This window comes from Mya arenaria, chromosome 2, assembly GCF_026914265.1.
Source record: "Mya arenaria isolate MELC-2E11 chromosome 2, ASM2691426v1".
Taxonomy (NCBI): domain Eukaryota; kingdom Metazoa; phylum Mollusca; class Bivalvia; order Myida; family Myidae; genus Mya; species Mya arenaria.
The window spans coordinates 4,060,475-4,172,905 of record NC_069123.1 but is presented as its reverse complement, the minus strand read 5'-3'; the positions used below and the strand labels follow the sequence as shown (position 1 = coordinate 4,172,905).

General features: G+C 35.2%; 5 protein-coding genes across 11 annotated transcripts; 3 read left to right on the top strand and 2 right to left on the bottom strand.

The window, feature by feature from the left end:
• The first annotated feature begins 25,637 nt into the window (after positions 1 to 25,637).
• On the top strand, positions 25,638 to 26,745 carry LOC128205409 (piggyBac transposable element-derived protein 4-like). The gene is made up of 2 exons (XM_052907014.1): positions 25,638 to 25,904; positions 26,056 to 26,745. Exons 1-2 carry the CDS (start codon positions 25,638 to 25,640, stop codon positions 26,743 to 26,745), a joined length of 957 nt encoding a protein of 318 aa, XP_052762974.1.
• A 16,709-nt stretch (positions 26,746 to 43,454) lies between these two features.
• LOC128221207 (ubiquitin-conjugating enzyme E2 D2B-like) lies at positions 43,455 to 51,745 on the bottom strand. The gene is made up of 6 exons (XM_052929703.1): positions 51,593 to 51,745; positions 48,329 to 48,398; positions 47,729 to 47,760; positions 45,769 to 45,846; positions 44,243 to 44,348; positions 43,455 to 43,894 (listed from the first exon to the last, which is right to left on the bottom strand). The coding sequence occupies exons 1-6, from the start codon at positions 51,614 to 51,616 to the stop codon at positions 43,746 to 43,748; spliced, it is 459 nt and encodes a 152-aa protein (XP_052785663.1). The 5' UTR covers positions 51,617 to 51,745; the 3' UTR covers positions 43,455 to 43,745.
• Positions 51,746 to 54,706: 2,961 nt separating this feature from the next.
• LOC128211270 (ubiquitin-conjugating enzyme E2 D1-like) lies at positions 54,707 to 62,794 on the top strand. The gene is made up of 6 exons (XM_052915874.1): positions 54,707 to 54,839; positions 55,990 to 56,053; positions 56,704 to 56,735; positions 57,248 to 57,325; positions 58,336 to 58,441; positions 59,824 to 62,794. Exons 1-6 carry the CDS (start codon positions 54,816 to 54,818, stop codon positions 59,964 to 59,966), a joined length of 447 nt encoding a protein of 148 aa, XP_052771834.1. The 5' UTR covers positions 54,707 to 54,815; the 3' UTR covers positions 59,967 to 62,794.
• A 3,933-nt stretch (positions 62,795 to 66,727) lies between these two features.
• Positions 66,728 to 92,688, bottom strand: LOC128212286 (monocarboxylate transporter 9-like). Of its 7 annotated transcripts, none has more exons than XM_052917674.1 (4): positions 92,548 to 92,688; positions 76,209 to 78,418; positions 75,625 to 75,731; positions 66,728 to 73,280 (listed from the first exon to the last, which is right to left on the bottom strand). In XM_052917674.1, the coding sequence occupies exons 2-4, from the start codon at positions 78,002 to 78,004 to the stop codon at positions 72,976 to 72,978; spliced, it is 2,208 nt and encodes a 735-aa protein (XP_052773634.1). In that variant the 5' UTR covers positions 78,005 to 78,418; positions 92,548 to 92,688; the 3' UTR covers positions 66,728 to 72,975. The 7 variants fall into 7 exon arrangements, with proteins under 7 accessions (XP_052773634.1, XP_052773626.1, XP_052773652.1 ...); XM_052917666.1 differs by lacking the exon at positions 92,548 to 92,688 and adding an exon at positions 89,818 to 89,959; XM_052917692.1 differs by lacking the exon at positions 92,548 to 92,688 and adding an exon at positions 88,599 to 88,707.
• A 246-nt stretch (positions 92,689 to 92,934) lies between these two features.
• LOC128205403 (uncharacterized) lies at positions 92,935 to 109,082 on the top strand. Its single transcript, XM_052907005.1, has 9 exons — positions 92,935 to 92,989; positions 93,514 to 94,279; positions 96,071 to 96,269; positions 97,444 to 97,470; positions 99,714 to 99,793; positions 102,994 to 103,073; positions 103,751 to 103,853; positions 104,822 to 104,852; positions 105,278 to 109,082. The coding sequence occupies exons 1-9, from the start codon at positions 92,935 to 92,937 to the stop codon at positions 105,434 to 105,436; spliced, it is 1,500 nt and encodes a 499-aa protein (XP_052762965.1). The 3' UTR covers positions 105,437 to 109,082.
• The last annotated feature ends 3,349 nt before the right edge of the window (positions 109,083 to 112,431 follow it).

Here is a 112,431-nt window from a genome sequence, read left to right as displayed (position 1 = left end):
CATTTTGACAAAGGAAGGAACTTTCGATAAGTGAAAGTATTGTAAAATTCAAAGGGAGAGATAGCTTAAGGCAGTACCTTCCAACCAAGTGACATAAGTGGGGCTCCCAACAGTATGCATTGAGTGAAAATCAAGACTGGTTATGCTTTGAAGTTCATAACATACACAGGAAAGGGATCCATTATGGTATAGCAAGCTTGGTGAAATAAGATCTGTCCAGTTTTATTGATTACAGCCACAGCCAATAAAGCTGCCAGAATGAAGCTTCAGTCTATATTTTCCATAAAAAGCTGTTTTGAAATTATAGATAATTCTGACCTAGAAAACATTAAGTTATTTGTAACTAAAGTGAAAAGTACAGTTTCTCTACCTGAAATATTTTTCTTCTTCATTCAAAAAGTTAAAGCTGAAAAATATACTTGTGAAAGGTACATTATCTTTTGTCAGTCAATAAAATCATGCAGTAAAATATTTACTATGTTCAGACTTCAGTTAGGTTAAGAAATTCACTGTGTAAAAATGTTCCATTCAAACACATCAGATGAAGTGAAAAAAACTGTTAAGAAAAATATGAATGACATAAATGGATCAATAAGAATTCTTGTTGCCACCACCAGTGTTGCAGGTATGGGAGTCAATTTTAAAGGAGTGAAACATGTTGTAAATTTTGGGCCTCCAGCCAACATGGACAGTCTCGTTCAACAATATGGAAGAGCCGGAAGAAACGGATCCTTTGCAACTGGATTTCTTATTAATAATGCTCAAAAGGAGTGTAAAAAAATTGATATGGACATGAAAAAAATACCTGATTGTAAAAAATGCAACATTTTTACAAACTTTATTGCTGGGTTATTTTAATAATCAAATCGTCCCATTAGAGCAAAAAGGTACCAACTAACATTTTGGTCAAAATTGACTTTTTGGCATTTTCTGAACCGTTTTTAATCAATCTTTAATATATATAAAAAATCTAGTTTGTACCTAGATGATTAAAAACGATATTGCATCGGGTACAAAGGTACCAAGTGAAAATCAAGCTTTAAGTTTCTGCAAAAAGGTACCATGTGCACAGTGTTTCAGGCAAAAAGGTACCATATGTCAAATGGTACCTTTTTGTTCCAACGCTTTTTGTAACTTTGCTATAGTTGTATGCAAAAAGGAACCAAGTGACACATGGCTCCTTTTTGCACTTACTATTTTGTAAACTTGAGTGGCATTTATACATACAAAACAGTTCATATGGTACCTTTAGGCACAGAGTTGAATACACAAACCAGATGCTGGTTTAATGATAAGGTGTCGGACAATGTCCATTGTATTGCAGATAAGAGGGTGTGTATACAATGAAATTGTGATAATCAAGCTTAAAACCTTGCATTTTATGAGAGCCTTCCTCGAAAGTAAGATGGAAATAGACTGAGAATACAATCATGGAAAATATGGAAAATGTGAGTACATATTTATAATATTTCATACACATAAGACTATTAAAATTCAAATAATATCAGTAATGAGTAATAATATTGCTAATACTAGCTTTTTATGAAATACATGATAAATAATATTGAATGGTATCAACTTTTGTATGTATATACATGTACTCGTAGGTATATAAATACTTAGGCGAAAAACGATGTCTGGCAAAATAGTATGCCAACTGCTTTAAATTTATTATAATATTATTCATCTACATTTCAGGACGAGGCCACGGTGTGGTCAGATGAAGAGTTCTACCATTCCATTGATATAGACACAAAAGGCGACGGAAACACCAGTACAGATTCTGAAAATGTTCCATTGTCAAAGCTTGCAAGACAAAGGAGACCAGTGAAGAGAAAGTTGATACATTCAAGTGACAGTGAGTCGGAGAAGGATGACAGCTTTGATGACGAAACATACAATCCATCAAAAGCAGATATAAACTCAAGTGATTCAGAACAAGATGTGATTCCTGAGTTAGGTAAAAGACGCTCTGCTAAAGTGAAAGGACAAAGAATGAAAGGTTGGAAAAAGAAGCCAACCCGGATAAAAACTAGAAAAGTGCCTAAATTAAAAGAAAGGGGTAAATCAGAGGTTGCAAAAAGACTAAGTGAAACACTTAAGCTTTTAAGACAACGAAGGAAACGACACTGTGGAAGTGACTTAGAAAGGGCCAAAGAGAAAAGCAAGAGAATGCAGTCTGTTAGAGATTTTGTACGGCGGTCACATCTTGCAAGGTTGGATGCAATGTTAGCCAGCAATGAACTAAAAAGAGTCGGTGTATATGGTGACGGCAATTGTATTTTTGCGGCAATGAAGAAAAGTGGACAAATCAATGACAGCATTGACAACATACGGACAGCGGTGTGTGACCTTATGACAGAACAGGTAGAAAAATATGCTCCTTTCTGTCGAAGTGACAATCCAGCCAATGTTCAACCATTTCTGGATAAAATAGAGGTGCTCAAGTCAAGTGGAACATGGAATATGGACATAGCAGACGTGATACCGATGGCTCTATCAAATAAGTTTACATGCAACATTCGGATATACTCAAGTTCAATATCTGCTCCAGTTATTGATATAAAACCCGACCAACCAGCAGAAAACCTTGTGAACTTAGCATACCTTTCTGTTCAAGGACATGAACACTATGACGCCATTGTTAATATTGGGACTGACGACGACGAAGTCATTGATTTATCAAGGAATGAAAGACAAGATGAACTGCAAGAACAAGCATCTTTTGACAAAAGTAAAGAGTCAAATCAGGACCCCGTCCAAACAACGCCACATAAGAGGGCATCGTACCAAAGCCCTCAAAAGAAACACTCCAGCCGAAAAAGGAAACGTGATCCAGGGTCTTGGAAAAAAAATATCAGAAAGGCAAAACGAAGTAGTGGCAAGGCGTATACGTCTGCAACAGGTCGAACTGTTGATGCAAAACAAGTTCAACCTCATACTTGTTCAAAATGTAAATTCAAGTGTGGACAAAACTTTACAGAAGAGCAGAGGCAGAGTATATTTACGTGTTATTATGGTTTGGGGAATTATGAGCGCCAGAGGCAGTTCATTTGTGAAATGGTGGAGAGAAAAGAGCCATCCAGAAAAGGCAAATGCAAGAAAAAAGTATCCCAAAAGTTCCACCTGGTGAATGAAGAAAAGAAAGTGCGTGTGTGCAGAGATTTCTTTTTGAAAACACTGGACATAGGGAGAAAGACTGTGGATTACTCTTTACAAAGAAAAACACATGGAACTTACGGTAGAAAAGATATGCGAGGGACAAGCTCTTCTGCAAACAAATTAGACCAAAGCCTTGTTGATTCTGTGAAGCGACACATAGAATCATTTCCCAAAATGGAGTCGCATTACGCAAGGAAACAATCTACAAAGGAATATCTTTCCCTCGAGTTAAATATAAAGAAAATGTGGCAGCTTTACAAAACAGAATGTGAGAAGAAAGACATTCCATATGTTACGCTATCAATGTACCGCACAATATTTTGTGAATGTTATAACCTTTCCTTCTACAAGCCCAAGAAAGACCAATGTTCTTTATGCACACTGTACATGCGAAAACGAGAAGCAGGATCACTGGATGAAACACTACAGAAACAATATGACGAGCATCAGATCAAGAAAGAACAAGCAAGGAAGGAAAAGGAAAGCGACAAACTAAGGTCAAAAACTGACAAAAGTGTATATGTAGCTACATTTGATTTACAGGCCGTTCTGTCAACTCCCTGTACTTTAGTAAGTGAGCTATACTATTCAAGGAAGTTGTGCTGTTACAACCTAACAATCTACTCACTCGGCGACAAGAACGTAGTTTGTCATGTGTGGGATGAAAGTCAGGCTAAAAGAGGTTCATGTGAAATTGCTACTTGTTTAATGAAGAACACACTGTCGGTTTGTAAAACAAGCACTGTAAAAGAAATTGTGTACTTTTCGGACTCTTGTGGCGGGCAAAACAGGAATCAGTATGTTACAGCGTCACTGTTGTACACTTTGTCACAAGCGCCGCAACTGGAAAGAATAAGCCACAAATTCCTTGTGTCTGGACATTCACAGATGGAGTGTGACAGTGTCCATTCTACCATTGAAGGAGCAAAGAAGATAACACCAGTGTACGTACCGTCTCAGTGGTGTACACTTATTTCAATGGCTAGAAAAACACAACCTTATATCACAGTGCCTTTGAAATATAACCATGTAGTTGATTTCAAGGACTTTGTTTCCAAACATTGTAAAAATCTCAAAACAACCACTGATGGTCAAAAAGTCAATTGGCTGCAGGTGAAATGGATACAAGTGAGAAGAGAAAGCCCCAAATCCGTCTTTGTGAACTATTCGTTTGACACAAGTGCATTTTTGGAGATTCAGGTTCAGAAAGCAACGAGGGTGAAAGGCAGAGACTCAAAATGGCCAGAAAATGAAAAAGACTTGAACTTCTGCTACAGTGAAAAGCTTCCAATATCAATTCTAAAAAAGAATGATTTGGTGAACTTGTGTAAGAAAGACATTATCCCGGAAGAATTTCACAGTTATTTCAGTTCCCTGCCAACTGACAGAAAACAGAAGGACTATGTACCATTGGATTCCGAGGAGGAGGACACGGATTAATTCTTAAACTCTGTAACAGTAGTCGAATGAACTCAAAATGAGAAAAGATGCTTATAGTTTACATTTAAGCAACAGGAATGTTTGATATTTGCTTATTATTATGCATAGTTTATTAATTTTCTTTTTAACGGTATTACAAATGGTACCTTTTTACTTTGTTTATGATAGATATTTCATTTATTAAGTCGTGCAAAAAGGTACCAAGTGATCAAATGGTACCTTTTTGCATTTTAAAATTCTAAAAAAGCTATCGTGCAAAAAGGGACCATGAACAAAATCAATAAAATATCAATAACTATTGGACATTTTGACTTCATTTTTTCTTAAAATCTAATTGGGTATACAACAAGTTTAACAAAGTATGTGTGATAATTTGATCATCAAAAGCTGATTTTATATGCAGGTTCAAACCTTTAAAGCCGTTTTTCTCAAAACTTGCAAAATGTCACTTGGTACCTTTTTGCTCTAATGGGACGAAATGTTCAGTGTGCCAATATAGTGCAAAAAGAAGCTTAAAAACATGGATTATCTTCAAATGTAGCAATACTTGTCTCCATAAACCTTTTCGTTGTGTTGTGTCCATTATCTGCACTCAGCCTTTTGGATATTGGATTTGGAATTCTATGAAAATGAGTTGGCTTGGGGTACCTTGTTTGTGTGAAAAACAACCCTCTACTTTTCAAGTAGCAATTGTTTCAATTTACAATATTTCTATTTTAACAGAAAACTGAACCTCCGACTGTCAGTGAAACAGTTGAGGTTGTTGGAGTTGACCTTGGTGAGGATGGGACTGTAAAGCTCCTGCTTGCTGATGACAGTCTGTTATCTGTCTCGGCGGAGTTCCAAACCTTACAGATGTTGAGACATGAAAACGCTGGAAGGGAGCGTTTCATTGAAAGTAGAGCTAAAGGGCTCGGAGGTAGTGACAATTGCTGAAGTGTAGTCAAACTAGTCACTACTGTTGTTTTTTTAAATTGTGGATCGCATTTAACAGATTTAATTATATGGTACAGATATTTTTTCTGGCATTTGTTTCTTGATTTTGTATATAATTAAAAGCGCTAAGTGCTGACCAAGGGCAATGAAATATGGCCGTTTTGACTTGTAATAAATAATAGTGTGGTGTTTAAACCTTTAATTCCACTTCCATTTTCCCGTTTTTCCAACTTCGAAAAGCAGTTTGCTAAGATTACATAATTAAATCCAGAGCATCTACCTTAAATATTTGAAAAAAATAAGGTGTGTTGTTCTCAAATGAAAGATAGATGTTTCATTGACTGGTTTATATTTGCTTTGCTGTATTGTATTCAGTTTAGCTTAGTAATTTCATTTTGTTGTGATAGGTCCGTTTCCCCTGTTTCTGTGTATCGATCTTTCGTTACTAGTTTTTGGCCGTCAAATGTTTACTATGTTACTTGCACATTTTCTAATCATGACCCCATGTTGCCTACCCCTTAACAAGAAAGTCAGAGTGAATGAATGTCAGAAACAGCTCATGTTTTTATTTGTAATTGTTTATTCTATATAAAGAACAGCTGTTATAAATCAATGATATCAAATTGAAATTGGAACCACTGGAACCAGTCTGTTACTAATACTAATATGTTACTTTGTATAGATATATTTTTATTGCATGATTTTTTCAATATTTGTAATCATATTCTATTATTATTCTTTTGCTAACTTCAGGACATCTTCGTATAAACTTCATATTGAACATTGACATTAATTTTGTGTGTACAACTTACAATGAATAAATCTAACTATCGAAACCCAGCTAGTGCTTATCAATGCAATACCAGCAAGATTATATGTATGTAATGTGTATAATGCACCCGTCAATTGTAACCACGCCCCCCCCCCCGGTCCGGGAAATAGCGGGGACTTTGACTTTCGGTCCAGGCAAGCCCGTGCAAAGTCCCCGCCTTGCAGGGACGTACTGCTTGTGAAACCCCCGCCAAATACACACGCACCCAAAGGACTCTAGGTAAGGCCCATTCCCCGCTATATTTGGTTGAAGACAAAACCGATGCATTCAGCTGGCACTGCTGGGCCACCTGGAAGTTGTTACAATTGACTGGTGCATAACATCTCATGTGAATAGCTAGTACAGCTAATTTGAGTTGTAATTGCCAAAGCTGTAGTTTTTGTATGACAACGCTGACAGCTAAATAACATTTATGGTACATAAAAGTATTTATGTAGCTTGCTAGGCCATTTCATTATTGGTTTGGCAATTTTACCGTTTCGTGGTACCGACAAGCATTTATGTGCGTCGAGGTCTTACTGCCAGACTTCGCCTGGCTTGATGACCAATTAGCTGGTAGGATGGATACCACGTGAAGTTAACAAACCAATGATTCTCTATCGCCATTATCCTTTGTCTTCAGCGAAAATGCTTTGCGTGAAACGCTAAAAAATCAATTTTCGTATATACGTGCTCAGTGTTCTGCCAAGGACGCGCCCTTGCGCCATTGGCGCAGAAAAAATCGGGATGGCGCAAAGAAATACCTGTAGATGGGCCGATCGGCGCGCCTGTTCTTTGAAAAGCCGTTTTGACTTAATCAAATTTTCGAAAAGCCGTGACTTAATCGATATCTTTTTCAGAAGTTTTACAGCACAGCGTTCATTCGATAAAACAACGATTTTCATTGGTCCGATACGTTAACTATCCAATCGCGAGGGGTAGTGTATTTGTTTTACTAAATTGTAAATTATTGTGGTTTCTTCTGAAGAAACATTATAAAGATACATTCCTAAACCTTCTGACCCTTGCTGAACTAGCTCTGTCTGCACCAGTACACACAGAAGACTGTGAAAGGGGTTTAAGTGCCCAAAACTTAGTAAAAACCTCACAGAGGAATAGGCTATCACCAGAGGTTGTGGATGCTTGCTTGTCATAAAATTAGAGGGGGAGATATTTTAACAAATTCAATTTCAATGAGGCCTTGGTGCATTGGAGGAATGCAAAACAGAGGAAAATGTTCCTGGGTGCGGAGGGTTATAAAGCATAACAACACATTGACATGTGAAACTGATTATTCACATATAACATTGTGTCTCATTTGTGGTTCTGTCCAATATTTGAGAATACTGATGTCATGTGGATGTTACACCATGTATATAATGGGTAAATAAAACACTTTCATTTACAAGTTTTCATTTTTCCCCTGGCAAAAGTCATGGCCCTTCACTTTTGAAAATGGCCCCTAATTTTCATGACTGCTGGGCCATAATTCGGCCCCATCTTTTTCAATCCTTGGCAGAACACTGCGTGCTTAATTCTGTGTATATCGTGTAAATTTTTATACGAAAGAAGGACTTATTAAATTCTTTCATTGTTTCTATTAAATTTGTGTGTGAGTACGTACAACTTTATTGTTAAAATTGATGTAAAAGTGCAAAATCCTCGGAGATCATCGTGTATTGATCACGCACTCATCTTTCGGCCGGGAAATAAAGATGGCAGAAAAGGAAGATACAAATTTTTGGACATTCATATGTTTATCGCCTAAAACGATTTATACTATGCATCAAGGGTACAGTTTGAATTTCAATCTACAAGATTCGTCGCATATCCATTACACAGGATACCCAGGTGCTACAGTATCGGATTTGTTTAGCAGACTGCAGGATATTCGTGATTTTAAACCAGACATTGTGGTTTTATTGGTAGGAACGACGACCTATATCACCCTTCGATCTCTCCTGACGACGTCGCCACTAACATTATGCAGGCTCTGCATTTTGAGTGTCAAGTGAACAACATTATCTATTGTGCGACCCTCCACAGAACTGACTCATTGATTCCAACTTGTTATCCTGTGGATTTAGAGTGGTTCAACCACCGTGTAGACAAGTCCAACATCATCGTTTCCCGGCACTGTTTTAAAGCCAGCCACCTCCGGTTTTGGCGGCCAAAAGGTTTTTGGAGTGACGTGGCCAAGAGGGGGCGCTTTCTCCGATATGGTGTTCATCTCGCTGATGACGGGCACAGAAAATTATACAACAATATTCGTGCTGCTATTGTGGCTGAAAAGAATGCACAGTGATGCAACACAATTCAGTTAAGTTGCTCTTGTAGGGGGAACCCAATTTGCCCATATTGTTTTTGTTTGTTCATACCTTGCCCATTATGGATACCAATACAGGTATATTGTAAGATTACAGTTTATAAGCTGGTTATCTGTTATTACGCAATCCAGCGGTATCTTTGTGACTTACCTGGTTTTCCGATTCTTAATTGGAAATATTAATGGCCAGATATTCAGTTAACATTTTACCTGATATCTTGTTTATTTTCCGTGTTCAGGTGGAATACGATATATAGTACATCCTCTGCGTATTCGCAGATATTTATTGTTCCCCTGTCTCAGGGTGATATGGATATTGGCACAGTGTCACTGCAAGTTACTTTCCCACGTGATAGTGGTGATATCATTTTCCGTGTTTCACAGTGATTAAATGTCCACATCATGGTGGCTATGTATTTCATAAACCAAAATTTCCCGTGTTTCACAGAGTTCCCTTCCTATGTTTTTAGAGCATTATGCCCTTTTCCCGTGTTGTCACAGTGATTTTCCACGTTTAGGTGGCTATCTCTTCCTGTGGTTTCACATTGATGTTTTTTTTTCCCACATCTGTGGTGATGTCAGCCTGTGTTCTCACAGAGGCTTAATTGCGCGGGCGCATCGGCGCCCGGCGCATATATTGATTGTTTTAGAAGTGTCCCTGGTGCAATGGGCTTGCGCATGCGGCGTTTTCATTTTTTTGATCGCGCATGCGCCGTTTCTTACCGTCCGCTCTCGGATAATTCCGAAGCAGTTCGCCATTAGACTGGTTCCTGTTCGATTTTGCAATAGAAGATTGGTAATCTTCTAATATGTGAAGCTTTGAAAATATAAGGCAAATTAAAACCAGACATTTTTTTAAATAACTCTTTAGAGAAAAAATATCATAAATGCACAGTTGTTGAGAAAACTTCTCTTTTTTATTTAAATATTTTTACATAAAAGAATAAACCACGATTGCGCAGAATGTATCTTACAATAATCTTAGAAAATCGGTGAACCAGTCTATTATCTGATTACTCGGTTATGACACGTACGGGTCAGATGCAAGCGTCCAGTAGACTAGGGATATCGAGGTCAACACGCTGGCGGTTGGGGAAAGGTATTTTCATTTTCTTTTTATGTACATTTGTAATGAACTGAAAAACTATTGTTATTTCATATTTATCATTTTAAAAGCAGGTTTCGTGTCTTTCCATTTAAACAGTAGCACGTTTTTTTTGCGGTATTCCTACTTTCATTTTGGACAACATTTGAAGGCTTTTCCAAATTGCGTCATTAAAACCAGGAATGATAGCCGTCCAATGAAAACGATTCTTGCATTTCAGACATAGGCGAGTGTGCTGTCAAGGTCAAAATTGCGAGAGGGTGATTCGAAGTGAAATACCGCAACAAAAACGTTTGATTTGGACATTAACGCGTCTAACTGAATGAGTCACAATGGTAGGGATGCTATTTCAAGCCCTTCTTAGTAATGCATGCGCAAAGTTTGCATGTCAGTCTGTATGTAACGAGTTTATGGTGATTTGTTCGTAGTCATTAAATTTTTGCATCGTTTTCATTATGCACCAGTTATTATTTTAGACTAATGCATCAGTCAATTGAAACCACGCCCCCCACCCCCCGGTCAGGGGAATAGCGAGGACCCTGACCATAGGTCCAGCCAACCTTGGCTAAAATCCCGTCCTGCGAGGATGAACAGATGGTTTAATCTCGCCAAATACCCCCGCACCCCAGGGGCCCTAGGTAAGGCCCATTCCCTGCTATATTTAAAGCGAAGACATAACCATCCCATTCACCTGGCAATGCAGGGCCACCTGAAAGTTAAAAACATGGTCCATTTCCCCGGCTATCCCCGGACCTTGGGGGTGGTGGTTACAATTGACTGGTGCATTAGTTTAAAATAATAAACATGTTTTACGGGAGTCTGTCTCAATAAAATGTATATTTATATTTATCATCCTACATTCCAATTTCTACCACAAGAGTTGTAAATATTGAACAGATAGGGCTTCATTTTCAAGATGAAAACTGCAAAAAATGGCCACCAACAATAATGGGCCAGGACTGAGGAGTTCCAAGAAATGAGTATTCTTCAGCCTACAAATATCAGTGCTGCCCCGCTGCCCAAAACCAGGTTTGTTCTCTTTCTTAGTTTCCTGTTTACTTTATGGTTTCAGAACAATAGCCAGCATTCATATTAAAAATGAAATCCCAAACCTTCTGCATTTTGTGATGTTATGTAACACAACTAAAGCTAGGCAAATCTTTTGCTAAGTTTTTAACTGCAACTTTAAATAACATTGCTTTTGGTATTAACATTCAACCTTTAATAAAACAAAAACATATGGATGTTTCAATGCATTTCAATAAATAATTGAATGTATTTACAATTATTCACAATTTCATATAAAGTTTTAAAAAAATTAACTCTACAAGCTTACATTATTTCACAATATAATCTTTTTTTAGACATCATTTTGATATTTATTTCGCACAAAATACATGACCTATAAACAAGCCTTCCTAAAAATTAATAACATTTTTTCACTTTTTCTAACAAAATTGCTTAACTCAATAGCTGAATAAAGTAATGAAATCATTACTTGTATATAAATACTTAATCTTAATTATTATTCTGCAATCCATGCATCAATGTTTGATTTGTATAACCTGATTCAGAATTGACATCAAATTGCAAATTACCTGTCAATTCACATTTCGAATAAAGCTTATGAAATCAACCTTGAAACCTAACAAATTCACCTCAGTTTAATGTTTAGAGTTATTTTATTTCTCATGTTTCATGTTATCAGGTCTTCAGTGCTACATTCACTTATCATGATATCATAACAAACTCCTTTCATATCTTTTTAGAGCAACAAGCAACTTGTGGCAACAAGTAAATGGACCTTGACAAATGTCCTCTATGTTAAAGCCAGTCCCTACACAAGTGGCCTACTTTTGCACAGCTGAGGTTGTTATCAAACGCAGCAGTAGGTATGAAATGCGGAAACTGTTCCAACTTGATCTTCAACAGTTGAGTTACTCCTCATCACAATACCTGAACTGAAAACAATCGGTGACGATCCTGCACTTCACTTCTACCTCACAGTGCTTTTCCCTATAAACACTAGAGGAAAGTTTGAAAATGAAAAACTTGTCATTGCAAGTGTGAAAGGACCAAATTTATTCTTAACGAAACAACCTGCCTCAATGCTTTAGCTGACACTACATCAAGTCAACACAAGGCAATTTGTTTTTCTCGCAACCTGAGCGGTATGTTGAATCTGATCAAAATTGTACACAACCACTGGTCAAGAATATAGAAATACAAGTTGTATGATCAGTAACCTAAAATATTCTTGAATATTTGAACATAATAAAAGAGTATTTGTTAAAGTTATACATATTGTGTGTAGTGTAGGTAAGATCAATGTCAAGGTTATTTTGGCTAAAAAAGAAAAGAAAAATGAGTCTTGATTCATAACATCGATGAAATAGCAAGCCTTAAGTATTTTCGATAAAGTGATACATATATTTTGTGGTGATGTCATAACCTTGTTTCACTGTCTTTGAAGAAAAAACACATGTTATAAATATATTATCACATTTGTGTTTTTTTAGCTCGACTATCTTAAGAATAAGGTGGGCTATACTATTCGCTCTGGTGTCGGTGTCTGGTTCAAGTTTTAGGGCAAGTTGGGATTTTCACTTATAAGTCCAATACCCTTCATTCAATTGACTTAATACCTCACACAGTTGTTCAGGGCCATCATATAATGGGAATAGATAACTCCTTTATACAAGTTATGGCCCCTGATTGACTATCAAACTTAGGTTAAAGTTTTAGGGCAGGTTGGGATATTTATTAATAACTTCTCTACCATTCGTTCATTTAACTTAATACTTGACACATTTGTTCAGGACCATCACACAATGAGGTTACATAACTCTGTATTATCCTTAATACAAGTTATAGCCCCTGATTGACTTAGGTTAAAGGTTTAGGGCAGGTTAAAGTTATAGAACAAGTTGGGATTTTCACTAATAAGTCCAATACCCTTCATTCAATTGACTTAATACTTTACACAGTTGTTCAGTGCCATCACATAATTAGGTAAGATAACTCCATATCATATTTTATACACATAATGGCCCCTGATTGACAATGGAACTTAGGTTAAAATTTTAGAGCAGGTTGATATATTTATTGATAACTTCTATACCCTTCATTCATATAATCCTTAATACAAGTTATGGCCCCTGATTGACTTAGGTTAAAGTTTTGGGGCAAGTTAAAGTTTTAGGGCAAGTTGGGATTTTAATTAAAAAACTTCTATAAATTCATTCAATGCACTTAATACTTCTCAGAATTATTGACGACCATCTTACACTAAGGAACATAACTTCATGTTAGCCCTAAATACAAATTATTGCCCTTGAATGTTTTTTTTTTCTTTTTAACTCTTCTTTTAATTTCTTTTGAAAGGCACATTTTTTCTTAAAAAAGTATGCCTGTTTCAACTTCTCAACTTGCCCTGCTTTTTTTTGCATGACCCTTAACCATTCTATTGTGTGTTGTTGTTTTTCATTTTCGTGATTTATGACTTTTCAAACTTTAAAAAATAATGGCCTTTTGACTATCAACCATATCAGCAATGCTTATACTGATAATATAAAACTCCAGGCATATCATTTATAGTTTTGGTTTTGACAACTTTCAACTTTTAAGTTAGTAAATCATTTAACAAATATACCTATTTTCAACCCAATTCATTTCAACATAACAACTGAAACTGAGTCTTTTTAAGCCCACCCCCATGTAAAAGATATTTATTACCCTATAAATAGTTTCATTCAAATACTGTGCATTTGCATACTAGGTACCGTAAATGACTGGTTATAAGACGATAGGGGGTATTAGACGCAGGGAAAAAAATATGTGCTAAATCGGGGAAAAAAACTTTTAATTTATGTTTTGGGTTAAAAGACGCATAGAAAAAATGTCAAATTGTCTGGCATTTTCGGCCACCATGTTTGTTGACAGTGACAAAAAAAATTTTTTTCGTGAAAATGGCGATGGTTATCTTTAAAACCATACAATGATAACACAAAGCAAAATTGGTTTCATTTTTATTCGTTTCATGTGATATAAAACATAACAGATTATTTAAAATAAATACATTCAATCAGCACATATTGCACAAAGAAACACACAAATTGTCATTCACTAATCCTTAAATCGCTTTCCTCAAAGCCCTCAAATTCCTCGTCATCGTCGTCACTCTCGAAGAAACGCTCCATTTCATCTTCCGTCATGTCTTTGGTCGTCTTGTCCGTGTAGTAACCGCATCCATCATCGTCTTCTTCTTCGTCGGCTGCCTCATCTGTCTGTTTGTGCCCTGGGTTTTTGACAAACTCCTCCCATATGGTGTCATCTTCGGTCCCGTCCATAGCGTTTGATATGGAGCACTTCTTCAACGCATAAACAATGATCTTTGGATCTAGCTCTTTCCATGCGTCTACGATCCAAGCGCAGATTTGATCAAGTTCTGGCTTCCTTCTTCGCCCAGTCTTTGTGTAGGAGTGCGTCTCACCGGCCATCCAATTATTCCATTTATTTCTCAGTGCCACTTTCATCGGTTTGTTAATGGAGACGTCTAGAGGCTGTAGAATGGATGTCATCCCTCCGGGAATGACAGCTGGAGTTGTTTTTGATTCTTTCATCAACTCTTTCATTCCGGGGGTTGTGTGAGCCCTGAAAGCATCCAGGACGAGTAGAGAGCGATGCAGGTCTGCTCCTGGTCGTTCGTTCCACACGTTTTTAACCCAGTCGTAGCAAAGAGCCTGGTCCATCCAGCCCTTTTCCTGCACACAAACGTGGATCCCTGCTGGCCATTCGATATTCTTCGGCATAGTTTTTCTCTTAAATATAACGTATGGCGGGAGCTTGCCTCCGTCAGCTGTACAAGCCAACATCACGGTGAATCTGTTTTTCTCGTTTCCTGTTGTATGTATGGTTACAGACTTAGAACCAAGAGCATTCAACGTTGTTGACGCAGGCATGTCGAATGTCAGTGGAGTCTGGTCAGCATTGCCTATTTGGCTAAGTGGGAAGTTGGTGGCTTTTCTTTGGCGGATAATAAATCGCTGAAAGTCTGTGATTTTTGTCTCAAAATCATCTGGTAGCTTCTGGCTGATGTGAGTACGTCTTCGGATGGACAGCTGTTGACGTTTCATGAAGGCACAGACCCATGTTGTTGATGCCTTGAAGGTTGATTGAACTTGATGTGTCTTCGCCAACTTCATAGCCTCGAGATGGATATCAATCGTTGATACGGCAACACCCCCCTCTCTTCGCTCTTTGACGTATTGTAGAATAGCCGTCTCAATAGCGGGATAGAGCGCCCCCATGCCCCGGTTGGCTTTTCTCGTTTTCGTCATGGCCATTAATTCGTGCTTCTGTTTTCGCCATTTGCGTACGTTGACCTCATTCATCGTGTACTGGCGACCCGCTGCACGATTGCCGTGCTCTTCAGCATAGCTGATAACAGCTAGCTTTTCTCGTGCTGTGTACGATGTACGCACTTTCCCCATGATGGCACTAAAAAGTACCTAGTGTGACAATTTGTTGTTGGATGGCACTAAAAAGTACCTTTTATGACAATTTGTAAGATTCTTTCTGACAGTATATCGTAAACAAAATACGTCAAGAATGATAAGTTAAGTTTTGCAAAGACCTTATATTGTACGAGTTTGTTCTCAAAATGTCAACACCTACAGAAAAGAATAAAGAACGTGACAAAGTGCGAATAAACAAGACCATTATCGCAACAGTTTGTAGTATTGGTATGTTAACAGGTTAAAGGCAGTCGAGTTTTTCACACCTTATCGTACAACTGACAAAAAATATTTTGACAGTGCCCAACTTTGCTTTCTTATATGCAAGTTTAATTATTGTTCAATTCAATTTATTATTCAAAATTAAATTGAATAACTTTAATCGAAAAACATTTAATCCAAAAATATTTTTGTTAAAATTATAAACGTCTTACGATATACCGTATACCGATCTTTAACTTGCCGTTTTAACCCGTATATAATCGATCAATATGACGCGAGTAACTTCCCTTTCTACATAAATGTAAACAAACTCTCAGCTTAAAAATCGACTTCAGAAAAATACTTTGAAAAATTGTTACGGGGTATTATACGCAGGCATTTTTTTGCATCGAAATCTGAGGAAAAAAAGGGCGTCTAATACCCAGTCATTTACGGTACATATTACTAGGTTTTCATGCATTTTCATTTATATTCTTTTCTTTCATACCTGTTCCATTACATTGCTTATGAAATAGTGGCAGCATGTATTTTAGTATTGTATTAATTTGTCTGTGTGCATTCTTATTCCAAGTATTGGTCATAATGTATATGTCGCACTTACACCAAATTATAACAAATATTCTTTCTATTGTTTATTACATTTCAGTACAACTCTGCCATTCCCAGCATACATACTAACTCTGTATATTTTGTTATCATGCTTATTACTCTTTGTTGTATACAAAATGTATATAAAATGTCATATTGCTCATGTTCTTTCTTGTTTGTACATATGTTCATATTTCAGTAATATTCAATGCAGTATTTATTCTTATATTTCAATGTCATATTTTAAGTGTCAGTATATGCTAAACTTGTTTCCTTTGTTCAAAACATTCTGCATGCCTATAAATCATCTACGCCACAGAACAAGGAAAATTACATTAATAATGATGATCAGACTTCTTTCTTTCAGCTCATGTATAACCAACTTCTTTTAGTTTATGTTAAATGTATTTTTTTTAATTGTGTTAAAATCTGTTACATAAGCAAACAGTTTTATGTGTTTTTCAGTTAGAAACAATAGCTTTGTAACACTTAATTATAACGGTCAACTTGTTTCGCGGATTATTAGCCAAAAGTAAACATTGTTTTAAGCACATGTCCTTAATTAGTTTTTTGGATAAACCTTTGGTGCTACTCCTGTTTAAAGTCAACATTTCACCAAAGTACTTCAAATTCTCAACGTTTCGAACTTTGCCCAGAACTTACCAAATCATGTTGGCATATTTAACATTTCAGCTATCATATCAGCCACTCCAAAAGAAAACCACCACTGTGGCCATGTTGTATTTTATAAATGTGTGTATATTGATACAGTTCATGAATAAAGTTATTTGATACAATTATGGTTTCTGTCATAAATATACCATCAGTTGTACAATTGTTATTGTTTTTTCATTTCAGAAACAACAGCCCAATTCTGTCATCTTTTAATCAACTTTATTTTACATCTACAATCAATGTTAGTCCTTACTTTATTTACTTCGTTCTGACCCTACATAAAGACTTGCATAACCAATAGTTGGCCCGCGCTAACATCCAATTGCTGCATCTTGCAGCAACTTATGTACTTGTTTGCCCTTATTGTCTGGGCATTCCATGTATCCGGGGTGTTATTCATTTCCCGGTATTCAGTGTGAATTGCTTCCACTGATTTTATGTTATACCAAATTTCTACAATTTTCACTTCAGGAGATGAAGCGGTCATCAAGGACCAGGCCTCCCGCCAAGAAGAAGGCCCGGTCAGGCCAGCCTTGGATGTTGGCAACCCCCCACACTCTGCCCAACCCGGAAGAACATGAGCATCCCACACCTCTGACAACGGGATCACTGGCCCCTCTAAACCAGTCTCCGGCACCGGTCACCCGGACAACACCTGCGATCCCCGAACTGGTGCAGATGCCACCCAATGGTGTTCAACCACAGTCCTCCACATCTAACGTCATCTCCAGCGATGACGATTCTGACGAGGATCCAATGGATGGAGCAGTGGCAGCCCACCTTAACAGTCTTCTGCCCCAGGGTAACTTGCAACCCCCCAGCTCTCCGATCATTTCCCAAATTAAACCGTCTAACGCCAACCAAATCTGGCGAAATAAATATGTTGACTTCGCGCTCTTACTCCCATCTGCGCAACATTCTTACAAAATTACATACAGATGGACAAGAACGCCCAGCTATGCATAATTCCCACGAACCAGGCCAAAAAGATTCTATCTATTGAACAGTGGACGACTGCATTCATCCGGTTTGCAGCTGTCTATCTTATGCAATACCCTTCCGAAGGCCCAAACCTTATGAAATATGGGAAAATTGTCAGGGATTTAGCTGCCAAACGTCCTGGTTCCTTTCTCCAGTATGTTCTTCTACTTATTGCAAAAACAAGGACACTAAAAACATTTTCAAAACCTGACTACTACCCAAACCCTGAAGATCATAATATCAGTAACCTCCTTTAAAAAAACAAATCTAATTGGTACTGTAATTGATCATTCTGAAATAGCTTAAAATGAGTTTTCAGACTTGTACCTGGTTTCAAAAAGCAAACTTAAACATTTATATCTGTTTAGATAAACATTTATCACGTAAGGTTTTTCCAGCCAAATTTCATAGATGCTTTCTGCCAAGGCCTATGGACCCACAACTAGAGACACAGGATGTCAAACTGAGGATGTCATGGCCACAGAGACTTCAACTTCTACTGTATATCAACAGATCATGAATACTTTTCAAAAGCAAGACTTGCATCAAGCAAAGTTGAAAGACTGGAAATTGCAATATGTCAGCAAAAGGCAGAAATAGAGGAAATGAGCCATGACATTCAAGAACTTAGTGAAATATTAACTGATTATGAGTCACACTCATATACACTCAGGTTTTCACATTAATTATTGATTAATTCAATGCCTTTTACATTTTTCGTAGAAAAGAAGTGTAAAGGTCTGAAATATTGGAGAGGTCAAAGTGGTAATAAAGAAGCGCACACATCTAGCACAAATAAGTTTGGACAATATCGTGCCATATCCCATAAGGAAGAGCTTTTTCTGGCCCTTTTTTGTTAGAAACATCTCTGAGCGTTTTAGAATTTCATAGGGTCACTTCAGTAAAATATTTACAACTTGGATAAACTTTCTGTAACATGAACTTACTTCACTGTTCCCTAATTTCCATTGGCCAAAGGAAAATTTGCAAAAATATCCCATTAGAATTTAGTCAGTATCCAACTAAAAGAATCATAATTGATTTCACCAAAATCTTTATAATTGAAGATTCATCAACAATGCCAACACAGTCACAGACGTGGTCAAGCTTGAACACAATAACAATTGAAAGTTCATTGTTGGAATAAGTCCCAATGGAACTTTAACCTACATATCCGGATTGTGGGGTGGAAAGGTCTCTGATAAGGAAATCACAAAGAAATGTGGCTTTTTAGATTTAATGGAACCAGGTGATAACATCATGGCCGATTGTGGTTTTGACATTAGGGACATTTTACCAGTGGGGAGACACTGAACATCCAACCATTTTTGCAGGGCAGGAGTCAGCTCTCAGCTAAGGAAGTCAATGACACCATGGACATGTCTTCTGTTAGGATTCATGTTGAAGGACAAATTGGAAGCATGAAAAACTATCACATCTAAGTTGGTGTAATCCCACTGAGTTTGGCTCACAGTGCTGAGCTTATTGATAAGATGGTAGCAGGTACCTGACCAACTTTTTACCCCCATTGTTGCCACCGGGACAGCAGGAAAGTCAAGGAATAAACTAAGACATAGATCATTCAATCATTGACCATGTACCTGTATACTGTTACTGTTTACAATGTATGTCATTATATATTGCTGTCATAGACATTTTAAGTGTTTTTAATAATTTCTAAATTATTATTCTCATGTAAATAATAATGAATAGTTAATGGTTTTCATTTTGTTAAATTTAGTTGAATGTATTAAAGTATTAAGAATTTGATAAACATCATTTTGAACGTACATGTATATCACAGAGGTTACATAGAGGATATGATATTTTTTGTTAATTGTGTTTTAATCTAAATATTAAAATTTACATGTATCTGTTAGTCTGTATCATGAATATGCATGTAAAAGTACTTGAATATTACAGAATAAACTTTTCATGACTGATAGTGTAAATACATTTGAATGATATATCATTTACGTAAACTTATTTATTAATGTAGATAGGTAAACTTCACCCCAGCAGTCCGTTTTGTTTTGCCACTTGTGCTGTCCACCTAATTGTCATTTGTTTAGTCCATGTAATCTTCATGTATATACAATGTTCTGTATGGGGGTGATGTCTTAAACAGGTTTTATATATTTAATTCACAATTTCATTGGTTGATATTTATATCTTCACCGCACCAGACAAACTTTTAATTTTCCTCTAACCATTCATTACCTGAACATCAAACTGCGAAGTCTGACGGCATTTTCATTATCAATTTAAGTAACACTCAATTTATCATATACCTGTTTTAAATTTTAAGTAAATTATATTGTCTCATATCCTGGTGAGTTGTTTTATGTCATTACATAGTTTAGGATTAGTAATAATATCTAAATATTTAAACACATTTGTATTTCTTTTTGTTGTGTTCCATTACATGGGCATGATTATATCATACACTGTATTATGTCTTTTGTCTTGTGTTGTATTTAAATATATGCTATGTTTATAGGTTTTAACCACAATATAAACTGAAGAACCCCCGGAAGTGTTGAAATATATCTACCTTCTACATTAATTTGTTGAACATGTTATAAATTTCTTCATCTTATTTTTTTGTTTATTTGTTTTAGTATAGTTTGTTTTAGTGTTGTTTTCATGGACAAAGGTACAGCATTTCAAAAGCCTTGGTGTTCTTGATGTAATGCGATAATACACTATAATGTATATTAAATACTGGGTTATGAGATAAACACACTTTAAAATGCAGATAAAAATACAGAAGTCAGCTACCAGCCATGACTGGAAGGACCGAATTCTGGATGCACTGTTTACTGAGACCATCACAAAGTTAAACCTGTTCAGAGGATTACTGCCTGTCTTCCAGGTATTGAGGAGATCTAGTCCTTTCAATATTAAAAGTGTATGCAAACAATGTTGTTAGGATTACAACACTTTCAAAGTCTTTCAAGTAACAAAGCTTTCTCTGTAATTAGCTATGATCGATTACAAAAATATATGAGCTGTATGTACATTTAAGACCCACATAACAAAAATGTATGTACTGTTTAGCCTTATTGCCAAAAATATATGATCTTTGTTTGAACAAAAACTATTTCTAATGGAAACTATACAAATATTTTCAGGGATATGTGAAACAGTTCCAGACAGAGAGTCCACTGATTCACAGTGTGCATGATGGTATGATGTGTATTACCAAGGAAATGCTGAGTATGTTCATCAAGTCAGAACACATACCAGAAAAGTGACTGCCATTGTCACACTAGATGTCAATGACCGCAATATACAGAAATCAGACGAAGACCTGTCAGTGGGAAGGTATGCCCATGTTGATCTTAACAAAGCCAGGATGAATAAGGCCAATCAGTACTGGGTTTCAGACCTGTATAACATTATGCGATCTGAATTTGTTACGGCAGCAAAAAAATGCTGCAGCTGCCATTAAAAAAACAAACACCTGAGGCAGTTGTCTGTGCTGGATCCAGCCCTGTCAGATGAAAATCTGAAAACAGCATGCTTCAAAGCTCTGGCTCGGGAACTGCCTCATGTGATCCGGAATCAGTTGAAGGTGAACTTGCTTTGGAACTAAATAGTTTTTCTGTTGACAATAATGTCAAAGGTTTGGCCGAAGCATTTGAGGCAGAACAGAGAGTAGATGTTCAGTTTTGGACCAGAGTATCAAATTTGAAAACTTTTGACCAACAATTGACAAAGCTACTTACATCCCTGCTTACAATCTACAGTGGTGAGGTGACAGATAGGTTGCGGGTAAAGCCAAAATCTTTGACATTCAATACTGATGGAGTGCCATTGTATAATAGTTAATCTATCAGCCTGTGGCCAGTCTTTTTTGTGATCAATTACTTGCCACCTTCACTGCTGCTACCCAGAATATTATATTATGGGAACTGTGGTAGGGTACTGGAAAACAAGTATTCAGAACATACCTGAAGCCAATGGTTGACGAGCTGAACTTAATCTAACATGGCCTGTATTGTTCATTAGGGAAATATACCCAAAGTTGACAACTGGTACAATGGACCTTCAGACTAAGGCTTATGTCATGGAAATGACTCAACACAATGGATCATACGGGTGTTTGACATGTGAGTAGACAGGCCAGTCATGTCAGCAGGGCAAAGGACATTCAAGAGGATATTCCTATTGTGAAGAAGCCCAACTGTTACAAACCACTCAGTCCATTGTAAACAATGCAACTACAGCATTGGCCTCCAAGGAAAAGTTTGTGCAAGGAATAAGAAGTGCTTCCAGATCACTCGACCTGGAGTCTTTTCACCCAGCTGAATGTTTAGTGCCCAATTATATGCATGGTGTTCACTAGCGAATCCAGGGGGGGCGCACCCGGCGCACGCCCCCCCTAAAATTCCCGGAGCTTACATGTTCTTTGGTATGGAAACAATAAAATATACTATATTTTCCTATTTTTTCTTCGCTCGCTTCGCTCGCGTATCTTTATACAACATTGCCTTTTGAGATGTACTCGTACACAACACAGAGTGCACGCAATTTAAACGTTCCCGCCTTCCCTTACTGTAATAATTCGGCACTATATAACATGATCATGTTGATGCGCCGTAAAACCCATACAAACAAACACATCAGTCAATTAATTTCCTTTGGGTACATTTATACGACAAGAAATATGGCTGCGCCGTCAAGTCCCAAACGCCCCAAGAAACAGAAGAGTTTGCACAGTTTCTTTAGCAACAAAGAAAAAGAAAGAAGGTAAGCAATTTTAAATTGGTTGATCTAGGCAAATATGACTTGTTCATTGTTCCACCATGCATGTAGATATGATGCAATTGGAGCATATGTTTGTCGTTTAAATATCACGGATTTCTTCAAGCGCCGTGGATATTTGCCACGAATCAGAGAGATAAATACTGAACGTACGATAACGACATTGATCGCCGTGGAAAGGTATCAAAATTCCCCTTCGAATGCACTATATTTCGACAAAATCGGTTGAATAATAAAATACTTACGGCTATTTTTCTGTGTTTTGTTTACACTTTCTTCCTCCAATTATTAGCGTAAAATGACGTCACGAGTCACGTGGTATGGCCACACTGTTGGTTGAAGTATGTAATGACAACTCTAAACTAATAGAAACCTCGTTATGATATTAGAACTATAGGTATGCCCCTGGATCTGCTAGTGCAACCTTTAGAGTGATTAAAAGTTACGCCCCCCCTAACCCAAAATCCTGGATCCGCCCCTGGTGTTTTGCTGGGAACAACAAAAAAAATTACTCTGCATGTGCTTCAACAGGGGACACAAAGAACCTTACAGTATTAGTAAATTTGTGAAAGAAGTTGATTTCAGACTTAGTGCCATAAAGCCAACTGACAACATTCCTAGATTACCACGTAATTGGATGGAGCGTAACACTATTGGAAGGCATCTGGCTTTTGTTTTATGCACTCCCTTGTTTAAATGGGATTCTCCCAAAGCCTTACTTTGACAACCTCTGTCAGCCTGTGAATAGTGTATATCTCCTTTTGGGAGATGCTATTTCTGACAATGAACTTGATGTTGCTGCAAAGAATTTATTAGCCTTTTATCAAGGTGTCGAAACTTTATAATTGGCACCAACAACACTGGGCTAAACCCTCATAACATAGCCTTCATCCAGTGGAGTATGTGAAAAAGCATGGACCCCTATGGGCATGGTCACGCTTTCCCTTCGAGGACCTTAATGTTTGGCTTTTACGTTCTGCTCATGGAACAGGAAATGCATGTTAACAGCTGCTGCATATGCTTCATGGCTTGAAAAATCTTAAACAAGATGCTGCCAACATAGCAGATAAACAATTAAATGTGTTCATCCAAAAAATATTGACATCAGGGAAAAGAGTCGAGACACTTACTCAAGAAATCAAATGCATGGTAACTGGAAAACCTGTCCCAGTGTTAAAGGCCCAAGTAGACATTACTACTAGTTCTGCGCTCCACACTTCTTTCGTCCATTGTAGTAAGATATGTCAAAAAAAGTATAATTATACGGAGTGTCTTAAGATATAATGGGAACAGTTTTCCAATACTCTATTGTTGGGGCAAAGTTTATCTCTGGTTTTTAATTTGACCCATGGTATCTTTGCACATAGCTTATAGTTTAACAGAATGCTACAATTAAAAGCAAATATTTCGTAGAAAACGATTTGACTAAATGTTGTTTATTTTTGTAGCGATGTTGTATGTGCTATACCAGTGAACTGCTCATGCTGTTTCAAGCAATCAATGGCATGTCCTGCCCATATAGCATGTACGGCAAAGGTGTTTGCTATTTGTAATAGATGTGTTCAGACTAACACTTGTGTGTGGTGAACATCTGCAAGAAGTGAAAATAGTTAATGTTCATGGACAAATGTTTTATTCAGAGCATTACACAAAAATTGAGAAAAAAATGTAGCATAGTGCTTTTTGAGTATGAGAACAACCAATGTGTGGGGATCATTGAGAAATTTTATTTGAATGAACATTCTGAAGCCATATAGTTTGGGTGGAAAGAACTGGAAATTTCAATATTATGCCTGTTAATAACATTGTTGAAAAAGTGCTGTTTTTGGATGTGATCAAACAATATTGTATTGCCAGATTACCAAATATATATTGCCAGTGTCATTTAACTTAACCTTTAACCCGCTCAACGCAACTATTGTCTTTTCCAATATAAATCTCATAATACTGGATGCAACTACAGTTGTTTTACAGCGTGCCCGATATTGACCTTGTTTACATCAGAAATAACCCATGTCAGTGACGTGTTATAGGTCAAATTTCTATAAATATAAGTTGTAGCGACCGTGAATAACGCATAACTAAAACTGTCATACAAATATTTTACGAATTGTTTTATTTATAAGCACTGGAAGCGGGGGCATATTTCTGGTGAAAAATATTTTCAACATGGCGGACAGCGACTCGAGTGATTCTGAGATATACGATTTTGACCCGGATTTTCTTGATTCTAGTGATGAAAGTGACGAGGAATTTGAAGGATTTGATCCGGTAGACATTGTTAGGAACCGTGGTGTTATTTTAGAACGACCATTATTGGAATGTGCCCATTGTGGATGAACAATTTGAGGTCGACCTTGACAGTGGGTGGAGTCATAACGATGACGAGGCTTTCAGGGCACCATTTACAGGGGATTCCCGTTTGAATGTGGATATGGAGTCGACAGATCCGATAGTTTTTTTAAGCTGTTTATTGACAATGATTTCATCGGAAAGGTTGACTACAGAAACGAATGTGTATGGGACAAATAAGATAGCTCTCCTTGGCGCCCAGATGAAAACGCACAGTCGTCTGAGGAAATGGTCACCGGTCTTCATTGCGATTGTCATCAACATGGGGCTTGTTTACAAGTCTAACATCGAGTCGTACTGGTCAACAGACCCATCCACTGAAATTCCTTTCTTTGGAAAGACCATGCCCATAGACAGGTTATTATTGTTGATTTATTTTTTTTATGTATTTTGTGACACACTTCTGATTGTTGTAACTAACGTTAGGCGCTACACAACACAATCAATACATGTTTGAATCCAATATTTACTTGAATCATAACAAGGTACACATTTGTTTCATGTTTATTTTTTTTAACCCAATAATGTGAACACAAACCTTACATGTCTGCAGTGCTTAGGAAGAAGTTTATTTATTCGGAAAATTGGTCATACAATATGTCGACTCTTACAGTTGTTGTTCAATATATACAGCTATGTTTCTGAATGTCTTTCTTTTTCAGGTTCCTTGCCATCCTGAGCAACTTTCATGTGATAAATGACCTGGACATCTGAGACACATTGAACAGGCTTTGCCCACTCATCACACATGCCATGGCAAAGTTTTTAGAGGTGTACACGCCGGAACAGAACCTCAGCTTCGACAAAGGGACTTGTCCATGGAAGGGGCGTTTGAAAATCTGGGTCTACAACCCAGCAAAACCAGTGAAGTTTGGGATCAAACTGTTTCAACTCTGTGAAGCTAGTAGTGGCTATTGTTTGGGGTTTGAAGTGTATGCTGGGAAGACAAATGAAACGAACACTAACTATTGTGAGGCACTGGGTGTTGATCCTGAACATTTGACACTTACAACACAGTGTGTAATTGGAGTCATGGCAAGGGCTGGAGTGTTATCTAAAGCCATCGTGTGTATATGGATAACTACTACACAAGCTCTGAACTTTACTCAGAACTGAACATTTTGTATACATATGCATGTGGAACTTTACGAGTAAATCGGATCCATTCCAGTTGAAAAGGAAGATGGATGAGGGGAAATGCGTGTATCACACTAATGACAATATGTTAGCATTAAAATTTAAAGACAAGCCTGATGTCAGCATGTTGACAACTATACATGGTGCCAACATGAGTGTGCTATGGAAAAGGAAGCATGGCACTGACATCCATGTACAAAAGCCAACCTGTATTGTGTATTATTGTCGGTACATGGGAGGTGTGGACCTTCTTGACCAGTTTGATCAATACAGCACCATTGCTAGGAAAACAAAGAAGTGGTGGAGGAAGCTTTTCTTCCATATAATGAACATTTGTATAGTCAATGCGTACAGGTTGTACGAGAAGTACACCACCAACAGACCGAAGAAAGACCATGAGGGTTCCCGCAAGTCTGTGGTTGAAGCCCTGATCATCGAAGGCGGTGGACCACGTGGCCAAACTGAACGTCGGGGAAGGCCTATCCTTGGAGAAAAGCCTGCTAGACTGACAGGAAAGCACTTTCCTGCATTCATCCCTGCAAAACAAGGGGCTAAGCAGGCCAAGCCATGCCGGGACTGTGTCGCCTGCAACGTCAAACCGGAAAATCGGGAAGGGAGCAAGAGAAAACAGACTGCATACTGGTGTCCTGACTGCCAAGTTGCATTGTGTTTCAGGATTTATCACAGCCACTATGACTATAAGGCAGTGTTAAACAATGTTTGAAATGACAGTGCTTGAAACAAATGTTTGGACAAAAGGCCAATATTCACATAAATAGAAATGACTCACCTGATTTACCTGTGCATCATTATTTTTAGTAATGATATTTTTTTTAAAGTGCAATTCATGAATAATCTTGTCATAAGTATGTTTGTAGATATTCCAGCTTATGTGTTACAAAAAATCAGATAGACACTGTATTCAAATGTGATTGTGTAGAAAAATTATATATTTTTTGCTCACCTCGATTTTATGCTTGTTTACCTGTCTAAATTTTTCATCAAATGCACTATTTTCTGTTGATCATTTATATCTGAGATGTTACAGTTTGTTATTATCATTAAATGTAAAAACAATTTGGACAATAATAAGTAGTAAAGTTATGAAACTAGTGATTTTGTCATGTTCTTACCTTGATCGTAATTAACTCACCTGTACAGGTAAAACCAATTAACAATTATAAACCTGGGACCTTAACAAGGGATGATCAATATAGGTTTAGATACTCTAGGTCTAAAAATGAAAAAGATACAGCTATTGAAGTGACCACAGTGTATTTTAATTAATTACCCATAATTTATTAAGCAGTGACAGCTTATAACTATACTAGATATATAGCGGATTAAGGGTTAAATGTAGAGCCATTGTCTTGTATATGTTATGTTGAAAAATTACTGTACAGTATGTTTCCAAAATCAGTGGAAAAAAGGTCTGTTGCTATCAAAGTCAAGGTTACAACGTTAGATCAAAGGTCAAAATTTCAGCCATTTTAAGCAACTTTTTATTATTTTAATAAACAGTCCACTGGACATTGTTTGCGTTTGTGTTATGTATTCTTTATTTAAGATTAATCTTGACTAGTATTTCATCCAACACATAAACTCCCTTATGGGCCCCACAGATTAACGATGCAGCGTCTAGCGACTGAATTTATTCATAAAGCAAACAGCAGCTGAGCATGTGTTGTATACATTTCTAGAATGGAGATAAGGGATTGCATGAATATTTGTGGAGTGTTATTTTTCAATTTATTTGGGATAACTTGTTCATACCGGAGAATCACAATATGTAAAAGAGTCTAGAAAAACATGGTGAGTTATAGAATGTTTTACTGCCAGTTAAAAATAGTTTATAATTGTCTAAAATATAATGTATATATATTAGGGATGCAAACGAATATTCGAATATTCGAATATTCGATCAAACGTTTGGTATTCGAATGTCAAAATTGGTATTCGAATATTCGGAAAAAGAGTAATGATACTAATTCTCAATAAAGAAAGTTTGTTTGTTTTGTTTTTACAACGACTGGCCCCTAATGCCAGAGGTGTGAATGTGATGACAATACACTAAACACGTGTCATATGTCATTAAGGGACATATCGTCGGGTACTGTAAAAAGTCCCCTTACTTTTACAATAACTGACTAGGAATTGGCTTTAACGTTTAAACACCAATGTTTTGTCCTGGCTGCAAATTAAGCTGGGCAACATAGCTCAAATCGACGTGATGATATGAATGCCATGTGCTACAGTAATGTTGTTACATATATGTGCTTTAAATTGTATTCCATGTTTCGATACAACGTTCGCGCTTTAAAATGTAAATGTATAGTATAGCGTTTTATGATATATTTCCTCCATTGTTGAACACTGGATAAGTCAAATCCAGATGTTTTCGTTTTATTTTTTTACTAGTTCCCGAGTTGGTTTGGGTTTTCCATAGTTACATTTAGTCAATTTAAAGATCAATCTCAGAACGAGGCTGCTTGTCCTATGGAAAGACCCTCTGTCAGCGCAAAACGCTATTTGACTAGGACTCTGGGACAGCTAATTTCACATTGTTTACACATATAAAGGCAGCGGAATTGAAATTATTTGATTGTGTTGTTTGTCTGTTTATAATGTATTCTTTTTTCTTCCTGAAAATTGCGAATTTCAAAGGCATATTTGGAGAAAATCGGGGTCCGCCGCTACGACAAATACAGTCAAATTGCCCCGGCTATTACTTAAGCGAATAATAATAGTAGTTTACTACATCTTCCAAAATATTGATTTCGGTAAACGAATATTCGAATATTCGATCGAAAGAATTACCGAATATTCGAATATCAATTTTGCCATTCGTTTGCATCCCTAATATATATTATATATGTCTTGGAGTTAATGGTGATATATGCTGTAGGGACATATAGATAAGAACAAAAGTCCGGATACCACTTTCTATTCTCATTCAATATTTCATTGTTGTTTGAATGGATACCTGCACATTCTTCAACATTGTTTCGTAAATTACGGATTTAAGTCATAAACTCGAAACAAGTGCTAATGGTCTTTTTTGAGATATTCTCAATTTATATCATGGTTATTACTCTTCAAACTGATATAAGTTTGGTAACCAATTTTAATTAACAACGCACATATTTGTGTATTTCCAGGCCAATTTGGCAGAAAGCCGTGATGAAAATGAAGTGCATGCGTGCGCAGGAAAACATATTTCAGCACAGTGCACAAATGGGGAAAAGCACTATTTCCTCAAATGAAGAGTTGAAAAAAACTGTCTTCGTCCATAGCAATCATTTGCAATACTGTTAACAAACTAAAACGGAACATGGCGTTATTAAACAACACCAATGACACAAACTCTGTGTTAAAAGAGCTTGGTAATATAATTCAATGTCAGCCAGTAATCCAAATAAATATAGTCCGGATGTTTTGGAAGAAATAAATACCTTTCTGGACAGTTGCCAAGCAGAGGCACCCATGGGCTTGATTCAGACTGGGCCAATATTTCAGATAATTTTGAGGATGATCAGGAAATTGGTGATGCAATTCCAAAAGAATAAACAAAATTGACCAATTTAGTTCTGTGCAGAAAACCGAAAACTGACAAATACTGCTAATTAAAGCAGAAACAGAAACATCTGGAAAATGTGGACAATTTGCAAGAGCCTAAAGTTGATATGACTTTATGGAGCTCTATAAAGAGAGATACAAAACTATTTGATTATGCAATGCAAAAACACAACAAACATTATGCCATGCCATTGTACCAACTAGAAAGCTACTGCAAAACATTAAGAAAAATGGACCCGTTAAAGAAACAAAAGAATTAAGGTGTAGTACAGTCAAATAATCGGGTTGCTACAGTCTTGTCCTTTTGTACAAGACAAGATGTGCATATGATTTCATGTGATATCTTGAACAGCTTTGAGTTCTAATGGCCAAGGCTGCAGGTTTTTGTATGACAAGGATGACACCAATGCAATACAATACATGAAGTTCTTTACCTTAATGCAAAAAAATACAAGGACACTAAAAAATATTCAAAATCTCAGAACTACCAGGACCTTAAAGATCATTATATCAGTGCAAACTCTAATTAATTGTAGAGACAAACTATGATAGAAATTCAATACAGAGTTTCTATACAGACACATTTTCATGTTTTTCTTTTATATCATAAAACTGAAAAATTCAAAGGACTTTTATCATTGTTTAACTTGCATGTGCAATACAATGCTGATCTATACAGAGAGGTACTTGTTCTATACAGAAAGTCACTTGTTCTATACAGAAAGGTACTAGATATTTACAGAAAGGCGCTTGATCTTTACAGAGGGGTACTTGATCAAAAGGTACTTGTTCCATACAGCCTGCCATTAATGGGACTATTTTTTCAAACCCACTGTCAGAATCATTACTAAAACTTTATTTTATACCCATTGAGCCAATACTGGGACTACTTTCTTATACTCTATGCCAACTCAGCCAGACCTGAAGATAACTTCTTATCCTCTATGCCATCTGAGCCAGTACTGGAACTATTTTCTTATACTCTATGCCAATTAAGCCAGTACAGGAACTACTTTCTTATACTCAATGTCATCTGAGCCTTATTACTTATGCACATTGAGCCAATACTGGAATAGTCTTCTTACATGTTCAGGGTTCTCAATAAGTTTCGGTTGAACCGTCACAAATAGTAAAGTAACCGACCAGCTTCTACTTATTCTACTGAAAATTCATTTAGTTTTCCAAATTTGAACCGGCCCTATTGCCATTTGAACCGTCCATTTTGGCCGGCAACTGGTTCTTATTGAGAACACTGCCTGTTAGATATGAGAAAGAGTGTCAAATATTGCATTTTTTACACAAAATATGACGTGAACGATCAAGGTCATTTTATTTAATTTGCCTTTTATCTGCAGATGTTGATCCTCCTGAGGGTCCACTGTCTATAAGATGACTATCTGCGCTGGGAGGTTATATACACAGGGCTGTTGCTGTTCCTGATATAGGCTGCCTGCTGGGCACTGTTTTGCTGGACTATACCCTGGTCCTATGGTTATTCTCAGTTGCCTGCTGGGAGCTGTTTAGCTGGGAAATTCCATGGTCAAATACTGGAACAAACATCTGAAATGTGAAATTAAATATAACTAGAGCTGTCACAGGAGTGACGAATACCCCCAAATGCCGCCTGGACACAGGAATGGCAAACCATTCCTTTGAAAAGAGGCCATAAGTCCAAGGTTACTGCACACTGCATCTTCTTTTATCAGGCATGTATTGTTTGTCCGGAAACCATTTTTCTATTTTCGTAACAGTGCACAAAAACCTTTACTCCACTGGCCCCATTTTCAATCACAAGCATTGTCTTCACAGAAGCTGCCTATACAGCAAGTTTCATCACAATATCTCATGCCCAATTAAAGTTATGAAGCAGAAACCATTTTTCTATTTTTAGTAACAGTGACCTTGACCCCACCAGCCCCAATATCGAACTTGACCTTATCTTCTGATGTTACACCTGTGTACCAAAAAATGTTCAAATCTGTCAAGCCTTTCATGAGTTATCGTCCGGAAACCGTTTTTCTATTTTTAGTAACAGTGACCTTGACCCCACCAGCCCCAATATCGAACTTGATCTGTATCTTCTGATGTTACACCTGTGTACCAAAAATTTTTCAAATCCGTTTAGCCTTTCATGAGTTATCGTCCAGAAACCGTTTTTCTTTTTTTAGTAACAGTGACCTTGACCTTGGCCCCACCAGCCCCAATATCGAACTTGACCTGTATCTTCTGATGTTACACCTGTGTACCAAAATATTTTCAAATCTGTCAAGCCTTTCATGAGTTATCGTCCGGAAACCGTTTTTCTATTTTTAGTAACAGTGACCTTGACCCCACCAGCCCTAATATCTAACTTGACCTGTATCTTCTGATGTTACACCTGTGTACCAAAATTTTTCCAAATCTGTCAAGCCTTTCAGGAGTTATCGTACGGAAACCGTTTTTCTAATTTTAGTAACAGTGACCTTGACCTTGGCCCCACCAGCCCCAATATCGAACTTAACCTGTATATTCTGATGTTACACCTGTGTACCAAACATTTTTCAAATCTGTCAAGCCTTTCATGAGTTATCGTCCGGAAACCGTTTTTCTATTTTTAGTAACAGTGACCTTGACCTTGGCCCCACCAGCCCCAATATCGAACTTGACCTGTATCTTCTGATGTTACACCTGTGTACCAAAAAAAATTCAAATCTGTCAAGCCTTTCATGAGTTATCCTCCGGAAACCAATTTTCTATTTTTAGTAACAGTGACCTTGACCATGGCCCCACCAGCCCCAATATCGAACTTGACCTGTATCTTCTGATGTTACACCTGTGTACCAAAAAATTTTCAAATCTGTCTAGTCTTTCATGAGTTATCGTCCGGAAACCATGAAAACCGACAGACCGACAGACAGACAGACCGACAGACCGACCGACAAGCTCACTCCTAAATACCCCCTCAAACTTCGTTTGTGGGGGTATAACAAGGGTGTAAGCATGTTTTAATATTATTTTAAAGCTGCATATTGATGGCTTTACCATAAAATATAGCTAAACCTGTTTTAGTCAAATATTATATATTTAGAGATATAAAGTTCATGATGTTATGTTCACTTAAACAGAAACTTCCAATGCCATATTCTATTGGTTAAACCCTCTTATGATCAACAATAAACGTAACATTATTTCGTTCAATGCTTAAAATAATCAAGTACAGTTATACTTTACAAGAGCTGTCCAAGGAGTGCTCGACTATACGCTGCTTTGTTTTAGAAATTAATGCAGAAATGATGTTATATGTGCCTGTCAAAAACAATCAAGCACCCCCCCCCCAAAAAAGTCAAATAAAAAAATAAATTGAATGAAGAGTAAACGAGTTATAAGTGAAAATGCCAACTGGCCCTAAAACTTTAACAGACACAATGTGCCCTAAAACTTTAACCAATCTTTCTAAGTCAATTAACAGCCATAATTTGTATTAATGATGTTTTACAGTTATGTAATTTTATTTTTGTGAAGGTCCTGAACAATGTGTAACTTAAAGAGTGAATTTAATGTAGGGTAATGTATTCGATATATAAGTGATAATACCAACTTGCCCTAAAACTTGAGCCAGACGCTGACGCACGGGTGAGTAGCATAGCACTCCTTCATAATCCTTTGAACACAAAAACATTTGTCCTGTTGATATTATACTTACTGAGAATTCTCTCTGAGGAAAGGTGTCAGTTCTCTGTGAAGGTCTGACATACAAACATCCATCAGTTGCAGAACGCAAAATCCGTCAGCGCATCAAACAATACGCTGCATGCCAGATATGCATAACCCGCGGTCAAGTTGATGTGGAAATAAGAGGCAGCTGTTTCATCACCAATAATGGAGTAGCTAAGGGTGTTGAGAGGAGCCTGCAAGAACAAGAAACATAGCTTTCAAGGTACATTGTATACCAGGCCTGAGCTGGAACAAGAGCACTAGCAAATTCAACGGCGGCCACATATGGCACAAGCCCCCCTTAAATGGCCCAATTTGCTTTTAATGGCAATATTTGAGAAAAAGGTAATCTGATATGATCAAAAGTTCACAGGCATGTCTTAAAATTAGTGAAACAACAAGCTTGACTTAATTGTTTGTAAGAAAAGGTAAAAATAAATAAACATTAAAGCTTATAGAATTTACTTTATTTACGTGGCAGTTGATTTTCTATACGATCAAATATGTGTTCATTTTTGCATGACCTGGTCGACCTTTAATGAGCTGTGCAGGTGGAGTTTCCCAAGAACCTTGGTCATGCATAATTAAAACACAAATTATAAAATCGCAGTAATTTTTCTTGATAGATGTGAAAATTAGTACAACCATATATAATATATTGCCTTTATACTTTTAATGTCTCAATATTTTACTTCAAACTTAAGTCTCATTTAACTGTCAACGCAACTTTTTATATATACTAATTATCCTTTATCAAAGATAACATACTGAGAGATAATTATCATGTCCAGAGACAGTAAGGATGGTACTGCCGAACGGGAAAGTTTCCTGGAAGGTGGCCTCGTACGAGTTATTGAGGCAAGATGGAGCCTGGAAGTTCTGCTACACGCTGACACTGCACCCCTTGTACTGTAGCAGACTGGGCTTCAGGATGGAGAGCCTGCACCCAGATCTGGAGAGAAATTGACCCAGGCATTGGATGGAAATAATATCTTCATACATATGTACAGAGCACTAAAGAGAAAGGTGCAGAAAACACATTATGTCTACCTTATGAGACCATAGTCAAGCAATGTAATTTTTCGAGACCCACCAGTCATTTAATATTTGTGCGTTTTCAGCTATTAAATACAAGATTACAATCTTGTTATCAGTAACTAATATTTTTTATAAATGCATTTTTTAGTCAGTAGTGAAAGGTTTATCACTCAAAATTTATGTTTGTTATAAATGTGTATGTATTGATTTCGAACAAGAGTGTCACTTGAAGAAAGCAAACAAATTAATGACACATAAAAATAATTCAGATAATCTTATTGCAGTTTGTAGTTCTGTTCTTTATTTCAAATGAAATCCGACAGGAAAAGCCCTATTTTGAATATTACCGTATGATACCTTAAATTCATAAATGTTCAAGGCGGACTTTTGACCTGTGTAGAAAAAAAATACACCTAATCTAAAAAGTAAGAAGTAGTAGAAAAATTGTTGGAAACCATAAGAAAGCCGGAGACCTCATATATTACCATCAAACTCACCAAACCATCCTGGTCAGTGGCCTTCACTTGAGTGAGGTAGAACTGCTGGGTGTAAAACATGGTCAGCTGGATGTCACATGGGAAGAAATTGTTACAAACGATGTTCACAGCCACAAGCCCATCCTCTGACTGCAGTTCCTAGGGCAACCGGGTCACTGTCATATTTTTTTCTTATGTTTATGCCCTCTCATGTTGATATTGATGTTAATCCAAATTTTGATGCTTGACTGTCTATTTGGAATACCATCGTCCGTGGCCCTCTATGACATCGCTACAGCGTTGACACAGTTAATCATGAGGGATTCAAGCACGTGTAAGGGTAGAGGTAGATGTAGTCACCAAAGTTGCTGCAGGGCTGCAAGAATACATAAGCAACAGAGATGCTCATCACCATACAGCGAACAATTACCTGAAATTAATAATAATAGATAGATGTAAAATGCAAATTTGTACCTCTGTAGAGAAGACAATTTATTCAAAACATTCCGGGGGGGGGGGGGGGGGGGGGGGGGGGGGGGGACTTGAATGAAACTTTCCAATCAAAATCAAAGCACTGAAAGTACTTTTAAGTACAACATCAACATGCTTTAATATTAATTAATTAAAAAATTACCATATACATGTATATACATAAATATATTGATATTTTAAAAGCATTTTAGGCCAATACCAGCAGATAAGTGTGAGCTCTCACACATAATTGTGCTCTAAAAGATAATTAAGATTGAAAGTTAGAAGTTAGAGGGCAAAATGTGACCAGGCCCCAATTTCTCAAAACTTCTTAAGTCCCTTATAACTGGATTAAGCTAAGCTAACTATTTACTTCATAATTGTTTTTTATACTTAAGATAGGGATTATCTTTATGATTATCACAGTAAACCACTTTTCATTTGTTAAAATTCAATTTAAGTATGTATTTTGGCTAATTGAAATAAGCTACTTAAGCCTGTTTAGCTTACTTAGTTTCAAGAAAATTGGGCCAGTACTTCTAGGCTACATCATTCTCTTTTATCATATAAACACTATAGGCAATGTGACTTACTTTTTTTGTTGCATGACTTTGAAAGGTTTGATGTGTTTGGATCCATCCGCTCAGTTCTTCATACCAATCCACTACCGTTTGTTGGCTGTGCATCTCACATGATAACTGGTACTGGACTGCATACTTCCATGCCTTAAAGGTTGTGCTGTACTGTTATAACTACATAAAGTTGAAAAGGGTTATTTCAATAATTCCTTTTAAAGCTGCACTTTCACAGATTGACAGTTTTGACTTTTATTTTATTTTTGTCTCAGAATCAACTGATTTTTGCACCAATGCATTCAATTCAATCATACAAGATAACTTGCAAAAGTACAGATCTCAATTGTTTGGAAAAACAGCCGAAAAACATTAGTAACGCTTTTAGAAATTAAACATCAATTGTCCAACGTAAATATGAAAAACTGTGATCTGATATTCTATCAGCAGAGATATACATCACTGGTGTCCAGACATAAACGCAAAAATTGGCTCATTTCAAGACAAAGAATAAAAAAATGTCAAAAAGGTCAATCTGAGAGAGTGCAGCTTTAAAACCCCATTCATAACTCTAGATTATCCACTGAAAAATTCCTCTGACTTGAGCATAATTTGCCTCAATACTCTGTTGGTTATTCTGGTCAAGACAAGGAAATTCTCAAATTCTATGGTGATCATTTTATGTCTTAAACGATAGACTGGCAAAAGAACAATTAATTGGGTTTTTTTTTCTTCAATTCACATCTAGGACCAGATAGGGCATACACAGGACTATTAGGGCATGACTTTTTGTGTGTCAAAGAAATATTTTCACTTACATATCAGAAGAGCCGCTCTGTAACCTGTCTGATCACAGTAGCATAAGAAGTTGTTCCGGTCTTGCGTACAGAAGCCGTTATGTTCACACAGGATTGACATACGTCGGTCAGAGATTATGCATGATCAAGCGCATGTTTAATAAACGCAGTACATCTCGAGTTTCAGCTGAACAGCTGTCGGAATGTTCCACATACAGCTGCAGCATCCAGCATGCATTTGTGAATCACCTGAAGACAAACCATTGTTCATTGTTCAATACCTATTTGAGTGGCCCCAACCTGTAACCATTAAGTGCCTGTGATAACCTGGGAATACATAATGAAAACTTATGGGTTTTTTCTTTTAATACAATTAGCTAGTTTCATAACAGTAACTGATCCAAGTTTCTATATAACTTAAAGCAGAAGGGAATATACCACCATGGTATATTTTCTGATTAAATAAATGTAAATTGTGTACAACCTCATTGCTAATCTAAGCTAATGCACCAGACAACTGTAACACACACTCCCCCCCCCCCTCGTTTCAGGGGATAGCAGGGGAAATGGGCCGTATTTTTACCTTCCAGGTGGCCCCGCATTACTGAGTGAATGCGGTGGTTTTGATTTTGCACCAAAAATAGCGGGAACTGGGTCATAGGATGTTCCCGGGTTGCAGGGGCATTTGGCAAGATTTTCTTAGGTGTTCCATCTTGGAACTGCTTAGCCTTTTAAAACACACGTGCTGTGTTCAATACTACATGTACATGTATATATAGTAAACTTAAACTTAAATTTGCTATGAACATTGCACGGGCACATCTACAAATATCTATATTTGAAAGTGTGTACATGTGATGAAAATGCCCATGAAAATGGTTACAGTAGAACTTAAAGTTACATTGAAAAAGTCGAATTAAACGTTTTTGAACACAAAAATATAATTAAGTTCTAAAAGTTTGGGTCAGAATGTTTGATAACTAGTTATTCCTTACCTGGTATGTATATATAAACAGACAATTTAGAGTCTTTTGACAATTTTTGTTTGGGCGATTCGTCTTCTCGCGCGGAAAATTGAGCGCGCAGTGACTTCCCTTTGTTTTCGGTTACGTTACACTATAATTTATAAATATGTTGTTAAATCTGAGCGAGGTTAGCGTTCAGGGAACCGCATTGTCATAATTTGTATTAAAATAATAGATTAAACTTGTGAGGCTGTAGTCCGCTTTACGCCACAGATCCGCAAAGTTTGATTGCAGCCTCTTTGAACAGTATCCACGCAGACATAAAGGTATCACTTATACAGTATAAATAATACCTTTGCACTAGCGGATCCATTTGGGGTGAGGGGGGTGGCAAAGTCGGCCCCCTGCCTAAAATCGCCTGAGTTTACTTTTTTTTCATTAAGGAGAAAAAATACGCCCAAAATGCACCATTTCGGACTACAAATGTTAAATTATTTTCTTTGGGGAGTACCCTAAACCCCCTCCCAACACTTTAATTCAATAAATTAATTTCGGTTCTGAGGATGGGGCACAATTCAAAAGGTTACGCCCCTAAGATATACCCCCTCTAATGTGGATTCCTGGATCCACCCCTGTACATGGATGTAAATATCAACATATTCGATCATTGATCGTCCAAGTTTCTCTCGCAGTACTACTCGCTGACCTTGACATTCACTAAACACAATAACCGCGTACTTGCGCTTTTTATTTTCAGACCTCCATTGGAAGGCATATATGTGACATGTATTCATCGTTTGGTACAGCACATGCATCGAAACTGAAATTATTATCATAGTATCCGCCACTGTTGGACAACACAAGTTCAGCCCGTAAATGCAATTCAATGAATACTTTTAACAAAGTGCTGTCAATTTTCTCCGCCATCTTAAAGAACAGGCCATGGTGCCAGACTCGGTCAAACGCCTGGCACCCGTCCACATGTAACACACATACATGTACATTTTTGACATTGCTCTCTTGCAAAAAAAAAACTCCCACGTACAGTAATAGACGTCATTCATAAGACAGCCTAAATTGTCCTGAAAACCACTTTGTTAATTGTAAACTAATTTTCTACATATCGGTTTTGAATCTAGCAGAGATAACCATTTCAAATAGTTCTAAATAGTGTTGTTGCCTTTGTTTGTTGTTTTTGTTTGAGGGGTGGGTGGGTGTGTGTGTGTGTGGTGGGGGGGGGGGGGGTCTTGTAAACTTTTTATCAATGTTGATATTGCTATAAGGGTATCGTGCAAGTGTAACTTTTAAAGTCTTAATCAAAAGTGCAAAGGCTGTCCGGCATTTTTATCAAAAGAGTCATGGGGCCGGCTTATTCAATATACCTTTAGGGTGCTATAGGGAATACAATTGGCCTTATGTCACTAAGGCTCCTTTGACACAACTCAGCCCGCCATACCATGCACCGCTAACACCGGGGCCAAATATGTTTTCTATTGATCAAACGGAAAATTGTTATTTATGCCCTTCTTTCCACTTGGTCCTTCCAGCTTTGAAATTCATATTTGAAAATCGATTGCAAGCTTCTTTAGTCATTCGTTTAGGTTGTGTAATCCCTTATGGCTCCCATAAATATTTCCTTTTATTTTGGATGTTTTTGTATCGGATCATAAAGGTAAAACAGTCGGAAAGATTCCATTCCAGATGCGTTAGGTTTCACTTACAATTTATGGGTCGCTCGTCTTGTACAGCAAACCTGGGGGAGAACATGTTAATTGCTAATCCGTCAATAATTAAGGCGTGTCACCTTCTATTCATTGGAGATTCAATTTTAAGACCTATGCTCCACAAAGTGTTCGAAATCCCTATGGAACATTTATTTATCTAAAACCTGGCTTGGCCTGGTTTGATTTTATACATAATCGGAAAAAAAGGTAAGTAGATTTTGTTTAGTTTGATTGAATAGGTAAAACAACAGTAAACGACAAATTGTTTTTTTAAAAATACAACACAAATAAACTAGCAATTCGAATATCTATCTACCAATGCCTTGGATAATTTGTACGTATATAAAAAAGGATATCATAAATATTTTATTGACAACGTTGTAAATAATGATGGCCGTAACTAATGTTGTTGATAACTTGTGGCCCGACCCTTTTGCATACAACTTTGATAACATTTATTTCAAACTTTTCTATATACATGTATGTAAATATTTTGACAATTGTAAATAATGAATATCATGTCTGTCTGTTTTTAGTTAATATACCTTATTTAGATTTGATGACAATTTATAACTTATATTTGATCGATGGAAATTGTCACACATTTCATAACCTTTCATGAACTCTATTTTCAACCTTCTAGTCTGCTTTCAAGGGATCTCCTTTCAGCATTTATTCATAACTGGGGGTATGATTATGAGTCACGATTATTGGTCCCAGTTCATAATTAAACAAATTACTCACACAAAAATCATGTTTTCAATTGAACTATTCATGTAGTTTTGAACTACTTCATTTTCAACTAAATGAGCCGTTAGCTTGAATAAATATTATCACAAATTATATATATATACAGGTTTTAGAACATGCTACGCTCGCGGACGTTCACCAAATATGATAACGATTGTCAGATTGAGTTTTAGCTGTTTATGATAGCGGCCGGCAGTTATTATGCACCAGTCAATTGTAACCACGGCCTCCCCAGGTACGGGGAATAGCGGGGACTTTGACTTTCGGTGCAGCTAATCCCGGGTAAAATCTCCACCCTGCGGGAACGAACTGCTGGTAAAATCCCCGCCAAATGCCCCCGCAACCTAGGGACCCTAGGTAAGGACCATTTCCCGCTATTTTTGGAGCGAAGACAAAACCACCGCATTCACCCGGTACTGCGGGGCCACCTGAAAGGTAAAAACACGGCCCATTTCCCCCGCTATCCCTCCGGATCCGGGGGGGGGGGCGTGGTTACAATTGACTGATGCATTACTTCATCACTGTGTGGTAACGGACACCGGATATAGGTCAAAAAGTGATAAATCGATAAGCGTTTGATTTTGACACATGGACAGTTTTCTATCCTTTTCTGTATTTTATGGTGATATATTTAACAAAATCGAAGAGTTTTGAATTACTTGGTACTGTGCAATATACGACTATAATGGAAATGTGTCTCCTCTTTTGTATAATTGCCCAATTCTCGCCGAAAGTTGCATGATCGCTCACAAATGTTCATTTATGTGGTACGATTTCAAACATAAATCAACAAATTGAAAATAAGAATAAAAACTGAATCGAGCGATTTCATTGTATTTACATAATCTAGTAATGTGTAAAATATCAATATGATATATTTTGTTGTTACGGAGATATTCATACCTTTTGATGCCCTGGCAGTGTACTGGGGATAGATGAAGCAAATAAATAACTGCACAGGGGATAGCTATTACGTGGGATAGTAACGATGTATTTAGAATAACGAGACTGTGATAATGATTACGGCTATTTACCCATATGCGAGCTCGAGGGAAATTGTTCGATGTTGTCCATATCGAGGGATGATAGCAAAAACATGTTGTTGTTTTTGTATCTGTATGCACTTAAAACTGTTTCATTCATACATATTAGTTAATCATGATGTGTTTTTCACAAGCATCAATATCTAAATATTTGAAATACGCCAGTAATCTGATTTATTGAGTAACACAAAACATATGGCCGTAGAATTTATGTGGTGTTTGCTATTCATATATATAGTATTGCTTTGCAAATCAAGTAGGTACGGGTTTGCACACAGAAAGTCACCAGTAGGGAATGAGATATTGTGATCAAATTTGGAACACGTAAAGCCTTTTTCTAAGCTTGGGTCGATGTTGGTATTACTTATAACAGAATAATGGTCTGTGCTCGTTCACTTCAGTGAGAAAGAATGTATTGTGACCAACCCTGATATTTACGCAGCTTGCATAATATATACGTTCATTTAGGAGAGCATGGATCAAACTCATTGTTAACTAAAGTTTGCTCAATAATTTCTTATCAAATTGTACTCTCACTTTTTGCAGATTATTTGAAAGTTCGAAATAGACATATACATGTATATTGTATATTAACAGTGTTACTATCAATTTTTGTCCCATTTTACATGTTATCACCAGGACACACATTTCTCAACTTTGAAACTATCCCCAGTACATAATACGGCTATCCCCAGTACTGTACTATGAACATTTCTAAGGGCATATATTTAATAGTTTAAAAGTTACATTGCCATTTCTTACAATAAAAATAGTTGAGCTTATGCTTGTGAAATCCTTCGACTCAGATTTTTTTTTATTTATTCGATATATTTCCTAAAAATAACAATACTTGTCGAAATTCTGTAAGTTTTGAGGTGATCATCTCAGATTTGAAGAAACATTTTACGAGGTCTGCTAAATCGTAAGCACTTTAAATATACCATAGGCCAAATTTAGCATTCAGCTATTAATTCAAACACTTGCTTCATTTGTGCATACGGTAGATATGCGTTAACACAGCAAGATCTTACCTCTGTTAAGAAAAACAACTGCATAACTGTCTGTTTACTTATCACTTTTTGAGCTATATCCGGTGTCCGTGTCCACACAGTGTTTATGGACCCATGTTTTATGAATAAAGAATGTTCGTTGCATAACTGCACTTGTTACCCTCTCCGTTGCCTAGTGGTTAAAGCTGCACTCTCACAGATTGAACGTTCCGACAACTTTTTTTATTTTTTGTCTTGGAACGAGCCTTTTTTTGGCGAAAATCCATGGAAAGCAGCAAAATAAGACTGCTGACAAAAAATAGATCGCAGATTTTTATATTTAAGTTTAAAAATTGATGTTTTATGCATTTTTCTTTAACCGTTAGTAACGGTTTAGGCCATAAAACATTTATTTTCGAACGAAAATATGAAGATATACGATTTGATTTTTGTCAGCAATCTTATATTATTGGTTTGCAGATATTTACGCAAAAAATTGCTGTTTCCAAGACAAAAAATAAAAAAAAAGTTGTAAAAATGGTAAATCTGTGAGAGTGCAGCTTTAAGGCGTCCGCCTACGGAGCGGGGATCGTGCGTTAGATCCCTGACCGCGTCATACCGAAATACTTTAAAAGTTGGTACAAGTAACTCCCTTGACTGACGCTTGGCATTTAAAGGGTAGTGCTTGAAAAGGTGGTGTACTCAGTACAGTTCAAGCCAGGAATATTGTATCCCGTGTATCGGTGCTTTACACCGAGCACGTTAAAGAACCAAGAGTTTTTTCGCAAATGACTAGGGTATCGCACCCGGATCTCTTGTATCTTACTCTGTTTCTCCAAGTCTTCCAATGTCTGGATTTGACTGCGAATTGCTGTCACTTCTATCTCATGTCACTTATGGCATTTAAAACACAATTTAAGTCGTGATGGCGTCACGGCGGGGTCAAGCCATAATGCAGCCAATCGGCGCGGGCAGACCTTGATAAACTCAAATTAAACCAATTAACAAACTGCACTTGTTGTTTCGTCAGTGGGAGAGTTGTAAGGTAATAGTGATGATATATCAGAAATTTGTCATACTGTTTATATGTTTACAATAACAGTAATTTGATAAGTTTTAAAATAGTGAAAGTCTATGCAATGTAACACCGCTTGATGTAAGCAAATTTCTTGTATATTAAGAGACAAACGGACGAACACAGTTACACCACGAGGAACGCCAATTACGTGGGGTACATGGTCAACAGAAATGCGCGTGCATGTAACCATGGCAGCTAAATCGGCCGATAGTTTATTAGGACACAAAGGGGCCATATTTGGGTGTGCTGGGAGATCTTACGAATGGATTTCTTGCTTTAATTGTTAAACATTTGTAAGTTGAAATAAAAACAATATTGGAAAATTAACATTGTGTTATAACACTTGAAAAAAAATGAAAAACATGTACAATATATCAAATATATGCCTTTTATAGTTCATACTGCAGCTTGAGCACGAAACAGCAACATGGAATTACCCATCGTTGAATACCCACGGCTGAACCATTCTTTACGATGATAATAATCCGGCTCACAAACTGTTTTTTTAATAATATAATCCTATAACCATCTATTTGCGTATATTTGAATAGTTTATATTCTGGCTTTAGCCTGAGTTTGTGTCATTTCTCTGGCTCTCTTCTCAAACTCGTCCTTGTCCTTCATGTACAAGTCAGCTATTTCTTGCACGGCAGGATTGTCCATATTTGGTGACAGCATTAGAGAACATATCGCCATAAGCACTGTAAAAGATTAGTGAATGTTGATTAAACAGAACGTTTCAATGAACAAAGAATTTGTTGAGAATTAGAATTTTTCAGTACAATGCATCATCATCATCATCATCATCATCATCATTACTACCACCACCACCACCACCAGCATCATAAGCATCAACAGCACCACCACACAACCACCAGCACCTCCACCAGCACTACCACATCATCATGATCATCATCATCACCACCGCCACCATCACCACCACCACAATGTCGATAAAACAATTTAATAAAGCTCTAATATATTTATCATAGTATGTATTAGAAATGTATTCGAAAAAGAACAACGAATTGTGTAGCACCAGTTCTTACTATAAGATATAGATAGGGACGGCTTCCAATGACCTACAAGAAAATCTGCGCATATTTTACCATCCGCTTCAACGTTGGGGTGGAAGATTTTCGTCAAAAACCAAACCTGACAAGAAAAATACAATTTTCAAATTATAATTAGGTAGTAATTGTATATCGAAAGCCAAGAACATGTTTGATAATAAGTTGCCGGTCTGTTAAAGTTCTGGATATAATGTGTACATGTATATATGTCTGTATAAGTCAGTGGCGTAGCTTCCGCTAAGACAATAGGCCCGAGCATGCACATCAGTTTGCCTTTTTTAATTAATGGTACTTTAAACACAACTTCGGCAAATCGTAAAAAATATACACATGTACATAAATATGGACAATTATACATTAAAAACTTCAATAAGCAACTATAAATTGTGAGGGGGTGGTCGAAGCAAGCGTTTATTTATCATTGAAATCACTCACAACTAGTTTCACAATTACACTTAAAAGACTCTACAGTTATATTGGAGTTAGGAAGAACTTTGAACCAGTTTGAAGTTCAAACCTCGTTAAAGTTAACAACATGATTAACGAAATCGTTGTTAACTTTTAAATGTCAAATATTTGTTTTTGTGCTAACATATTTAAATAAAAATATGTTGAACTGAAACAGTTGTCTCAAGTCTTGTTAGAAATATAGCAGATCAAAGGTGTATCCATTAAACTTTCAGGGCACTAACGATTTGAAAGTTAACAACATTACGTTAACAACATTACGTTAACTTTTACAAAGTTTTTAACAATCTACCCATTGTGCGTGTACGAATTGCTTTGAAAAATAATGTGACGTATAACGATGGTATAAATGTAATAGAGCAATAGTGTGTAATAACAAGTTTTACTTATTGCACCCACAACTTCAGTTATACTTGAGCGCTTCATAAGCGACTTTATAAGGTCAATCACGGTTATAGCTGGTGAAGTAACTGCGTTGTATCATGTTGTCAAGGACAACGTTCATTAACTGGCCAAAATATCACAAAAATACTCAAGTCAAATTTCAATTTCAATCTAAACTCATTTTAAAAAGCATGTTTTATTTATTATTTTTGGAAAGAATGTGTTGATGAACAGAATTTGTCAATATTTCGAAAAAAATAAATTCTGGAGCAAAAAACTTGAGCAATTGTTAAAAGTAAATTAATTGAACGCAAAAACATTTTTGGCTGTAGATTGTTTTCACTCGGAATCTTGACAAAACTATTTAATCACCATGTTCTATGATACAATGCGTTTTTAAAAGGTGTAAAACATATACGATTTTGATAACTTTTGATGCTATGTTGTAAAATGAGTTGAGACTGAGATTCGACTTAAGTATTTTCGTGATATTGGGGCCTCGTATGCGTGCTAGTATAAGCAAACAGCGTTGTTATTTATTGCACGGATAGGCTCCGCCTTCTTGCTACCGGTCCAATATGCGGGAATTATCGTATAGACGAAAACAAAGAAAACTATTCTATTTTCAAACATTAAACAAATCAACTTACTTTTGGGGGTTTAAGTGGATAATCGACTGTAAAATCTATTCGAAGGTCAAACTGGCCGCCTTCATAGGGAGAATTTTCCTGAAAGAAAACGCACATATTAAAAGCATCTTTAAGTCACTTTCTTCCACATTACATTGGTGACAATCGCAGGACTACATGTAGGGCAATACAGTAAAATACATTAAAAAGCTTTCATCGCCAATGTCGAGAACCAGTCTAAGGAACGGTGACATAACTCAAAACTCCTGCAATAAATTCACATGAAGACAATTAGGACTCATATCACTGGCTTAACAGTAGTTGGTTGTTGCCCCTTGGCAAAATGAGAAAATCAGAAGAGCTAATATTAATTTGCTAAACGCATAAATCTAAAAAGTCAGGCCCCGAAGATTCACTTTGTATTGTCAAGCGCAAATATTGGCATGGTGCAGTTTTTAATAAAGTCTAACGGGTTATTCGTGGGTATGCTGATTGGAGAGTAACGGATCAGTCGTGGAATGGGCCCCGAAAGTAACGATTACAATCTTTGGTGAAATCAAACGGTGCCCAAACGATGATTTGACCTGTGAAGAGTAATAGAATGGGTCGTCAGCCAGAGTAAAGTGTAACCTGAAATGGGTCCGTCATCTGTTCGACAAGAGGATAGTAACGCAATGGATCAGTCGTGGATATGACGAGTGAATAATACCGGAACGGATTAGTCGTGGATATGACGAATGAATAGTAACGGACAGGTCAGTCGTGGATATGCCGAGTGAAAAGTAGCGAAATGGGTCAGTCGAGGATATGACGAATGGAGAGTAACGGAACGGGTCAGTCGTAGATATGACGAGCGGAGAGTAACGGAATGGGTCAGTCGTGGATATGACGAATGGAGAGTAACGGAATGGTCCAGTCGTGGATATGACGAATGGAGAGTAACGGAATGGTTCAGTCGTGGGTATGACGAGTGGAGAGTAACGGAATGGTTCAGTCGTGGATATGACGAATGGAGAAAACGGAATGGGTCAGTTGTGGATATTACGAGTGTGGAGAGTAACGGAATGGGTCAGTCGTGGATATGACGAGTGTGGAGAGTAACGGAATGGGTCAGTCGTGGATATGACGAGTGTGGAGAGTAACGAAATGGGTCAGTCGTGGATATGCCGAGTGGATAGTAACGGAATGGGTCACTCGTGGATATGACGAGTGTGGAGAGTAACGGAATGGGTCAGTCGTGGGTGTGGAGAGTAACGGAATGGGTCAGTCGTGGATATGACGAGTGTGGAGAGTAACGGAATGGGTAAGTCGTGGATGCGGAGAGTAACGGAATGGGTCAGTCGTGGGTATGACGAGTGTGGAGAGTAACGGAATGGGTCAGTCGTGGGTATGACGAGTGTGGAGAGTAACGGAATGGGTCAGTCGTGGATATGACGAGTGTGGAGAGTAACGGAATGGGTCAGTCGTGGGTATAACGAGTGTGGAGAGTAACGGAATGGGTCAGTCGTGTGTATGACGAATGGAGAGTAACGGAATGGTTCAGTCGTGGGTATGACGAGTGTGGAGAGTAACGGAATGGGTCAGTCGTGGGTATGACGAGTGTGGAGAGTAACGGAATGGTTCAGTCGTGGATATGACGAATGGAGAGTAACGGAATGGGTCAGTCGTGGATATGACGAGTGTGGAGAGTAACGGAATGGGTCAGTCGTGGGTATGACGAGTGTGGAGAGTAACGGAATGGGTCAGTCGTGTGTATGACGAGTGTGGAGAGTAACGGAATGGGTCAGTCGTGGATATGACGAGTGTGGAGAGTAACGGAATGGGTCAGTCGTGGATATGACGAGTGTGGAGAGTAACGGAATGGGTCAGTCGTGGGTATGACGAGTGTGGAGAGTAACGGAATGGGTCAGTCGTGGATATCTTACGACGATTAGTATTGCATCGTTGCGATTTCTTTAGCATGTCAACTAATAAATCTTACCGGGCCCATAATTGATGCCTCCCAGTGGAGCACTGAAAAGGAAACATACATAGAGATTATTTTATTGCACATTTGGTTGGTGAATGTTAATCAAGTGAAATTAAGATAAAAGTGTAAATATCATGAGGAGAAGTTCATTAATACGGATTAAACCTTATTTCGAGGGTGAAATCCTCATCTCCCTTGCCGTACCGAATATTCACTCCTACAACTCAACAAAGTCGAGTCATCGTACCGAATACTCCCAATTTTTGGTATTTGCGTACCAACCTCGTGTCTCGAGTTCATTGATTTTCATATAAACTGTGCACACAAAAACATTCTAACTTTGAAAAAGCACGGTCAAATGTTATAACTTATAAGGGAATGTTCTCTAGCATTATCAGTTGCATTGGCGTCAATGATTTAGGTGAACATTGAAACAGAATATCAATCTAGACATATTTCATATCAGAACACTGACGTTTCTTCATTTACATGTTGTATTATTGTGAAAATGACGATCTACATGTAACATAATTCTAGACATATATTTCATATCAGCACACTTTCTTCAGCTACATGTAATATTATTATAGTCAAAATGACGATATAACTTACTGTCATCTTCAAGCGGCCCCGCCGAGAACCCCGGATGGTTTTCTAGTTCATTCATCACATTGTGTAGCTGCTGAAAACGGGATTTCAATATTGGTTAGGCTATGTAGAGGTTTTAGAGGTGTTCACATCGTGACATCTCAAAAAATGGACACGCGTACACTGGATAGACTCAAGAATTATAGTTATTTTCCACACTCGAGCTGAACACAATTATTAGAATGTACTGGTAGTTGTAATGCAACAGTCAATTGTAACGACGGCCACCCCAGGTCCGGGGGTATACCGGGGATAACGGGGGAAATGGGCCGTGGTTTTACCTTTCTGGTGGCCCCGCAATGCCGAGTGAGTGTGGTGGTTTTGTTTTTAAGCCGTAAACAGCGGGGAATGGGCCGTACCTAGGATGTCCCAGGGGTGCAGGGGCATTTGGCGGGGATTTTACCAGCAGTGTGTCCCCGCAGGGAGGGGGATTTTACCCGGGATTGGCTGGACCGAAAGTTAAAGTCCCCGCTATTTCCCGGACCTGGGGGCCGTGGTTACAATTGACTGATGCATAAGGTCTAGTTGCATTAATCAAAAACATGGTTTGGTAAAATTGCATCGTTTACATAAACACGTACGAGTTGCGTGAATAAGATTATTTATCACTAAACAATAGATCAATGTCATGGAACCAGTTTAACGCATGTTACTTAATTGTGTATGTGGTGTTTTAGTCTGCTAGACCGATACTTTATTGAAGAACATACGAATATCAAGTATACCGATTAAAATGCCAATCATCAACTAAAGTATTAACCGCCAAGCATGTGCACCCTGATAAATACTAAGGTATGAATCCATTCATGATTTTGTTCAGTATACAGAAAAGAAAAGAGTTTGCCTATAATGAATCATGTTCACATTCGTAATCAGCTGTAACGAGTAGGGATCGATATATTAACACACTGACACTAGCTGAAAAGATTTAAGGCGAATAAATTGCTAGCATGGTTTTCAAAATATTGAACTGGGGTCTGTCATGATTTGCGTATCGGTCCGGTACTGTACGGAAACGGCGTATATTCATACCAGTCAGTATCGATGTAAACATTCACATGTAAAAAAAGGGATAATTTCTACGATGGTGTTCGTGGATCGTCTAGAAATACATACATATATATATATATATATATATATATATATATATATATATATATATATATATATATATATATATATATATGGTAGTCTGGAGTTCCTTCCCCTAACACTATCGTTATCGGAATCGGTATTGGTATCGGAATCGGAATTAATCGGTACCGTTATCGGTACTGTATGGAATATCAGTAAGCAGGGAACCAGACTTATATATATGCATGCAATGTATATTCCCTTATGTAATAAGAAAGAGCATGAACACATAGTTTAAGGTGACACAGTTATCTAAAAAAATAAAAAAACCTAACCCCCGACCCCATTTTATAAAATAACAAGAGCTGTCACAGAGACAGCGCGTCGACTATTCCGCCGCTTTTCAGTGTAAGGATAGAAAAGTTTTGGCGAAATATGCATGAATCACTGTTAGATTAGATTCCAATGCAATACATGATGTGCTGAGATATTAACGTAAATGTGGTTACATGCAAAATTTTAACCAGAATTTTTAAGTGTAATAATAAAGGCCAATTATTTGCAAAATATAGTTATCTAACTTGGTTATTCAATTAGGTTGGGTGGTTGACTACCATTGTATAAAGTCTCAATGCAATACATCGAGTAATTGCTGAGATAATATCCTATGTGTGCTAACATGCAAGACCTTAACCAGAATTTCTAAGTCGCATAATAAAGGGGCAAAAATTATATAATATGAAAGAGAGAGTTATCTAACTTGATTAAATAAGAAGGTTAAATGGTTGGGAGCCTGTGTGTAAAGTTTCAATGCAATACATGATGTATTCGCTGAGGTATTGACTTAAAAGTGGTTACATGCAAAACCTTAACAAGAATTTATATGTCGAATAAAAAAGTGGCCATTATTTGAATTTAATGCAAACTAGAGTTATCTTACTTTGTTATTTAAGTAGATTGGATGGTTGAGTACCATTTTATAAAGTGTCAATGCAATACATCCAGTAGTTGCTGAGATATTAACCAATGTGTGCTTACACGCAAAACCTTAACCAGAAATTCTAAGTCAAATAATAAAGGACAATTATTTGCGTTAAATGCAAACTAGAGTTATCTAACTTGGTTAATTAAGTAGGTTGGATGGTTGAGTACCATTGTATCAAGTCTCAATGCAATACCTCAAGCAGTTGCTGTGATATTAACCTATGTGTGCTTGCACGCAAAACCTAAACCAGAATTTCTAAGTCAAATAATAAAGGCCTATTATTTGCATTAAATGCAAACTAGAGTTAAGTAGGTTGGATGGTTGAGTACCATTGTATCAAGTCTCAATGCAATACCTCAAGTAGTTTCTGAGATATTAACCTATGTGTGCTTGCACGCAAAACCTTAACCAAAATTTCTAAGTCAAATAATAAAGGCCTATTATTGGCATTAAATGCAAACTTAAGTTATCTAACTTGGTTAATAAAGTAGGTTGGATGGTTGAGTACCATTGTATAAAGTCTCAATGCAATACCTCAAGTAGTTGCTGAGATATTAACATATGTGTGCTTGCACGCAAAACCTTAACCAAGGGGTGACGCCGACGCCGACGCTTGGGTGAGTAGTATAGCTCTCCTTTATCTTCGAATAGTCGAGCTAAAAATCTAGCAATTCATTTATATTGGCCTAATGGTGGTTTAACATGCGACATTCAGAACACCTAGTTTCGATGGAAAATGGCCGAGGTGTTCCGAATGAATATGCGAATAACAGAACTAACAGAAAACATAACAAAAAAACACAACGTTCATACTAGACCCGCGTCTAAATAATAATAATAATAATAAAATATCGTGTACAAAACGAAAGTTGTGTAATACTCATAACAATGAAAGTTGTCTAATAACAATGTTTTATAATATTGCGTTGTTACAACCTGAAACAGTTCAATTATAATTATTTTCCAGGACATATCGCGGAAAAACGCTTTGTTTAAAAAACGTATACATACACTTAAAGTACTTTTGAAACTGGTATGGCCTTCATACCCTGGTATACTTTAAGTACTTACCTTTAAATTTATGATCAATGCATTCTAACTTGATCAATCAATAAAACACTACCACTATGAACTGTTATATCAGCTTTGAATTATTAAATAACACTTGCCTTTGAGAGAAGTTTTAAAGCCATTGTGAAGAACCGAATCCTATATGTACTTTAATATCCTGACATTTTGTTTAAATGGAAAATTATTCATGTGTTAACTGGAGGACCAAATCAAATATTGAAATCCTCGGTTGAGCAGTCACACCAAAGAGCTTTGAGTCACACTATGTAAACAATGTAAGAGAGACAACTCGTTATTTACAACCGCATTGTGTGCTGAAGTTATTATGGCTTGAATTTTATTTATACAGCCTGGGACCATGTTTACGGAACGTCTCAAGTAGAACCAGAAAAGCACTTTTGATAAATTACTTGGAATTATCTGAAAAAAAAATAATCATAAATAAATCATTTGAAAAATAATAATTTAGTACATACCTATATTGAAACACAACAACATCTACATTTGAGCCACAAATAGGGGATGATACGCCTTCTTCTTTTGGCGAACATTTGTGCCAAGTAATTTGAAAGTCCCACTGTGTGTGGGCAAGTTACAGACCGGACAAACAAATCAAAAAATAAAATAATTTTGAGCAATGGTCCTTCCATATGACCTTGATCTTTGACAAGCAGGGATGGGTCTTGCACCGCGACACGCTTTAATGCAAAACACCCCAGTGAATGTTCAAAGTACATTAATTTTATTCTTGAAAAGTCAAAATACAAGGAAATTTGACCGATGAACCTTCAGTGTGACCTTGAACTTTGACCCACGGATAAAGACTTGCAGGCGACAAACGGCTTCTCATGATGAACATACGAGCCATGTGTTCATAAAATTAATTTAAACATATGTGTTCAGTTCAAGGAAATATAAAAATGAATACACAATGTTCCAATAAATAAGATATATAAAATATTTCTAAAAGGATCGGAAGACAAACATTTTAAATGCTTATAAACATAAGTTCCTGTCTATGTTGGAGTTGACCCGCTCTGAATAACAAAATAAGTTCGGTAATACAGCCATTGAAGTTAAAGTTAAGACCCGGGCACATACGGAATTTTGTCATGATAGACCCATGAACGATTTTTTCGTGGCAAGATCTTGCAACATGCCCGAAATCTATGTCGACTGGTCACAAGGGCTATGACAAATCGAAGATGGTTTAACAATCTAGACGCAACAGGAAAAAGATATGTCGTGGTGATGTCGTTGGTTTGGCGCAAGTCAGTTGTGCCACAGTCTTGGGGCCATCGTGAGTTGTCGGGCACTGTTCTGGGCTGTTTTTCACGTGATCAGGTGTTGGTTCACCCGTGGCCGATGCGCATGCGACAGTCGTGCAACGGTCGTGGGTCACCCGTGGGACGCTCGCACGTCCGTCTCCCGACTATTGAACGACACCGGTCTGTTGCCTGCAATTTGCTCTCTAGATTTTTCACTGTTGAAATAAGTTCTGCCCGATTATTTGATACTTTTCACTTTATTTTAGTCGACTTTTTGCAAATTAAATTTAAGTTTGTATCCATAATGCTCCCCAAAGAAGAAACCCAACTAGATGAAACCTGTGCCTCACGCGGCCCCCTCCTAAAATCGTCCAAGTTTACTTTTTAATTCAATAAAAAAAGTTCAATGATATAAAACGCCCAAAATGCAACATTTCGGACTAGAAATTGTTAAAATTTTCTTGAGGGGGTACCCCAAACCTCCCTCCCAACTCGTTCAACCAAATTAATTGCGGTTTTGAGGGAAGGGCGCAAATCAATAGGTTACGCACCTTAGTTGTGCCCAATCTAACGTCGAATCCTGGATCCGCCCTTGACAGTGGTAGCCGAGTGGCTGATGTGCTCAGGTGGAATAGCCATACTCTCTCAACGACGACGAACAGTTTATTTTCGTCCATTCGCCCGAGCTACGTATATGAACCCTCAAACTTAAAACGTTGAAACTACGTTGTAAGACTAACAATGCTACCGTAGCAGGACAGACTTGCAATACTGTGCGAGCCACTGACAAATTGTTATATAGTCGTGAGGCAATCTTGCAACTGCCTCACGCCTGTCGTGATACAGTCGTGCGGAAAAACTATAATAACCGTTCTGGCACACACGATCGACAAGATCAGTATGTAGATCTATCGCACGAAAGTCGCCATACCGTTTCGAAAGACTGTCGTAGGACAGGCTTACGAAAACCAAAAGACATGATACCACTCGAATCAGCTTGCAGCAAGGTGCATGTTCAATATTGCCTCACGACGGCCGGTCAATGCCATCCACGATGCTCACAAGTTCGTGGGACTGTCTTGCGAGGATCACAGGCGACCCACGATTTGCCCAAATTTTCTGGAGTGTCGTTGCACAAATGCGTCGATCGTTGGTTCGCTGTGGCCAAACCTTTAGGGACTTGAATTTTACAAGCCAAGACACGTTTTTAAGTGATAAAATAAAGTTTTAGTCAATGCTATCATAGTATGCGTGTTTTATTTTGTGAGTTGACTAAAGAAACATTATAATTAAGTCAACGGTTAAAAAAGAAGTGATATCAGTCATTTGCCGGGTGACCCCCGTAGAATCACGGCTCGTGTTTTTTTTTTCTTTCGAAAATAAAATATCAACCCGGGTCATAATACATGTATATCGACTCCCGGGGTGAAAGCTACTTTTTCTGGTACCTGGGAGTAGGTCCCAGGTCCCAGCTGGTAGGCCCAGCTGGTATCTATAGACTCTTAATTAGATCTTAATCATCTACGAGTCTTCTACACGAAGTTCTTTTACATGTTTACATTAAGATAGTGACTATTAAATGGTTTTCCAAAATGAATAAAGACTTTTTAAAGTTATTTCAAAATAGAAACAACTGCTCTTTGACGCCACGTCTAACCCGCTGAAAGCTACGTCGACTGATTATCTCATCGCTGAGGGACAAGCTGGCCACTTTCGGTTTAGAAATTCCAAAAATAGATTATAAAAAGTAGTACGGTATGATATAGTCCGTTCATATTTTGACCTATTTTTTAGTATATGGGTTTAAATTTCTGTAAATATGCACTTTAAATGTCAATTTTATATTCTTTTTAGGTAAATGCTTTGTGAAAATCATTATTTTATAAAGTCATTTTGAAAAACTGTACAAATACGCCGCCATGCATAATTTGGTGTTATAAGGCAACAGGACACAAATATAAACACTACATCTCAGCTGTCAAACAAAAACTTCGAGTGAAAACACTCAAAAAGATCGAATAAACAGCGAATTCACGTCAGCGAAACATACATAATGGCACAGAAAAGATTAACAAAGGTAATGTTGTCAGTATTTGTTAAGAATGTTTCGATTTTCTTTGTTATCTCGACTATTTTCTATCGTTATAAATTAATGAGTAAATTACCATGGACTGGATGATCAGTTCGTAAGCACGTGTCAATGGGAAATCATCGTGTTCTAAATACTTTCTTATCCATTTGTATTTTTACTGTTATCTGATGTTTAGAACAATATACAATACAGCTGTACAATCATAATTAAATTCTGCTACAGGCTACATGGGGAGATAAAAATAGGTTATGTACATGTACTAAGTATTTATTACGTTCTAATGTAAATACTTTCAAATTAAGTAGGTCGGAGTGAGTTGCAGCCTTTCTAAGTTATTGCAAATTGTCATAATATGTTTAACTGGCTTAGTCATTATACCATGTTTTCAGCAGACATGGACCGTTGTATTGTAATTTCATTTAATAGGCTAGTGGGTGAAGTAAATTTCTAGTACCTCATTGTCAAGGACAACATTCAATAAGAATCATGCTTATATATATAGACAGTACAGTATGATAATGTTGGACACTTCTCTAACTTCCTGTATGACACCGTGTTCTGCATGTTAACGAATAACAGACAAGACGGATGCATGTTTATACACCAAACGAGATGTCATACAGGTCATCAGGCAAGCTTACTATTGTAATATTCCTTCTCTAAGTTAACCTGTGATTAATTATTTTTAAGATTGTTTTGAAAGCAATTTTAAAGGTCTACCTATGCCCCTCCTTGACGCCATCACAATTTAATTTAAATTGTGTTTAAATGTCATAAATGGTATGAGATAGACTGGTGACTGCAATTCGCAGCCAAATCCAGACATTAGATTTGAAAACGTAGAGTGATCTACAAGAAGGGGGTAAGATACCCTAGCTCTTTGTGAATAATCCTTTTCGTGCCCAATGTTAAGCTTCGATCCATGGGTTACAACTTTCCTGTGTTAAGTACTCAGAGTAGTGAGAACATCATTTTTCCGGTACCACCCTTATATTGACGAATGCCAGGCAAAGGGGCTATTCATATACCAAATTTCAATGTCCGCAGCCTTCCACAACCAAGGTGAACGCTCCACCACTTTCAGGGTTTTAGTTATTTTATGGACGAAAGATTTAAATTATATGATTGATTTCAGGAGATGAAAGACATCAGAATCGACCCACCACCAGGTTGTTCGGCCGGGCCAGAAAATGATGATTGTAAGTATTGTTTCACATAGTTTGATCAGGGTTCTCACTTTGAAATAATAAAATCAAAACAATTAAAGCCTGAAAGTAAAGATAATATGCTTGAAAAGCCTCAAAAAGATGTGAGCCTTCATTGGATATACAGTATACTAGTTAAGCTTCCACATTTCAAAGAAAAACTTGTGGTCAAGGAAGTTCATACTTCCAGTTAGTGAGTTTACACAAGTGCCACTTAAAATCTGAGTATAGATAACCTGATCTAAGGTTGTTGATTTTTTTTAAAAAGAAGATTAAAACATTAAAGTTTTAGGAACTTGTATTTATATATTTAGTGGTCAACATTATATTTTTTCCAATGAGAATTCCTCAAGTTTTCCAACACATTTATTTCTGGAAATAAGCGGTCAGCAATTTTTATTTAAATCAGGTGATGCAGTAGATATAAACAGTGGCTGGCCCATTATCATGTATGTGGGTAGTTTACACAATGGATATGATGTAGACCACTAAGCAGTGTGATTGTTATATCAAAACATTTATACTTGTAGGTACATGTATACTAAAAATCTTGAACCATTTCATAATGTAAGACCATCTTATTACTGTATTTATTACAACTTGATCTGTAATAACCATAATGTCTGTTCCCTTCCTATTTTCAGTGTTTCATTGGAGTGCATCACTAGAGGGACCTGTAAGTATAATAAACCACTTAAAATTGTATTACATTTTTTTTATCTCTCAAAAATCTGTTAATTCATGATAACATTCATAGTATAAATAATAAACATCTGTGTTACACATGACTTTACCTCTTCTTATGAAGTAAAATGTAAAATCCATCAACATGTACAAATATACATAGAGGATATTTCATGAGTGTTTTTCAATGAAATTTATCAAAAAATGGTCCTTAAATTGGTTAGAACAAGTATTTTCCAGTTTTGTAAATTTAATATTCATTGACCGTGAATGTGATATTCTTGTTATGTCATTAATAGTATTATACTACGGTAACTTGATTATTTACAGTGCTAAATGGGTAAAATTTCGCTATATAGGAGGCGCATTTTAACTGTATTGATTTATGAAGTCACATCAAAAGTTATTACACTAAGTATATATAAAAATGTAAAATGACATTGTATCATGCTGGTGATGTCATTTACGATATACAATACATAATCTTTGTAATCTTTATTTTAGGATGCGACTCCTTATCAAGGAGGGGTGTTCTTCCTAAAGATGGTCTTTCCCACAGATTATCCTTTTAAACCACCCAAGGTAGGGCTTATTAACTTATACAGTTTAAAACCAACCTTCGTTATAGATCAGGGCAATTCCGATGGCCATTTTAGCAAGCCAGTACTGGGGCAAAATCACCAGAGCGCTTGAAAATCATATTGCATTAAGATTAAACTCCAGGGGCGCGTTTATTTTTGTTCATGAACATTTTTCAATAGCCAGTAGTAGGTTTAAAATGTATGTGGTCATTGTTTTAATTTTGGCTTTAGAACTGGAAAAACAAAATATCCAATCAACAAAAAATATCCAATCAACAAATTAAACAATCTAATTGCTTGTAATTTTTCAAAGAGATCCTTGCTTTGCTACATTTGTAAATGCTGACTGCTTTCTTATTATCCTTTAAGTCTGTTTGTTCCAAAAAGTGTTGGCAATCGGACCAAATGTTTACTATCAGTATACATGTGTTGGCTTCATTCTTTTAAATGTTCTGTTTCAAAGGTATTAAATCGCATTCAATGTAACTCATGCAAGGTGCATAACTCTGTTTGTAATAGTTATTGAGTACTGCCCCTTGTTTGATTGAAAAAAACAACATTTTCTATGAGTCACTTGTACGACTGGAAACTTATTAAGTAAGGATGGCTTAAAGCTGCACTCCCACAGTTGTCCGTTTCGACAACTTTTTATATTTTTTTGTCTTGGAATGAGCCTCATATGTGAAAGTTATTGAATGGACAAATGGCTTATCCATTAGGACGTCCTGAATTCGTGAAACAACATACGATTTGTCTTTTTAGTACTTTAAACATTTATTTAATAATGATAGTGAAACAAGTTATTACAACATTATATAAATCACTCTCCTTGGCATGATTTCACGTGTGAGTGTGGTCTTGTGTTGTGGGGGAACCTGGAGAAACCCCACTAGTCCGGCTTGGTGAACTTACATGCGCCCAGGCCGGGAATCAAACCTGGGTAACCGGTCAACCTCATTTTAGTAGATTAATTCTGTGTGCTTACAACCCTTCTTTCCTTCTGTCTGTCAGGTGGTTTTCACGACTAAAGTCTACCATCCAAATATCAACAGCTCCGGCAGTATATGTCTAGATGTTCTTAGATCCCAGTGGTCACCCGCACTTACTGTTGGAAAAGGTAAGTAGACACTAGTCGACATTATGCATGTGCTTTTATTTTTCCATGTGCAGAATTGGTGTAGTTCTAGGGGTTTCATTTTGGTTTAAAGGAGCTGGGTAATATTGTAAGTACATTGTGTAGGCTTGTCTTGGGGGACCTTTCTTTGTGAAGCTTATGGGGACTGCAATTGAAGTAGCCCACGTGATGGACGGCATTGCTGGATTTTTGGTCCTCCTTTAGGTTATTCTGGAACCTGTGATGTTCAACCATTGTTGTGATGATACTAATGTTTAAAACAATAATAGCGAAATAAAATAATTGTGCATTTGATAACATACCGGCCCTTCATAACTCCTGCTATAGCAACTTTTGAAGATAAATTTATTCTGAAAATTGTCACATGATATGTGGAAGTGGTCACATGATAGGACAAAGAAACACTTAACCTTTATGCTGTAGAAGAGGGACAGGGTGCTAAGGATGAAAAGAGCACATTGTTTTGGGATGGGAAGAACATTATGAATTTTGCAGGAAATGTTAGGAACTGCGAATCTTTGAAGGCAATTTAGGTATCATCAGTCAAATATGTTAAGTTTGTATAATTGTAATCTTTTTACATGGTTGGATTAAAACAAAAGAAATATTTGATTAACGAGTATCTTATTAAGCATTGAATTATTAATATGAAAGCAAAAGGGTGATCATGCTGGTCACCATAACGGCAGAAGGGTACTTCAAGAAAAAAAATGGTGCAGAGCGCTTCCATAACTTTTAGCTTAAACCTAAGTGTAAAGTTACGGACGGAATCTATAAGTTAAATATTCTTACAATATTTTTGATGAAACACAGTTTACCCCAAATACAGGGTAGATGTACAACGCCTGTAGAATTGAGGATCTTTATTGAAAGTGGGCACAGGTGCGAAAATGTAACAGCAAAGTTGTCCACTCTTAATACTTATTGTAAAATTTCCGCTTGAACCTGATAAACAGTCTACATGTCACAAACGCTTCTTTTTTGAAAATGTAATAATAGTCAATTTATTTTTGTGTAAAAAGAATGATCAATCACCATAAAAGGATAATTGACCGTCAAAGCACACCAGACTGTGCATTGCCATTCCGTTTTCCTTCATAGCAAACTATGATGTAATGTTTCCCAATTACATCATATATATTTACCTTTATTTCTACCAATTACCTTTATTTCTACCTGTCGTGGTTCACTTATATCATCCACATAAACTTAAGGAATTTACTTGTCTGAAGATCAATATATATATTATTTTCAATAAAATTTAGCCATTTCTTTTCAGTTCTCTGTAATTTAAAATTTATTTTTTACTTTACATAGTTCATGAACAAAACAAAAAATGATTAAATTTTATTTCTTTTTTTCAGTGCTGCTGTCAATAATAGCGTTGTTGTCGGAGCCTAATCCGGATGACCCCCTTGTCCCAGATGTGGCAAACTTGTTTAAAAAGGACAAAAACAAGTTCAACCACAATGCAAAAGAATGGACTAAGAAATACGCCTCACCATAGTCAGACATTCCCAACTGTGATGTTAAATTTCATGTACTGTGTGATAAAAGTTGCAATTCGGAATCAATATACTGTAGGTAGCTCCGATTGCGCGAGGGTTTTGTTTTTGATAATATTGTTAACACAAGTAGTTGCGATTCAAATGCTGATAACTACTAAGAAAATGATACTAGTCTAGAAATTATATCTGAAATCACTCGTAAAAATGGTAACAATTCATATCATCATTGTGTCCGGAATAAGATATTTTGCAAAACTGGTTTAAACTCATAAATTGTGAAAAAGGTTACATTATACCTCATGATTAAAAGGTTACCCATAGCAACTACGGTCATTTTTTATAAGCGGTAGGGGTAAATCTTTGATTTGCTTGGGGGAATACCATGTCATATAATTATGTCAACAATATTTGATGTTGACCGGTAATCGTTTCAATGTTGAGCCAGTTTTTGAACTTGCATATTAATTTGTGATGTAATTATCATGAGGTCAGGATTCACACTTAATCACATTTGGTATTAATCCCTTGACTGAAATGCTTGCTTTTGGGATTTAAAAGTTTTACAAATCTAAAATATAACCAGGAAGGCTTGGATCACAAATTTTCATATTCCGTATGTGTGTATACAGATAAAAAAAGAACAACTTTTTTCTTCCTTATTTTCACATGCCAATTCAATGACATAATTTTCTCCTGACTTCTTCAATTGGAAATTGCAAGAAAATGCCAGAGCTCAATTATAAAGCATTAAATGGGGATTTCACCAGCCTGCCAGTTTTAATTTAGGGCTATTCCAGTAAAACATATAACCCACTGGGGGAAGGCAATTATTCTCATAGTATATAGGTGGGTATCTTTTTTTGCTAATTTGGACCCCAAAAGGGTAATTTTCTTATGTGGGGGGTTGGTATTATTTAAAAATGCCTTCCCCCTGGGGGTTATATTATTAAATGGAATATAGCCCTTAAAGAATGTATATGCTTATATTTATGTAACAGTGTTTTTTGTTCCATCTTGTATTTTATTGTTTTCTTGTATTTGATTGTTTAAGTTAAGAAATCAGTTATATATCAGTGGTAAAATGTTTTTTTTGTAATTTAAGAATTGAAAGATCTTTTTATGTGTGTTTAAAATATTGATTCACACTCAAATACAGTATTAAAAAATGTATAAAAATTATATAAAAATTATAAACAGATTTCTTGGATTTCCTAGAAATATTTTTCGCCTTATCCAAAAATCAGCAAACAAATTTATCGTGCATTGTTTTGTAAATGTGAAATATACATATTATTTGGTGTGTAACTAATAATACATTATTTTATTAGAAGAAATGTAAGTTGATGTTTGTTTATATCTCAAGACATAAGTGAAAACAATTGTGTGAAAGACAGACTAAGATTTTCATTAAATCTTATGGTTATGCATAGAATAGTCATAGCGTCACAAAAAATGTAATAGAACATATTTGTTCAAATTTTAATGATAAAGAATGGCAGGGTGATTGAAGCGAGTGAGCCCTTCTTTGTCATTAAGATATTACTTTATTTGTTCTTTATGTCTTAGATTATGTTTTTAGCAGGTGGGGAACCAAATTATGACATCATGTCTGTTTAGTTGTAAGACTGCAAGTTTTAACTTGGTGAAGGCATGGTACTTAAAGGCTAATAGGTCATTTATTTGGCAGGACATGTTGGTTATAATTTCAATTTTGATGGATAATGTGCTTATTTTTATACATGAAAAAAACAATTGAGAGGGAGAGAAGTCTAGTGTTATAGGTGTACGTTTCTCATTAAAGAGGTTGTGGGTTTGGTCCCCACCAAGGGTACTTTCTGACGGTCTCTCGAAATGGACACTAGTACTGGCTCCTACCCAGGAAATGGATCCAAGAGTTATTCTATAAATGTCAGCTTTCGTCACAATCCAGCTTAAAGAAAAGTGAATATGCTAAAACAATTGATATTATGCTGATGACGACTGCCCTCAAAATTTCCCCTTCTTTGTATAACATATGTTTTTGAATCCAAGTCCACATTTATTTATTTATTTTTGTTCATTGTTATTTTATGTGACTTGTTAATCTCGTCATTGGTTGAACAGTAATGAATATTCATATTAGAGTGGTTCAGCGTCATGTGACCAGTGAACCTCGCCATTGGTTGAACAGTTATGAATATTCATAGAGTGGTTCCGCATCATGTGACCAGTGAGTCTCGCCATTGGTTGAACAGTAATGAATATTCATATCAGGGTTGTTCAGCATCATGTGACCAGTGAACCTCGCCATTGGTTTAAAAGTTATGAATAATTATATCAGGATAGTTCAGCATCATGCCAATTATTGTAGAATGTGTTTTTTTGTAAATGTATGTATAAATAAAAATAAACTTAAGGGAATTGTATCTTTCTAAAATAAATAAGTTTAATATTCATTAAAAAAACACTGTTTTGATGAATATGGGATAAATTTTCAAAATTATGAGATCAGAATATTCCCTAAGTTGTTACTCTAATTAAAAGTTAGGACTAACGATGATGACTGAAATATTTGAGATTTTTTATCATTTATACCATATATATCTGATATTATATTTCTGAGTGTATTTTATCATTTAACTCATTATGTTTTTTTGGTCATGTTTTATTTAAACACTTTTCTGCTTAATTGTTATCTTTTTTGTTTTATTTTTTTTCTGTATATTTTTTTTGTTCGCAAGTATTAAACTTTTTTGTGAATGTTTTTGGTTGATATATTGTGTTTACCGCTAAGTTAATGTTGTTGTGAATGCCTTTCTTTGTTGACATAAATAAAATATTGACATGATTTGCTTTGTTTGTTTCTATGGTCAGAGATATATCAGAGGTTAATTATGCAATGTTGATATATTATAATGATTGGGAAAAAATGGATTAGCCAACAAAACAACAAAATTGCCTATCATTCATAAGTGTTTCATATAATAGTTATGACCACCAAATGGAACAGAGAAAGAGAAACCGGCTACAAACAACAACATTTTGCTAAAGCAATGTGAAAATTTGAATACCTATTATAAAGAATAATGTCCAAAATTACACGAACAAAAATCTTCACTGATCCTAATAATTTCTAATATCCATGGAATTAACTACAGGATTTATTGAACTCACTATATGAGAACTATTTGTATTTGACAACTCTTTCAGATTTTTTCCCAGAAAAGATTGAAATTTAATTAAAACCAAAGATTTTAGGAATGTTCTAGCAATTTTACCCGAAGACCCTGAAGATTGGAGAAATTTGCTCTTAAAAACCAAACCATACTACAAACATCCTCCTCGAGGACTTTCTCTCAAATTATAGAAGAATCTTGTTTATTCTTAAACTTCTAAACATGGTACAAAGAGAAAATTCTAGAACATTCTATGCAAATCCTGATTTATTAATTATAGGTATTATATAATGTCATGGCATTTAAGTCTGCGCTGCCATGGTGCAAAACCATTTTCCCTGGCCATAACTCAAGAAATGTTCCAAGATATTAAAATGCCACATTGTGATGCACCCATGTAAAACAAGGACCATAACTCTGGTTCTAATAATTGTTCAGTTATGCTCCATGTTTGACTAAAAATACAACAGACTTGTGTTGGCATTCGATCTGTAGTACTGATATAATTTTTCTATCACACAGTGCCGATTGTTCAGATATTTTTTAAAGATAACATCTTGATTTATGATATCGTTGTTAACTAAACATGAACTATTGGATTAAGTGCTCACATACATGTATTTAGATACATCAAGAACAGCTGAAAAAAGAGGATACAAATCTTGTTAAATATACAATAAAATTCAAGTGTATCTATTAAACTTCCAGAGCAGTAACTAACTTCCAGAGCAGTAACGATTTGAAAGTTAACAACGATGACTTTAATAATAATAATAATAACTTTATTTAAAGAAGGTAACACATTAAGACATAGGCATCATATTATAAACAAACATAACACACGACTTATTTACAATGTGGCCTTCTGAAAGAAACATACACACGCACACACACATAAATGCTTAGAATGAAAATGCAAGCAATAAATCTGTTATTTCAAAAGGGTACGTATTAAAATGTTATACGAAAACATAAAGGAACATGAATATAATACATTAATTATAACATCAATGCCGAACAATACATCAATTTGTACCTAAAGGTTAACAAATTGTATCATTTAAATTTATTAACTGAGTAAGTAGGACAGTCACACATGTATTTAACACCTTACTCGAGATATATATAATGTAAAAACAATAGTCATGGAATTATGCGTACAATTCTTACAACCGTTTTTGCAATTGATGATGTAAAAAGAACTTCTTGCAGCAGGCTTTAAATGTCTTTTTCGTGTTCGATTTACGTATTCGTTTTGGTAAAGAGTTCCAAACTGTCCCACTGTAGCATGCAAACGAGTGTTTCTTGTATTGAGTTTTATGTCGAATGTGGGCAATGTCTTGTCGCGTAGAAGATCACAATCCATATCTTGTATTGTTTGATAACTTTATAATGTCTCATATATAACTCGGTGTAAGATTGTTAATAGATTTATATACCATAACAGCCGTTTGATATTTGCAACGGTATTCAAATTGAAGCCATTCATATTGTTTAAATAATTCATGCGATGGCGTTCTAATAGGCTTAAAGAGAATAATTTTAGCAGCTCTTTTTTGAAGCATGGTTATTCGTTTCTTATGCGTTTGCTTGCTTTTACCCCAAACGCTACAACATAGGTATATACGATTTATAAAACAAATGTCTCATTTGATCCGTTAAAAAGTAATTAAGTCTTTTTAAAAGAGCTATCTTTGCAGTTACTTTCTTGCAGACAAAGTCAACTTGCAGGTTCCATGACAATGAATTTAACAACACTGTTAACTTCAACAAAGTTCTGAACAATTGGCTTGATGTTTATCAAATATCATTACAATATATATCAGAATATTTCTTTCGGCGTTTAGTTTGATAAATGAAAAACATGCAGCCTAATTATTTCTAAGCTGTCAACATTTATCCTTGTTAACAAATGTTATCCAATCTTCTTGACAATGTTAACAGCAATTGAAGTTAAAATTACAATGTTCACAAAAGATTTTCTTTATCTCAACTAAATTTGATATCCATTACCTTATTGTCTGAAATTGATTCTCATGTCATGAAAATGATGCCTCAAAGATGGGTGTACAATGGTTGACCTTCTGGTACTTAGGTAGTCAAAATGAACCAACTCTATTTTTTCATTGGTCTATTTACTCGGCATTTTGCAGTTAGATGCAGTTCGCCTTTATGATTTTAGTGAGGTAAAACTTCCGAAACAGATAAAATGCAGCCTCAGCATTTTGAAGAGAAGCCATCGATATATATTACCTGTTAACAAAAATCTTTGAAATGCTCTGATCAAGACTTTTTGGTAAAATTAATGTGTTCAATTTAAACAAAATATTAAACATTCCTATCCCTTTAAGTATTAATAAAAAGATAGATACTTTGATTAAATTCCCTGACCTGAATTTCGATTAATTTTATCTAAGGAGGAAGTTTACATTGATCTCTTGAATGGATGTTTAATATCAAAACTGGCATTAATAAAGGACACCTAAAGTCACAAAAACAATTAAACCTTATTTTATAGCTAAATAATATTGGAATTACAGTAACTTCAATTTTGACTTCTAGGTGATATTCTAAACTGAGTGGGTTACAGATGTATGAAAGAATACAATATTAAATTATTTTATAATCCGCCACTTAAAAGGTGATGGATTGAAGAACGCGTCTGCAGCCTTCACCAAGTCATAACTAATGTATACTCCAGGGGTGGTCCCAGGATTTGAGGCTAAAGGTCACGCACACAAAAGTGGTGCATATTGGGCCATGGGTCAGCTTCCCCAAGAACAACCATATATTTTCCACTCCTGGGATCCACTATTGCATACTTATACATAATATTTTATACATCCTATTTTTATTTCTCAAGATTGATTTGGAATCTGGAACAGGCCAGAAAGATCAAGAGTTACTGGCTTTAGTCAATAAAAAAATCATTAATAATGATTGTGCTCCTTCAAATACAATTGTTAAGAATAATGCGAATAAACATGTCCACAGGTTAAAATAACGCAATGTGAGAAATAATGTTTTTAGCTAGCTGATTTTTCAAGGATGACATTGGTTTTGTTTGACTGTCTTTTTGTTATTGACAATTTTCACGCTTCTAAATCAGTGTATTGAAATGACAACATGGTTTCTCGTGTTGTGTCATTTTCGTCTGTCGCCTAAGGTTTAACAGATTGCATCGCATTAATGTAGATCTTAAAGCTCCACTCTCACAGATTGACAGTTTTGACCAAACAAATTTTTTGGAATTGGAAGGACAAAAAAACAGATCACAATTTTTCATAATACCCTAGCGGTCGAAAATTGATGTTTTATGGTTAAAAGCGTTTCTAACATTTTAAGAAATTTATCATCAAAGAACAAAAAAAAATTCGAATGTAAATATGAAGAAATGCAATCTAATTTTTTGTCAGCAGTCTTATAACACTGGTTTCCAGACATGCACACAAAATTGGCTCATTTCAAGAAAAAAATTAAAAAAGTAGTCTAAAAAATCAATCTGTGAGAGTGCAGCTTTAATTTAAAGTGCAATTGGTCCATTTGAATCAGATTCAAATGTAAAAGAAAATAAAAATAAAAAACAGGAATAAAAAGATATGACACAGGATTTTTGTTTTTATTCACAGAGTGTAGTAATTCTACTTGTATCTACATAAAATCTTTGTATAAGAATGAATGAAGTGCGAAACAATACAAAACATGAGTTTCCACACATACTTAGCGTGAAATAAAACCACAATCAACAACAATCAAATATTTAGATAATTACATGTATATACAACATTCCCACTTAATTATGTACTAAAACGACAACAGAATAAGTATTCATGCATCACTTCTAAGATAAAAAGTTATTGTTTATTATTGCTTTACTTAGCTATTAAATCAGAAGATTCTTATCTCAAGCAACAATAAATAATAACTTTCTTAGTGTTGACGCAAATGTCTCTCTACTAGCGTGGGCACAAACGCGGACTGACGAATAATTATTATACCCACTTAAAAAAATAATTAATGACGAAATGGCGGTCAATATCTTCAGAAGTTTTTCTAACCAATTAAAACCACACTCTCATGTTACATTGTGCCAATGAGAGTGATTAATATAATGTTAATCAGAATTTGTTGGACAATCCCTTCGGCAGAAACCTAAACTTAACACTCAGTGCATTTCAGCGATCAAAATCCACAGAAACATTTCTAAATTGTTCATTATCAATACTTCTGAATATATGAATTATAAAAACAAACAAAGTTTGCAAAATAAACTTATCACTATATATAATCAGGCCTAAACGGTGTTTGTAAAATAAATAGCTTTAAAAAGTTATAATACATATATATTATATTTTCTGGCAAGCGCTAGTTGTAAATGTATAAAATAATAAGTAAATAGAAAGAGATTTTATATCACAGGAAAATGTTTAAATAAAATATTGCAACAGAAATATTCAGCTGCATTCAGATCGCAAGACAAATACCGATATTCCGCCGATACGTATCGATACATAACGCTTCAACTCCAACCTGATTTAAGCATTTCAGAACTTAAATATCACACAACAAATACCAATATTTCCCTATGTGAATTGATATGCATCGTTTCTGCTCCACCCTGATATAAGAACTTACCCGGTAAGTCAGGCAAGCCTTTCTTTTATATTCTAAGAGAGACACACCTACATGTTCCTCAAATTTTATGCATGCTCTAACATATGCCGAGTACTGCGAAAAACAGTCTTGTTGACACACTGCAAAATATGTCACTGTAATAATGATGTCAAAATATTGTCGTCTGCCTTATTTTTGTACTAATATCATCACCAAAAATTACTTCACGCCATTGCCATTTAGAAAAAAATGTTTTTACTTATAAAATTTATTTAGCATTATTTAGGTGTTGAAAAATGGTCACTGTGAGAAAATTATTTGAAATCTGTTCTTCGTAATCTGAGTTATCTATCAATGCATCTTTATGAAAGGCAACACCCCAATTTATTTCAATTATTTCAAAGACATATACAATGTACCGGTCATAATCTTGTGGTGTAAAGGAATATTGAACTTATAACATTAGATATAAAAAAAATCCTTCTTAAATCATGTTATGTCAAACTAAAAAATTGTCTCTTAAATATCCAAAATAAAAGAAATGCAGCTCTTAGTGTATTTGAAATAAATAAAGTAAATAAACTATGCTATAAATACCATGTTGACCGAATTTCATGAAGATAGGATAAAGACTGTTAAATTTATTAACCCATTTATTTCTTGATTTGACCTCATGAGCTACCTTTTGACCGGAGATGCAAAATCGACATCTGAACGACCAGCTTTAACCAAAACGACCAGTTTTGCCAATCTTTAACCCAGGAAGAAAATGAGAAGGTTTTGTTCTTAAAATATTCTTTGCTACAAACACACCAGGGGGTCCAATCAAATGACTTTTTGTTAATCATGCTGAAATTTCTTAACAAGAATGGCTTTAAGACTACAATAAAACACATAACACGGGAATGTTTTCGATGGAAATGAAACAAGTTATGAAACACTGTTGTTGTGGAGACAAAATATGAGGAAACAAACAATATACAAATAATATATTAATGGAAAATGTACAACATCTTTTACTTTAGCCCACCGCTGTTGACCGTCCGACAAAGATATATAATTATATAAATTTTTAAAACAAAATACATAATAGAAATAAAACAAACTAGAAGCGCCGCAATGCGACGAAACCAGGTTTTTGTTATGGGCAATCAGAAATTAAAGCCAATTAATTTGTTGTATGAGCAAGTTCAATCTGCAGCTTCATATAAGCTATATTCACACTAAGATTCATCACTATCCATCAATTCTAACTATGTTGTTGGGCAGATTTTTTTTTTCTATTTTTAGGAACAGTGACCTTGACCCCACCTCCCAAGCTAGCTCTTCACATAAGCTACCTTTGCTCTAAGTTTCATCAATATCTATCAATGCTAACTAAAGTTATTGGGCAGAAACTATTTTTCTATTTTTAGTAACAGTGACATTGACCCCACCCCCCTAAAAAGAAATTCCAAGCTTGCTCTTCACATAAGCTACTAGTACCTACACACAAAATTTCGTCAATATCTATCAATCCTAACTAAAGTTATTGGGCAGAAACCATTTTTCTATTTTTAGTAACAGTGACCTTGACCTTAGCTCCCCCCCCCCTCAAAAGCAATCCCAAGCTAGCTCTGTACATAAGCTACCTACACACCAAGTTTAATCAATATCTATCAATGCTATCAAAAGTTATTTGGCAAAAAATATTTTTCTATTCCAAGTAACAGTGACATTGACCGTAGCCCCTCCCCACTCAAAAGCAATTCCAAGCTAGCTCTTCACATGATACCTACACACCAAGTTTCATCAATATCTGTCAATCTTAACTAAAGTTATTGGGCGGAAACCATTTTTCTATTTTTAGTAATAGTGACCTTGACCTTAGCCCCTCCCCACTCAAAAGCAATTCCAAGCTAGCTCTTCACATAAGCTACCTACACACTAAGTTTCATCAATATATATCAATGCTAACTTATGTTATTGGGCAGAAACCATTTTTCTATTTTTAGTAACAGGCGACCTTGACCTTAGCCCAACCCCCCTCAAAAGCAATCCCAAGCTAGCTCTGTACATAAGCTACATACACACCAGGTTTCATCAATATCGGTCAATGCTAACTAAAGTTATTGGGCAAAAAACATTTTTCTATTTTAAGTAACAGTGACCTTGACCATTTTTCTATTTTAGGTAATAGTGACCTTGACCATGGCCCCTCCCCACTCAAAAGCAATCCCAAGCTAGCTCTTCACATAAACAACTTACACACCAAGCTTCATCAATATCGGTCAATGCTAACTAAAGTTATTGGGCAGAAACCATTTTTCTATTTTAAGTAACAGTGACCTTGACCTTAGCCCCTCCCCCCTCAATAGCAATGTCAAGCTAGCTCTTCACATAAGCTACCTACACACCAACTTTCGTCAATATCTATCAATCCTAACTAAAGTTATTGGGCAGAAACCATTTTTCTATTTTTAGTAACAGGCGACCTTGACCTTAGCCCCACCCCCCTCAAAATCAATCCCAACCTAGCTTTTCACATAAGCTACCTACACACCAAGTTTCATCAATATCTGTCAATGCTAACTATGGGCAGAAACCATTTTTCTATTTTAAGTAACAGTGACCTTGACCATTTTTCTATTTTAAGTAATAGTGACCTTGACCTTAGCCCCTCCCCACTCAAAAGCAATCCCAAGCCAGCTCTTCACATAACAACTTACACACCAAGTTTCGTCAATATTTATCAATGCTAACTAAAGTTATTGGGCAGAAACCATTTTTCTATTTTTAGTAACAGTGACCTTGACCTTAGCCCCAACCCCCCTCAAAAGCAATCCCAAGCTAGCTCTTCCCATAAGCTACCTACACACCAAGTTTCATCAATATCTATCAATGCTAACTAAAGTTATTGAACAGAAACCAATGTTTGACGCCCGCCTGCCCGCCTGTCTGCCCGCCCGCACGCCCAACGACAACCTCATTCTAATAACCCGTTGAAAACCTGGTGAACAAAAAACAGAAAACTTTCTTGAAACACAACTAACAAAGCTATATACACAATACAGTAACTCAACAACAAAATAAACAGAACCTTTGATCAGCTTTAAATTTCAAAATCAGTGTCAACGGTATTTCATGGTATTTCCCTTAAATAATAATTAATTGTGTGTTGTTGTTTTATTCAAACACCCTTTCTTCATTACTTCAGTCAAGTTTTGAGGCCTTAAATTAAAAACATTGTCTGAAAAATATCTCTCTGAAATAAGAAATTGTGATCAAACAAAGTAATATTGTGTACTACCATTACTAACTTATTTTATATTGACAACCCTTAGACAGCACATGTTCAAATTTAAGAATTTAAATAACAACCAAAGGTGTGAGAGTCCTTAATATTGCACAAAGTATTAAGAAGGGCATCATCAGATACCTGCGTTACACAACTATGCTATGCTTCGTTGTGTACCGTGGGCGATTTGGCAAAGAAAATCTCGTAATCATGAATAATTAATGAGGCAGTTTCATTGGTTCCGTGATTTTCAGTAGAAAAATATTCTGGCGAAAGCCGGATTCAAACCTCAGGTCTACCTTTTCAGTAAAATAATTTTTTACAGCAGTCAAGACCAGTCGGCCATTGACGCTACTGACATCATAGGGTTATTGAATAATATTTATTTGCAACATGCCACTTCATTGGAAGTAGAGTTGTCTCCCCTGCCTCATGCATATTCATTTAAACGAGATTTTGTCAGCCAATTGTCTAACGATATTTATAAAGTATAACAGTATTAAGTACCTTGGTAATCAACAATGTAAGAAAGTAAGACAGTAGTAATTTAACATGTAATATAGTTTTATGTTATAATATGATAAAATATTAAGGGACTTTTTCTTTAAAATGCTCTGAAAGAGAATATCTCTATTGGTCCTATAACTAAAGGTAAGTACATAATGGCATGTAAGCTTCAGAAATATTCATAATTTCCACTTAAATATGGTGGGGTCAAACACATGTATCATAAATAGCCTCCCAGTTGCAATATACAGCACAGTTAAGTGCGATATAAAAATGAGACCTTGGTAAAATGGTGTACCAATAATTATGGAATCAGGCACATGCAAAATAGTTCAATATGTGTACAGTAACATTTAAAATCAAATCTGATTACATCATGTAGATGTGTAAAACAATTAAAATCTTCAATCAAGAACCAGTTTTTCTAAACACAAACCGACACATATAAAAACAAGAAAAAAACAACATAAAATTAACAACAATGGGACTCTTGAAAAATTAAAAATTAAATAAATGTAGTATCTAAAAAAAATATGAGGATTTTGTTGCAGTTTTTAAGTGAAAACCCCCCAAACAGAATGATAGTCACATTTAAAACAAACAATCTAAAATGACCTATATTCTTAAACAAAAACATGAACAACTAACTTATCAAATCTGAGAATTAAAATAAACTTGAAACATCTTAATCATTGCGAGATTAATACAATTATGCAAGCTTTTTAGTTGCAAATATAATTTGAATTAAAGTTAAGAAAGTACATGAAATCATCATCATTCACAGAGTTAAAGACAAAATGAGAAACCAAATACATGTATAACTTGGATCAATGTACAGTTAAATTGAGATAAGGGTTTATTTTTGAGAGTTTTCAAATATACCACATATAATATATAATAAACACAAAGCAATACAAGTTTACAAAATGTAATTACAAACCATACAGATTAACACAAAACTGTATAGATTCATGGTAAACCAAACTGATTCTTGGCAAACCATACAGGTTAATCACAAAATGTATAGATTCATGGCAAACCATACATTTTCATGGCAAACCGTACATATTCATGGCAAACCATACAGATTCGTGGCAAACCGTACAGATTCGTGGCAAACCGTACAGATTCGTGGCAAACCGTACAGATTAATAAAAAACAATTCAGATTCATGACAAACCAAACAGATTATTTGCAAACCATACAGATTCTTGGCAAACCATACAGATTCTTGGCAAACCATACAGATTCTTGGCAAACCAAACAGATTCCAGATTAATCACAAACTGTAAAGATTCTTGGCAAACTATACAGATTCTTTGCAAACCAAACAGATTCATGGCAAATTGTACAGATTCTATGCAAATCATACAGATTCTTGGCAAATCGTACAGATTATTGGCAAACCGTACAGATTCATCACCAACTGTACAGATTCATGGCAAGCCATACATATTACACATTGATATCACTATTGTCAGTATTCATCTTTGAAACCAATAATAACGAAGAGCAGGTAGTTTCGTTTCCATTCGGTAGTTGTGGCCCTTCATCCATTTCTATCACAATTTCCCGATCCATCATGGCTAAATGTGACTCATTGAAAATCCTGCTAGAGCAAGCCTGTTGCTCGAACTTCAGTGGTTTTTGACAGCGCCTCATTATAGGAACAACAAGAAGCATCGCCCCAGAAAATACGATGAACCCGCCACCAATATAAAACGTCAGGTCATACGAGCCAGTGAAGTCATAGAACAGGGCTGGAAAATAAATGACAGAGATAAATGCACTATCATTGCGTTTGCGTGTACAGTATGAATAAAAAGATATTTTGGTGCCTTTGTAAATTAACATCCAAGTATGATAAAGCTGATGGATATTTTAACCTTTTTTTAAAACATTGGTAGCACCATGTGATAATGTCGATCAAGCAATCACGTTATAGTTTTTGGTTGAATTATAAAGCATAACTAACATTTTTCAAAATTGTGGACTTCAAAGACAATATTTGAGCATATATCAACATTTGTTAAAGGGTTCCAGCCATCAGTAATTAATTTATAAACACTCTTATGGTTTGCCACACTTTATTTTGTAACAAGAGAAAAAAATCCGTAAAAAGTAAATTTTACAAAACATGAAAAAGTCCCTTCATTAAAGCGAGAGAGCCCCCAAGCTGTTTTCTTGCATGTATCGAGTGCAATAATTGTCATCCTTGTTCTATATTTAATTTATGTTACACTTGATAACAAGCATTCAAGCGATTTGTTCTCATATAAGGACACAATAGTTTAAGATGAGTACAAAGGCATGTAAGTTCAAAGTCTCGAGAGAAAGACGAAGTATACTTTGAACTCTGTAAACTACAGGAAAGTCATGCATGTGATTAATGCTTTCTGTTTAATAAGTCGAGCAGTCAGAGACACTGAAACTATGATGATTCATTAACATAAATGAATGACTGATGAACTCAGAAGTTTAACTACATGTAGCGTAATTTATGGACAGTCATAATTTAAAACTTGAAAGTAAATTGCAATATCCATCTTCATGAAAGATATTTCCATCAAAAAAACCCAAAAAAACTGTTGTTTTTTTATCTTTTTGTGTAAAGTTGTAAAAAAAGCGACGAAAGGCTTTAGTTATGAATTTACCATAGTCAACTTCAAACAAGGCCATTTAGTTCCCTTTATGATACTTAATTTGTGGTAGAATTTTAAAGAAAAAGACTGTATTAAATCGTATATTTATTAGATGTCTTGTTACAAGTTCACTATCCATTTTTTAACCACTTTGAGTCCAATGTTTGTAAAAAATGCATACTTTTGGGGAATAAGAATGGGGTCAAATTTCCACGACAATGCTATAAATCATTTACAGTTTACAGATGCATACATGTAGCTTGTCTGTTTTTGGATAAATAGAGTATAGGTATTGTATTTGATATTCGCACATTTTATGTCGCCAGAGACATAATGTACATGTTTTAGCAAGGCCAATAATGTTGGGTTCAATAATTTATGAGTTACGTCCCCCCCCCTCAAAAAATAACACCACTAAGATGTTGCTTTTGTAATATTCATTTAGTAGTCTTTTAAACTGATAAAAAAAACCCAGAAACACTAACTGTTCATGCCTATTTAAAAGCAATAACAATTCAAGTCAAATAAACATTACTACTCGAACACAGTTCAAGGGCCATATTGACACTCATATTTAAAATAAATTAACACACATGTATAACAAACATAGATTTTGAGTGATAAACATTTAAAGCTGCACTCTTACAGATATACCATTTTTTACAACTTTTTTATTTTTTGTCTTGGAAAGAGCAAATTTTTGCATGAATATCTGCAAACCAATGAAAAAAGATTGCTGACAAAAAATCAGATCGCAGATCTTCATATTTCCGTTACAAACGGTTTAAGAAAAATGCATAAAACACCAGACTATTTAAAAAATAAAAAAATAAAAAAAGTTGTCAAAACATTCAATCTGTGAGAGTGCAGCTTTAACTACTTACTAAATAATCCATTTATGGAAAAAATAAATAACTGATAACAAGATTGTAACCGAGTATTTCATAGCTGAAAACGCACAAATATTAAATGACTCAGGTGGGTCCTAAAAGTTTCACAGTGATCAACTATTGTCTCATAAGGTAGAAAACTGTGTTTTCTGCACCTTTCTTTCAAATTTACCTTCATAAGAATCGTTGTTTTTTATTTTTATTCGTCCCTTTCGGTAAATCAAAACAAATGTATTAGCTCTTGTTTATGCACTTTTACTCCCAAATAAGATGTACGTGACGTACATCTTATTTGGGAGTAAAAGTGCATAAACAAGAGCACCACAAGATGATAATTACACCCTGCGGTTTTTCTCAGATGATAAACGGTCATAAACTTTAGGACTTATTGCACATAATGCTTTATAAATGTCATACATGTATAAAGGAAACATTTGTACCAAGTTTCAAATCAATGACCTTTATCAGTTTTCAAGTAATGACCATCATCAAAGTTTTGGTATGACAAAAATACCAAGGTCATGACAAAACCTCTACCGTTTTCTTTGTAAAGCCTAAAATGGAAAACCTACCAGCCACAGGTGGCCCAACAAGATTGGCAATGCCCTGTACCAGCATCGTCAGTCCATAAGCATTTGACAGTTTGTCGATGCCCAGATATTCCACCAAGATCACCGTGCTGAAGATATGAAATAACAGCATTTAAGTTTCAGAAAATAATGAGTTGCATCCCTAAACAAAGACTTGAAGAACTTTAATAAATAGCTATCAAGAATCAATCCTTAGCTAAAAGAGACATAAATGTATAACATTTAATTTAGCACACTTTTGTCAAAATACATCAGCAGCTAATTGAATTCAAGCTACTTATTATTTGGTTTGGTCCAAGTTAGCCAAAAAGCTTATTGATTGGTCAATATTTATTAAAAAAATCATATTAACCAATGAAATCATTTACATGTGCAAACTAACCAAAAGATAATCTGTGGACAACTTATCCAAGTTTTATACAATGGCTGCTGATATATACAGAACTTTGTCACTGATTTTAAGCATTTTCAATGTCAGCAATGAATACTAGTAATAGCTTAATACAAAATGTTCCATATTGATACAAAATAAAAATCATAAAATAAATTATAAACTGCAGTTATACCTTAATGAGTAATTAACGCTGATAAAGAGACCAAATAGACCCGAGATCACTGCTTGTGGCTCGAATGCTGTGAAGATTGGTACAACAAATATCGACAGTCCGCATGCCATCAAGGATATTCCATACAAAACACTGAGATTCACTTCACGATCACCGATGATTCCGTATAGTATCTGCCCAACAGTGTTGACAATTCCCAGTATCGATATCAGGAGTGACGCTTTATTTTCGTCCATCCCAAGTTCAGTTGCCCTGTCAACCAGAAATATGTATGGAACGTCGTACCAGAAGTAAAGAATAAAGTTCGAAATCGCGAAGACGACGTACAGCGGATTCTTGAGAATAGTAGGATCAAACAGAGCTTTGAGAACACGCTTCATGTGTTTACTGAAACGCAAATATCGCCAAGGAAAGTCCCAATCATCATCATCCGAACTTTCGCTGTCGCTATCATCCCATTGTCGAATTGTCAGTTCGGGGCAGCTGCTTGACTTGACACGGCCTATTGGACCAGTGTATCGAGTGAGGTTTCCTCGAAAAAACAATCCTTTTCTGTACAATGGCAGATAAGTGCTCATTCTTACTTGCTTTTTAGGTCTTGATGGGCTTTTAGAATGGTGATGACCTTCATTTGACTGTTGTTTTTTGGGCGCATTTTTCAGACAACTGCTTTTTGGACCAATATTACCATTCAATTTAACATTCCCCTTTCCGTTTTGCAACATAACTGTTGTTTCATATTTTGTTTCATCATCTTGGACGTCATAATCTTCTTGCTGATTCTCGGGTTCAACATCATTTTCCTCGCAATAGTTTCTAATATAATCCTTCAGAGCAGACCGATTATTTTTCGCCTCCTTCAAAACTTCCACTGGGATTTCAATCCCCTTTTCTTTAATGAACGTCGGAATCTGAATCTGAGAATGACAACAATCCTCTATATTTCCTTCTTCAAAAATATCATCTTCATCTTCTAAACCTTCTGTATGACTTGCAAGCCTACTAACATTTCTCCCATTTGACGAACTTGCAAGAGACTCGGTCCTTGACATTCGTGACATTTTTTCAAACTTCAACAAAGCTTTTTGCCTCTTTTCTTGAACTGTAAACTCCAATGGTCTCAGCAATGCTCCACAGACCACAAGATTCAGGATAATCCCACTCCATATTATCATAGTTCCACGCCATCCGTATATATCGATAAACAATTCAGTCAGCGGTGCAAACACAAACGTCCCAATTCCAGAACCACACACCGCCAGTCCTGTCGCTAACGCCCTCTTGTTCTCAAAGTAAAAGGCGACCATAACAACGGAGGTCACATAACCCATGGACATTCCAATCCCAGTGATTACTCCAAAGAACAAACATAAGGTTCCGATACTTGTGGCAAATGCACTTATGAATGTCCCAGCACTTGCCACTATTCCTCCGCCAATTAACACCTTTCGGCAACCAAACTTTGTCGCTAAGCCGCTGGCCAGCGGTCCACCCATAAGGCAGGTCCCATAAAACAGAGACCCAACCCATGACGTCAAACTTTTACTTTCTTGGAATTGATCTAATAATTCTGTGTACAAAATCCCAAAGGAAAACGATATTCCGTCGCAAATAAGGTTGATCAGGAATGCGGCAATAATTATCACCCAACCATATCCCCCATCTGGGGGTGCTGGCATAGACGTTGACGAAGCATCTTCAGAGAAGAGGCTGCTGCTGCTACTGCTGCTGCTGTCACTGTCATTGGAATTGTTTCTTCTTCGACTCGACTCTTCACTAGTATCATCAACTGGCATGCTTTGTAGCAAATAAGATTCTGGTGGTATACTTGCGCAAACAAAATCAGAAATATCGCACCACCAAGATTGGTTTCAAACTTAGGACAACCAAAATTGGTATCAAGCTCAGTAGTTCTTAATAAGGTCTTCTTAACACAATCACAGAGGCAAGACCTAGTATTATTGATAGTTATATCACAAAAGCACTGTTTATCACTGTAACAATTGTTGCCACTACTATAATTAGACAGTTTTAAGTTGTTGCTACTATAGAATTCGGCAAGACTTATGGAGAAAAGGTCTGAAGTGCACAATTTGGACATAGGTCTATGGAGATGAAGAATGGAGCAGTCAAGGATGGACGACTGCTTCGTCGTCGCTTCAAAGCTGCAGTATCGTCGATCAGCACGAGTTTCCACCATTTGGAATCAGCTGAAGTATTAAACAAATATCATTTTATATAAATTCTGTCATGTTTCTTCACGCAAGTCAATATTATATTATTTTACTTTTCATCCAAAGTTTTTAATGGAAGTAAATGGAACTAAAGCATTTATTGATGGCGATTTTAAAGAACCATAACTCTGGGACCTGTTCGTCCCTTATTGCCATCCTTGATAACAAGTATGTTTGAAGGAATTATTTTTCAATTAACGGTTATGTGTTTGTACCGATTTGAAGAACCATAATAAAATTATTCTATAATCCATATATAGATCCAAGCCCCCCCCCCCCTCCCAAAAAAATAAAATGGTTTGGTTAGGGTTACATCCATTTTAAAAAATGTAACAGGTAGAATAGGTTGGCTTTTTTTATTAGACTTTATAAAAGAATGTTATTGTCAACATTGGAGAATTGTGGTAAAGTTATCATCTGTATAAAGCTTTAAAGGTTTAAAATTACATATTGAAACACACAAAAAACAACCTGTCTCATAGATAGGGTTGGCTAACTCGAACCAAATGTTGTTTTTTTTAGGCCCAAGAATACCTCACTTACATATGAAATGTTCTTGGTTTGCAGGAAAATGCTAATGATCTAACAACAAAATGCTAATGATCTAACAACATTTTCTCTGCATTAACAATATTTGCATAATTGCCCCATTGGTTTTTTACTTGCCCTTAATTGGTCCCCCTGTCAAATATGCCATCATTCAGGGCCCTTATCACATCCATTGATCATCATGCTCTAGTTTTGCATAATGTCATATAGATAATTCCTTAATTTCAACTTTTGACCGAATAAACATACAAGCAGAAAAAGCATGTTCAAACGTTATCTTGTTTAGTGCAAAAAGGTTTCAAGTTCTTCATTATTAAATGTCAGTTGGAACAGTTTTGCTTTCACCCATTGATAATTCTATGACCTATGATTTGTCCTTTTCAACCAAAATCTGGGACACAGAGATAAAGCAGAAGTTTGTATCATGTATGGTGTCTGGTTTTCTGACTGACCCTATTTTTTTAAACCCAACCTAATTTGTGTAATGCCACTGGACAATGCTGATTGTCAATTTTTAATTCTAAATATGAATTATTTTTTTTATTAGTTTCTTGTAACAGCAAGATGTACTCCTTTATAAAGCATCTAGTTAACATTCACGCAGACAAAATGGTGACTGGTTTTTAGTGTGAAGAGATATTATACACAGCTTTATCGAAACAATTCCCAACCCTTCTTTCCAATTTCGTTTTGGAAGTGAAATTGAAAAAAAAAATTGGGCCTTCGTGTTAAAGGTGCATCCTTTCCTTACGCAATTCCTCAGATGTTATTGGCAGCTATTCCTTTAAATATACTCATTTTAACAATATAGACCTGCCAAAGAATTTTCGTGAAAGTGTCAAAGACATTTAAACACATGATCGAGTGCCGCAGAGTGAATGATAACGTTCTTATCTGGGTTTTTTTAAGCTGAATAAGGAGTAAAACTCATCCTATATCCATTGTTATGGGCCTTGTAACACATGTGTCACTGTTAATATGTGAACAAAGTTTCATATCATTATTTTGAACAGTGTAATGTCATTTTTAAAGTTTCTTGATGACTTTTTCAAATTAGCAAGGGGCATAACTGGACAGTAATTAACACCAGAGTTATGGGCCTTGCAACACAAGTTTCAAATGAATAACTTAAATATTTTAGTTCATGGCCAAGTTTTTGCATGACAATAAAGACAACGATGCTGCTGGCAAACACCGTGGCTTTGATAATATAGCTTGTCTTTTTTTCTTTGAAAAACAGACAAGCCAAAAATGTTACACCAATCATGACCTTTGCTCAGAAACATAAATATTTGCACACATCAGAACTAAATAAAATTTACATCAGAACTACATAAAATTTAAGTATGTGTAATTGCATCTATTTGTTCATATAATAATCCTCAATCATGACATTACTAAATTGCATAATAACTTAACTTGTTTTATCCAGAAAAATTTAAATATAATCAACAACAAACTTACAATAGATAATTCGTTTTCTTACCTACTTATCCACATAGTGTTATGATCATTCGCATTAAACATTTATACAATATGATTATATGTCTGATTTACTTTTACTAAGCTAGGAATCCTGACAGACTGCACGATCACAAAAATCCTGATCCTACCTAAGTGGCAAATATATATCACTTGTACATCACTTCAGATCTGATATAATATATCATTTAACTCAGTTTAACTCGTGAACAAGTTAACAGACAAGTACTATTATTGACAGACAGGTATTGTAATGTACTGATGATCAAGCAAAAGATTTAAAGGGACATGAAAATAAGTGGTTCATGAAAATAAAGAAGTTAAAACAAAAGATTACATTTAATATGATCATTGATGATAGGGTTTTGAAGACCAAAATGGGGCAAGGACTGCCTAGCTGGATCCCTAATTAAACCCATTTAGGATGGAGAGAGGTTGTGGGTATTAAAGATCCCCACTAGGATTTCTTTCTGACAGCCTCTTAAAATGGACACCAGTACTGTTTTTTACCCAGGAAACAGACTCGAGAGTGATTCTATAAGCTATCAGCTTTCATCGCAATCAAGCTATTAAAAAGAAATTAGTATAAACTATAAGACCGTCTAGTACATATACTGTCAGTCTTTTAAGGTTCTTTTAACCTTATCTGTTTTCAAACCCTTGGTAACATTGGCGCTTTCAATGGAGTCATGAAAATATTTTCATCCACCACACTAAAATAACTGAGAAATAATTCCAGATTTTTGGATGAATGTTGAGAAACATTTTTAAATTTATGAAAAGAAAATGTCACTCAGTAAAGCAGGTCTGGTCAAAATACTTGCTAAGTTCTTCCCCTTGTCAAGACTTGATAGGCTGAGAGAAATGCAGTAGTCTTGTTATTCAACCAAATGATTATTAAGTGCCCCCTTTAAAAGGACTAGACACCAGACGATACAATTGCAAAAAAAAAAGAAAATTGCCAAAAATTAACATAAATTGACATTGCTGTGTACAATGCATTGAATCTTACTTACTGATGTATATCACTTATGACACATGCATCTTTTGCAGATTTTGAGCATTTTTCCAATTGAATTTTACTTGGATTGTCTACCACGTAAATCTAAGTAGGTTTAAAAATAGATTTGGTATATTTATTTGTACTCATAAACATGTCTAATTTAAACTGGGAAACCATCATGTGCTATTTTTAAATGGGGAAACACAGATGAAGCAGCAACTTGATTGTTTTGCGTTTATCATTTTAACCATGTAAAATGATGTATTATCGGCCTCCTCCTAGCTGGCATTGACATTTCTAAGGCTTGTTTAGAGAAAATACTGTATTTGCCGATTTTTGGACCATCTGGTGTCTAGTCCCTTTAAGGCTTCAAACTGAAAAGGCAGCCATATTATGGTAATTCATCGTGGAACTTGAATAATTCATCACTTTCTCACTCAAGGCACTGTCTTTTAATTAACATGCCGATTTTGGAGCTGACATTAGGAGACTATAATAGTGAAACAGAAGAAGCTAGACTAAAATGCTTAGTTGTGTTTACATGTATACATGTATAAGTAATAATTACATATTTTAAAGCAGTATAATACGGGGGGGGGGGGGGGGGGGGGGGTCCAGGATTGTAGTGAAAGGGGGAACAACTTCAGGGGTGCAGTTCTGGAGTTGAGCCCCCTCTTTCAGGAAATATATGATTCAAATATAGGTTTTTTTTGAGTGTTCTGTGGAGAAAATACTGGCTAAATATAGCCTGAAAGGTGCATTTAATCTGTTGAGATCCAGTCCAGTTTTTCTCTTTGATATTGACATAAAAAAGTTCACTTTCAGGGGAATATCAACCAGACACTTTAATTTAGAATCAAACCTCCAGGTAAAAGGAGCTTTTTTTTCTTCTTTGCCATAAATGTCTGCACATTTATTGAACCATATGCATGCTTAATACCTTGACCCAAATATCCTCGTCTTGATATGTAAACAAACAATGACTCTGTATATTATTATTTATAATGCCAATATAATACTCTGCTTTCAGGTAACAATCCACAAGCAAGGTGGAATATTTACCATTGGTGCCAAGAATTCGATAACATTGTGCCAGATCTACTATTAACTTATTATCAAATATCTATACAAACTCCATGATTAATGACTGATATTTATTGTATAGGTGCCATTTACAATGTATTTATCATTTAACATGATGATTGAGCTTATTTCAGCTTGCTGACAATATAATAATAAAACAAGAGATGTTTGTCAAACATTATGCCCCCCCTGAGCGCCATTTTGTCAGGATTATATGGACAATTAAATGAAATATGCATGGACCGAAATGACAGCTGATTTGTCGCTAACATTGTATGCCGTTGAGGCAGTTTTAAGATTATGACCATTCAAAGTTTGAGGATAGAGTGTGTTATGACCAAGACCTTTGACTCTATGACCTCAAAATCCATAGTAGTCATCAGCTGGTCACCAAAAATCTAAATTTTAAGTTTGAGGGCCATGGGTGCAGGCATTGACAAGTTATCACACAGACAAGCATTTTTCGTTCAAGGTCACTGTAATCTTGACCTTTGATCCAATGACCCCTTAAATCATAAAGGGTCATCTACAGGTCAGACACAACTCCAAGTCAAGTTTGAGGGCCATGGGTGCAGGCATTGTCCAATTATCACTTGAAACATTTTCGCATTCAAGGTCACTGTGAACCTGACCTTTGACCCAATGACTCCTAAAATCAATAAGGGTCATCTCCTGGTCAGGCCCAACTTACATGTCAAGTTTGATGATCATAGATTCAGGCATTGTTGAGATATCACTGGGAGAAGATTTGTTAACTTTTTTGCGTTAAAGGTTACTGTGACCTTGACCTTGGCCTGATGACCCCCAAAGTCAAGAGGGGTCATCTACTGGTCAGGACCAACCTTCATGTCAAGTTTGATGACCATAGGTCCAGGAATTGTCGAGTTTGCTTTCAAGGTCACTGTGACCTTCACCTCTGACCCCTTAAATCAATAGGGGTCATCTACTGGTCAGGCCCAACCTCCAAGTCAAGTTTGAGGGCCATGGGCGCAGGCATTGTTGAGTTATCACTCGGGCAACCTTTTATCGTTCAAAGTCACTGTTACCTTGACCTTTCGCCCAATGACCCCTAAAATCAATAGGGGCCATCTACTGGTCAGGCCCAACCTCCAATTCAAGTTTGATGGCCGTGGGTGCAGGCATTGTCGAGTTATCACTCAGACAAACTTTTACCATTCAAGGTCACTGTGACCTTGACCTTTGGCCCGATGACCCCCAAAAACAATAGGGGTCATCTACTGGTCCAACCTCCAAGTCAAGTTTGAGGGCCATAGGTGCAGGCATTGCCGAGTAATGACACGGACAACCTTTTACCATTCAAGGTCATTGTGACCTTGACCTTTGGCCGGATGACCCCCAAAAACAATAGGGTTCATCTACTGGTCAGGCCCAACCTCCAAGTCAATTATGAGGGCCATGGGTGCAGGCATTGTATAGTTATCACTCGGACAACCTTTTACCATTCAATGTCACTATGACCTTGATCTTTGACCCGATGAGCCCCAAAAACAAAAGGGGTCAGCTACTGGTCAGGCCCAACATCCAAGTCAAGAATGAGGGCCAAGGGTGCAGGCATTGTCGAGTTATCACTCGGACATCCTTTTACCATTCAAGGTCACTGTGACCTTGACCTTTGGGCTGATGACCCCCAATAACAATAGGGGTCATCTAATGGTCAGGCCCAACTTCCATATCAAGTTTGATGACCATAGGTCTAGGCATTGTTGAGTTATCACTCGGACAAGCTTTAAAATGATTTTACCATTAAAGGTCACTGTGACCTTGACCTTTGACCCGATGAGCCCTAAAATCAATAGGGGTCATCTACTGGTCAGGCCCAACCTTCATGTCAAGTTTGATGACCATACGTCCAGGAATTGTTGAGTTATCACTCGGACAAGCTTTGGTCTACCGACGGACCGACCGACCGACATACCGACATGCCTGTGCAAAGCAATATACCCCTCTTCTTCGAAGGGGGGCATAATTATATGACCGAGCCTCAACATATTTAGGGCCTTAATATGTTGAGGCTCGGTCATATAATTTTATCAGACAAACATTTGTGTTTCTTCGTTCATGTCACATTTCAATTCAGTGTCATTTCAGGAATCTGTTGTATCATGGTTGCTATGGAAATATGAGTTGACAATATATGTTTTGCAAAATTCTGAGAAATTGATGCTGCAAAAGCATTCCTTTCCAAGGATTTTTTTAAAGATGAACTCTTACACCCAAATAAAATTTACCACAATTAATAACACTGTTTAAATATTCCAAAAAGGATGAATAAATGTCAAAAACAATGTTTCTTATGAAGAGGTATTTCTACCTTAATTAATATGAGACCACAGTAAATCTTTTTAGCATTCACCAATCATTTAATATTGTTGCGCTTTCTGCTATTAAATACACGGTTACAATTTTCTGTCAGTAATGTTCAATAAATGCATTATTAAGTAAGAAGTTAAAGGTTTATCAGTCAAAATTGATATTTGTTGTATAGTGTATGTGTTGACTTTGAATAAGAGTTTCACTTTAAGTAATTGGAACAAGATAAAAGTTCATTGTATTTGGCATTATGGTATTATATGTCCAAAAATTGACTGACATGCCTAATATATACAAAAAAAAATGTTATAATTTATTCTTATTTTAAAGTTTGTATGTATGTACTTGAATACGGATATTGTCAGCATTAATTTTATGGGCCACTGCATTCAATATTTATTCCACACTTAAAGCTACATGGTTGGCTTCAGTCAGTTCATTTGTTTATACATGTTTTCACAAATAAAGATATTTTGAAATGTTTAGAAGATGACCCATACTCTTGGATTTGGGAATTTACATACAAAATTGGTAAAAAAACTCAATGTATGGTATAAAAGGAAAAACAAGAAACACTGCAATGTGACAAAACCTGAGGTTTTAATATGGGCAATCAGAAATTGTAGCCAATTAATTTCTTGTATGAGTTAGGAAAAAGTAGCAGCCTAATTCTTTACTTTATCAAAAAGTGATGTAACTGAAAAGTACTCAAGTTAAGTATCTTATGCGTTTAGTTTCCTTCAATTTTTCTTTAGTTGTTGGGCGAAAACATTTTTCTATTTTTAAAAACAGTGACCTTGAACAAACCCCAACCCCCTTAAAAGCACTCCCAAGCTAGCTCTTCACATAAGCTACCTACACATCAACTTTCATTACTATCCATCAATTCTAACCTAAGTTATAGGGTGGAAACCATTTTTTATCTAGTGACAGTGACCTTGACCCCTATCCCCTCAAAGGGGATCCTAAGCTAGCTCTTCACATAGGCTACTTACACACTAATGTATCCATCCATCAATTTTTACTGAAGTTATTGGACGAAAACAATTTTTTTTACTTTTAGTAACAATGACATTGACCTTGACCCCGCCCCCTCAACAGCAATCCCAACCTAGCTCTACACATAACTATGCTACCTACAAATCAACTTTCCAATGTTTAATGCTGCAGAAACCATTTTTCTATTTTTAATAAAAAATGACCTTGACCTTGACCCCAACCCCCTCAAAAGCAATCCCAAGCTAGTCCTTCACATAAGCCTCCTACACATCAGCTGTGGGCGGAAACCATTTTCCTATTTTTAGTTACAGTGACCTTTACCTTGACCCCACCCACCTTAAAAGCAATTCCAAGCTAGCTTTTCACATAAGCTACCTACACACCAACTTTCATTACTATCCATCAATGCTAGCTTAAGAAATTGGGTGAAAACAAATGTTTTGAGCCCGCCTGTCTGCACCTGTTTCTGCTCGCTTGCCAAATGACATCCCCATTCCATTAAACTGGTTTTCATTAAGAACCTGGTTAAAAACGTGTACACTCCGCAAAAAAGGCTTGGGACATGGTATTAAACTGAAAAATATGTGGAGGTTTCCAAGTCTGATATAATCTTGTATTATATCATATGAAAGGAGATTCTTAGCCACATATTCTTCCAAATTCACATAATGTTTTATTCCTCATAAACACATATGGGCAAGAAAGTCATAAAATAGTCCTTTCTTTGTTTATTTTCCATTCTAGCTCAGTGAAATAATGGCTGCAAATAAGGTCACCTTAGGCCTAGAAAAAAAACATTTGCTTCAGGTTACCCAACCCTACCTACAGAATAGGCGCTGACCCTACCGTTTTTATAGTCAATTTAAAAAAAAAAAATGAAAAAATAAAAAAAATGAAAAAAAAAATTTTTAATTGCTTTTCAATATGTAGTTTAAACCTTAAATGCTTACACAGAAGATAATTTTAACACCATTCCGCTATGATGAAAATGAAATTCTTATATAAACCTAATAAAAAAAAAAAGCCTACCTACCCTACCTATTTTTGAAAAGGATGTAACCCTAACCAAACAAATAGTTTTTTTAGGCCTTATTGATTTCACAAGATCAAAAATACAATTTCAAAGCTAATGGGGCATGATGCATTATAAAGACAGGTTGCCTTACTGAAATAAAAATAGTAACAAATCTTATGGTTATTTAATGAGAGTGTAAAACTCTGTTGGTAATATTTTAGTCCTGAAATAGTGTGTAAATTATAAGTAATGGTTTCTATGCTTTGACAGTTAGTTGACTTTCAGTTTTATTTTTACCAAAGTGATCAACTTTATTTTGACTGTGCAATTATAGGCTATTTAATTGAGAAGTTTCATTTTGTTTCTTTCAATACATTACCATCAAACATCATGTTACGTACATAATGCAAATGACTCACATCATGTTTCAGATTTAGCATGACACCAGAGAGAAAACAAATATCTTATTTTGTCATTTTTTATCCAAATTCAGACAATTTCTTCAAAGATTCATTGCAATTTTAGTATTGAAATGGGAAAATTATATAGGTTAAAAACAATTATTTTGGCATTCAAGGCAGCCAGAGATATGGGTCAGAGTTATGGGACTATTCACACATGTAAGTTATCTCTCTGGCAACATGTGTACCAAGTTTCATTTGAATATCTTAAAGATGCACTCTTACTCCCAAATAAGATTTACCACTATTATTACAATTGTTTTAATATACAAAAAAAGGATGAAAAAAGTGGAAAACAATGGTTATAATGAAGGATACCAAGTTTAATTTGAAAGAAAGATGCAGAAAACACGGTATTTCTACCTTATGAGACGATAGTAGATCACAGTAAATCTTTTAAAATTCACCAATCATTTAATATTTCTGCATTTTCAGCTAATAAAAACATGGTTAAAATAATGTTATCAGTAAAAGAATATTTTCCATAAATGCATTATTTAGTAAGTAGTTAAAGGTTTATCGCTCAAAATTAATGTTTGTTGTACTGTATATGTACTGATTTTGAATAAGAGTGTCACTTTAAATAATTTTGAGGTTAATATAATAAAGTTTTTGCACGACAGTTGCCACATAGGATTATGACATAAAGGTTTCCTCACCTTCTTTTTTTTGAAAACAAAACCATCCAATAACCAATAATAACTATTAATTATAACAATAATAACATGCTGTCTATAATATTTCCTTCATAGAACATGCAATATCCCAAAAAACACTTACATATTAATTTATAAGAACACACATATATATACATATATAAGAAGAAGTGTTTTAGGAATAAAAATTATGAAATAGAACGAAAATACAAAAGTGCTAAGTGAATAACCTAAACCATAATTCTGACTCATTCATTTCGTTTTATTATGTCAGCCTTTACATTTGTATTCAATTTTGACTTTAGTCTTAACTGAACTTCAATAACAAGCTGGTAAATATAAACACCTCCTGCATTTGAATAAGCTCGAAAAGGACAAACAGCTACCAGTTGATAAAACATTAAATGCATTCGTTTACAAACATAATTCTTTTTTGGCAGACTTTCTTCAACCGTGAATAAAATTGAAAACGAGCTTAAAATAAGCCCTTTGTGAAACTTAAAAAAATATGTCATATTGACATAAGTTTCAAATGCATGAAATAGAAAGACGCATAAATAGAAAGTAATAAGCTTACTTAAGCTAGTGCTACTGTGATGATACCCATTTCCAGATATTTCCTTGATAAGCTTAGAATTAGAGCACAATTTTCATCCAAACTTTTAATATAGATAAAAACTTAAAATACGAACATTTGCGAAATTGGTTAACTCATAATACGGTAATATCATATATATAATTTTATAAAAAACGCTTTGAAATCAATTGAGTTGCGAAAAAGGAAGTTAAACAGTCAGAAATTGCAACTTTATTGTGATAATCTCATGTTGCACTTTGGATGTGATAAATAAGGAAAACAATAGTTTAATATGGCCCATGACTTAGCAATAAATATAACCAATATGTATACATGTATTAAAGGTAATCCCTCATAGATAAGCTTTCAGGCCAATTTCCTCGAAGCTTCTGAAGCATAACAGGTTTCAGTTTATTATTAATTATTAAGTTTATTATTTCATTAAGTATAATTCAGTGCTTATACTCACTTAACATAACTTACGAATACAACCTACATTTTCAGCAAATGAAATTGCAGATAGGCAATCATTGAGTACTAGGCTTAATCATTAAAAATTTCAGCTTTCCCAGATGTTTCAAGGTCCGCCTACTGCCTGTCATTGGATACAATCATACTCTCTGCGTCAGATTTTGTGTTGACAATGTTTCAGCCATGGTTGTATTCTAAGTTAGTTAGATGACCTTAGCTGAGCTAACTCCACCCATTCTAAATCATTAAAATTTCACTTCAAGACATCTAACTATTACATATAAACACCTGCATTTTAATACGGTAAGCCCAAAAATGTCAAATATTTTTCCAGTATTTTTTTTTAAATAAATGCAGACTCTTTAACAAAGATCTTCCCCACAGATCAAATGGAAAACACAGCTTTAGAATATAACTTACATTCTCAGCCAATGAAACAGCAGATAGGCATTCATTAAGTACTACTCTGAATGATTAAGAATTTCAACTTTAATTCTCCGGTGTTTCAAGGTCCGCCTAACTGCCAATCATCTGATACACACTCCCTGTGTCAGATTTTGGTTTACAATGTGTCAGCCAATGAGGTTGTATTCTACGTCAGTTAGAAGATTGAAGTTATATTTAAATAATTAAGAATGGCTTATCCGCTACGCTCACTACACACATTCTTAATCATTGAAATCTTACTTCATGTCATGTCAAATTGAACAAGTTTCAAATACAGGTAAATAGAAAGTTAAAAGCTTACTTAAGATACTGTGATGATACCCATTTCCAAATATTCCCTGATAAGCTTGGAATTAGAGCACAGCTTTCATCCAAATGTATAGAGAAAAATTACATTAGACTGGATTTTACGTTAGATTGGATTACTTATCCTAAAATACTTTCTAAACCAAAAAGGAAGTTAATCAGTCCGTCTAAAACAGCAACTTGATTGTGAGAATCTGGTGGTGCACTTTGTATTATGAATAAGGAAAATAATAGTTTAAAATACCCCCAATGAATATGGCTTATATATTTTAATGTAGTTATTAAAGAGAATCTCTCAAGCCTTCTGGCCTCAATTTCTCATAACTTTTCAGAATTACAGGTGTTTACAGGTGTTTTAGAATATTAATTCATATAGCAGTGATTTTTTTGGTGCAATTTACTGCCTTCTAAAGGCTGTTTCCCCTTGCAAAAAGATGTCCATTTTCCCCCAAATTTTATATTTTTTTCCCAATTTGATTCATGAATATTACGTTTATGAAAATAGAAGCAATGAATTTCTTGAAATATAAACAAAATCTTGACAATACCTACTCTTTCACAGCATACTGTATGCATAAAAAGTTAGAATATGTATTTACCACTATATTAGCTATTTTGGCCTGATTTTGTATTTTTCCCAAAGTGAACTTTTTTCCCAATTTGCAAGGCACAGGCGGTAAAAATGATTCCAAAAAAAAATCACTGTTTAGAAATAATTACAAGCTCTAACAGGCTTTTATATAACACAATATAGTTTATCACTCTTATCTCTAAAATAATTTCCTCTTCTCACGTTTAAAAACTCTTTCAAAGAAGAAATTACACAAATAATACCAAAACAAAACTATTGAGCTAATGTTAATCATGTTATATGGGACTTACTTTAGATGTTTCAGGCTCAAAATATCACGAAAATACTCAAGTCAAATCTATATTTATAACTTGACAATATTAAGCATAATTCGTAGACTTATAATTAAATGTGGATATCATTTTATAATCAATCAGGTTTTAAATAAGACATCAACTTAATTGAAGTATCATATCTTAATCCTTATAAATAAACCCAAGTGTAAACATTTGAATTAATATTTGAAAATGACCATGAATAAGTTGACATAACCATTTAGATTAAACAAGGTGAATCTGTCAGGTAAAGAAACCTACAGCACTATACAGCATCAGTATGGCAACATATTCACCAATGGTAATGCTTTGGACTGCCACTATGGCAGAACACGTAATAATGAAAATGGTTTAGAATAAACACCAAAGAATAGAAATAGGAGCTTTTCTTTTTATTGATTTTTTTACCAATATAAGAGCCCTATATCAACCCAAACACATACCTGTATTCAATTGTACGCAATCCAATACTCAGCCCTTGCATCTTAATGTACATAAGTGGTTATTTTGAGTGTGATTTCATATATTACACGGCCTGTAAACGCCAGCTCCACCACTTTACGGTGGTGCAAAGAAAAAGAGCTGTCGACACTTCCGTGGTGGAGCTGTGCCCTATGTTTACATGAACAAAGTGAGTATGATTTATATTTTATTTGATAATTTCATTTAACGGACATATTTCGAAAATCGGAGAATGTGGTACCATGTAAGTACACTTCTACTGTAGACTGGTTACTATTTCGTTTCAAAATTGTGCAAACTGTGGTGCCAGGAGCTTTTCTCCCGAATCAGACTTTTGCATATTTTGAGATCTGATTGCATAGCAAGTACATTCGGTGCTTACACACCCCGTAAGAACATTCTCACGCATGCAAACATAACTGTTATGTAAAGTACCTATGCCGGAACACAACAAAACTAATAAGCACTTCTTAAAAAGGAAAAATGCACATATTTATAAAAGTGGTGGCACTGTTGCCCTAGTGGTGGCGCTGTCGAGTAGTGGTGGCGCTATCGAGTATGTTTTGCGCTTGAAGTATTATACAAAATTAACGCTTTTGGAATGAATACAAAAGTTGCTATGTTTATCATTCATTGAACATTATGCTGGTATGCATACTACTTGCGGAAACAAAACTCTTCGTGAACTACCTTAACCTTACTAAAACTATTTCGAAAACGGCTATGTGCTGTTAATTTTACCATACTAGGCCGTGTATTACTTTTATATGTCTACGGTAAAACACTTCCAGATAACATTTTTTGGTATGTTTTCAAGATAGGTGTAACCAATTTACAGCGTCATTTTTCAATAGTATAATTTAAATATTGAATTAAAATAAAATGAGCTTGAATGTACTTTTGAAGAAATGCATTCTAACTAACGCTTTTCTACAAAATCTTGGGACTTATACGATCATATTTGAGCATATATTTTTCAGAAAAAAGATATAGAAAACTTGAGATCTTGTTCAAAAGACATGCACAACAAAAATAATTTTTAAATATGATTTTTTATTTTGACTAAATTAAAACTAAGTGCTGTTACTTCACAATACATGTTTCTTATTAAAGATAGCTCAAATGCAATATAAATGTCTGCCTTAACTTTTCTAAAAGAGGGGGATGCTTACTGGAACATTAAATACTACAATACAGTAGGCCAAACGACTAAACAGGTATTCTCTACGGGTATGTTTATAAACTCATTAGCCCTAATCCCAGCTGATTGGTGGAAAAAGGTGAAGGTCATAGCAAAATGTAAACATTACACAATTATGATTTTGCTGCAGTATAATTGCATGAACAGATAGCATACCAAGGTTTGTCAACATAAACGAAATATTCCATCGATTCATCAAAAGTGGTGCCAGAGTTCATGTAATTATTATGAAAAAGTATATTAAACAAAAGAACTGTTCTGTTTCACGTTCAGCTTCTGAATCCGTTTGCAAACACAACCCAACGGTACAGGAGTTAGTCATTACGTCCATCGAAAGTCTGGGTTACAGACGAAATACTTCAAAATTGTCTGTTCATTAACTTGAATTTTTAGAATAATAAGGATTATATATATATATCTATTTCAACGACACATAATATTAAATAAATCAATGAAAATTAAAAGCAGGCTATCTTTCCATAAAAAATGCAGTAATTATTAACCTTAGGGTGTAGGCTTTTAGTGGAATCCAATGTAAACAACATGGCTGCAATAAAGCAATTGGATTTGAAAACTCAGTTGTTTTCCAGTAGTTCAGGTAGTTATTCAAAGTTTTTTTTAGTTAACTATGGAAATATTGTAACATTATACTTCAATGTGTACGAATCTAACGTTTAATGCTGTTAGGTTAATCGGTGGGAACCTTACAAAACTTCTTATCTTAAAGTCTTTAGTTCAAAAGAATCACATACAGTCAGTCAATTCAACATTCATTTGTCATGGGCACAAGCGGTGTGTACGTTGACATTGAAACCCTCATGACCACGCCACCATACCCACCTAATGTGTTTTTAATGGTAAAATAATAGAGAGAAATTGTAAGACCTACAGATTTTAATGGAGTTTATTAAGGTGTGTCCACACCTATTGGCTGCTTTATGTCTTGTCCGCATTGTTATGCCATCACAACTTAAAATATGTTTAAATGCAGTAAGTGACATGAGGAAAAGTGACTGATATTTCCAGTCAAATATTAGAAGACTTGAAGAAACAGAGTGAGATTATCTGTTCTAAATATGTATGGTACATGTACATGTATTTATGCTATTTTGTCTATTTCAGTTAATGAAAAACCACCCATTCCAAGACCAGTTTCAGGGAAGTTTCATAACAGGGGTTCTGGCAAGCTCTTTAGGTCAACCTACCATAGTAATCTGTATTCAAAGGATAGCGAGCATGATTTAAGTGCCAACAGTTCAAATAGATCACATGATGATAGTTCTACAAATGGGCTTGATTTAATTGTCCATCCTGACTTTACGGACAATGAAGGAATATCGACCAGTACCCCAAGGTCAGTGCCGAATTACTGCAGGAGAACACAAAGTGCCAAGGCAAGGACAAGGTTGAAGCCACAAATTAGTGGAAGGCGAGAGAAATGCCGACCTGCAAGTGCAGGAAATATAAGACAAGGTGGTAGAGCAGCTGTATGTTCAGATAAGCCTGTTGCTGTAATAGATCTTGTGGACAAGGTGATACCTGAACTATCTGATATAGATAGAGAAAGATTGTTGGCTCTGCCGGATCCAAAAGATTTTAACAATTTACATGAATTGCCACCAATGCACTTTTCAAGGCCCTCCTCGGCTAAATATGACATGGTGTATGCTGATAATGATGACCAGTCTTTGAGTAAAAGGAAAAAGAAAGTAAGGAAGCAAGAAAATGATCTGAAACCATCTATTTATGGATTACAGAGAAATAGACATTTCTATGGTAGCGCACCAGATTTGACAAGCACTGACAGTAACTTAGAGCAGTTTCCCTATAAGTGTTCTGATGAATGTGTTGACAAAACTGACAATGGACCAACTCAAAGTGATAAAAGGTCAGACACTTTTTTTAAGATTGACATTTTTCATATTAAATCAATGCGGATATTTCTCTGATTTAATTTGATATCATGACATGTAAGTTATAGCATTGACAAACTATTTGTCAAGATATTAAATCCAATTATTAACATCATTAAATTATTTCATCAAACATGTATAGAATACTAGATGTTAGTGATGAAACGATTATCGAGTACAATCAGTTAATCGTCGCTGACAATGCTATGTCGGCTACAATCGATAGTACTTGTCCAAAATCGATGTCGCTAATGTTACTTTAGGTAACTACATATTATTTTTTTTGGTGGCAAATGTCGAGTAAAGGTCTTTTTTTTCTTTCCGGTAAATTCTCATTGAGTTCATTTTAACAAGGGATGTCACTCTCTTACACAAATGCCGTGAATGTAAACACATGCACTTAAAACCGTACAAACTCTCCCAAATTTCTAATTGTTTTTAATTGTTTACATATTTCATAAAACCTTCTTCAATAACCTGTCTCTATGGTGTAGTGGGTCCGGTTTTACCTGCAAATACCGGGGGTCCCGGCTTGATGCCTTCTGTTTTCGAAACCTTTTTTGGTATCGTTTGTAATTAACTAATTTACTTTTTTGTGAAAGTTTCATGAAATTAAGATATTCCAATAGAAATGTTGAATATAGCAGGTTATTGAATGTTAAGCTGGTTCACAAATATATAATATGCTTTTACATGGATAAAATGCTAAGATAACTTTCTTGATGTAGTTTGCATCATTTTGCAATTGATTTGCAATTATTAAGTATGTGTTTTTCGTTCAGTTATTAAAGAAAAAAAATGGAATATACTTACTGTTGCTAAAAGCATGAGTATAGCATCACACGCACTGATTCCAGGTTTAACCATTATTATCCGATAGTAAATCGAAATGCTTGGTCCAATTCGATTCGATTATCGATAGCAAATAGGGTCCGATTTTCAATCACTACTAGATGTAGCATTTAAAGATTTAATTTGACAACAATCTTTTTAAACTTTGCTAAAACTGAGTTGAACAAACAACAAATAGTATACCAAGTGGCATTTACTCATGAATTTGAACAGAATGATTATATTTTCGATAGTGTTATTAAAGTGTCCTTTGAAGCACTGATTCTACAATACAGTATGTGTATTTATGATTTTAATTGAATATATCACATTTGTGTTTATTCAATTCATATGCATTAAAATTGTTTATTATATATGCTTTCTGATGCTTTATAGAGATTCATTTGTGAGATAAAAATGATGCATTTATTTCACTGTTTCACACTGTCACAGTGAAATTTTATCAATTTTGATATATATTTCTCTGTTTTGGCTCACTCCCACTTTCAAATCATAGGTCAACAGCATGGGTCTAGGACACAAATTCAACGATATTATTTCTGAAACGATGTTTGTATACAATTTGGTACCCCTCTCTGAAAATCAACTATAAACTGTCATTTAATATCCTTTTTAGGCATATAAAAAGAATAAAATGTTTTAGTGTAAGATCACAATATATTTCACCTCATGAACACCAAAAGTAAATATTTCACTCTTGCCTATGCCACTCATGAAATATAGCTTTTGTTGCTCACTCAGTGAAATATATTACTATCTTACACTGAAACAAACAATTATCCTCTATTTACTAAATTCCTTATTGAACAAACCACTCATGTAACATTCTTATAAAATGTAGAAAAGGCCTCTAAACATTTTTTTATAAAACTACTTAATTGATAAAATTGATAATTGACTCTTTCCATTTTCAGAACTACGCCAGCTACCCTAGACCCGTTGTTACCATGGTTACAGCATAACATTCCAGATGGGGCTCTGGGAGTGGACCCCAGCCAGTGCTTGGTGTTTCTGACCCCTGTGGACTGGGAGGCCCTTCCTGAGGTCCCGGATGAATTAGGGGCTGAGGAGGACCTACCATATGTGAGGGATATCACCTCACCAAAACCATGGGTATATTTTAGTCGACATAATTATCGACTTACAATTTAAAAAATTAAATTAAAATAAATATATTTAACTGCTATGATTTCAGCTTAACCATTGGTAACTGAAAAGCTTTTCTGATCTGTTTTTTGCTTTTATTTTATTAGCTCACAAGTTTTCTCGAAGAAAAACAAAGAGTCAGAAGTATTGTCAAAGTACTGTTTTTGCATCGTGCCATCACAGTTGGCATGGCTTTTTGAGTTATGCAATTAAACAAAAAATACTCAAAAACTGTTAAAGATGTTTATATTGATACAGTGTCATGTTATGTTTACATTTCAAAGTTTTATTTACATTATATGCAGGAGGCAATGGCTCATGTCAACAAATATTTTGTTTAGTATTTTCAAGTGAATGCATATGCAAAACAATATTACCAACATTAACTGCCAGTTCATAAATAAAATAAACATTAAGCAATAAAGCATAATAATAAAGTACGTTTAACATGTTTACTTTCTATAGAGTATAAACTCTTTAAAATTTCTTAATAAAAGTGATATTTACATTATACCTCTTTAGATGATTTCATTTATGACTGTTTATTAACAAATATCGGTATTACAGGATCCCTCTATATTTGAATGAACATATACAGTACAATAACTCTTTGTACAATCTTTTTCAAGTTATGCCCGTTGACCATTAAATGAGAAGAAAGACACGCGTTGGCATCAGTGCTGGGAATCAGACCAAATTTTACCATCTATTATCAAAAATATAATATTCAATATGATATAATAATATGAAAACCAATTAATTATGGATTAATGATTAAAGATTAAGTTAATGCATGTTCAAACCATTTTAGATTTTAAATTTTAGTATCTTATAACTGCAAATATTTTTATTTGTTTTCTGATATGTTATTCACATTCATGTAGGTTAGGTAAATTAAAGGTGAAATTTCTTAAGGGGGGATTATTATGTTTGTAAGAAATGAGGCTTTTATTGAAAGAAGAGAAATTGGGCCAAAATGATCTAAAATCATGAAATCACATGAACAAACTGTTATTTATGATGACTCTTTTCATTGATTTTCAATTATAAACTACTTTTCTAAATATTTTAGTGGAATGTTTTTACATCTTCTTTTTATTGACGACGTACACTAACATTGACACATGTTTTTGTGTTTCAGAATCCTAAGAAATATCCACATTATTTTGTAAGTATGAAGGACAAGTTTAGTATACAAAACTATACATGTACCTTCTTATTTGAGCTGTAAACATTTTTTGAAGCTAAATTGATGGTAAAAAATGCATTTTGCATGCAAAATATTTAGTTGTTACACAGCATTTAAACACAAAAAAGGGCCCATTGTTCAGAACTTTGTTAAAGTTAACAACTTTGTTAACATCATCATTGTTAACTTTCAAAATTGTATTGCTCTGGAAGTTTCTCCGATACACTTCTGATCTGCAGTAGTCTTAACAAGATTCTTGATAACTGTTTCAGCTGTTCTGTTGTTTTTTTTAAATATATGAGGGCATTGTTAAATATTTTTCACATTTAATAGTTAACAACGGTGATGTTAATCATGCTGTTAACTTGAAAAAGTTCTGAACAATCGAGCCAAAGTCTTTTTGTCTTGGTATCCCAAGGAGGCCAATTATGTCACCACCTATGTAATGTCTGTCTGCCCATCTATCTATCACACTTTCATGTCTGATCAGTATGTCCTAAACTCCTTGAAGGATTTCCATAAAACTTTGGTCAAATGAATCATCATATCAAATGAGTTGCAGAACCAACATTCCAGTCATGCTGGGTCAAGGTCAAGATCACAGTTCAAGGTCAATTTCAGCCATTTATTTGATGTTAGCTCCATATCTCCTAATACGCTTGAAAGATTTTCATGAAACTTATGTTTAAAATCACTACATTTAAACCACATGCAGAACTAACACTCAAGGCATGTCAAGGCAACTCAAGGTCACAGTTCAAGGTCAGAAATTTGAGCCTTATATTTTCATGAAACTTGCTTATGATTTGCTTCTATATTGCAAGTCAGACTTCCCTGACTACCTTAAGGATATGACTACCAAAAGAATATGTTTATTCAGTACAGCATGAATTAAATAAATGTGAATTTGTCTGTATGTTACACATTTGTATCTGTACATTTTCTGTGACTAGCCTTCAATGATTTAAAAACACAGCACTGACAATTTGCATCTTATCTTCCAATGTCAGATGTCTTGGAACAGAACCAGGCACGAATTGGAAATGAGACATCTGTTTTTGTTACCAAAAACAACCGTCTAGTTTCATAGAATGACTCAAGAACTTTAAGCTCAGGAACTTTATAAGGAAGAGAGACCTTAGTGTTTTCAAGCAGAGGGTTACGGAGGAATTAGGGATCCGAACGAATGGTAAAATAGATATTCGGTAATTTTTTCGATCGAATATTCGATTACCGAGATACATATTTTAGAAGATGTAGTAACTGCTATTATTATTCGCTAAAGTAATAGCTGGGGCATTTTAACCCTATTTTGTCGTAGCCGCGGCGGACCCTGATTTTCCCCAAATGAGCCTTTGAAATTCTCCATTTTCAGGAAGAAAAAAGCAATACATTATAAACAAACAACAAAATCGAATAATTCAATTCCGCTGCCTTTTGTAAACAATGTGAAATTAGCTGTATTCCTTGTCAAACAGTGTTTTGAGCCAATGGGGGGACTTTCCGTAGGATGATCAGCCTCGTTCTGAGATTGACCTCTAAATTGACTAATTATAACTATGGAAAACCCAAACCAACTCGGGAACTAGTAAAATAGTAAAACGAAAGCATAAGTGGACTGGACTCATTTATTGTACAAGAATAGAGGAAATGTATTCTTGATAAATCCATTTCAAAGCTAGAAAATTTTATCGAAAGATGGAAACAGGTTAAAGCACATATATGCAACAATATTATTGTAGCACAATATTACATTATTGTGGCATTTGTGTCATCACCTCGATTTGCGTTATGTTGCACAAAATAATTTGCAGCCAAGACAACACATTGATGTTAAAGCCGATCCCTAGCCAGTTATGTAAAAGTAGGGGGACTTTCTATAGTACCCGACGATATGTCCCTAAATGACACATGACGCATGTCTAGTCATCACATTCACACCTCTGGCATTAGGGGCCAATCGTTGTTAAAACAAGATAAACAAACTTTATAAACATCATCAGTGATGAAGGCAAAATGTTCTCTTTATTGTTTTTTTTTTTTCGAATATTCAAATATCGATTTTGACATTCGAATACCAAATGTTTGATCGAATATTCGAATATTTGAATATTCGTTTGCATCCCTAGTAGGAATCAACAATATGACTGTGCAATTTAAGCAAACATCATACACAATTTAGATACATGTCCATGTGTAATATCTTCTTTGTCATGATTCAGAATAAGCAGCCAGTGGAAGAGTGGGTGTGTCAACATGGTCAGACCCCGGTACCACCTGGGGAAGGAAATGTCATTTACAGGTACAAGTTGGATTATTATTAACAGATAAACAATCAATTATGCAAAAAAAATCTCAGCATTGTTGGAATACATTTAGTAATTTTTTACATTTGTTCTATATGTATAATAATTTTATAAAATTGAAACATATAGGAAATAATTATAATTGCAGATACTCTTAACCTTGCAATTTTATTGAAAGCTTTTTTTGTCCAATGGCTTCTCATTCAACTTACAACCTTCCGAATCATAGAATGATAATGGCTTAATGACTCTTGAAAATAGAAACCAGTTCAGCCAGTAGTAGGGCACATGAGTAGTATTGCGACAATTATTATAGCAAATGAATGGTCTTAATCGAGCAGAGACTGCTAGCATTGGTAGTGGGGTACCTATCATCTTTACAGTCAATGTACATGTATAGTCTCAATCTAACAGAGACTGCTAGCATTGGTAGTGGGGTACCTATCATCTTTACAGTCAATGTACATGTATAGTCTCAATCTAACAGAGACTGCTAGCATTGGTAGTGGGGTACCTATCATCTTTACAGTCAATGTACATGTATAGTCTCAATCTAAAATGGACTGTTGTTATTGGTAGTGTTGCACACATCATTATAGTCAGTAAATTGTCTCCATCTAACAGAGACTGCTTCAGGGAGCATTGGTAGTGTTGCAACCATAATTACAATCAGTGAATACGCTCAATCTAACAGAGACTGCTATAGGGAGCATGGTTAGTGTTGCTCTTATCATTACATTCAATGCATAGTCTCAATCTAACAGAGACTGTTTTTCATTGGAAGTAACAGGCAATGCATAGTCTCAATCTAACAGAGACTGTTTTTCATTGGTAGTAACAGGCAATGTATAGTCTCAATCTAACAGAGACTGTTTTCATTGGAAGTAACAGGCAATGTATAGTCTCAATCTAACTGAGACTGTTGGCAGTGGTAGTTTTGCACTTATCATTGCAGTCAATGTATAGTCTCAATCTAATCTAACAGAGACCGTTGGCATTGGTAGTAACAGGCAATGTATAGTCTCAATCTAACAGAGACTGTTTTCATTGGAAGTAACAGGCAATGTATAGTCCCAATCTAACAGAGACTGTTGGCATTGGTAGTAACAGGCAATGTATAGTCTCAATCTAACAGAGACTGTTGGCATCGGTAGTAACAGGCAATGTGTAGTCTCAATCTAACAGAGACTGTTGGCATTGGTAGTAACAGGCAATGTATAGTCTCAATCTAACAGAGACTGTTGGCATTGGTAGTAACAGGCAATGTGTAGTCTCAATCTAACAGAGATTGTTTTCATTGGAATTAACAGGCAATGTTTAGTCACAATCTAACAGAGACTGTTGGCATTGGTAGTAACAGGCAATGTATAGTCCCAATCTAACAGAGACTGTTGGCATTGGTAGTAACAGGCAATGTATAGTCCCAATCTAACAGAGACTGTTGGCATTGGTAGTAACAGGCAATGTATAGTCTCAATCTAACAGAGACTGTTGGCATTGGTAGTAACAGGCAATGTATAGTCTCAATCTAACAGAGACTATTGGCATTGGAAGTAACAGGCAATGTGTAGTCTCAATCTAACAGAGACTGTTTTCATTGGTAGTAACAGGCAATGTGTAGTCTCAATCTAACAGAGATTGTTTTCATTGGAAGTAACAGGCAATGTATAGTCCCAATCTAACAGAGACTGTTGGCATTGGTAGTTTTGCACTTATCATTACAGTCAATGTATAGTCTCAATCTAATCTAACAGAGACTGTTGGCATTGGAAGTAACAGGCAATGTATAGTCTCAAACTAACAGAGACTGTTTTCATTGGAATTAACAGGCAATGTATAGTCCCAATCTAACAGAGACTGTTTTCATTGGTAGTAACAGGCAATGTATAGTCTCAAACTAACAGAGACTGTTTTCATTGGTAGTAACAGGCAATGTATAGTCTCAATCTAACAGAGACTGTTTTCATTGGAAGTAACAGGCAATGTATAGTCTCAATCTAACAGAGACTGTTTTCATTGGAAGTAACAGGCAATGTATAGTCCCAATCTAACAGAGACTGTTGGCATTGGTAGTTTTGCACTTATCATTACAGTCAATGTATAGTCTCAATCTAATCTAACAGAGACTGTTGGCATTGGAAGTAACAGGCAATGTATAGTCTCAAACTAACAGAGACTGTTTTCATTGGAAGTAACAGGCAATGTATAGTCTCAATCTAACAGAGACTGTTTTCATTGGTAGTAACAGGCAATGTATAGTCTCAATCTAACAGAGACTGTTTTCATTGGTAGTAACAGGCAATGTGTAGTCTTAATCTAGCAGATACTGCTGTTCTCATACACAGGAGTTATTTTTTTGCTTCTGCCAGTATAAAAGTTAATACAGTGTTTTTTTGTTTACATTGCAAATTTTGTTTCTTTTGGGAGTAGTGCTTTTAATGTTTTATATATGTATAAATCTTAGTGATAAAGGAAATTAATTTTATGCTGTATTTAAATGCTCATAACAAAAGGAAGTTCAAGAAAAGGTAAGGACTGCTAAGTGTGACACGAATTGTTCTTACTGTAAACTGCACACATTTTGCTTTCTGTGATTCATTTTTCATACATGTTACATTTTGGATGCCTTATGTTTGCAAATCCATTAAATATGTAAATTTTGTCAGAAAGTTTTGAATTAATTGTAATAAGTATGCAGAATTGTTTCATAAAATAATTTAATTTATCTCCCCGGTCATTCATTGTTAAACAGTTTAACAGGGATAACTGGTAGCTAGGTTGTTTGCTTAGCGCTGTAGTATTAGCTCACTGGCTTTTCCCCTTAGCGACCAGGGTTTTATTCCCGGCCTTGGAGCATGTGAGTTTGGTTTGTGGCCACCGATCGGGACATTAGTCAGATTTTTCTGGGTACTCCACATTCCCCCACGACACAAGACCACACACTTGCGTATCATCGTGCCAACAAGAGTGATCAATATAATGTTGTAATAACTTGTTTCACAATCAGTGTAAATAAATAAGTTTAGATGAATAGCTCAAAGAATTGCAGATTTTTAATCAAAAGACAATGTTACATTTGTAGCATATAATTTAATACCAAAAACTAATTATCAATGTCATATTTAAGTGCCTACTTTTTATGAAAACATTTATTCTTATTTTATGTTGTACCCACAGTTATGTATGATATTTTCAGGCACACTGTCAACATGCCAAGAATGAGAACTGCAGATGTGGTTAGGAAAGAAATCACTGAACTGGAGAACCTCATGAAAGGTAAAACAGTTGATCTTATAAAGTAACCTGTCTGTCATTTTACTGGTTTGAAATATTTCCCTCTGTTCTTCAAGATGTTAACTTAAAAAAAATCTTCGAGCATTCCTCATACCATTTTACCTCGCCTGTTGTTGTTTTTGTTTTTTTAAATAAAAAGGGTAAGGGTTTGTCATTGCCACAACTTCCACAATGGATATAACTTTAAATCAGTGCAAGATTTCCATTTGAAACTTCATGTGGGCTACAATGTGAAGGCCAAATTCTGGCCTTAAAGGTGCTATACACCATATGATTAAAAAGCAAAAACAAGCAAATTGTCGAAAACTGACATAAACTTGGTATCAAGGTGTACAATGCATTGAAACTAACAAACTAAAGTACCACATAGTTTAAAACTAATTTATTTTTTGCAGTTTTTTGTATTTTTCCATTAAAAAAGATTACTAGGTATGTATACCTAGTAGAATTCATTCTTATGGGTGATTGGCTAGTCAATGTTATCACGTGAGTTTATTTATAACAAGTTTGACTAAATAATCATCAATAAGTATTTTTGTATTCTCCCACGATTTAAAAAAAAATTCAAATCAAGGCTTCCGACTTTTGGCCAATGTTTCTCTGATGAATGCAGACACAATTCCCTGAATTAACATATAAACATAGACCATATTTTACAGGAGTTGGTCGCCAGGAGAGTGAATGTGGAATGGTCCAGTACCAGTCCGAGATTGCAGCTTTCAAACAGGCCTTGCAGGATACGCTCGAGTTGGTTCCTGAAAGGTTAGGGTTTTTCTATGTTGAAGCAGACTCCCTTCTAGCTGCTCTGCTTTTCAGAGAAATATTGGGGTTATTTGCATAGCCTTAGCGTTGACATCATTGTCATTTACCTTGTACAAAAACTTGAACTTTGGTTATTAATCATGTTTACTTTAACTTAATGCACATGTTGAGAAAGTCACATTTACTTTAGCCAAAGATTTTTTATGCACATTTACTTTAAAGATGCACTATTACTCCCAAAAAGATTTACCACAATTAATAAAATTGTTTAAATATATCAGAAAGGATAAATAAATGTACAAAAAACTAGTTTTCGGAGGTTATTTTAAAGGGAGTTTAATTTTAAAGAAATGTACAAAAAACACGGTATTTCTACTGTATGAGACGATAGTAGATCATTGTAAATCTTTTAGCATTCACCAATCATTTAATATTAATGCGCTTTCACCTATAAAATACACAGTTACAATCTTGTTATCAGTAATCAATATTTTTCATAAATGCATTATTTAGTAAGTAGTTCAAGATTTATCACTCAAAATCTATGTTTGTTATAATTTGTGTAGGTATTGATTTTGAATAAGAGTGTCACTTTAACGAAATAGCAAAAAAAAAAATTTATGCCCATTTACTAAAGCAAAAATATATTTTATACCCTTATGTAAAATGAAATACCAGACTAGCATTGACATGTGCTTTTCATGCTTTTGCTTTAAGCATGAATCAGTGATTATTCTAGCATACATGATTTTAAATATACACTTCTTAAACTAGATAGAGTTGAAGATGCAAATTTCAATTTTGAACCAAGAAACTAAAAATCTTTTAGTTAGTTAACTTATTTATTGGAAAACAACTGTGACACAAGTTAATACAACATTATATTGATCTCTCTTGTTGGCACGATGTTACGCTAGATTGTGGATCTTATGTTGTTACTTTCATTCAGTATTAAAATCTAATTTCAGGCTAAAGAACCCGCCAGAGCCAGTTGATACTGTAAGTTCTTCATAAATATTGTTTATATGTCTAATCAATTTTCACAAGACAATTTATTGTCAGATAAATAAAATAAATTTTGACATTTAGTAATAAGTGACTTAAAATTAAAGATTTACATGCAGAATAAAAATTAAAATCTTTAAGCCTTCAAATAAATGATTGTTTTAAAGGATAAACAATCTTGCCGATCCTTTTGTCAATCTGTTTTATGAAATAAAAGAGTCTTACTATTGTCACGGCAAAAGTGGCATTATCATCGGTGCTTAAGTCTTCAACAATATAGTTTACCTATTTGCTGATAACTAAAAAGCTGTCCAAGATATTCTCATAAACTTATGTTTCGCCAAAGAACTTTTCCCTTCAATATTATTTATTATGCATTGATGTCACATTTACAATTACTATGCTGATCTCATTAACAGTTTGGTATGAAAAAGATCTTCACGGACCATGACTCGGCCATACAGGGTATCGAGGCTCGGGTCAATGAATGCCGTGCAGAGTTGGCCGACCTTGAACTTGAGGCTGGAATCTCTACAGCGCGCAGACATTTTACCCGGCCAAGATCAGCGATAAACTGAGGGCTTTGCCTTTACAAGTCCTTTTTCAAGGACTTCCTAATGAAATATCATGCATGTCTCAGATATCATATTCGGTATTTTTTCAGCGCATCTCAGGTTGTATTCCTGCAAGTTTGGTTTGTTGTCACCTAGCTAGAAAGGTGGGTTTCCTCCGAGTACTGCAGTTTCCCCAACAACATACAACCACATTCTGGCCTAGCGTTGTGCCAACAAAATTGATTTCTATAACAATGTAAGGACTTGTTTCACAATTGTTGTGTTAAACTAAGATTTCATTTGTATTTTTTATATATAAAATGACAATGTTTAAATGGTTACAGATTTTCAGGGACTAAAATACTGGCCTAGCTAGCTAGCTGAACTAAGATCTGCTGTAGTTGAAAAACTAAATAACTTTAGTTAAAGGGGCTGTACTCATTATGATAAAGTAGTGAAAAAAAGAGAAAATTGTCGAAAACTGACATAAATTTGGCATTGATATTCACAATGCATTGAAAATTACTAACTGAAGTACCACATTTTACAATTCATTTAAGTTTAGCAGTTATTTCGTATTTTTCCATTAAAAAAGATTACTGGGTATGTCTACCAGGGAGAACACATTCCTCATGCGTGATTGGCTAGTTGGTGTTATCACGTGATATTACCGAGGAAGGTGTAAAGCTTAATTTTGTCACCCAATAAGAGTAAGCCGTCGTAGCTCAGTGGGTTCGAACCCAGTCTCCGAGACAATTTTATTTTTAGATTTTGGTCAAACATAACACATTCTATTAGATTATTGTCCTGAGATTCGTTACAAATAAAACCCTTTTTTGGTGCCAATCTGGTGTACAGTCCCTTTAAAACAAAAGACAATTATCATGTGAAGAAGGTTTTGGTGTAAAATAATGAAAAAAATACAATAAATTAAATTCTTAGGTTTTTCAAAAATATTTTACATGATGATATCAGTATTAAATATTTCATATTTTGTAATTTTTCAAATTAAATTTCACCAGTATTTCTTAATGATCAGTATCTTTAAAATGTATAAAATGACAAAACATTTTAAATACAATATCATTAAATATCCAATGAAGAATTAGGATCTTTTTAGTGCTAGTCATTTGTTTGCTGTTTAATTTTGCTTTGAGTTCATATTTTGTTGTTTGTAATTAGGATTTATTTGACTATTGTATGCTCAAAGATTTCAACATTATTATTATGACTGACAATTTACATTGAATTGGTATATTATATCATTTTTAGAATTATTTGTAGTATGCTGCCATTTTCATGACTTCCTTGTCAATCTGACAACAATATCACAATATACAGAAGCCATTCCTCAATCTCAACTCATTTTAAATATATCAGCATGGAATGAATTTAAATGTTATGTTTAGTATAATATGTTTTTACTCTTTTCAAATATTTTGTTGATAAAAATCTTTGCTCTAAAAATCTTTGCTCAATATTATAAAGAAAAAAATAATTCTAGAGTAATAACTGTATTTGAGCAATGGCTCAAAGATAATAAGGTCTACTAATTTTTTTTCAACATCGTTATTTATATATCTTTCAACCATAGCTTAATTGATAAGAAACGAGAAGTTTTTTAAAAAAAAAGAAGAAAACGTGAGATTTTGAATCCTGCTTGTTGTTTTCTAATCAAATGAGTTGAGATGAGTTTGTGTGGTTATTTTTGGTGACATCTTAGGGCCTATTGCATTCTCATGCTGTATCAAGAGATTGTATATTTATATTATAATCAGGGACAATTTAATACGCATTTTAGTGATAAATTGTGAGCATTGTGATAAATATTTCCTAACGATGTTGTGATAATGTTAATGTATTTAGACTTTTTCATACATTGCTATGTGTAGTTGTGTTTGTTGGTTTTGACATATTATATATGATTTGTCAACATTGTGGTATCATAATTTTATGTCAACAATGTGATATGGTTTTATTGACTGTCATAATGGCCTTTTATAAACACCAATCAAATATCTTCATTTTCATATTAGCATTGTTTTTAACCAATCAATAGGCTCCACTTTAGTTTATTCATATGGTCCTGTTTTCAGTATTGACATTGTCCCTTTCATTGTGCCCATAATGTTACAAGATTATAAGGTACCATATCATATTTTGGAGGACAAAACTTAAATGACTATCATTTCCAATATGATGTGATTAATTGGTAATACTGTAGTTATTATGATATTTTCTTCATATGTGTTTTATCACTGTGTTGCTTAGAAATTATGTTAAAATTCCTGTTCAGTTTTACTTGCAACTTTATTAAGTGGTCAACAGTAGCTGGTGTAAGCTTTTCATGTGTTCCTTGTTAGAGAATTGCTGATATTTTGTTTTGCCTCATTCTATTTTTATAGAATTCATTTGCTTTTGCAGTTGTTGCTGTTATACCATGATTTAATTTTGTATAAGTTAGAATGTCCAATGGGGCAGGATAGACATGAACTATTTGAAGTATTATCAAATGAGGTTATTCTCTAGTATTGTGCTGCATTTTGAAAATAAAATGAAACAGTGTGTTGATGTTGCAGTGCACAAACACGTTACAGTGTACTCATTATTAGACATAAAAGCAAAAAAGGATTGCCTTGTTTACAAAGCTTTAATTATAGTTGTATATAATAGGTATAGTCAACTGTTTGGGTTTATGTAATTTTGCCATGCATATAGGGATTTTAAAATAACTTGGCACAAATGTTCTTGAAGAGAAGACAGTGTGTGGCATAAAAACCCTGGTCAAGGGCTGGAAGTAGGATTCCCAGTCAAAGGTCGTTGATCAAAATGCTTTGTATTTTGGCTAGTCAAGGATTTCACTTCGTCATGCATGAGGAGAATTTAAAATAACTTTTCACAAATGTTCACCGTGACTGGACAATGTATCCAGTGAAGACTGAGGTCAGCAAGTCATTTTTCAAATGTTCTTGTATTTTGGCTTCTTTGTGTTGTAACTTGGCCATGCATAAGATGATTTTAAAATATTTTGCTACAAATATTCACCACAACTTAACAATGTGCCTGCAAGAGCCATTATCTGTAGGTCAAAGATCAAGGCTACACTTTAGAATCATTGACAAAAAATCGTTGTATTTTGGCTTGTCCACGCTGTAACTTGGCGTTTCCGTAGGTTAAAGGTCAAGGTCACACATTCATGTCTTTAGGTTAAAGGTCAAGGTTGCACTTAAGGGTCTTTGGTCAAAATTGCTTTTGATTTTGAGACTTTGAACTAAATAATAACAAGTGGGTAGGTTTGCCCCAAAGTGCTCTTGTATAAACCTAGGCAGCATAATTTATAAACATTTTAGATTTTCTCTTCTTCAAATGTATTCTTATTCATCACCTATTTAATTTGTCCAAACCCTCTCTTTGCACAAATGGTCAAAACCCAGTTGTCATGGCATTGCAGTATGTCTAGTTATTAATTGTAAGATTCCATGGTAAACAGTAATCCTTTATTTTTATATTTTATATTTATTATTGTATAATTTCATGGCAAACAGTTCCTTTATTGATAGATTTCTGTTTATTATTGTTCAATTTCATGGCAAACAGTTCATTTATTAAGATACGTTATTTGTATTAGTGATTGCTTTGTGAATGCTCAAATTTTAATAAAGCAAACAAAATAAATATATAGTATAGATATTATGTGTTCTTGTCAATTTTAAAACATTAGTATGAACCAATATCCTATCAAGTAGAAAAGTAAACAAGTATGACAGCATGAAAAATAACTGAGATTTTATAACAATCTATCTATCTCTGTTTTATGTCAACTCCTCTTCCGAGTGTTACTGACATGAACGGTGCGCGCCGGCTTGTTAGTGAAAAAAATAAAATAAAACACTGATGAGGCAAATCACATCAGAAAAGTGAGAACTAGGGTATAAAAGAGAACACAATTTAGGTAACATGATAAAAAGTGATTGGTGAACTGGTCAAAGGATAAAAAACACTACTCGCTTATCTAATGCTTAATGGTTGCCACAGCCACCTTGAATGTGTCAGGGGTGGGGATAGTGACAATATGATTTGGCAAACTGTTCCAAAGTACAACCGAGTGAGGATAGAATGAAAATTTGTGATAGTCAGTTTTTACTTGAATTTGTCTGAAACATAGTGGGTGCATTAGTCTGGTAAATCTTATTGGTGTTTGAATGTAAGATGGCAGCGTAATAGCAACATGATGGTATATGTTGTAAAACATTACAAGTCTGGAATCCAGTCTACGTTGTTCAAGTGAGCGCCAACCAAGACTTTCCTGCATGTTTGTAACACTGGAGAGAGGAGAGAAGTCATGTTTAACCCAACGGATAGCCCGACGTTGAACCATTTCAATTTTATTGGTGTTTGATTTTGTGTGTGGGTGCCAAATTGTGCTTGCATATTCTAACTGTGGACGGGCAAGGGTTTTGTAAGCTACATACTGCCAATCATTATGATATATTTTACAATGTTAAGGATCTTATTGGTAAAGATCTGATGTTTACTTCTTGAGAAATATGATGTTGTCTTTTAAAATTGTGATGTCTTATAGTGTGTAAGGATGATAAATGACATTGTAAAATGTACACATTGTAATATATGTCATTGTATAATGTGGACAATGTGATAAATGGCATTGAATAATGTTGACATTGTGTTAATGACATTGTATAATGTTGACATTGTGACAAATGATATTGTGTAATGTGAACATTGTGATAAATAATATTGTGTAATGTGAACATTGTGAAATTGACATTGTATTATGTTGACATTGTGATAAATGATGTTGTATATTGAGAACATTGTGATAAATATTTCCTAACGATGTTGTGATAATGTTAATGTATTTAGACTTTTTCATACATTGCTATGTGTAGTTGTGTTTGTTGGTTGTGACATATTATATATGATTTGTCAACATTGTGGTATCATAATTTTATGTCAACAATGTGATATGGTTTTATTGACTGTCATAATGGCCTTTTATAAACACCAATCACATATCTTCATTTTCATATTAGCATTGTTTTTAACCAATCAATAGGCTCCACTTTAGTTTATTCATATGGCCCTGTTTTCAGTATTTACATTGTCCCTTTCATTGTGTCCATAATGTTACAAGATTATAAGGTACCATATTATATTTTGGAGGACAAAACTTAAATGACTATCATTTCCAATATGATGTGATTAATTGGTAATACTGTAGTTATTATGATATTTTCTTCATATGTGTTTTATCACTGTGTTGCTTAGAAATTATGTTAAAATTGCTGTTCAGTTTTACTTGCAACTTTATTAAGTGGTCAACAGTAGCTGGTGTAAGCTTTTCATGTGTTCCTTGTTAGAGAATTGCTGATATTTTGTTTTGCCTCATTCTATTTTTATAGAATTCATTTGCTTTTGCAGTTGTTGCTGTTATCCTGTGATTTCATTTTGTATAAGTTAGAATGTTCAATGGGGCAGGATAGACATGAACTATTTGAAGTATAATCAAATGAGGTTATTCTCTAGTATTGTGCTGCATTTTGACAATAAAATGAAACTGTGTGTTGATGTTGCAGTGCACAAACACGTTACAGTGTACTCATTATTAGACATAAAAGCAAAAAAGGATTGCCTTGTTTACAAAGCTTTAATTATAGTTGTATATAATAGGCATAGTCAACTGTTTGGGTTTATGTAATTTTGCCATGCATATAGGGATTTTAAAATAACTTGGCACAAATGTTCTTGAAGAGAAGACAGTGTGTGGCATAAAAACCCTGGTCAAAAGCTGGAAGTAGGATTCCCAGTCAAAGGTCGTTGATCAAAATGCTTTGTATTTTGGCTAGTCAAGGATTTCACTTCGTCATGCATGAGGAGAATTTAAAATAACTTTTCACAAATGTTCACAGTGACTGGACAATGTATCCATTGAAGACTGAGGTCAGCACGTCACTTTTCAAATGTTCTTGTATTTTGGCTTCTTTGTGTTGTAACTTGGCCATGCATAAGATGTTTTAAAATATTTTGCTACAAATATTCAACACAACTTAACAATGTGCCTGCAAGAGCCATTATCTGTAGGTCAAAGATCAAGGTTACACTTAAGAATCATTGACAAAAAATCGTTGTATTTTGGCTTGTCTGCGCTGTAACTTGGCGTTTCCGTAGGTTAAAGGTCAAGGTCACACATTCATGTCTTTAGGTTAAAGGTCAAGGCTGCACTTAAGGGTCTTTGGTCAAAATTGCTTTTGATTTTGAGACTTTGAACTAAATAATAACAAGTGGGTAGGTTTGCCCCAAAGTGCTCTTGTATAAACCTAGGCATCATAATTTATAAACATTTTAGATTTTCTCTTCTTCAAATGTATTCTTATTCATCACCTATTTAATTTGCCCAAACCCTCTCTTTGCACAAATGGTCAAAACCCAGTTGTCATGGCATTGCAGTATGTCTAGTTATTAATTGTAAGATTCCATGGTAAACAGTAATCCTTTATTTTTATATTTTATATTTATTATTGTATAATTTCATGGCAAACAGTTCCTTTATTGATAGATTTCTGTTTATTATTGTTCAATTTCATGGCAAACAGTTCATTTATTAAGATACTTTATTTGTATTAGTGATTGCTCTGTGAATGCTCAAATTTTAATAAAGCAAACAAAATAAATATATAGTATATATATTATGTGTTCTTGTCAATTTTAAAACATTAGCATGAACCAATATCCTATCAAGTAGAAAAGTAAACAAGTATGACAGCATGAAAAATAACTGAGATTTTATAACAATCTATCTATCTCTGTTTAATGTCAACTCCTCTTCCGAGTGTTACTGACATGAACGGTGCGCGCCGGCTTGTTAGTGAAAAAAATAAAATAAGACACTGATGAGGCAAATCACATCAGAAAAGTGAGAACTAGAGTATAAAAGAGAACACAATTTAGGTAACATGATAAAAAGTGATTGGTGAACTGGTAAAAGGATAAAAAACACT

Bases quoted from the DNA above. Each gene is read 5' to 3' on its own strand.
- LOC128221207 (XM_052929703.1), bottom strand. From the start codon at position 51,616: ATGGCTTTAAAACTTCTCTCAAAG. The intron at 45,847-47,728 runs GTAAGATTTATT...GTTTTCTTTCAG, and splicing joins AGGCATCAATTATGGGCCCG to GAAAATTCTCCCTATGAAGG. The intron at 43,895-44,242 runs GTAAGAACTGGT...AATCTTTTACAG, and splicing joins GTCCCTATCTATATCTTATA to TGCTTATGGCGATATGTTCT.
- LOC128211270 (XM_052915874.1), top strand. From the start codon at position 54,816: ATGGCACAGAAAAGATTAACAAAG. The intron at 57,326-58,335 runs GTAGGGCTTATT...TCTGTCTGTCAG, and splicing joins ATCCTTTTAAACCACCCAAG to GTGGTTTTCACGACTAAAGT. The intron at 58,442-59,823 runs GTAAGTAGACAC...TCTTTTTTTCAG, and splicing joins CGCACTTACTGTTGGAAAAG to TGCTGCTGTCAATAATAGCG.
- LOC128205409 (XM_052907014.1), top strand. From the start codon at position 25,638: ATGGCAAAGTTTTTAGAGGTGTACACGCCGGAACAGAACCTCAGCTTC. The intron at 25,905-26,055 runs GTAATTGGAGTC...GATCCATTCCAG, and splicing joins TGACACTTACAACACAGTGT to TTGAAAAGGAAGATGGATGA.
- LOC128205403 (XM_052907005.1), top strand. From the start codon at position 92,935: ATGGCTGCAATAAAGCAATTGGATTTGAAAACTCAGTTGTTTTCCAGT. The intron at 97,471-99,713 runs GTAAGTATGAAG...GTCATGATTCAG, and splicing joins AGAAATATCCACATTATTTT to AATAAGCAGCCAGTGGAAGA. The intron at 103,074-103,750 runs GTAAAACAGTTG...CATATTTTACAG, and splicing joins ACTGGAGAACCTCATGAAAG to GAGTTGGTCGCCAGGAGAGT.
- LOC128212286 (XM_052917674.1), bottom strand. From the start codon at position 78,004: ATGCCAGTTGATGATACTAGTGAAGAGTCGAGTCGAAGAAGAAACAAT. The intron at 75,732-76,208 runs GTATAACTGCAG...TCATATCTTCAG, and splicing joins AGCGTTAATTACTCATTAAG to CACGGTGATCTTGGTGGAAT. The intron at 73,281-75,624 runs GTAGGTTTTCCA...TTTATTTTCCAG, and splicing joins TGTTGGGCCACCTGTGGCTG to CCCTGTTCTATGACTTCACT.